A 144,179-nucleotide genomic window follows, 5' to 3' on the forward strand; every position below is an offset into this window, starting at 1 on the left:
TGAATAAATAAAAATTAAACCCACTTGAAAAAGGAAATAAAATTAAATAAATCTTTTTTTATTTTCTTTACACTTAAATGCACATATCTCTAAGTGGGAGTCATCTTTTTCCTCTTTCCACTTTCTTCTCAAACACACCTCTTTTCTCATTGATGGAATTTTGTCTCACATGAAACAAACTCTATTATCCCATATTGGTTTTGAGAAGTCTCTCACCTCCAAATTTTCCTTTATAAGGGAGAGCCCTCTCCTCATTTTGGACATCCATGATTATACATCCACAATTATGCTATTCTTATGCTTTGGAGAGTGATTTTTGTAGGAGTTTGAGCATTAAAGCTTTTTGTGGAGAACTTCTATCTTCTCACCTTATTCTCTCTTGCATCCATGGCTTCTATCATGATGTTTCATCCTTGCATTTGCATATTAGTTTAGATCCATATTTTTTTCATAGATTAGTATTGCATTGTTATTACATTTCCTTTCTTGAATTATTTTGCATTGTTATCATATAGATTAGTTTTTATCTCCATTTTCATGCATATTGGATCTTTGAATCTCTCATTTTATGGTGTACTTGCATGGGCACAAACTAGGTCAAACTGAGGGCCTCCATTACAAACCCTTGCACTCTATGAATAGATAGCTATGAGACACCATTCAAGACCTCATTCTTGAGAAATCTTGGATATAATGAATCATAGAAGTGTACTCACATTTTAGGCATACATGACCAAGGACATTAATAGACTCATGAGTAGCTTTAATAGGAGAAACACCTTTTATAGGAGTATTTGAAGCTTGGGCATAGTTTTGAAGTGAATATAGAGAAGTAGAAGAAGAAGGGATTATTTGATCTTGATAAGTTTCTTTAGATATAATAGGCATAGAAATTTGTTAACAATTTTTAGTAAGCTCAAGGGAAATAGTGGAAGTAGCATCTTCATCATACTTAGGAGGTGGATAAGATATAGGATATGGAAGAGTGACATATTGAACAAGATGAAGGGGTGCTTGATCTTGATCTTTCTTGAGATTTTTATCTTTAACCTTTTGAGATTCCTCTTGACATAGAGCCACTTCTAAGGAAAAGGGAGAATATGAGGTTTACATGATAGGATCATAAAGGGGAAATGAAAGAATAGTGTAAGTGGGTATAGTAGGTATATCATCATATGAAGGTTGAGGATCTTTACTTTTAGTAGTATGGGAAAGGTTTTCTGCCAAGTAAAGGTTAGATTAAGTTTCTTTTAGAGGTAGCCTAGCATTAGGTTTTTTGTTTTGTGGAGGTATGTTAAAAAGATTTGAAGATTTAGGAAGTTCACACATGTTGGAAGAAGTGAAATGGTTAATAAAACCATCACTCAACATAGGTTCATCAACATGATCTTTCTCAAGAGAAGCATCCTCATCATATAAGTCTTTAGGAATTTCAACAACAGTAATTTCATCATCTATAATATCTTGAATTTTATGATTCAATGTAATACAATCTTTAGTTTTATGAAATTTTCTTCTATGGTAACCACAATAGTGATCATCTCTCCACCATGGATGTTTTGCCTCAGGTTCATAAGGTCTATATTTGTATGGTAAAGTAATTATCTTGTTTGTAAGGAAGGTTTCAAGCACCATGCCATATGAAAATCCCAAAGGATTAAAAGTTCTCTAAAAATTATGTCTAGTACCATTTTTATCATTCTCATCTTGGTCAAAGATAGGTCCATCATGAAGTATTGGCATATGCTGAAAGGAGTTATTACTCACTTTCTCTCTCAAGAGTTCTTTGGGTCTAGAAGATGGAGACAACTAATATCTTGGAGTAGAAAATTTAGATCTTAAAGTAGATTATTCATGTTTATGTAAAATTCTTAACGAAGATTCATGTAATGATGCAATATTATCCTCTAGTAATTTTTCAAATTTAAACTACATTCCCATTGTACACTTAGTGAGATAAAGGTAAGTAGGATCATTTGTCTCTTCTCTCTTTGTATTGAGCATATAGATCTTGAAACTCTTTAACAATATGGTGGAGATCACAATCATCTATATTTTATTGAGCTTTGGTAGAATAAGGTTTGAATGCCATAGTAGTAGACAGAAAATAAAGCATGAAGGAGACCACATGAAGCTAATAAGGTGAAATAAAATAACTTGATGTCCAAACTAGAGAGGTAGAGTGTTCACTTCCCAAGATAGGTAGCAATGAAAGAGTGACTTGTTAAGAAAAGTGTCCAAGAAATTTACAACACTAGAGACTCAATTCAAGAGCTAGGGAAGAAGCTAAATAGTGAGTAGATAGATCAATAGAGATGAAAACTAAACAAATTTCCCAATAAAAGTGTGTAGTCAAGACATGAAGGTAACATTTTCATCCAAAGAGAAGGTCCTATTAGCTTGACATAGACCAAGAAGATGGAAAAGACCTAGAGCCATTTTAAGAAAGTTCAAGCATTAGAGACATAAGAAACCAAAGTTAAATGATGGAAATTATCCTAGAAAAAAACACAAGAAAATGGTTTAAACTTAATGTTTAGGCTTGGAGAAAAAATATTTTTGGATTTTTTTTGTTTTTTTGGTTTCTTTGGGATTTTTGAATAAAAACACACAATGAAAGCATGTAAAAAAGAAAGAATCATTAGGCTCACTTTGATGAATGTGTCCCTTTTTTTTCCAAATGGGGAAGGTTTTAAACATTCAAACACAAAAAACATGCTAACAACCTATTTAGGTTTCTACAAGGATGCACAAACTCAACTAGGATATGTCCTCGATATATACCAAGTACATGAGGCCCAAATCCATAGATGAAGGAGAATAATGACAAATACTCAAGAGGAAATGATAAACTAATATTCACCTTCACTTCCCAAATATTTAAAGTTCTTTGGGGCTTATCCAAGATTAACAATATTACTACTTTAATAAGGTTTTCCTTTAGATCCAAACCACACTATTTATACTCTACTAGAACATGGGAGTTGAGGTCATTCCCTAGAGTGATCACTTCTCTAGGCATACCCCCTAAAAACATAAAAAATCAAGATCCCTTAGTTAAGCTCCTATCAAACTCCTTAACAAAGATGCAAAAAGAAAACATCAATAAGAAAACCTTGAAGATTAAAAGATAAAGGGGTTTATAATAAGCCCAAATCCAAATGTAAATGATTCATTTTAAGCTCTTTTTGAATGTTGGGAAGACACACCAAAATATTTGAAAAAATAAGGAAATTATTTTACAATAGAAAAGAACACAATGATCACTTTTTATAATTCAAATGAAAAGGTTTGGAATGTGTGCACCTTGATTTCACATTTTCCACTTTTTGCTCCTTAGATCTCCAAGTTATCTTCACAAACTTCAATCAAGTGAATTAAATCATGAAGAAGTAGGAAAATTAAAATTAAAATACATTGAAATATATTATTCCATACAAAATGAAAACTCATTTCATGCATTGAACTTTGTGCAAATAAAGTGCAATCTAATCACTAAAATACTTTTTTTTGACCTAGTCAATAAGATTGGGTTTGTATGCTATGATTTTGGCCCTCAAATTGAAAATGTAAAAAAGAGAGCCCTAATAAAAACTAGAAAGATTTCTAAAAATGTAAGAAATTCAGCAATATCTTTTTATTTGTGCCATAGAGACCCATTTTGTCAAAACAAAATAGTTTTTTCTTGAATCAACCCATGGAACCATGATTTTGCATCTAAATCTAAAACAAAAAGAAGTAACCTATATTAGAATTTTAGAGACATTTCAAAAAAAAATTTGTTGTTAAAAAATTTTCCAATTTTTTTTCATGAAAAATAATGAAAAAATTATAACTTGCACAAAACAACTTGAATTTTTTTGAATTTTGGATTGAGGCCTCTCAGATGCATCCCTAATGTGTAAAAACATTTCATATCTAAAATCTAACCCACTTAAGTGATTAGATAAAATCTTTCAAAAACTAGTGTTTTGACCTTCAAACAAATCTACACAAGGGTTAGCCTTAAAACCAAACTAAGAAACCTGTAAAACCACTTGATTTGATCCAATAAATTACCGTAAAGATTAGAAATGAGAATACAAATAAAATGCAACGAAGAAAATGAAGCTAAAAACTTAGTTCTAGCCCCACCATGGGCACTGAAAATATGTGTGAAAAATGTGGATTATTTTCTATAAACTATTGTACTTGAGAAAACCCATGATGAAGAGCATCTCAAGATGCAGCTTATAGCTTCCTATCAATGACATGCAAGGATGAAGAAAGAAAATGGTAATATGATAATCACTCTCAAATGAACCTACTTAAGAAACTTGTGCAAGGTGCATCATAGAATGGAATATTCAAATGAAATGAAAGATCTAAGATAAATAAGATGCAAGACCTAGCTATGGTGAAAGTAAGAGTGAAATGCAATGCAATAAAGACAACAAGATAATTTAGGAATTGAAATGAAGATGGACAGATACTAGCCTAGCCATGATGAACAAGATCCAAGATGCAAGATGAGGAAGAGATCCAAGTACTCCAAGAATGTAATGAGACTCCAAGGTTCCATGGCTTCAACTGCCATTATGCCAATAGTTCCAACTCCTTTTTAAAGAAAAATGGATTGTGGAAATTAACAAGAAAAAAATGCATAATCAAGGGAGGAGAATGCATCTTGAGTGATCCATGTGCATAAAAAATTTGACCAATCACATTCAATAGTTGACTTTTGAGATGGTTTAAAATGTGTGAAGGATAATTAAAGTTATTTATAAAAAAAAAATATTCCTCCCACATAGAAAGTTGTGCATTCATGTGTAGACAAAAATGCCTTTTATTTTATTTTTAAAATATGAATAATACTTTAAGTGTGCACACTTAGGATAAGTGGGAAGTGGGGCTTTTTATTTAATTAAAAGTGAGCAATTTCTTTTAATTAAATAAGAGACTTAGGATAAAGTGCTCAAACCATAGGTTATAATTGAATAAATAGATTATATCAAGATAATTGATTTATGGTCTAGCATTAGAATAAAAGGGTTCTTATAATTTACTAGATCACCTTTGACTTTATCTTAGGTGTTTTAAGTATTTTTCTTGGTCCCAAGGATACTTAGGATCAATATTTTTTTCCAAAAGGTTCTATGCTTAGTGCTCTAGCTATTTAGAGCATTTTTACATACTTTATGATCTTGAAAAAATCGAAGAAAAATTCATACATAATGCTGAAAAAATCCTAAAAATTAGAAAATGTCCTAAAATAATGATCATCTTAATGAAAACCTAGTAATAGGCATTTTGATGTATTACCAAAAAATAAATAAAAATTTCAAAAATATTTTAAAAATTATATATATATATATATATATATATATATATATATATATGTATGTATGTATGTATGTATGTAAATAAAATTTGAAAAAAAAACTTTCCAAGTGGTGAAAATCTAGCAATAGGCTCTACTTGAGACCCATGTGCTTATGTCTATCAACACATCACTTTGAACTCTGAGCTTAATCCATTTCACTTCATATATCCTTTTGGTATTCCTAGTTTGGAGTTAATCCTAGTCTAGGTCTAGGGGGCATAGGTGGTCTTTTGATTTATTTAGGGTATCTTTGTTGCATTTGCATTTATTTGGAAACTCTTGAAAATAGTGTTTTCAACACTCCCTTTCACATCCAATGTTTCTCAACACTTATCAAATACCTTTGCTACCATCTAGGATGTCATGATGCTTCTCACTGGAAGATTCAATGTCCTAAGGAAAATAGTCTTGTGACTTACACACACTCACTTAAAAAAAATTGACTGAGACTTGTTGGCTTATTTTTATTTTGTGTGCCATCTATGATGATTTCTTTGTTGAGTGTTCCCTCCCTAATGGTCTCTCAAGGATGTCATGGACTAGATGACTAGGGCATGGGGTATGTTTTCCTTTGTATTCTATCTGTAGGTGTTCTCCTTGATCTTATCTTAGGTTTCTTAAGAATTTTTCTTGGTTCCATGGACATTTAGGATAAATTCAGGGGCTTCATCCTTGTTTATTTTGCAAGTGTGTACTTATGGTCATCTCAACTTTCTTGTGTCTTTATGAAAATGCAATATTGCTACATTAAAACTAAGAGATCTAATTATGTAGTCATCTTGACCTATATGTCTTTGATGCATTAGTTGGGTCCCCACATTTCAATTAGATATAGATCATATTCATATCTTCATAGGTCATCCTAGTGATGGTTGTATGATGTTTCGATGTCCCTAATAAGGCTCAATAATAAGAAAATACTACTAAAAAGGACCTCCTTTTACAACCCTTGCATCATGTAGCTTGCATTTTAGTGTTTATTCTTAGGAGTAGTCTTGCATTTTGAGTGTTGAGAGAACCTCCTTCATCTTTTATGGACTTATATTCAACTACCTTCATTTTCAGTTTCTTCTTGATCATATCTAAAAATAAGCAAAACTTGTGTCACCCTTCTATAAAGGAAAAGGCTAACAAAAGTGTAACTATTCAACTTCAATGACATAATATTGGTATTATTATTTAGAATTTGAAAATGACATAAATTAATGAAATGTATAGAGATGGAAGAAGTTTAGGAGTATAATTTTTAATAATTATTTGGAATAAGAATTGATGTAGATTACTAATTTTTATAGGTAATTTTTTGTTGCTAAAAAAACACTAAAAATTAGGGGTCTAGTTCCCACCAAAAAACTATATGGAAATAAACTTATTTCCCTCTAATCTCATACTATGTTGTAGATAACATATATAGCTAGAATAATAAAAAATAAAAAATTGGCTTTAGACCTATATTTTCTCTTTTATAATGATTCAAATTTCAACTCACCTGAAATCAATAGTTTTCATATCCCACCACATCTTTCAAAACAAATCTATTCTAACCAAAAGAAAAATTATACATTCTAGAAGAGGACTCTCTCCTCTAGAATGTAATATAATTTTAATTTTTTTTTATATGATTTAATATTTTTTCTTTCTCAATATTGTCATCTTTTTGAGTGTTAAAATACATTCCTATACAATTTTTTAAATACAATATACTATATCTAATTAAAACACTATAAAATCTATATGAGAATATTCTTGACTTCGAGATCTATAAAATGGTGTTTATAAGTTATTAAAAATATATTATAAAAAATAATAAGAATTATTGAAACATCATTTTCTAAAATAATTTTATTTCTTTAATAAACCATAAATAACATGCATTTAATGGCCATTTCTAATTGGAAAAGTGAGAGACCATATATAACTTAGTTAAAATAGATTTATCTAGACCATATGTTTGAAAAAAATTAATTTTTAGATAGAAATACTCAAATTCAATCATTCTGATAAGTCAGCCTAAAAGGTGACACAACTTTATACTTTTCCCCTTTTCATTTTCTTAATCTTTCATTCACCTCTCTGCTATTATGTCACCAAAAGGAGTTAATCTTTTCATCACTTTTATCTACTATTTTGAGCCTTTTATCTAATTTCAACATTCTAGATGCATTTTATGGCTCAAAATTGAAATCTGAGTTCATCTTTCTTGTCAAATTAGCCTTTTAAAATTTTCTCTTCCTTTGCATAGTTGACTATTATTTTGAGGCATTATCTAAACATTTTCCATGTGTTTGACCTAATTTTAATGCTCTATCATTCCTAGTCAATTTAATTATACTAACGTATTATTTGTCATTCTAGTGGTCACTTATCTACATCAGTTAATCTATTATTTTGGACTTAATTCTTTATTGATTTGGGTTTCTGCATCTCCTCACTATCATTTTGATTTCAATCTCGAGAGGGTAGACATATCTGTCACTTGATCCTTAGTCTTGTTTTGGCATAGGATGTTTTCTTAGTTTTCTTAGTCCTTGATTGACCTTTCCTAGTATTTTCTTAGTCTTTGACATGATTTGTTTAGTCTTGATCATTCTTCAATCATCTTTGATCTTTTCTCAATCCTTGCTAGGCCTACTTAGTTCTTGTATAGTTCTCTAAAATCCTTGCTCAGTCCTTGAGTTGTCTTTGCTTAGATCTATTATCTCAGACAATTGTTCCATTCTAGGGCAAGATCTTTCTCCTTTTCTTTGACACCATCATTCTTTGATGTAATGTGTTTGGAGATTGGTCACAAATTAGTCAAAGAGGGGAAAATATAATCACCAAAAAATTCTCTAGTAAATTATAAGACCCCTTTTTCTCTTTTAAAATTATTCTAATACTAGACTATAAAACATTTATCTTGATGAAATCTATTTATTTGATTATAACCTATGGTTTGACCACTTTATCCTAAGTCTCTCATTTGATTAAAAGAAAATTTTCCCTTTTAATTAAAGGAAAAAACCCCACTTCCCACTTTTCATAAGTATGTACATGTCACTACTACATTTGGACCTAAATTGCAATGATAGGCTATTGCAATTATGATGACCACCCATCACCCAAGCAATAATACCACAAATTGGGTCCCATCAAACAAGAGATATACTTTTGTTGTTGCAAATTGTGACAACAAGCTCACCCATCCTAATTGTGATGCCTAAAGCTATTACAATTTAGAAGAAGGCAAGGGAAAGAGTTCATCTTCACATCATCATAATTGTAGTAGGAGACCATTGCAATTACATCAGCTTACATTTTAGTATGTCATTGCAGTTGTGATCAAAGTGCTGTAGGGTCGATGGCCATCTATTAGAAGGGGTCATTGCAAGTGCAACAATATGTTTCAATAGTGTAATGGGTGTGATAGATATCCATCATATCAGTCTATTGTAATTGTGACATTTATGTGATGAGAAAGCATTTGGTGTGACGACTATCTGTCAAACTAGTTCATCACAATTGTGATGGCTTGTTGAAATATTTTTAAAAAAATTGGTTCAAATATTAAATATTGGTTTTCATAGCTATTGTTTCTATACTGGTTGAAGGGCATTCTAAGATGTTGTTTATTTGGTTAGGCAATAATTGATAAATTACAACATAATTATTGATTACTGTGGTTGAAATTTTTTTGTTGAAGCTAACATAGAATTTTTTTAGCAAGTAGACAACTTAAGTGATATCACAAAAATTTTATGTTCTCTAAAGGATGAAAATTTATGAAGAAGTTATACAAAAATGTTTTATCACCATTTTTCCTAGATGTTAGGAAAGGTTTGGGCACACAGATTTTCATGCCAAATAAAAATCCATCTTTTCAATGTAATAATTAAATTTAAAAGAGAGATGCAACATTATATGAAACTATGGAGGTAATAAATAAGGTACCATCTATTTTGGAGGCTATAAGAAAAGCCCTTGAAGAATAGGTTCCAAAATGCCCCACAAGGGAATTGTGCATATTGACTACATTGGCTTATAATAATCCTTCACAATTGGAAGAAGCATTAAGAATAAAAAGATATGGGATATTGAAATTTCAACTTAAATGAATCATAAGGGTGGTTCATTTGATATAACAAATCCAAGTTTAGAAGAAGCTCTAAGAGTCTAAAGCATCTTCCTTGGTTGTCAAATCATGATCTGGTATTTGAAGTAGCATTGGGACTATATGATTACCATCTTTTTGTCATTGTTGTCCTAAACTCACAATGCAATCCTAAGGAATTTATTCCTTTCTTATAGGAACTTGAAAAAATGTCACATTTGGTTATGAACTATGTTATAGATTGAAAAATATGTAAGTATGAGAGTGCCTTAAAGAATCTTACTGCAACATGAGATTCATATTTTTGTGAATGCTTACAACTAATTAAGAGCAGTCCAAAACTTTTCCATCTTGGAGTTAATGTTTCTTAAGATAGTGAAAATAAATAAATAATATTGGAAGCTTGGGGGATTATTTATTCATTGATTATTTTTTTGAAGAAGTTTCTATGACATATTGTAGCTCTTGTTCTTTCAATAAAGCTTTAGGGGCATTTTCTATTGGTGGTCAGTTGAAAGAAGTACTAACATTGTGAGTTTTGTTAAAACTTTCAACTGATGAGATTTTAAATGTAGCCAATGACTATTGTAAAGAGCTTCAAGCTCTAGGAAAGGCAACTAAAGATACAAAAATTGTATTAGATTACTACAAAGGTGTTAAAAGTGCTATCAATTTGCTTCTAACTACTTAAGGATGGACATAAGCTTTAAGGATTAGAATTTTACATGACACATGAGAATTGATAGAATCTAAAGAAGTGCAACTATTTAGTGAAGCTATAAAGAATGATAGTTTTGAGGCATAAAAAGGGATATTGGATTTGAAACCATAATCAAAGGTGTGCAAATATTATTCTATATAGATAGGGATCTTCAACATCAAAACCATACCATCTTACAGATTTATAGACTTCACATAGAAAACACAACAAGAGAAACTATAAGAAGATAAAATGAAACCATTTTTGCGTAGCACCCACATGGAAGAGGAATAATGACAAAACACTTAATAGATATAAGGAACATTCCAAATAGAATGGGTAGCTAGAATAATAGAAAGGGGCCCATATCTAATGCAAACATCTAATGGATACATTTAGGCTACTAGACCTATATATATTCACCCAATGATATTGAAAGATACTAAGAACCAATAAAAGGGACACATAACATTGTTCATAAATAGTGTAAAACCATGAATTCATATGTGTAAAATACATAGTATTTTCCATTCATAGAAGACATAAAAATGTGGAGAGAATTAGAATCACACTTCCCATGTACAAAAAAAAATAGTACCAATAATCAATTATTTGAACTAGCTTACAAAGATATAGTCAGCAATGAACATGAGGGAATAAATGATACTTACTTCATATGAGTGAAGGGAAATTGAAAGCATATATACTCAGGCACAAGATATATTTAGGTGCAAATAGAAAAGAAGATCAAATAGCTAGACATGAACTTAGAGATTATGGAAGATAGTGGAGGATAGATGTACTTTCATGAACAAAAACATAACATAGAAAATTGATATTTATACACTATTAGATTTTGCATTGCACAAACATCAAGTATAGTTATAGAATCTACTTGGGAGAACCAAACCCATGTAATACTCTATATCAAGGATAGAGAAGTATGTTTCCAATTCAAAAGTCATTTACTATCAATGTGATCTAGAGGTTGGTTCATCACCAATAACTTTATAAATATTTTTGTATCCAAATCCAATTTAGAATTGTGATCTATAAAAAATTGCTTTCATAGTGACAAATTGATGATATAAAATATGACATCATAGTAAGAGACAAGATATAACTAATCCCAAACAAGTCCCACAAGTATTATTATAAGTGATATGTGAAGTACATGACCTATTCATAAGATCTATCATAATTACACTCAGCACTAGTAAAGGGGATATTACAAATATTTAATTTAGTTTCTTAATTACCACCTAAATTTATAGTCAACCCAACAATCAAGTCAATTTATATGAGAAAATTCATTTAAAAATTAAAATATATATATCATGAATCAATGTATCCTTTAGAATAATCTAATATCATTTGTTTCCACTATTAAAATTCTTCTCCATGTCTTGTAATTTACAATAAAAGTTATCAAATGCAATCATTCAATGAGAAAATTGAAAATATTAGAATAACCAGTCAAAAATTAATAATCTAGCAATTTAGTCTCTTCCTCCCATGATTTCCATTTCTTCATCTACAAAGGTATTCTAATATTTAACCATGACCACAAACTTCTGTTGCATATAAAAATAAGAGGAATAAAGCCTAGTGACTCATACCTTTGCCCATCATAGTGTCATAATTACAATGCAAGACAAGACATGGGAAATTACCAATACAAAAATGAAGATATTTAGTTGATGGAGTCCATCTTGTGATATAAGAGGAACCTTCCTGATGCAGGAGCATCCAAAGGTATAAGGGAAATCCTATTTCAACCAAAAAAATGTACTTATACTTAGTTTCTATTTTGTGTGTTTTCATTTTTGGATACCCATTTGGGTCAAATAAAGGTTCCAACTCTCACAGTTCCACTATCAGTGTTCTAGGATAGAGTATTTGAACACCTTGGGATATGTATAAATGTCAAAAAAATAGGAGTATGTAATTGAGCCATCATTTGGTGAACTAGAAGGTGGAAATTGGTTAGAAGATTTTAATTGTAATTTAGAGCATTCCAGAAAAAGAATCAGGTTGAAAGGCCCCACAGTTTGAAAGTTATTGCAATTTTTCAGTTTTTGGAGACCTCCTAAGAATGCTTCAAAGTCAGGTTAGGGGCATTAAATGACCTTTAATAGGGCCAAAAAATGGGGAATGAGTAAAGATGGTCCATAGGGCTATAGATTTCTTTGAGAGCTTTCTGAAAATGTAAATGGTTTGTCAATCAAAGCTAAGGTTCAAAAGTTATGCCTCTCGAAAGTTTGGTTACCGTTTTTGGATTCTTCTAATTTTGTGCCAACTTCTAATGCAACTTCTAGAGCCTTCTATTTGGTCGGTGGATGCCAACTAGCACTTTCTAGAATGTATTCCTAATCCTTAACCCTCTGGGGTCTATTTAAAAACATTTCTGACATTGTAAAAGGTAGTTCGGAGTGGAGTTTGAGAGGAGGTACTAAAAGGAGAAATTATCTCTAGACTTATATTGTTGTAAGCCCTTAGGGCATGTTTTGAAGTCTATTTTCTCTATACTAAATGTAATAGCATATTTACATAGTTAATACAATTTTTCCTTTCCTATTGTGTCCATTCTATGCTTGGGTCATGTCCCCATCAAGTGGTATCAAAGCTAGTTTTCCTAAGTGTGTAGACAGAGAGCCGATTGTGAGGTAGTTTCCACTTGGGCTGTGTGGTTGTGGATTTGAGTTAAGAATATGCCTCCATGAAGAGAGCATGGTGGAAGGGCTAGAGCTATTAATCTTGAGGAGGTTAGAGCCCTTCAAAGGTAGGTACAAGCATTGCAAGAGGAGCTCCATAGAGGAACAAATGTTGTTGCAGGCGATGAAAGTGAGGATGACAATGAAGAAGAAAAAATTGGACCAAAAGGGAAATTTGATGAGGAAGTTCTGAATTAGGCAGAGGAAAGGCTTTTTAGGGCCATTACTAAGTTTGGAAAAAGACCTATAATTGATGTGGGTGTATTTTTAAGAAATTTGAAACTAGATGAGTTGATCGACTGGATCAATGAACTGGAAGAGTACTTTGAGTATGAGGATATTAGGGATCCATATAGAGTTAAGTTTGCAAAGGCCAAACTGAAAGGCCATGCCAAAATCTGGTGGCAAGAGGTTCAATTGGAAATAAATAGAAGAAGAAAGGAGAAGATCACAAGGTGGGATCGTATGGTGGACAAATTGAAGAAGCAATTCATTCCTATTGACTATGAGCTTGATTTGTTTAAGAAGATGCATGGGTTAAAGCAAGTAGGAAAATCAGTCCAAGAATATATAGAGGAGTTTTACCGACTTCTGATTAGATTAGGGCATGTAGAAGCAAGTAAGGAGAAGGTTGCTCGTTATATCAGTGGGTTGCGACCTACCATCCTGGAGGAATTAAGTCTAGTAAGAATGACTAGCATTGAAGAGGCATACCAATTTTCTCTACAAGTTGAAGAGAAGCTAAATAAGAGGTTTGAAGGAAGACAAAGAGGGGTAGGTCATCTGGAGGTCAAAATGAAACCCAAAAGAAAAATGAAGATGTGGGTACTAGCAGGAACCAGAGGAACGAGGGTTTCAACCACTCCTATGATCAAGACTTTGGAAATAAAAGAGGAAGAGGTAGAGGACATGGACAAGGAAGACGAGGCTTCCATGGTACCTATTTCCATTGTAATGAAGAAGGTCATCGTGCCTTTGAATGCCCTCAATGACAAGGAAGGATAGATAGGAGAGCTAAGGGTCAAGCTAGGGTTTCTCATATGGATGAGGATGCATAATCATCACATTTAGAGGATGTAGAAAGAGGAGAGATTTTAGTAAATGAAAGGGTCCTACTAAGTGGTGAGATTAAATTAGGAAAAAGGAGGAGTTTTTTCCATACCAGATGCAAGTGTGAGGATAAATCTTGTGATGTGATCATTGATGGTGGTAGCACTGATAACTTGGTATTAGAGGAGATGGTCTCTAAGTTGAAGCTCAAGAGGGAGAAACACCCCCAGCCCTATTAGATTGCTTGGGTGAAAGATGATCATAAGGTCCTGGTAAGTGAACAATGTTTAGTAAAATTCAAAATTGGGAGTTACCATGGTGAAGTTCTTTGTGATGTTATTCCAATGGATGTTTGCCATCTATTGTTGGGAAGACTATGGTAATTTGATAGGCATGTAGTACATGATAGTAATGAAAACACATATTCTCTAACAAAGGATGGAGTTCACCACAAACTAAAGCCTATGAAAAAGGAAAGCGAAAAGGTATGTAGCAGTGTTAGGATTTGTCTTGTTGATGGAAGGAAGTTTTCAGATGGCATGAAACATCAGCGTATGTGCTATGCTTTGATTCCTAGGAAAGATAAAGAAGGTAGTAGTGAAATACCACTTGAAGTTTTAGATATACTAGGTGAGTTTGGAGATATTATCTCTGATAATGTTCTAGAAGGATTTCCACTAGTAAGGCAATTCAGTAATTAGATAGATTTAATCCTAGGAGCTAGTTTTCCTAACAAGGCTGCTCACAGGATGACTCCTACTAAAATTGAGGAGCTAAACAGATAGGTGCAAGAGCTATTGAGAAAGGGCTTGATTTGAGAGAGCCTAAGCCCATGTGCAATACCTACAATACTAGCACCAAAGAAGGATGGAGAGTGGAGGATGTGTACAGACTCTCAAGCTATAAATAGGATAACCATCAAGTATCAGTTTCCTTTGCCAAGAATGGATTATCTTATGGACTGCTTGAGTGGAGCTTAGTACATCACAAAGATAGATCTCAAGAGTGGTTATCACTAGATACAGATTCAAGAAGGAGATGAGTGGAAAATAGCCTTCAAGACCAAGGAGGGTCTTTATGAGTGGTTAGTCATGCCCTTTGGATTGACAAACACCCCAAGCACCTTCATGCGGCTTATGAATGAGGTACTTAAGAAGTTCTTGGGAAAATTTGTTATTGTCTATTTGGATCATATTTTAATTTTTAGCAAGACTTTGGAAGAATATTTACTGCATATTCATAGTGTCCTTGAAAGGTTAAGGGAAGAGAAACTATTAATTAATCTAAAGAAGTGTATCTTTGCAAAAAGGAAATTAGTCTATTTGGGGTTTGTTATATCACTTGAAGGTCTCAAAATGGATCCAGAGAAGGTAAAAGCCATCTTGGAATAACCTACTCCAAGGTTTGCTACTAAGGTAAGATCATTTCATGGTCTGGTTATTTTTTATAGGAAGTTCATTAAGAATTTTAGTGGCATATGTGCACCCCTAACTCACACAATAAGAGGGGATAGAAAAGAGTTCAAATGGATAGTGGCAGTTGCGAGAAGTTTTGAATTGCTAAAGAAGAAGGTGATAGAACAACCTGTGTTGGCACTTCCAAATTTTAGAAAGGTGTTCCAAGTGGATTGTGATGCTAGTGGCAGCACTATTGGGGCTATATTAAGCCAAGAAGGTAAGCCTATTGCATATTTTAGTGAAAAATTGAATGATGTGAAAAAGAAGTATTCTGTTTATGATCAAGAGTTCTATTCAATAGTTCAGGCCTTAAAGAAATGGAGGCATTATTTATTACCAAAGGAATTTGTTTTATATACTGATTAGTAGGAATTACAGTACCTAAATAGCCAAGATAAATTGAATTAGAGGCATAAGAAGTGGGTAGAGTTCTTGCAAAGCTATACATTTGTGTTGAAGCATAGAAGTGGAAAATCTAACAGGGTTGCATATGCATTAAGTAGGAGATAGTTGTTTCTTACAGTAATGCAGGTTGAAGTAGTTGGGTTTGATGAACTCAAGAATCTATACCTTGAGGATCTTGATTTTGCTGAAGTGTGGAAAGATTGTAAGGAGCCTGTTGCTGTAGATAGAACTAAGTAGTTAGACTATCTGATTCAGGATGGTATGTTATTCAAGGGTAGTCAATTATGCATTCCAAGGAGTTCCATGAGGGAAAATATGATTATGGAGAAACACAGTGGAGGGATGGTAGGACATTTTGGTAGAGATAAGATGATTTTCATTCTTAGAGAACATTATTTTTGGCCTCAGATTTCAGACGATGTGAAGAAGTTTGTACAGAGTTGTCAAATTTGTCAAGTTGCCAAGGGATTTAGTCACAATACTAGACTATATCAGCCATTGCCTATTCCATCAAAACCATGGGAGGACATAAGTATGGATTTTGTTCTTGGATTATCAAGGACACAAAGGGTTAATGACTCAGTATTTGTGGTGGTTGATAGGTTCTCTAAAATGGCACATTTCATTCCATGCCACAAAACTCATGATGTTGTCCATATTGCAGACTTGTTTTTTAGAGAGGTGGTAAGACTACATGGTCTTCCAAGGAGTATAGTTTTTGACAGAGATACTAAATTTGTAGGGTATTTCTGAAGAACATTGTGGAAGAAGTTGAGAACAAACTTGAAATTTAGTTCCACACATCACCCGCAGACTGATAGCCAAAAAAAAGTGGTAAATAGAAGTTTGGGCAATTTGCTAAGATGTTTAGTTGGGGATAAACCCAAGGGGTGGGATTTGATTCTACCACAAGCAGAGTTTTCTTACAATAAATCTATAAACAAGAGTACTAGTAGATCACCAGTCCAAATTGTATATGGAAGTAGCCCAAGGACTGCACCAGAATTGAGGAAGATAGAGCAAGGGGAGAGGACAAGTGCTGAAGCTGAAGAATTTGCTAAACATATCAAGTGTCTACTTGAGGAGGTTCAAGCACACATCACCAAGATGAATCAAGAGTATAAAGCTAGGGCTGATCAAAGGAGAAGACATAAGGAATTCTAAGTAAGGGATCTAGTCATGGTACACTTACGAAAAGAAAGATTTATATTTTGTATTTACAAAAAGCTAAAAATGAAGAACTTTGGTCCTTGCAAAATTCTAAAGAAACATGACTCAGGAAATACATATGAGGTGGAGTTTCCAGATGGTATTCACATTTCTCCTATTTTCAACATTACAGACTTAACGGAGTATCATGATGATGGTGCAGATGAGGACTCGATGTTAGAGCCATGTCCAATTCCTACTTCTAAGAAGGAGGAGATAGAAGACATTCTAGATCATTATGTGGGAAGGAGTACTAGAAATAGGCAGTATGAAGAGTATTTGTTCAAGTGGAAAGGATGGCCGATTGAGGACTCAACTTGGATATCAGCAACTGAGGTTTCCCATTTGGGATTTCCTCTACCATTCATAAAGTGACAAGGTCACTTTTCAATCTACCCTGGGTGTCTGATGTAGGAGCATCCAGAGGTATAAGGGCAATCCTATGTCAACCAAAAAATGGTACTTAGACTTAGTTTCTATTTCATGTGTTTTCATTTTTGGATACCCATTTGGGTCAAATAAAGGTTCCAACTCTCATAGTTCCACTATTAGTGTTCTAGGATAGAGTATTTGAACACCTTGGGATACGTATAAATGCCAAAAAAATAGGAGTATGTAATTGAGCCATCATTTTGGTGAACTAGAAGGTGTAAATTGGTCAAAAGATTGTAATTTTAATTTAGAGCATTCCAAAAAAAGAATTAGGTCGAAAGGCCCCATGGTTTGAAAGTTATTGCAATTTTTCAATTTTTGGAGACCTCCTAAGAATGCTTCAAAGTTAAGTTAGGGGCATTAAATGACCTCAAATAGGGCCAAAAAATGGGGGACAAGAAAAGCTGGTCCATAGGGCTAAAGAGCACTTCAAGAGCTTTCCAAAAATGTAAATGGTTCATCAATCCGAGCTACGGTTCAAAAGTTATGCCTCTCAGAAGTTTGGTTACCATTTCTAGATTTTTCTAATTTTGTGCCGACTTCTAATGCGACTTCTAGAGCCTTCTATTTGGTCGGTGGATGCCAACTAGCACTTTCTAGAATTTATTCCTAATCCTTAACCCTCCAGGGTCTATTTAAGAACATTTTTGGCATTGTAAAAAGTAGTTCAAAGTGGAGTTTGAGAGGAGGTACTAAAAGGAGAAATTATCTCCAGACTTATACTATTGTAAGCCCTTAGGGCATGTTTTGAAGTCTATTTTCTCTATACTAAATGTAATAGCATATTTACATAGTTAATACAATTTTCCCTTTCATGTTGTGTCCATTCTATGCTTGGGTTGTGTCCCCATCACTTCCTCTACAAAAAATCAGTAAATTACAAGATCATTTGATTTTATTTCTATTGGAAAAATGGCTACATTCAATATAAATATACAAGAAAAAAATTCTACCTTTGAAGCATAATGACCAATTGCAACCTCATCTATTGCCAAGCTTTGCCTTAATGGTGTTTCATGAGAAGATATGAACATGAACTTTCTATGTATTTAAAACTTTTTAGTCTCCTCAACATGACTATCTTCTTCCTTTCAGGCCTCCACCTTTGGACATGGAAGGAAAGAGTCTCTTAATGATATTATAATAAATCCTTAAAGTTGTAATGAAAATTTTGAATCATTGAAATATATCAACCATGCTTTTAGCCCTTTATTTTTCAAGATTCATTATTTTCCATGAATATTTTATGGGATTTTCATAACTTCAAATGGAACTCTAAATTTTGAGAAAATTTTAGAGCCCCAAAGCACCCTAGCAAAGGGAGAATTTTTAGATCTTAGCCACTACTTATATTCAAACAATATGCTTTAGGCATTGAATCATGGAGAATTAGACAACTATGACAAACATGTTTGGTTTTGTGATGTCATGATCATAGAAAAGTTTCTGGACATAAAATTATGAATGATATGATAAATATATCTAAGTGGATTCGACATAAAAGGTCACTTTTAGTTCATTGATTTTACAACAATCCAATCAAGATCAACAAAACAATGACCACAACTATATAAAAGTTTTTGAAAGGTAGAGATTCTTTGGTGGTTCTAGTCTGAAGGAATATAATTCTTCTAGTGAAAAATATCTTAAAGATGATATAAAGGTTGTAGCCACAAAGAACAACTATAGTTTTATGATAAATTTTGGTAATGTATTGAGAAGAAGTACAAAAGACAAACATTCAATTATTGGGCTAGTCATTGGTATTTCAAAGCATCTACAAAGGAACTCATTCTCCTAATTGTCAACTACAACAAGAACAATGTTAGCATCACATCTAATATTTTGATGACATAAATAAATACAATAGTTATAATTAGTATTACTAATATTGACATGAATATATAAAGAGGAAGACAATCTATCAAGAAATCTATTATACACTTAGAAGTAGACTTGAAGATATGAAGAGCATGGTCATCATACAAATGAAATTTTGAGGAAGCATTCAAAGTAAAAAAGACACAAGTCTCCAATGCCACAATTTTTATACCTATAGATGATTCTTTTGATGAGGTGGACAACTATAAAATACACTAGTAGTGCATCATGAGCCTAATTAGTTAAAATCTAGAATGTATTGAGGTATGTAGTAATATATCAATAGTATTAATTGGTTTGAAGACTACACTCAAGAAAAACATATCCATGACATAACAACACAAAGCAATCAAACAAAATATATTTCAATTGTAGTCATAAAGAAAATGAAATCCCAAGGTGGAAAGTGAATGTAGAAGTAAAGAGGCAGCTTGTTTATGGAATGATGATTGAGAAGTAATTTAAAAATGAAAAATATATATCATATTCAATGCTAGAGAATCAAATAAAATATATCATAAAAGTGAGAAACTTTTTTTAGATTATCAAGGCATGAACATGTTGACCTTATCAGTCTTTCTTAGAAAAACATTACTTGATAGCATTCAACTCTATAACCTCAAATAATTTAGAAGGTAATGAAAGACAATTTTCCATCATCATGTTATGTTTCTATTGTGTTGAAGCTTTTGTATCAAAACTTTCAATCACTTCATGACCCAACATGAGGATATGATTTGACTATATTGAAAAAATTTCATCAATGTTCTAGATCATACTAATTTGATCATTTCATTAAAATATGATTCAATTGTGTTGAACCTTTTTATAGACATGTTAGATCCACTCTTTGGGATTCATCTTAGAATATATATTCTAGTGCTCTATCATTCTAATGATAATCTATATAATGTAATGTAAATACTTCTACACAATCAAATCTAAAAGTTTTATATAGTTTCTAATTAATTTCAAACATACAATAGAATTATTTCCAAAACAAAGATAAAACATGATTACAAATAAATAGAAATGGTAGAATACCTTAGAGAGAAATAACTTGAGGCAATCCCATAGAAAGTCATTCTTTCAAATACTTTATACACTACAACTAAATTTTATAAATCAATGAGTTTGACTTTAAAAAGTACACATGAATTCTAATAGCTATATCACAATTTGGCACAAGTCAAAGAATACTACCTACTTAACATTAATCTATCATTTAAAACTCAATAAAACACCTTACAATTAACTAAACTTGATAATAAAAAATTGACGACCTCTAACAAAAATGCAAACCTGTTCCATTTTTTCAGCTCCACCTAATTTTGTATGCATATGAATTGAGATTGCATATTGAACTATGGGGTCCTTTTGCATTGCCTAAAACCAAGTGTAGAGCCTAGAAAATGGGTTAAATGCATAACATACTATGAGAAAATCACAAAACTTAATCAACATACATTAGCACCCACTAGTCTACCATGAAAGCCAAACTAATAAAGAAAGCAATAGAAACCCCCTCTTTCATTTGTAGCTCCCATGTCTTTCTTTCTTCTCCAAATGATGTAGCTCCAAAGTTGCCTATAGTGCACACAAAATTGAAGAAAAGGCCTATGATACGGATAATGCCATGAGAATACTTGAAGTTGTGATTTAAGCTTGAGAGAAAATGGTGTGCAAATGCAAAGAAGCTAAGGATCTAATGACTTCCAAGACTTCAAGGGTTCAAGAACTTTCAAGACCGGAAATGAGAGAAAGAGTGTCCATTTTATAATTGACATGGAGAATGAGAGCCTCGGATTTTTCACCCATAGATATGCGATGTGGCAAGAGATTCCTTTGAGAATCCATGACACATATGAAAAAATATGCCAATTGTAAGATTCTATGAAGCATGGAAGTCAAAATTGACTAAATGTGGAAGAGAATTTATGACACATCATAAGACACCTCAAGCCCACTTAAATCCAAGAATCTATGACAAATAAACCAAATAAGGACATGTGTAAGGAATAAGAATATTTGATTATTACACATCTTATCCAAATGTTAAAGGAGAATCCACAAGGTGTCATGTCCAAGTGTCACTATGATGCAATATTTAATGGAATATTCAAATTAAAAATCCTTCTATTCTACAAAATAAGAATTAGTAGAAAAAATGGAATTAATGATGGAAAATAGAACTTAGGAAATTAAGAATTTCCATGGTTTGTGAATGATAAATCAATTAATTAATAAAAATAATTAATTGAATTTGATAATTAGGAAGAATAATTAGTAAGAAGAATAGGAATAAATTATGGGTTATTTAATCCTATAGGGAAAATTAGTAGATGATTGGACAAGATTGATTAACTAAATGCGACAATATCCTTTGATTAAAATGTGATGATGATAGTGGAAATTGACTAGGATGGTGATAAGTGGACCAAATCCATAGTCAAATTGATTGATTGAAATTGATAACATGCCAAGGACACATGACATGAATTGATTGATATGTAACATTTAACCGACACTGTAAATTCTATCGAATTGAAATTGATTGAAAAGGTTTGATCATAATAACATTGACAAACATTGTAAATATTATTAAAATGGTTGATAATGCCATGATCCAACATTGAAATCCTCATCAATGTCAAAGATTGGATGACATGAATGATAACTTGACCTAGCACTGAGAGCCATAATAGTACTAAGGCCAGATTGATAAGATTTGATAGGTTGATAGGTTTCCAAGGCACTAAAAGCCACAACAATACCTAAGAATTGATAAATTATGATTGATTTTGGATGTTTGATATGTTATGGCTAATTAGGACTGATTCTAAGTGATTTTTAGTTGATTTGGGGTGATTTTGAGTTGATTTGGGTGATTCTAAGTTGATATGAAATGGTTTTGAGTTGATATGAAACTGATGTGAAAAAGGATACAAATGACAAAGTATGATCAATTTTGGCCAAAAGATAAAAGTTAGTAGAATGAAAAAATGGGACAAAATAGTATGAAGAAGTGATGAAACTATAGATGTGATCCATTTTTTGGCGTCTACATTTTGCCCCTCTTTGATACAATGTGATTTGGAGCATTGTGTTAAAGAATGCTAACGGGAAATCCATAAAAGCATGCCCCAAAAATGTGGTATATATTTATGTCCCATAAAGAAATTTACCAACATAGGCATATGATAGCTCAATTTCATTGACAATGAGAAAACAAAGCCATAGCAACTAACGGATCAAAAATCTGAGTTAAAACATGAAAGTTATGGGCTCCAGAGTGAAAAAGGGCACTGTGACCAACAAAGAAAGGACCTCATGCACATCTATCTAGGTAGAAAAAATCTATAAAAAGGATTTGAGAGGGTTTTGAAGGTTATTTTTACTCTCTCATTTGGAAGAAAAGAGCTCTGGAGCAAGGAGGATGGATTGACTACCTAGGGAGCAACACCGTGGTGAACAAGTGCAGACCTTCCGACAATGGGCAGATGTTGGACCTCTAGTGAGTACATCAAGGTCATCTTTGTTCTTTTTATATCTTTTTCATGCTTTTTTCTACATTTCCATGCTTTTTTACTTCTTTTTAGGTACCTAGGAGTTTGTTGAAGGGAAACGGGGGTCTCGAGGCTAGTTAGGGCTTCCAAACAACCCAATTGCACCCAAAACATAGCCAAGTGCAAAAATGATGTAGTTGGAATTCCCAAGTGCATCAATGACATAGTTGGTATGACCAAGTGCATCAATGATGCAGTTGGGAAACCCAACTGCACCCTAGGATGCTTCGGGGCTCTGATCGGGGTCCAACTGGTCCTAGATCGAGTAAAACTTGGTAGGGGTAAGCATAACCCTAGGGGGATGTTAAAAGCATGATAAATGTAGTCAAAAGTGGTCAAAATTCTTAGAATTTGGTCAAACTTAGTGTAGATGAGGGTCAAACCTAGGTAAATATTGACAACAAATAGTACAAAGGGCCCAAAAGGGTGCAAATGGACTTAGAATGACTCAAAATTTGGAAAACATGTTCAAAACCCTAGGAAGAGTTGAAAACATAGGTTAATTGAGGCTAGAATAGTATAAAAAAAAAAATTCAATCTTGGTCAAACTTAGCTCTGATGGAGGAAAAAAAGTTGACCAATGGATAGGGATAGGGTCAAAATGATGCAAATGAGCTCTAAATGACCTGAAACTTGGGAAAAATGTTCAAACCCCTAGGAAGAGTTCAAAACATAAGCCCAATTAGTCAAAAATGCTAAAAAAATGTCAAACTTAGTTAAACTAGAGTCAAATTAAGTTAAACATGAGTTAAAAATAGGGTAAACTAGATGCAAAATCATAGAAGGTTGACATAGGCTATGCGATTATGCAAGATGAGCTAGCTCTATTCTGGGTATGGGGACATAAGCCATGGAGCCTTGCACTACATCGTTCGATGACACCTAGTGAGTGGGGGATATTGGTTGGGTTAGGATTATATCATGTGATGTTTATGCTAGAGGTGGTACTATAGGGCTCTGCTAATAGCTTTGATAGAGAGGTGGTACTCAGAGACTAGTTCATTCCACCTATTGACTAGGGAGGTGACTGTGACACTAGAGGATGTATGGTGCATACTTAGGATCCCTATCTATGGAGAGTTAGCAGTGTATCTAGAGGGCTAGTAGCTCTACATTGACTATTTGGATGTGAAGATACAGAGCTAGGGATTTGAGACTATGAGATCATATGGGACTTATTGGTGGCATGCCATGAGTGGCTGACAATTGTGATCTATTAGGTGATTGGTGGATTGCTAATACCTGATAGAAAAGGACATGGATTCCCAGTTGGATGGGGTTGAGTACTTGAGCAAATGATCATGGAAGGCACTATACTTTCTTGGGGCCCATGCATGTTGGGGATGTTATATTATTATCTACATTAGATAGCATAAAGAGGGGGACTATCCTTTAGCACTGGTGGCACATTATTACAGATCTAGGCCTATGAGCATATTGTAGTATTTAGGCCTCTAGTAGAGTGAGTGTTGGTGGATGATATTCCATATGCTTATAGCTATAGAGGTGTCCTAGCCCAAGGACCATTGGGATATGCGAGGTATTTTTTCCATCAGATAGACACAGTGACACAGTTCATATGGAGACCATATAGAGATTGCCTCAAATGAGATGATGATGACATCCACTTATCATACTATAAGTAGGAGCACTACCTCATAGGGCACACAATGATTAGTCACCTGGTTACAGAGATGTACCTACCAAAGAGGGTACAGAGATAGTTTGGGGAGACACATGATGTACCTATAGGGTTAGCATTGTTTTCCCAATATAGAGCAAAAGTTCAATAGTGGGGAGCACCTATTAGGAAATAGGTAGCATATCATAGTTAGCAGAGTTACAATTGAGACTATGGGGGGCAATAGTAGATATAGTGGATGTAGGCATGATAGAAGCATATGATAGGTGGTTTGCACAACATTGACCAAGACCTTTGATAGATCCAGTAGTACCAATACCCTAAGGGAGGCCACATGATGTGTAGGATGATTAGGAGGAGTAGGATGGGGAAGAGGATGAGGAGGGATTTGATGAGGGTGATGGGGTAGAGGATGATGTTGAGGAGGATGATGAGGGAGATGATGAGGAGGGAGGAGAGGAGAAGGAGGAAGGAGATGAGGATGTTGAGGGGGAGGATGAGGGAGATGATGAGGAGGGTGCTAAGGGAGAGGAGAAGGGAGATGGCAAGGAGAGTGGAGGTAGTGGGGGTGGGGATGGTGTTCAAGGTGATGATGAGGAAGAGGATGAGGCAGACTATTGGGAGGATAGGGATGCATCTATAATCGATGTGGAGGAGGATCTAGTGGAGGACACTAAGAAAGCATTAGTACTAGTAGAGGTAGGGCCTAGCTAGGTAGAGTTGATGGAGGTGATCAGATGGCTATAGATTTAGTTAGATCGGGTTGTAGTAGAGAGGGATGTCATGGGTGGAGATAGGGATGTAGTTATATTAGAGAGAGATTAGGTAATGGCTGAGAGAGACCAAGCTAGGGCTGAGAGAGATGCAATAGTGCACAGGGTAGAGATAGAAGTGCAGGACTCTTAAGGGTTCATCAGTAGCATCAGAGATGAAAAATTTTGAGATCTGGTGATGATGAGTAGTAGGGCTCATGTGGAGGCACAATATTAGCAAGATCAATATGAGAGAGTGGTGCCACCAGGGTAGAGAGTAGAGAGTTTCCATGCATCGAGATCTCATTCCCACTAGACATAGAGGACATAGAGCAGTGTGGGGGTGATGGGGCCTATGAGGCCACCATAGAGAGTAGAGGGATCATCCTCGAGGCCGGACAGAGTCCAAAAGGCTAGGGATAGCATGGAATGACATTGAAAAACTCACATATAGAGGCGCCTCTCTATGTTTCTTTTTGGTTTCTAGTTTGGTCTTTCATGGTTCACACCTACAGGCAGTTAGCATTGATGTAAACCGTGGTCACATACTCTGATACCTTTGTGTAAAATTTATGAGATGGACTTATGTTATGATGACTATTTCGAGGTGAATTATGCATATGCTTTAGATATTTTATATGGATGTATTTATGCTTTTTTGTGTGGACTTATATATGATGACATCATGTGTTGATTTTTCACATGTTATGCATATGAAATGCCATCTTTTTATTTTTGCTACATTTTTTTCTCATGAATGAATGCCTAATGTAATGTGAATGATATGGAATGGATGTAAATGAATGCAAATGAAATGTAAAATGGATGCAAATGAAATGAGAATTGCTTTGGATCATTTTGGACTTTGGACAAATGCAAGAATGCAGGATGATAATTCTTTTTGTGTATTAGATTACAAGACCAAGGCAATAGATGAAGAAGACATAGAAGATAGAAGAGATGAGATGAAGAATTGTTAGTATAATGAGAAGAATTTTTGCTTTCTTAAAGTGCACTATATGTCAAATGGAGCTTTAATTTGATATGGAAAATGGAATGCAATGCATCATGGCTTAAAGGGCCAGAGCACAAATGCAAGCTTTTTGTGTGAACAAGCATGATGCAGATAGAAAATGACCTTGTCCTTCTTGAGGCATATGTATGTTCCCTAGACTCTCAAAGGTACATTTTAATAGACACAAATAGAAAAAGATGACCATGAACCATCCCGACCAGTCTCATAGATTAGTTTTATATCATTGAGTGGCATATGAACATGATCAAAAAGAAAACAAAGCAAAAATAAATCACTCACTAAATAGCATGAGCCAATAGCTATTCTTGTCCATTGTTACTTGATTTTGAGTTCTTTTAGGTGTTGAGATGGTCTTTAACATGTTGATGATGTTATAGTTCTGGTGTTGGATTCATTTGATAGGTTCATAGTGATATGTTGGATTGATCGTTGGTTCATGTTGCTCAAATATTGTGATTGGCATTAAAGTGTAGTGCTTTGAGTTTTAGCCTATAAAGTGCAAGTGTTTACACAAAAGGGGTGGTTATCCATAGTGAATATGTACAAGGTTTACTGCAAATTTTTGATGGGTTTTTGTGATTTTTAGGGTTTTGGGGATATTTGATGTTTTTGTGTTTTTTTAGGAAATTATGTGATTTCTATACAGTTTTTCAAGACATTATGTGATTTTTAGGATTTTTCCAAGATTGTATTTGAATTTTTAGGATTTTTTTAGGATAGTTTTATGATTTTTTATTGATTTTTCAAGATTGTAAAAGCATATACGAGTGTTAGCTCCAATCCATTATGTGATAGGTCCAATGGATAAAAAGTGTTTAGGGATATGCCCCCCAGTTCAAGTTCAAACTCGTGCACTGTGTAGGTAATATGCCCCTAGACAAGATGCAAACTATGTACAAAGGCCAAATGATAGATTGTGTGTGTAGACTGGTGATTCTTAGGAAAAATAACAAAGAACATTAACCAATTCATGAGCCATGATAAGGGACCAAGGATGTCCTATAATATGAAGGATATGATCAAGGAATGATAGAGGGGAAAAAACTAGATGGAATCCCAATAGATGGAGGAGCAACAACTAATTACACATGGTGCTTGTTTGCCAGGTTTTCACCATGGTACTTGTCCAAAGTGCCTATTTGCCAGGTTTTCACTTTTGGATAAATTTTTTCTCTTGAATCAAGTTTTCATGCCAAGATGCCTATTTTCTAGGTTTTCATCAAGGCATCCATTTTTTCATGACTTTTTTCACTTTTATCTTTTCTTTTTTTTAGGAATTTTTGCTTCTTCTCTTTTTTGATATTTTCAAGACTTCTTTCAATTTTTTTGGTATTTTTTTCAGGACTTTTAGATAGAATCAAGTGTAGTACTTGCAAAGATGCATGTTGTTGATGGACATGGGCAATGGTTCACCCTCTAGAGTTGCATGCTGATATACTCTGGACCCAAAAGATGTAGTAACTACATAAGGTCCTTCCCAATTTGGCTCAAATTTTCCTTGTTTTTCTCTATATGTTGTGTCTTGTAGTTCATCTTTAGGACCAGACCACCAACCTCAAAATGATGAATTTAAACTTTCTTGTTATAGCTTTGTTTGAGTCAATTTTGGTAAGCTTGCAAATGCATCAAGGCAGCTCATCTCCGTTCATCAAGCATTTCCAGCTCATGGAGTTTAGATATTTGGTAGTTTTCATCATCAACAATACCTTGTAAGGATACTCTCAATCACAAAATTTTAACTTGGATGGGAAGCATGGCATTAGTACCATAGACAAGAGAGTATGGTGTTGCACCAGTAGGAGCATGCACACTTGTCCAGTATGTCCAAAGAGTTGGATTTAGCTGGAGGTGCCAGTCTCGACCTGAATCATTGATAGTCTTTTGGAGAATCTTAACAATGGTCTTGTTAGATGCTTCTACTCGGCCATTGCCCTGTGGATGGTAAATGCTAGAATATCCATGGTATATGTTGTACTTCTCACAAAGCTTGTCTAAATCTTTGTTTTGAAATAGAGTACCATGGTCAGTAATAATAGTCAAGGGGACTCCATATTGACATATGATGTAGTTTAGAATAAACCTTGAGCTATTCTTGCTAGTGGTGAAAGTCAAATGGATAGCTTCAACCCAATTCGTAAAATATTCTATTGCTGTGATAATGAACTTATGACCATCAGAGGATGGAGGGGAAATAGCTCCGATAAGATCAAATGCCCATTGTGAAAATGGCCATGCTGATATGACTAGCTACAATTCTTGTGCTAGTGCATGGATTAGATTGCTATGTATCTAACATTTATGACATGTTTTGGAAAATTTATGGGCATCCTGTTCCAGGGTAAGCCAATAGTACCCAGCTCTACAAGTTTCTTGGCTAGACTTAGACCATTGAAATGGCCTCCACATATACCTTTGTGAACCTCATCTAAGGTGGTTTCAACTTCTTGCAAGTCAAGGCATCTGAGAAGGGTTTGGATAAAAGATCTCTTGTAAAGGGTGTCACCAATGATGGCATATCTAATGGCTTGACGAATAAAGGCTGGACGGTCATTTTTTGATAAGTTGGGTGGTAGGATTTGGGCATACAAGTAATCATAAATGTCTTGATACCAAGGAGAATTGGGACCAACAAGTTCACACACAAACTCATATTGAGGGAGCTCGAATGCTGGGATCAAAAGTTGCTCAACAAGGAATTCACAATGTTCCACATTTTGAGGCATATCAATCATAGAAGTGATGGTAGCCATAGCATTAGCTTGTTTTTTGTGTACTCTTGGTAGCTGGCAAAAATAGATAGTAATAAATTTAGACTTAAGGAAGTCTGCCATCTACTTGTAGGGCATTAGTTTATCATCTTTGGTCTCATAGTCATCATTGACTTGGTGGATGACCAACTAGGAATCCCCAAAGACTTGTAAATGTTGGATGTTCCATTGGATAGCTATCTTGACTCTTGTGATTAGTGCCTCATATTCTACTATGTTGTTTGTACAATGGAATGCAATCCTATATGACTTAGGGATTATGTATCCTTGTGGAGTAATAAACATGATGCCAGCTCCTGAACCATTTCATGTATGTGATCCATCAAAATAAAGCTTCCATTCATTAGGTATATCCATGTGAAATATGGCTTCATTTGGAAAGTCTATCAACATGGGATGATCATCTGACATAGGGGCTTCTGCTAATTGATCTGCTATTACTTGCCCTTTGATTGCCTTTCTGTCTACATATTCTATGCCAAATTCACTAAGGACCATGACCCATTTGGCTAAGCATCCTTTGAGAGCAGCCCTGTTGAGGAGGTATTTCAATGGCTTGATCTTAGAGATGAGCATTGTTTTTTGATGGAGCATGTAATGTCTGAGCTTTTGGGCTGCAAAGACAACATCAAGGCATGCTCATTCAATTAGTTAATAATTTAGCTCATAGCCCACAAGTGTTTTACGGATGTAATATATGGCTTGCTCTCTTCCTTGTTCATCATTTTGTGCTAAGAGAGCCCCTAATGTTGTATCTATAGCAGATATATATAAGATGAATGGTTTTCCTAGAATAGGAGCCATTAAAACTAGTGGATGTAGAAGATAATCCTTGAGTTATTGGAAAGATTCTTGGCACTACTTATTCCATTGAAAGGATACTCCTTTACATAAGAGATGTTGAAAGGAGTGACACTTATCTACCAGTTGTGCAATGAATCTATGGATAGACTGTAGTCTTCCTTGTAGTCCACTTAAGGCTTTTAGATTTGTTGGAGGAGGCATGTCAAGTATTGCTTTTACTTTCTTAGGATCCACTTCAATGCCTTGTTGAGAAACAATATACCCTAGGAGCTTTCCAGAGATAACTCCAAATACACACTTTTCTAGATTTAGACGAAGCTTATAGCTTTCCATTCTGGTGAATATCTTATCTAGGATGCCCAAATGATCCTTCCTTTTATAGGATTTGCAAAGTAAATCATCAACATAGTCTTCATGAGGATGTGCATGAAATCATGGAAGATGGTGGTCATTGCTCTTTGATATGTTGCCCCAACATTTTTAAGACCAAATGGCATGACATTCCAGCAATATGTTCCCCAAGGGCATGTAAAAGCTATCTTGTGTTGATCTTTAGGGGCTATTCTTATCTGATTATAGCCAAAAAAGCCATCCATTAGTGATAAAATTTCATACCTAGCTATCATGTCTAAAATGATATCTATGTTTGGTAAAGGAAAATCATCCTTGGGACATGCATTGTTAAGATTAAAAAAGTCAGTGCATATCTGAATGCCCCCAGAGTGTTTGCTTACTAGTACTAGATTAAATATCCACTCTGCATAATCAATGGGTCTTATAAAACCAACATCCAATAGTTTCTTCAATTCAGCTTTGACAAGGAGGGCAACTTGAAGATACATTTTTCTCAACTTTTGATTTACTGGTTTCATTCCTAGTTTTAGTGGTAAATGATGAAGGACTAGTTCAGGATCTAATCCAGACATATCTTCATAAGACCAAGAAAAGTTGATCTGCCTCTCTAGAAAGAATGTAAAAAATTCATTCTTTTCTTTTGGTGATAATGAGGCTGCAAAGTGTATGACTTTGGGGTTGTTAGGAGTTCCTAGATTAATCTCTTCTATCATCTCCACAAGTAGTGTAGATCTTTCCTTCAATGAGGGTGCACCCAATCTTCCATCCTCGGGTGTCTCAGAGAGGTTTTCACCCTTAGATATGTCCTTTCTTTTTACTTTTTCAAGGTCTAATGGCACCATTCAGTTTTGACCAAGAGACCTACTTGTGTCTTTTTTTGTTATTTTCTCAATTTTGTGACTAGAAGATGGAGTTGTCTCCCCAAAATATGCCACGATGTTTAGATCAATGGAAAATCTAGACTTGTGATCACCTTGTGGTACATCTTTACAGAGCTCAAAGAATTCTATGATGACATCATCATTTTCAAACTGGTCAAACATTGGTGGTCCTTATTGGTCCCAATAATTAAGTTTAGGGAAAAGTAAGGAAATTCCATCATCAGTGTTGAATAAGCTTTGGTCAAAGGCATATATATGGATATTTGCTTCAGTAATGTCATCAGGATCATGTTTAGAAGTAGGAGGGCTTGAATCCTAGAATGTTTCAATCCAAGGTGAAGAATTGGTTTGAGTGATAGGTGGATTGACATATTTATCTTCCATAGGTAAGCTATCTAGGTTTGCAAACATATGATCAAGACCGAGGAAAGTATCAAGATCGTCAATGTTAGATACTATATGGGTGGGTTTGGATTGGTTGTTCTCAGATGCCTTTTCATCATTTGAAGCATTCACCTCCTTAGATGAGGATGACTCAGTATTAGGAAGACCCAAAAAAAATGGTTTGAAGCCAAGTCCCAAGCTATGAGGTCATCCTGATGTAGTGATAGGTTGAAAAATGCCTTTCTTTTGGAGTCCCAAGCCACTAAATCCATCATATCCCTTCTTCTACATGATGGTGAATCTAGGTCCATACCTATTGGGGGATATGGAAGTAATTTCTTGTTCTACTTTAGCCTTTTCAATCCATGTAGAGGTATTTTCATAGACACGTTCTTCATGTAGCCTACCTCCATTGGTGAATGCCACAGAAGGTCTCTTTTGAAGTGAAAACTTAGGCTTGTTCTATATAAGCTAAGTTTTATTGTATGACTTGAGAGATAAAGGAAGTTTCCTAATGTGAAAGGCATGTGACATGGAGTACTCACCACAACCTTGGTCTTGTATTTTAAGCTTTCCTTTGGATGCAAGTGTGAGCATGGAAGGATAAAAATACTTAGAGTGTATATGCTATATTAGTATGTTAGAAATACTAAATTAAGAAATCAAAAGCATTTACAAACTAAAATACCATAACATAAATAAGAGACTAAAGAGGAAACCCTAATTGGAAATGTGAGCCAAATGAATGGGCTCTCCCAATAGGATTTAGCTCTTTGCTTGGTAGATGAGTCTAAGGATTGGGATGTATGCTCAAACTTTCTCTATGCTTCAATGGATGTTGGGTAATGGAAAATTGGTAGCTTTGTGAGCTCTCAATTTGGCAATATAAGGTTAAGGTTGGTGGTTTTTGGCTCTCAAAAGGGCATTATAACTTTAGCTCCAAGATTGTGATGAAATGGCTTGGGAGGGGATTCAATTTATAAGCTAAGGGATTGAGGGATGGAGGGTTAAGATGCAAGGAGAGATGAAATCTTGAGGAGGGCTAGGATGCACTCAAAGGGGAGCACATGGATTGTGCTTGTTTAGCACCAATCAGGGAGTGACACATGTCATAGGGTGAGTGGATGGAGGCAAGGGGATGGATGAGTCAACAAAGGAGACTAGACATAGAGATGCCCCCTCAAGAAGGCAGTGGTAAGAGAAAATGAGGCTCAATGGCTTCTTTAAAAATACAAGAATTTGAGATGGGAGGACAAAGAGTTGCTTAAGAGAAGAGGCTAAATTAGTTCAAACTCTCACTACGGGAGAATGATAAAGGGGAAAATTAGAGACACAAGAGTAAATAAGCTTAAGACTTTCAGGATTGGGGGGAGGATGAAGGAGCGGAGTGCTATAAAAGGAATCTAGGATAGGGATATGGATGAGGGGATTATAAAGCTGATGCAATAGGATTTCAAAGAGTCAGATTGGCGGAAAATGGGTTTTGGAGATCCCTAGGACTAGGATTGTGGATCTCGAAAGATGAGACTTGGTGGATCCCTAAGACTAGGATTATGGATCCCTAAAGCTAAAGGTGAGGAGTGATTCAAAGAGATACTAATGCATAAGCTGGGGGAGGAGCAAAAGATGCTGGAGATGGATGGGGGATAATGGAGATGAAGGGAATCCATTGAAGCTTTTTGAGTAGGGGGATACTTCAAAGAGAAGTACCACCATGTAGTTGAGCACTAGATTTGCTATAGGACTATTGGTTAATTGCCAAGGTTACCAAGAACATCAAGGCCTTTTCATCAACTATCCAGAGGACTGATGAACTGACTCAAAATAAACACGCAAGGATTACCCCAGTATCACGCATGAATCCCAGAGGAAGCAACATGGAAATGACATTGGGTAACCCACAAGAAGAAAATAAAAATGAACAAAATACCTAATCAAGACCTTACACTCATATTGCCCCATTTGCAGTATACCATGATATGGAAGATCATGGCAACCTTGAGGAGGGAACAAAAAGATTGCTTGGAAAAGATACTTCAAGACCCAAAGGGAAGATTCCAAATCAAAAGAAAGTGAAGATCCAAAAGAGAACTATTTTCCAACAAGATGGGTAGGACAAGGTACTAATGGACCAAGATCAGACATGAGGAAAGCTATATCCTACAAGGATCTATCAGAGAGCACCTAAGTTGATGGATCGGGATGAGGGATGCGTCTGGCAAGCTGAACTAAGAAGGATAACACTTTGGTGATAGGAGATCTAGCCAAAGGATGCATTGGAATAGCTAACCAAGGGTTGTACGATGTGTGCAAGATGTTGATCAAGGAGGAACTAACACGAAAGCTAGATAGATACAATGGTACTAAGAAAAAGAGGATGTACAAGCCGATAGACCAAGATATGTACAAGTTGAAGCTGACCAAGATAGTTACAAGCAGGCAAAAGCTCAGGATGATAGGATGGCGGGATGGTTCGATGTTGGTGCAAGATGAAAAAGCTAAGGATGAGGTGATAGTGGAAGATATGGATTTGGCAGGATGCATCCAATGATGATGATAGATATGTGACCAAGGATAGGGACAATGCTAAGGTTGGTGGTAGCTGAGCTGATAGATGGTGCTAGAGTGAATGGCTAATGAGAGGATGACATTGTATTTGCATGAGGATAGCCTAGAGCGAGATACCAATGACAAGGGAGGATGGAAAAGACAAGATCTTCGAGGAATACAATGCCCCTATTCAGAAGATGACATGCAGAAGGAGGTCTTACAATGGATGTGATAGGATTGAAGCTAGGATGGAAAAGCTGAAGGCACTACGGAGATGGATGATAGCTGGGATGATTGGCTGAAGCTAAAGAAGATAAGTGGATGGTGATAGATAAAAGGTGGAGGATGAAAGATAGGTGGATAAATTGGAAGATGGAGTTGGATGACAAGATGTGACCAAAAGCATGAGGATGATAGGCTAAGCTAGGGATGGCTGGATTACACATGATGCTTGTTTGCCAAGTTTTCATCATGGTACTTGTCCAAGGTGCTTGAAGCGCCAAGTTTTCACCAATGGACGCTTTATTTTTATTTTTATTTTTTGACTTTTTGACTATGGACTTAGCTGGAATGATTTTGGCTTTTTTCAGCTATTATTGGCTTTTTTGGGATTTTTCACTGGCTGTTGGAATGTTCAATTTTGTTGCTAGCTATTGGTACACCAGATGTGTGATTTATGCAATAGATTGGATTAGATGGGATTAATGGTAGATGGAGGGATGAAAAGGATGGAAAGGAGCATGAGATGGGGATGCTTACAAGATCAACATTAGCACATGTTGGGACAAGTGTGAAAAGAGTATATGGGGGGTAGATGGTAGATGCGAGCTTGATGGAGGATTTATGGAAGCACACTTAGGGATATAGGCACCCAAGATGGAGTTAGGAGATGGGGGACATGAGTCACTGTATGGGGGATTAGCAATGGTGGATGCCATTATGCATTGGGTTTCAACTTTTTTCTTTGGGATCCACATGATTTTGGATTTTCTTTTCATAGGCTTTTGCATTATTTTGCATTCTTTGATTGGATTTTTCCTTTTTGGAGTATGTCTTTTAGAATAGACATATGATTGTCTAGGATGTGGATTTTTAGCTTTATGCTTTTTGAAGTTGGCATTCACATTGATGTGGTAAGCTTTGGGAAAAGGGTTAGGAGAAACTTTGTGAGATGGAGAGGATATGGAAGACTGTGTAGGGGGATGATGATGGATGATGTGCCCTAATATGTGCCTTTGTTGATCTTGCATAGGAATGGAGGGAATAGGATTTGAATGATGGTTGATAGGAGGATGGAGGATGGTAGATTTTGGGACATAGGGACCCAAAATGGATTTAGCGGATGAAGGGGGGATATGGTAGGTCATTTTGGGTTGCAAAGATGGTGGAGGGGGGATGGCATAAGATTTCTTGAAGGAGTGATGGGAGGCTGGCATGGTGGGCCTAGAGATAGGCTTGGTTTGGGGATGTGGTGTACCAACACCTTTAGATGGTGAACCTTTCAATACATATCCAAGACCATGAAATCCTAGATTCTTTTGTGCAATAATAGGCATTCTGATTCCTTGCTCTGGTGGTCCTAAACCTTGACCTTGATAATGCCATTGATTGAGCATTTGAACTAGCTGAGGATACTTTTTTCTTGCAGAAAATGGTGGAAGTGCTTTATCAGATGTACTGCAATGGGGAGATACTATTCTTAATTCTTCTTCTGAGAGGAGGCCACCATGGATGAATGTAAGCAAACCAAGAAGATAGATTATGGATGGTGGAATAGCTTGGATAGGTGGTAAGATGGAAGCATGGAGTGGAGGAGATGGTAGAATAGGATCTTGATTTAGCTAATGGGATGAAAAGATATCCTGCAGTAGAGGAGGTATGGCTTGAGGTTTTGGAGATGGAGGGGGTGGTGACTACACTATGGATGGAAGACATGGTACGATGATATCTTCATTTATGCTTTGGGGGATGTCAACATGCTTTTGGGTAGGATCTTGATAGGATTGGTTTGGAGTGGATGGTGCGATAAGAGGTGAAGGGATGGATTCTTCAAAGGCAGTGGATGGATAGATGGGAGATTCAGTAGTAGAGATGGGTGAGTAGAATATGGATGCATAAGGGTCATTACGGGAGATTTGGGAAATGCTTGGAGGTGATATGGATAGGATTTGGAGGGATTTGATAAGTGTTGGGATTTTGATGCTTGTGTGAAGTGGAAGGATTTTAAGCAATTTGATGGATGGTATGGGGATGATAGCAATGGGAGATGGAGGTGATATTATAGATGGGGAAGCTTCATCACTGACTATTGCACATGGTTGGATTAGATGGCATGGCTTATCAACTGCTGAAGGCGGCTTTTCTTTTATTTCCTCCAAGAGATTCCTTGGAGACTCATGTGTCAGAGGTGGAGGTGGATTGACAGGAATAGCTAGTGTAATGGGGGTGGAAGATTAGAAGATTGGTTGATTGGGTGATGGAGGAGAAGCTAGGATATTAGATGGCATGACTAGATAGTTTGAAAGAATACATGGATTTTGGGGGATGCTTGGGAGAATGTTTCTAAGGCTTTCAATATACCCATCATAGTCAACAAGATTTTCATCATCATTGGAATAGGAGGTGGTGGGAGCAAGGACAATACGACCAAACACATCATGATAGGTTTGGGATTTTATGTTTTGATGATGAGTCAGAAGGGGATGGGGTCTTGCATATGGATGAACAGGGAAGCTCATGGTTAGATTTGGATTAAGAACAAATTTTGGATTGGCTAATGAAAGATTTCCTAGGGAGAGTCAAAGTTGTATGACAGACCTAAGGAGGATTGGCTGGAGATTTTTGGCTTTCCTGTGGATGGAAGACTTCAAGGGCATGCTATCAAAAAGTGAGAGTTTTTCTTTCCTATGTGCTAGATTGGTGGAGATTGTGTCAGCTTAAGGATAGACTAATGATCCTATGGGCATGACATGAGATTGACCACTTGTGGATCCTAACCTTCTAGCTCAAGGTGATGAGGGATACAAGTGACAAAGCTGGATTACCCTAGACAATGCTCTTTCAGAGGGATAACTTTGGTGAGATTGGTTGATTGGTAGGATTGATTGGATAGCAAATTCTGGTAGAGTGACAACAACTCTCTAAAGGCTTGGGTGTGATTTTGGATTGGGTTGCTAGCTAGCTAGGGGGGATGATTTGGATGGACTTTGGATTTGGGATTGTTCTAAGGCAAAGAACTAGATAGATTTGGTTGTAGTGGGGGAGCTTGGATGATTTTTTGATGAGGCAATGACTATGCTAAGTATGCCTTGAGCTAGGAGATTTTTGCTTTTCTGGGATTTTGACCAAAGTTGGCAAACATTCACTCAAAAGCTATGAACAAACAAGCAGACAAAATTTTGGAGCAAGCACGTCAAACACGCTAACATCCTCAGAAGCTTTCTACAAGGATGAAATTTGGTTTAGCTAGGGAGTCCTCAATATATGCAAGGTACATGAGGCCCAAATTTGTAGATGAAACCAAAAAGATGTCACACAGCTGAGAGGAGTGGTAACCCACTTCTCCTCTTTCACTTCTCAAGGGTATAAAGTTCCTTGAGGTTAGCTCGAGTGACAAAATCTTTATTCCAAGAGAGGTGTCTTTGCATTAACCTCCCAATCTTTATACTCTGCTGGAATACTGGAGTTGAGGCCATCCAAGGGGTGATAAAATCCCCAAGTAAGCCTCCTAAAAAGTGTAAAACAAGACCACATACATGATCTTTGGTTTTAAAAGACACGTGTTCATTCCAATTGATGATTTGGATTTTGCAAGTTATGATTGAAGACACTTGTGATTATGGCATACAATGTTCATTCCAACTTGACAACGTTGTCAACATACTGGAAGTTGAGAGATTGTCAATATAAGAAATGCGAGCGTCATTGAAAATGCATCAAAACCATGTGATGTTCATTGATTGTTAGGCATTCAAGATTGAGTGTGAGTTTGTTTTAAGCCCAAAACAAAGATATGTGAAACTTGATTTTTCAAGCGTGCACCTGGAGGCCCTCCACATTAAGATTCATTCAATTATTATACCCAAATGAAGTGTTAGTGAAGCTAATGTGCATTCAAAGAATTTTCGAAGTTAGAAAAACCACTAAAAACCCAAGTGAGTGGAGTTTGATTTGCGTGGAGCACTTAACACCCTCTTAGGTGGACCCATCCCCATAGATGGCACTGAGATTGCAACCAATGGTTAAATTGATGGATGATTAAAGAGGGTGAGTCCAATGAAAAACTCACTCAAAGCATTTTTTATTTGTTTTTATAACTTAGAAGATTACAAAAATGTGGACTTAGATTCTTTTTATGCCCAAAAATTGAAATGTGAGATATTGCAATGGTTAATTGATCTTATGCATTCAAGATTGAGTTTGTTTGTTTTAAACATGCATTCCAAGAAAGATTGATTTTAATCCATTGCATTCAAGAGTGTGTTTTGAACAACATACATTCAAAGGAAAACGTGTTTAAACATGCAAGTTCATTCCAAGAAAAACCTAAAAAACATGATTAAGTTCGGTGCTCCAATCTACAATGAGACAAAAAAAAGAAAATTGATTAGTCACTTAAAATCTTCCAAAATGAAATCTTAACTATGGGGAAAAAAAAATTTAACTTTTTTTGTTGTTTTTTCCTAGGCTTAAAAATGCTTAGAATGGTCTAAATCCTACGAAACCACTAAAAGTCAAATTTTGATTTATACTCTTTTTTTTAAAAATTTTTTTTAAAAAAATAACTAAAAAGTGTAGAAATAAAGATTTTAAAATAGAAATACAACATAAATAGGCAGAGACGACAGTTCAATAGATGGAGACGCCAAAATTTGGAGACGCTGATCTGCGGAGATGCCAATCTGTGGAGATGACAGAGAAAGAAGTGGAGACGACAGGTCAGTTTTGCGGCGTAGAAAATAGGAGACAAGCGTAGACACTGATTTGCAAAGATGTTGATTTTTGGAGATGAAAATTTGGGTTGGCGACAGCAGAGATGGCAGAACAGGAGAGGTGGTGGTAGAGACGACACAACAGGAGAGGTGACAGTGGAGACGAAAGAGTAGCTGGCAGAGGCACTAATCTGCTAAGATGACATATTAAGGATGTGAAGACGATAGAGTAGCTAGCAGAGACACCAATCTACAACGACGTCGGTTTGGTTGCGCAAATGAAAAAGTAGTTGGCGAAGATGATAGTTCACAGGCGCAAATGCCAATCTGTGGAGATGACACTGCGTGAAAAAAAGAAATGCGTGGATTCTTTCCAAAAAATTTTAATTTTTTAGTTTTTTTCAAATTTTTGAGGGTATATCTTCTTCCCAAGTGCATTCCTTAACCTGCAAAAAAATAAGCAAAACACCCTACAACCCACTCAAACAATAACAAATATTAGATGGTTAGTTTATAAGAACAAAACATAGGGTGAAATGGATGAATGAATGACCCATAGTGGGGTCCCACCGGGCGTACCAAAATGTATATGCTATATTAGTATGTTAGAAACACTAAATTAAAAAATCAAAAGCATTTAGAAACTAAAATACCATAACATAAATGAGAGAGTAAAGAGGAAACTCCAATTGGAAATGTGAGCCAAATGAATGGACTCTCCCAATAGGATTTAGCTCTTTTCTTGGTAGATGAGTCTAAGGATTGGGATGTATGCTCAAAATTGCTCTATGCTTCAATGGATGTTGGGTAATAGCAAATTGGTAGCTTTGTGAGCTCTCAATTTGGCATTATAAGGTTAAGGTTGGTGGTTTTTGGCTCTCAAAAGGGCATTATAACTTTAGCTCCAAGATTGTGATGAAATGGCTTGGGAGGGGATTCAATTTATAGGCTAAGGGCTTGAGGGATAGAGGGTTAAGATGCAAGGAGAGATGAAAGCTTAAGGAGGGCTAGGATGCACTCAAAGGGGAGCACATGGATTGTGCTTTTTTAGTACCAATCAGGGAGTGACACATGTTACAGGGTGAGTGGATGGAGGCAAGGGGATGGATGAGTCAAAAAAGGAGGCTCAAGGGATAATATCTTCATAAAGACCCTTCATAATGGCTTGTAAGAGCAATGAATGGGCTTGTAAGAGTCTTTATGGCCTTTGTAAGAGAATTGAAGGCTTGGTGGTTGAGATATTTTGGAGGGAGTTGAGATTGTTGACTTTTCTTGGCTTAGGAAAGTCTTAAGCTTACTTAGGAAATGTGACAAGTTTAGGAGGTGGATTAGGCTTGGGTTTAGGATTAGATTAGGGATGTTAGAGATTTGCAAGTGGATGGCATTCATGAGGATGGGTGAGTTAGTAGCTAAGCTTGGTTAGTATGGGTGGATGGGGTGGATTAGGCTAAAAAGGGGGTTTAGGATAGGTTAGGGGTTATTAGATTTGAGGGATTTATTTATCAAATAGATTTATTTAATAAATGAGGATTTTGGAATTAGATAGAAGAATAGGATTAAATTGATAAATAATAGGTTATTTGATTTATCAATTAGGACTATAGATGATTAATTAAATTAATCAGCTAGGGGATGGCAAAAGGATTAATTAAATGGGAATTTTAATTAATGATGCCTTTAGAGATAACTAAATAGGATTACCAAAGCGATCTAATCAAATTTAGGTGTCTACATAGAGGACTCTAGAGGATTTGTTACATTGTTTATTGGGACCTGGTATGCAATGGTTCCTCTAAGATTGGCACAAAACTAGAAGGGATCTGGATCACCTGGGATGGTTACCTCCACATTATTATAGGAGAACTTTAGGCACTAGTGGTATGTAGAAGGAACTGCTTTCATAGCATGGATCCATGGGCAGCCTAGTATCATATTGCAGTTCATTTCTATATCTAGGACCTAGAATAAAGTGTTTTCAATTGTTGGACCAACTCTGAAGGGTAAGATGATAACTCCCATAGAGAAATGTTCACCATCATCATAGGCTTTGATTGTAATCCTTTAAGAGGGATCCACATTAGTTTCAGAATAACCCAAAACTTTGACTACTTTAAGTGTACAGATATTCAACCCTGCTCCTCCATCTATCAAGATGCATCTAACTAGGTGGAGGGGATCATTGTGGTTGGTTTTGTCTTTAGGAATATCCTAGGGGGAAAAAGTGATATGCTATGATGCAGATAGGTTCCCAACCATGGCTTGGAACTGGGAAACATCAATGTTGTTTGGGATGATTGACTCTTTAAGGGCTTGATCCAAGATATTCTGATGTTGGGCAGATGCACATAGTAGGTCCAAAATGGATATTTGTGTAGGGGTCTTGACAAGATGTTGAACAAGGCTATAATAAGATGAAATAGGAGTAGCAGGTTTACTAGGAGGTCTAGGTCTAGTAGAAACCATAGGTCTAGATCGGGCTTCAGGTAGGGTGATCTTGCTACGGTGTGTAGTGATAGCACAATGAGGGTCTTCAACCTTCAATGTGAATGTGGATATCTAGGAATTAGACTCATTAAAGCAATTGATGGTGCAGTCATATCCAGTGCATGTGTAATTCACATTAGCTTGTGAGTTTGAGTTTGAACTAGAGGGTTTCTCTTTGTCATGATTACCAAAAGGATATTTAAATATAGTGTGGTCAGAGTTGGATGCTAATAGTGATGGATCAACCATGATTACGCCATCATCAATAAGTTCTTGTATTGCATGTTTCAATTGGAATCACGATGAGGTCTTATGTCTTTTGGTGCAGTGGTAATTGCAGTAATTTTTGTCATCCCACCAATTTTCTTTAGTTAATGGTTCATCTTTGATTGGGGGTAACTATAGGAAGTTATTTGTTAGTAACTATTGCTGTGTAGTTTCAAGAGGTATCCCCAATGGTGTGAATTTCTTGTCTTTGGTTCTAGGATGTCTTTGAGGTTTGTCTTGCATGGAAGTCTCATTCTTCTATTGTGGAGTTGATGTTTGATTAGAGGTTTGTGGATTCATAGGGTTTTCACCTTTCAAAGTTAGTTGAGGTTGTGTTGTACTAATCATGTAAACATCTACAATGCCATTATTAGTAAATTCTTATTTTTGGAGAAAAAATTTTCCTTGTCATTAGATGAGTTGGTGTTTGTGTTTTCCTTTTTTATCTTGAGGATTCTCTTATGAATAAGAGCATCTTCAATACTAGCCCCTTTTTTCATTAGTTTAGAAATAGTTCTTGGACTCTTGATTTTGAGTTCATACATTAAGTCTGGGACCAATTTTTCAATGCATAATTTTACTTGTTGTTCTTCAAGAATGTCTAGTAAGCATCAACTAACTAAGCTTCTCCAACATAGTAAGAATGTGACGAATGGTTCTCCCACCTTCTATTTAGTTGAGCACAAATAAAAAAGTGTCACCTCATTTGTAATGTTGAAGGAAAAGTGGGAGATGAACTTGTCTACTAGCTCTGAGCAAGATTTGATATTAGTAGGAAGTTTGGAGTACCATTCAAGGGTAGGACCACCTAGAGAATGAGGGAATAATCTCATGAGGTAAGTGGGATCATCATTGAGTTTAGTTCATGAAGCACAAAATTCTTGGATGTGATCAATAGGATTTCCTTTTCCTTGGTATTTTTCAAACCTTGGAGCCTCAAAGTGTTTTGGGAATGGAGGCATATACATAATTTGATCTAATGGGTTAGGATGTAGGTCCCTTTCTATATATAGAGCCTATTTCTTTTGGACTCCCAATGCCTCAACTTGTTTGGAAAGTTGTTTGAATTGTTACAATAGCTCTTCATTGGGATTTTGCATGATAGTCTTTCCTTCAAGTCTTTTGTGTCTATGAGTATACCATTTGCTATGGTGATAGCTATCTCTACTTGGCTCCAACATTTCTGTGTCTAATGAGTCTGATGAAGTGTCACTAGGTTGTGGAGGTATGTTGGTACCTTGAAGATAGAAGGGTCCCTATTGTTGGGGAACTTGTTGTGGTATTTGGTGTGGTACTTGATGTGGGATTGACTATGATTGTTGTACCATGTGTTGTTGTTGTGCCATGTGTTGTGGTTATTGTTGGGATACCTTTGTTTTTTGTATGTGAGACCATGTATATGCTTGTTGTTGTAGAGGTATTTGTTGAGGTTGTTGTGGCACATGTTGTTTTTGCAATAAGTGTTGTTGGTATGTGATTTTTTGCTCAAGTCATCTTTGAAATTCCAACTTTTTCTTGAGTTTCTCTTGTTGTTTAGCAAACATCACTTGTTGTTGTTGATACATTGCATGGAGGTTAAGTGGGTTTACGTTGGACCACATATTAGGGATGTTAGATGTTTGCATCACTTGAGGTTTTTGTTGTTGTGGTTTATGTTATTGTTGATTTGTTGGATGTGTTTTGGAGATATTAGGTCCTTGAACTATCTCAAGTTGATGTTGTTGGGGTAGTTGGTTATGTCCTTGAGAAGTGATCGTCATGTTGGTATTGTTGCTTTGGCTCCTTTGTGTGTTAGAGGTTCCTCCTTGTGACATCATATTGACTTAACCATGAGATGTGTTCCTATTGGGAATGGATGTAATGTCAATAAGGCTTTTCCTTTGTGCATCAATAGGGATTGTTGTAGTTGATGTTGTACATAGTATACTCATGGGAGGCTCTGTAACATTTGATGTCATACTACTTGGTAGGGTTAGGAGCAAAGGCACACTTTGTTGATTTTCCTCCAAAGAAGGTATGTTTGGCATCGCTAGAGCACAATTCCCTTTAGGTGCATCTCATTGTTGCATCATGTGACTAAAATCAACTCTTAATGTCTTTTTGGGGTGTTTAGGAATTGGTGGTATTTCGTCAAACAAGGGGTCAACATTGATGTGTCAAAATGCACTTTGGAGGATTTCGATGGTTGATTATTGATGGGACCTTATAGGTGCCATTATCATGTTTGAAAACTCCAAAGGTTGTTTTCCCTTATCTAAGTCTGAATTGACCATGGGTTGTATGTTTTCAATGGTTGTGTTGGTTTGATGTTTGGACTTAGATCCTTCCACATTTGGGTTGAATTTGACAATTTCTTGGGCTGCCAAAAGTTTAAAGTTCTTGAAAAAAAAAATTTCTTGACATGCCCTAGCCATTTCTTCATTAGTGATGCCATAAGTGTTAGAGTCATCACTTAGGTGTACAATACCTTGTTGTATGTTTGATGTGTTATAGTTGAAGGTACTTGTGTTAGGTTGGTTGAATTCGAAGGAATGTGATTGTTCATCCTCGGGTGTGGTTGGTACACTTTCACCTCTAGCTGGTATCATCAAAAATATAGGTTCAAATTCAAGACTCCACTAAACCATCCAATGTGTGGGGGAAGTATTTGAAGGAAATCTCATGGTAGGTGCATTGTTTAAGGTTTGTTGTGTCATAGCTTAATTATGGTGCTCTTGTGGATACATGTTTAAGGGATCTGTAGGTAAAGGTTGTGATGCCTTGATTTATTCTTCATGAATGGTTTGTTGGGTTTTCTTGCTCTTCTTCTATCTTGGATGAGGTTTTGGTTATGCTTGTGCCTCAAAAAACAAAGGTTGATAGAGTTCCTTGGGTCTCTAAGTTGATTGTGTCCTAGCAAGTGTTGGCATGATACCTAAGAATGCAAATACAATGGAGGGAAATCTAAATGGACTTTTTGCCTCCCAAGTGTGCACCTAAACTACCAACTACACCCTAAAAATACCAACTACACACTTTGAAGTGAGCAATTGGTAAAATAGGGTTGCGATTGGTAAAAGAGGTCAAAACTTGATAATTAAGATGTGGGTATGCAAGATATGAGTGTTTTTGGGATTTTTAAGTGTTTGGGGGATGTTATGCAATGTGAGGAAATGCTAAATGACCTAGAATTTTGACATACAAAGTGAAAATGTGTTAGGGATATTATGCAAATGCAAATGCAAGGTGTCATTTTGAAGTTTGACTAGAGGGGATGAAAATGACTCTAAGGTATGAAAAATGAAAATTAGGGTTTTTTTTGGACTTGGTAATGACACTAAAGGTAGGTGTACACAAGGTATATTATGAAAAGGATGGTTTTCTAGGGTTTTTAATGACATTTATGATATGAAAAATGAGCGTAAATGATCAAGAAGGTAATTTGGTTAATGGATAATCTAATAGGGTTTGGTAGTGAGAATGATGCTAAGGTTTGGACCATGCAAGATGTAGGGGATATACCACTAGGGTAAGTCAAAATGATGTTTGGGGATTCTAGGGACATGATTATGCTATGAAAAGGGTATATCGAAAGTTTTGAACTTAGGTAAAACCTTTTAGAAAGTATTTTGTCTAGGAGTTTAACCTTGTGATAAAGGACTTTGGATCTTGACCAAAAAGTGACAAAAGATGAAAAGATCAAATTGATAAAACATTTGACAACGTCAAATATATCAAGACATAGATAGATTTTGACCCAAAAAAATGATAAGAAAAGATAAAAAGACTAGTCAGGATCCATTATCCATCAACACTAGGAGATACTCTAAGACTCATACTTTGTCTAGATTTTTGACTAAATTCAAAGGTTTTGGGGGTTCAAAATGATGTTTTGGAGACTCAAAATGGTAGTGATGCTGAGAAAATATGTGATATGGACAATTATTATGATGAAAAATGGGATTTTGGGTGCAAGATGCAATTTTGGGTCAAGTGCAAAATGAGGAGGTATAGAGGCTCCTAGATCCAGTTTTAGGGTTCTAAAGTGCAGTTTGGAAGGCCAAAATGGTCCTACAGGTGCCCAAATGCACCCTAATGGTTCCAAGTGCACCCCAATAGTATCAATTGTGTTAATAATGTAGTTGGGGCCAGTTTGGGCATAGTTGGCAAGCTAGGAAGAATGTTTGCTAATTTTGAAGGGTATGGTTACCAAAGTGATATGCTAGGAAGCTAAGATGTTGGGGTTGATGTTAAGATGGTTTGGGAGGTGTAAAAAAAATTTAATGACCTAGGTAATGATTTCTTAAGTGAAGGTAATGAAAACTAGGTGATGCAGGATGCAAATCTGGGCAAGCTAATGCAAGGGGAGCTAACCAAGTACCTAAAGAGATAGTTGAAGCCCCAAAATGTTATCTGGAATCGAAAACTAGGTTTGAGGACCACCAAGTGTGCCTAGATAGTGTAGACTACATAAATGAGGTATTTGGTAGTTTTCAGAGCACAGTTTGTAGTTTTAGGGTACAATTGGTAAACTAGGCTAAAACTAAGCCAATTCTGGGAGCTATGATTTCTAGATTGATATCATAGAGAGGTAAACAATAGGGGATAGTGTTAAGACTAGTATGAATGCTCAAAATTATGCTTAGGACACCTAGAATGATGGATAAAGTGGTCAAGATGATGAACAGGTATGCAAAGATGCAAGGTGGTGAATGTAAAGTGCTTATTTTAAGATTGGAATGCAAAAACTAAGGGAGGTAAACAAAACACAAATGGGTGCAATATGAAAGATAATGGATGCTAAATGAGGACTAAAAGGTGCAATATGAAGTCTATATGATGCAAAAATGAGGCTTAGACTAGGGTAAATGCAAGTGGAGTCTATGCAAGGATGAGACCTACATTTTTCCAAGCATGTTTAGGAGTACAAGTTGCCATGTTTTCCAATGTTTGAATGTGTTGAACCAAAGTTTGCAAAGTTTGGACAAAGGTTGAAATGTTTTGGCAATGTGTAATGTTTGGACAACTGTTTGCAAGTTTCCAAGGTGTAAATTTGAATGTTGGCTTTTATCTTGATTATGTTTTACACACATGCAAGAAACATTAAGACAAGAATAGCTATTGTTAAGAGTGAACAAACACACTACAACCTAGGATTTTAGGACTGTGTCCACTAAATTCCTACTTGAACTGAAGTTCAACCATGCTTATCTAGAGTGGAGAACCTAGGATCTTGGCACCACAAGCACCCCCTTATAGTGCACTCACTTCTCAGGGCTACCAAGATTTGCTTCACAAGGGACATGACTTCCCAAGGGATTGTTGCCTCTAGGATTTCTCCATGGGCATGGGTGACCCCTTGAGGATAGAAAGAATTTTGGCCACTAAAACATGGTTTTTAGTAAGGGCATTCAGTTCAGCAAGTGAATAATAAACTTCCAAAGAAGGTCTCCTAGCCTTGAGAATCAGGGTTTGATGGACCGCAAGGGTATTGAAGGAGAGCTCTCACGCAACAATACTGCTGACATGGCTTTAATCATAATCAAATTTTATATAGTGGCTAGAATGTTGACCTAGCTTTTGGCCCATTACCACTCTAAGGTCATCCCTTGGCATACCCAATATTGAGTATCTTGGTCGAAGGTAGGCCTCTTATAGAAGTTACATAGATTTCTCTTACACCCAAGATCCATGAATTGCGAGGGGAGAGGATACATCCAATGTAACTCCCAGGGATTTAAACACTATAGAAATTCTAGGAAAAAAAGAAAAAGTTAATTTTAAGCACCAAATGAAGTGTTATCTAATCTAAGAAATCCATACACATGGTTTTAGCAAACACTTAATGTCTTCGACAATGTCCTGCAAATCAAGCATTAGTAGTTTGTTATGATAATGTCTTCATTCCATGATTGCCACATGCTACAAGTAGACCATTAGTAACACAAAATCCTCTAATCTATGTTCTAGAAACAAATGAAAACCTTACGTGTAGATTTTGATTGATGTATGTGCTTACTATGAACCAGGTGTGCTCTGAAAGAGCAGATGGCACCCCAGGAGGCCAGAATGGCTCAAAACAATCCCAAGTGTGCCTAGATAGTGTAGACTATGTCAATGATGTATTTGGGGCCTAGTTGGATGTAGTTGGTAGTTTCTAGGCACAGTTGGGAGCCCAGGTGCAAGTTATGGGGAACTGGTGCCTAGATAAGACCCAAAAATTGAAATTTTCAAAGCTACACTCTCAAGTATGCCCAAACAGTGCAGATTGCATCAATGACATAGTTGGGGCCTAGTTGGGTGTAGTTGTTAAGTCAAAAACAACAAAAAGATGTTTTGGTGGCTTTTGGACTCCTAAAACTGCTCCTAGGGGTCCCAAGTGTGCCTTGACAAAGAAGAGTGCACACTAGGACAACAAGCTAATATAATGCATGAAACAAGAGCATATAAGCATTTTACTAGACCCCCTAATTAATCTAGGTGTGAAAAGAAATAGTAGATAGTTGTTATACCCTTCCAAGTGAGCTCCTTCCTTACCAGCACAAAACAAGAAAACCCAAGTTAGATATGCATGTTCACATCGAGTTCACCGAAATGTAGAGCCTAGAAAATGGGTTAAATGCATAACATACTATGAGAAAATCACAAAACTCAATCAAAATACATTAGCACCCACTAGTCTACCATGAAAGCCAAACTAATAAAGAAAGTAATAGAAACCCCCTCTTTCATTTGTAGCTCCCATTTCTTTCTTTCTTCTCCAAATGATGTACCTCCAAAGTTGCCTATAGTGCACACAAAATTGAAGCAAAGGCCTATGATATGGATAATGCCATGAGAATAGTTGAAGTTGTGATTTAATCTTGAGAGAAAATGGTGTGAAAATGCAAAGAAGCTAAGGCTCTAAGGACTTCCAAGACTTCAAGGGTTCTAGGACTTTCAAGATTGAAAATGAGAGGAGTGTCCATTTTATAATTGATATGGAGGATGAGAGCCTCGGATTTTTCACCCATAGATATGTGATGTGGAAAGAGATTCCTTTGAGAATCCATGACACATATGACAAAATATGCCAATTGTAAGATTCTATGATGCATGGAAGTCAAACTTTACTAAATGTGGAAGAGAATCTATGATGCATCATAAGACACCTCAAGCCCACTTAAAGCTAAGAATCTATGAAAAATAAGCCAAATAAGGACATGTGTAAGGAATAAGAATATTTTATTATGACACATCTTATCCAAATGTCAAAGGAGAATCCATGAGGTGTCATATCCAAGTGTCACTATGATGTAATATTTAATGGAATATTCAAATTAAAAATCCTTCTATTCTACAAAATAAGAATTAGTAGAAAAAATGGAATTAATGATGGAAAATGGAACTTAGGAAATTAAGAATTTCCATGGTTTGTGAATGATAAATAAATAAATTAATTAAATTAATTAATTGAGGATGATAATTAGAAAGAATAATTAGTAAGAAGAATAGGATTAAATTATGGGTTATTTAAACCTATAGGGAAAATTAGTAGATGATTGGAAAAGATTGATTAACTAAATGCGATAGTATCCTTTGATGAAAATGTTATGATGATAGTGGAAATTAACTAGGATGGTCATAAGTGGACCAAAGCCATAGTCAAATTGATCGATTGAAATTGACTGTGTTGGATCCTGATTTAACAGTGTTTGAATAACCAAGTATGTAAGGCAAGAATATGTCTATGGGAAGCTATCTCCAATAATGGACACACTTCACCAAGAACCTGGGCCAACTATAAGGCTATACTCCTTCTACACTTTAGGCTCTGCAAAACCTAGACGGGTGAACCTATAGATTCCTTATATGGTACCAGTTATCAAAGCATACACTGAATCTAATGTAAAGTAGATAAAAAACCCTAAGTCTTCTATACTTACCCAGGAATCACAAGCATGAAATAGCTAATAACATACTTCATGAAACTAGCAAGCTAAGTGCAAGTTAACATTGAATAGCTTTCAACACAAAAGGGAAAAATGATTTAATATGTTGATATCAGCAAGACGCAAGTATGAGCAATAGAACTTAATGATCCTATCTCTGATCAGTGCCTTATCTATTGGGAAATTAAATGAATCATAACCATACATCTCCTGGAAACCTTAGACATATCTCTACATCAAGATCCTTGATCTATCTTTCACCTTGTGAATAGACATCTGCTATAGAATGAATCTCATACTCAGAACATCCTATCACGAAATCTGCAAACCCTGTGACAAACATCAAGCACTTAAATGGTTCTTTGCCCCACCAACAAGACATTTTAATCACATACATTCCTAAACAAAATGCAACCTAATCTATGCTCTTTGATCACAAATTAGAAGAAATAATAGATCCATAATCAGGAGACAAGATTTAGATTGAACTTAAAACCTTTGCTGATCTTTATTTGCTTTCCTTGAAACCAAATACATGAAATGTATAGAAAATGACTCATAAATCACCTAACAGACCAGAACTATCTGCATAAAACATAAATGTTGTTCACTACCACTGAGAAATGCTAGGTGTGTGGCTTTCACAGCCTGAGCAGAGCTCCAAGAACTGAAAAATGAAAAACTAACCAACAACCCCCAATAGAGAAAGAAAAGAAAGATATAGAAAAGAAAGAATTCCTAGATTCATTATACAACTGACATGCGTCCCTTCAAAATTCCTTCCCTAGAAGATCAAAAACCTCTTTCTAACTTCTCCCTCTAACTGAAAATCAAATATCTTCCTTTTTGCTCTCAAAGCATAAAGAATATCAGATATTTGGTGATGAGAATGTAACTAATTCCTGATGTTAAAATGAGTGACCAGGTAAAAGTAAAAATCAATTCAATATGACTTGAAGAAGCCAATAAAACATTTAAGAATTGATTTTCTTCATTTTTAGGTTTCAAAAGATCCTCAAAACTGCCCTACAACCAACTCTGATGCTCTATGATCAAAACTACTTGTTTTGTTGCTAATGCCCCTGATTTTCACAAACTGACCTATAGCGTGAACCATTGAATACTTGTGCAAAAACTTACTTCAGATTTGGAAATTTTAGGTTCTCCCAGTTCCAACGGTATATTGAAGTGCTAGTTTTCAACAAAAATCACTCTTGTTATGCCCGTTTGAAGTTCAGGACTCTGCTCATGGTTTCCACATATATTTTGCAAAATTTAAATTTTTATAAAGTTTAAACTATGTAAAGTTTCAGATTTTATTTAAAAAATAGACTGAACGTGGAAGGAAGACAATAAAATAATAATAAACCTTTTTTCCTATGATAATTCCCTTTACTTTTCATCGGGGTCAAACCTGTTGGCCAAACTAATGGCATGTGGCAGATCCTGATTGGTTCTCTTCCTGCACTGTTGGTGCCACATCATCATCTTACTTGTTGTACAATCATCACCGCTATCTCGCTATGTTAATTATCGTGCACCTTCCTCTTGGTGACATTATGATGACCATCAGATCTGCCACGTGCCACAATTTGGTACGCTCCTAACATTTGCTCGCCACATCATTATCTGATCATTGTTGCTGCCACTTTTCACCTCCCGATTCACTATTGCTCCTACATGAGGGACCCATGATGCTTTACTAACTTCTTGCCAGGTTTGAAATTTTTTGGCTAGTCGCTATGTCGCTAGCCAAAATTTCTTAAATTTTTTGTCTAGTGCCATAATGACTAGCCAGATGTTTGCTTTTCTGATGGGCTTCAATTTGATGATGTATTCAATCTTTAATTGCATTTTCCTTCAAAATTTACCACTTTCTAGCCGACTTGACTAGATTGGGGGGCCTACCTACCACATGCATTTTTCCAAAAGATGCCTAGTCTTTAAGACGTTAAGTCAAGGGTGAGCATTTGTATTTAAAGACTAAAAATACTCCTCCCACGACCCATGTGGAATAAAGAAAATACCTTATCCATGTGAATGCCTTCCTTGTCTCTACTTTAAGACACCTCTGTGGATTTCTCATGCATGGATCTGCATGGGTTCTATTTGGCACTCCTTTTTATCTGTTGTGTGAGAGTTTTATCTTAAAATGTGGCTCTCTTTTCTAATATAGTGGGCTCCTTTTGAGCATTGTCTCCTCTACAGATAGCTTCTTTACTTTAAAAATGTCTCCCCTGTTGCCTCATTTGCTCACAAATTTCTCTGTGGGTATGAGCTGTGTATATCTTTGTTTGTGTTGACTTCTGCTTTCTATGCTAAGCATGAGACTAGGCCCTCTTTTCTTTGTCTACTGCCTTTTTATGTACTCTAACAATTGGCAACTTCTAACATGGACTTTCCCTACAAGCTATGGGTTATTTCCTTTTATTTGGCATGCATGAGAATCTTCTATGATTGCTGCTCTATTTGCTTTGTGACTGCTGGCTTTCAAAGCTTTTGGTTTCCTTGTCCTACATTGAATGTGTCCTCCAGCTTTGACTACGCTCTTGAAAATATTTTCAGCTGATGGCAAGAAGTCTTTGTGAATATGAAAACGAACCTGGGCAGGAAAGTCGCCCCTTCTAAAAACATCTGGCTCCAAGTTCATAGCTCTAGTAGATGAAGCCTTGTAGATGCCATACATCATTCTCAAATCAAAATCAAATAAGAACAATTTAGTCCCTGCCTAACATTTTGCACAAGATCCTTCTTACTTGGCATGGGAGATGGGGCCTCTTCTTTTACTTGCTTATGGATTTGCTTTGACAGCTTTAGTTTTACCTGATTGGTGTGAACTTCTTTTAAACTAGTTTCAAACTGTCATGACCAATATGAGCTCCCTTTGCTCAAAATGTGTATCTCCCTTAACACATGCACATTTCCTTTAAACAAGGTGTGGAGATTTGTTTCCTTTTTAAGCCATCTTCTTCAATCCATTCATAAAGCTTTGTTCCTCTTTAACTGGCTGTGGGTTTTTCTATTTCTCGAGTTTTTAGCTATGTGCTCCTTTTATGGACAACTTTACTCATTGTTCTGCCTGTGATTCATGCAAGGGGAGCTGTAATGTCCCCTTTCTAGCATTCATAGCATGATGTTTTCATTAGCCTATTTCCCCACAGTCCCGTAGGCTAACTAGGACATTAAAGGGGCTTAGAGGCCATTTGGCCTAGACAGTTTCAGTTGCAGGTCTTTCTGAGGGGTTCTGGGGCAACTTTGGGCATACTTACTATTTATAGTAAGTCATCTTGGACATGGCCGGACATTCAGTCACAGTGGTATGTCGATGGTAATTGTTTAAAATCAACAGGAAAACTTATTTATCATTGATAAGATTTGTTATGCATTGATAAAGCCATTTTATAAAGTTAAATTTAAATATTTAACTTTATTAGTGCATAGACTATAGTTTGTGGGAAATATTTAAATTAAAAGAGTTCCCTTTATTTTTATAACACATTGGAGACATAAGGTACATAAAGGGAGTTATGTTTTATCCCACATTGAGAAAATGAAGGATTGAGCTCTTGTGAGAACACTATAAAAGACATGGAAGAGCTTTTTTTTTGTATGCTTGGATGAAGATTAATGTTATGTTGTTGGATATCTGATCATCGAGCTTGGAGGACGAAATCCATCTTTTCTAGCATTCTCTTCACTATTGGAAGACACAGTCAGGAGGATCAAGGGTGTTTTCACTTCAGGAAACACACTGGGTTTCATTTGGGGTGTTCACATAAAGAAATTTACAAGGGTTTGAGGTGCAGATCTGAAGTTAGTTATTGCTATAGTGCTGCATGAATAGTATTTTGCTGCAGTCAGCATGAACAATATTTTGCTACAGTATGACATGAATAGTGTTGGTATCAAGTTTACTTGTTTTTTTGGCTGATTAGAAGTTTGGAGGGCTGCCGACTACATCTGAAAAATACTACAGCAATTAATTCCAGGTTTCTTTTGTCAAATTTTGATACTTTGCATAATAATTATTGAATACAAGTCTGAATAGTTGTTGCAGCCTTTCAGGCAGTTGTAAGTGCACAACTACATTTAAAAATCACCCTTTTATCAGTAGATTGAAAGAGTTTCTAGATTTTTCATATACTGTTGAATGTGTGCCAAGTGTTTGTGAAAATGTTATGATGTGTATTATGCATTTTAATGTCACTTCATAGTTGTTCGAAAATCTAGTCATTGGAAAGCAATTTATTGAGGAAATCAGCTTTATGAGTTTGCATACAAAGTGTTTGACAATATTCCTTAAGTTAAATTTCTACAAGTCAAAGTTCAAATTAGGGGAGGATATTACAGTGGTATCAGAGCTATAAGTCCTGCCATCCTGTGGAGGTCTTATAGGAAATTTGGAACTGGCGGATAGAGGGGAAAGTGTTTGATGAAATGTCAAAACACTAAAATCAGAGCATTTATGTTTGACCATGTGATAGGGGCCTTATAATTTCTGCAATACTAGAGCAAGACAAAGTAGGAGTTCAGACCTGCAAAGCAAACAGTCTAGTTCATCCGTACAGGGGGGTATAGAGTCTAGTCATACAGACATAGCGGAGGTATTCTTTGATCAAGACAGCAATATGGGTGACCGAGATGATAGGAATACAAGATTTGGTGGAGGCAGGAATGTCGGTCCAGAGCCTGGAGAGGAAAGATTCTTATAGTTATTAGAGACCATGGTACAGGGTCAGTGAGTAGCAGAACAAAAGGCACAGGAATAGAATCAGAGATTGGATCTTATGATGTAGATGATGGCTCATCAAATGGGGTTGAATACTAACATGGGTGGAGGAAATAATCAGAATGGTAACAATTAGAATGGAAATGATTAGGATGGGACACATAATGGAGATGAACAAGTTGGGAACAATTTCGGTCATGCACCCCAACGAGCTAGGACAGTGAGTTAAAGGCCCATGATTCCTAAATTTCCTCCTAGAGCTCCAGAGAAGCTCGTACTAGAGCCCCAGATTACTGATTTACAGGACTAGTTGAGGAGAGATTGGGAAGCCAGAGGGCTAGATTTTACTGTTGCAATTACCTTTAGGGAGTATATGGATGTGTGGATGAAACATATGCCACATGGACATGACAGGAACCAGAGCTATGAGCTATAGAAGAAAGTAGGGAGACTTGAATTACCATATTATGATGGCTCAGGAAAGTCTACAACAAGAGCTTGGGTTCAAAAGCTTGACACATACTTTCAATTGAACCCTATGCCTGAGGAAGAAGCTATTAAGTATGCAGCAATTCATCTGGATGGGTTAGCACATGAGTGGTGGCATCATGGTATGGTCACTATGGGACATGCACACATTACCTCATATGTGGAGTTTATAGAGAGGCTGATTTAACATTTTGATAGGAAGGATCTAGAACTCCATTTCAAGGAGTTAGCTCAGCTTAAATAGTGGGGATCATTGGAAACATATATTTCAGAGTTTCAAAAACTTGCAGTGTTAGTAACAGATGTATCTGAATGGAGGATACTAGTTCTATTTATGGATGGGTTAGCTAATTCGTTGAGAGGGTGGATTAAAGCTCTCAACCCTCCCACTTTGCAGGAAGCCATTAAGAAAGCTCGTGACATGGATTCCTCTTCATCTTCAAAAAATAAATTCCAGGCAAAGAGTTTCCCTTCAAGGAAAGATAAGGACAAGAAACCTTTTCATAAAGAGGTTCAGCAAGCTAAGGAGGAAAGTAAGAGGTTGGACAATGAGACACTTAATGATATCAGGAAGAAGAAGCTTTGTTTTCATTGTAGGAAGCCTTGGGATTTGTCACATAAGTGTCCATTGAAAGCAAAAGCTAAGTAGATGGAGTACTTTTCAGTCGAAGAGTCAGTAGATGGAGATTCAAAGCAGTCATCCGAGTCAGATGGAGATGATGATAGTTCTTTACAGGAGGAAGCACGCGGTGATAGCATGATAGCTCAGTTGTCAAGTATACAAGAGGCCATCACTTTCAGAGTTAGGGGAACTTTGGATGGACAGAGAGTTGTGGCACTCATTGATACAGGGGTGACACATAACTTCATTGATGAGAATTTTGTGACACGCAAAGGGCTACATACAGAGGAGCATAGGGGATTTAAGAAGATGGTTGCCGATGGCTTCAAAATTGAATGTACCAAGAAAATTTCCAACTTGCAGCTTCGTTTGGGAGATTATGACATGACAGGAGATTTTTTTGTGGTCAACATTGGTGATCAGGATATGGTGCTTGGGATGAACTAGATGAAGTCTCTGGTAGAGTTTACATTTAACCTTGAGAAAATAGAAATGAGGTTTGAGGCAAATGGTAAGAAGATAGTGCTCAAAGGTTTGTCAGATGGGAGACTTCGAGTGGTGTCACTCAAGCGGATGTAGAGTTTCTTTAGACATGATCAGGTGCAGTGGGCAACAGAGTTTAGAGTAATGCCTGAGATGACAGAGCAGCATAAACAAGAGTATCCACCTAATGTACAAAAAATAATAACCAAACATGCTAAGGTGTTTAGTGAGATACCTCTAGGGAGACCCCCGGATAGGGGAATCGAGCATGTTATTGAATTAGAGGAAGGGGCTAAGCAAGTTATCACCACACCTTACTGCCATCTGAAGAGATGTAAGGATGAAATAGAAAAGACAATTAAGGAGTTGATTGACATGGGGCACATACAGCCAAGCAAAAGTCCTTTTGCTTCTTCAGTAGTATTGGTGAAGAAGAAGGATGGTACAATGAGGATGTGCATTGATTATAGGGAGCTAAACAAGAAGACAATCAAGAACCGATACCCTATCTCACACATTGATGAGCTTATTGATGAATTGCATGGTGCATGCTACTTCTCTAAGATTGATTTGAGATCTGGCTACCATCAGATATGGGTTAGAGAGGTGGATGTGGAGAAGACAGCTTTTAGATGCCACTATGGACATTTTGAGTTCTTAGTCATGCCCTTTGGGTTGACAAATGCCCCTGCCACTTTCTAGTCATGTATGAATAGAGTGTTCAAAGATCAGTTGAGGAAGTTTGTGTTGATATTTTTTGATGATATACTGATATACAGCCGTACTTGGGAGGAACATTTGAAGCATATTGATACAGTGCTCAGTATTCTAGAGAGGGAGTCATTATATGCCAAGATGAGTAAATGTGAGTTTGGGATGATAGAGTTGCTCTATCTAGGGCATATTATTAGTGCAGGAAGTGTTCAGGTTGACCCAAACAAGATCAGGGCCATTCTGGATTGGCTGCCACCGAGGAACACTTCACAACTCAAGGGATTTCTCGGGCTTTGTGGGTTCTACCACAGATTTGGGAAGGGATTTTCATAGATAGCAGCACCACTTACAGATTTGACACGGAAAGATAGTTTCAAGTGGTCAGAGAGGGCTCAGGATTGTTTTGATAAGTTTAAGGAGCTGATGAGTACATATCCTGTTTTAGCCATTCCAGATTTCACTAGGCCCTTTGAGCTGCAGTGTGATGCCTCAGGAGAGGGCATAGGAGCTATTCTCATGCAAGACAAACATCCCATCACATATGAGAGTAGAAAATTATGAGGTGTGGAGAGAACCTACAGCATCTACGACAAAGAGATGCTAGCAATCATGCATGCGCTAGCTAAGTTCAGGTAGTACTTAGTGGGAAGCCGGTTCACAGTAAAAACAGATCATAATAGCTTGAAACATTTCCTTGGACAGAAGGACCTTAATGATAGGCAACAAAAATGGGTGAGTAAATTACAGGCCTATGATTTTGACATAGCCTATGTCAAAGGGAAGAAAAATATTGTTGCAGATGCTTTATCTAGAAGGCCTCATTTGCTTGCTGTTGGGATAGTCATGGATGATTGGAGAGAGATGATCTTGGCAGAATATGCTAAGGATAGTTGGGCATCTAGCATTATTGAGGGAGCTATTCAAGATAGTCGATACACTGTCATAAATTATTTGATCATCTACAAGGAAAGGATTTATTTAGTACCTGGGTCTGCTATGAAGCAGAATATTTTGAGGGCATTTCATGATTCACCAATGGCAGGACATCCCAGATTCTTTAAGAAATATCGGCAGGTGAGAGAGCGCTTCACTTGGAAAGGACTCAAATCAGAGGTGCTTCAGTTTGTGAGGGAATGCCCTGTGTGTCAGCAGAACAAACAGGAACATTCTTTTATGGGTGGTTTACTACAACCCCTACCCATACCAGAGAAGAAGTGGGATAGCATTTCCATGGATTTTATCATAGGCCTCCCCAAGGGATAGGGTCGGGATTGTATCTTTGTTGTGGTAGACAGATTGACAAAATTTGCACATTTCTTTGCAATTTCATCTACATATTCAGCAGCACAAACAACAGAACTATTTTTTCAAGAGGTATTCAAACTACATGGGATACCACGGAGCATAGTCAGTGATAGAGACAGCAGATTTATGAGCCACTTTTGGCAAGAGTTGTTCAGGTTATGTGGAACAGAGCTCACTCCGAGTACCAGCTACCACCCCCAAACTGATGGGCAGACAGAGATAGTGAACAAATGGGTTGAGGGGTACCTTCGAAGCTACATTGCAGGAGAGCAGAAGGCTTGGGTGAAGTGGCTACATCTAGGGGAGTACTACTATAATACCTCTTTCCATATGTCTATTCAAATGTCCCCTTTTATGGCACTGTACGGGTATGATGCTCCTAATTTTTTGGATTTGTTATTTAGGGACAGCAGGGTGCCTAAGGCCAAGGATACTTTGCAGGAGTGCCAGGACACTATGCGATCCTTGAAGGAAAATTTGCAAAAAGCACAAAATCAGTAGAAGCAATATGCTGATCAGCACAAGGTTGAGAGGTCTTTTGAGGTGGGAGATATGGTGTACCTCATGTTACAGCCATATAGACAGTCCTCTCTAAAGAAGAGTGGAGCAGAGAAATTGAAACCACGCTACTATGGACTGTTCAAAGTAATTAGGAGAGTGGCAAAAGTAGCTTATGAGTTGGAGTTGCCTACAGACAGTAAAGTGCATAATGTGTTCCATGTGTCACGCCTTAAGAAGGCATTGGGTCACAATGTGGTGCCTTCAGTAGTATTGCCACCTCTTGATGATGAGGGAAAGCTTATCTTGGTTCCTGAGGCCATACTTGACTCCAGGGAGAGGGTGCTTCACAGGAGGACCATCAGGGAGTATCTAGTGAAGTGGAGGAACCTACCTGTCGAGGATGCTACTTGGGAAAATGAGCAGATATTGCAGCATCCAGAGCTGAAATTGCTTGAGGAAAAGTAATATTAGGAAGGGTAGACTGTAATGTCCCCTTTCTAACATTCATAGCATGATGTTGTCATTAGCCTATTTCCCCACAGTCCCATAGGCTAACTAGGACATTAAAGGGGCTTAGAGGCCATTTGGCCTAGACAATTTCAATTGCAGGTCTTTTTGAGGGGGTTTTGGGGAAACTTTGGGCATACTTACTATTTATAGTAAGTCATCTTGGACATGGTCGGACATTTAGTCACAGTGGTATGTCGATGGTAATTGTTTAAAATTGACAGGAAAACTTATTTATCATTGATAAGATTTGTTATGCATTGATAAAGCCATTTTATAAAGTTAAATTTAAATATTTAACTGTATTAGTGCATAGACTATAGTTTGTGGGAAATATTTAAATTAAAAGAGTTCCCTTTATTTTTATAACACATTGGAGACATAAGGTAAATAAAGGGAGTTATGTTTTATCCCACATCGAGAAAACGAAGGATTGAGCTCTTGTGAGAACACTATAAAAGAAATGGAAGAGTTTTTTTTTTGTATGCTTGCATGAAGATTAATGTTATGTTGTTGGATATCTGATTATTAGGTTTGGAGGATAGAATCCCTCTTTGCGAGAATTCTCTTCACTGTTGGAAGACACAGTCAGGAGGATCAAGGGTGTTTTCACTTCAGGAAACACACTGGGTTTCATTTGGGGTGTTCGCATAAAGAAATTTACAAGGGTTTGAGGTGCAGATCTAAAGTTAGTTATTGCTATAGTGCCGCATGAACAGTATTTTGCTACAGTATGGCATGAACAGTGTTGGTATCAAGTTTACTTGTTTTTTTGGCTGATTAAAAGTTTGGAGGGCTGCCGACTACATTTGCAAAATACTACGGCAACTAATTCCAGGTTTCTTCTGTCAAATTTTGATACTTTGCATAATAATTGTTGAATACAAGTCTGAATAGTTTTTGCAGCCTTTCAGGCAGCTATAAGTGCACATCTACATTTAAAAATCACCCTTTTATCAGCAGATTGAAAGAGTTTCCAGATTTTTCATATACTGTTGAATGTGTGCCAAGTGTTTGTGAAAATGTTATGATTTATATTATGCATTTTAATGTCACTTCATAGTTGTTCGAAAATCTACTCATTGGAAAGCAATTTATTGAGGAAATTAGCTTTATGAGTTTGCATACAAAGTGTTTGACAATATTCCTTAAGTTAAATTTCTACAAGTCAAAGTTCAAATCAGGGGAGGATATTACAAGAGCTGATCTCTTGGCTAGATGCTCTTTGATCATGCATGGAAATGCTTTTAATGGTCTGCTTGAGATGTAGGCTATAGCTTCCAACCTAGGGATACCATTTGATCGAGAATTTTTTATGCCTCTTCAGACCTCTTGATTCTACATCAGCCATTAATGAGAATATCATATGTTACCATGAAAATTGCCAACTCAAATCTCCTCTCCTCAAAATACAATGTAGCATGACCCATTTTCTCCTCTTTGGAAAGAGAATTTAGCTGAAACTTAGACATTTCCAAGTTGGATTTGAAAGTCAAACCTTTTAAGCCTTGCATCTTATCAATCTGAAAGAAGTAGTCGGGCCCCAAAGTGGGCCCGGCTAACAAAATTTTCGTTCCCAAACAATTGATATGGCCAAGTGATCCATTGACATCCTCGAAATAACTGGATTCAAATTTGATCATTGAATCAACACTAGAAACTCATTCTAAGTATTCTCTGCAAAGTGTAATTTTCTTATTGTAGGGCCTGTAAGCTGGTCTTAAAAACTAATTCAAAAACCTAGTAGGGCTTTGGAAACTTTGGATATAACATCTCTCTGACATGTACAATAAGCCTGCCAGATCTCATCGCATGACGACATCGGGGTCAAAAGATATCGACCCCCAAAGTTGCCAACTTAAATTCACCTGTAAATAAACATGTCAAAAAGATGGAAATTGCATTTGGAAATGGCCTGGAAAACTGAGCAAATGGGCACTTGAGCCTCTAAAAACTGGGGTATTGGTAGATTGTCATGAGGCGAGTATGATTCTACAATTTTAGCTCATGAAAAATCACAAGATGCATTTGGAAAGTGTGCAAAGTAGGCTATCTAGGTTAGCAGGATAGTGATCATCAGTAAAAAACATTTTTTGCGAATGGAATAACCCTAAAAAAATGTGAAAATGGATTCATCAAGACTTAAAAACTAACACACTCATAGTATTTTCAGAGTGGAATATAGGGGAACAAAACATTCAACTTGACCTATCACGGATCATGAGATATGATGTCCCAAACAGGGGTTCCAATCAATCTGCAAATGCTAACACTAGTAAAAAGATAGAAATTGCATTTGAAATCGCATTTGAAAATTGACCAAACAGATTTGTCAAGAGCTAAAACTTGAAACATAACAAGTCTCTGACATTTATAATGCAACGCAAAAGAAAGTTCAGCATTTGGATCAACTACGTCAAAGTTATAGCATGTCAAACACGGCCTCCCAAAAATGTGTGCAATTTGAAAATGTGCGAAATCAGTAACTGGCCAACTTTGAGGGATTCAAAACCTAATCAAACAAACTTAAAATGACTCAAAATTTGAAATATAGGTTCTCAAGTATGGACACTAGATACTCCCAAAGTGGTGAGTCATGACACATTTCTGGGTGTGAGATATTCAGTAGCAAAAACAACCTCCTGTCGCTATTTGACACTTAAGATGCAGATTTGACAATTTGCTCAAGATGAGGCTTTGCAAAATGGTTTGAAATGTCAGTTTAACTTCATAGAACACATAGATGCACTAAATGAAAGGTGTTATAAGCATTAAACATCTCTTAGGCCTCATACTGACAATCGGGTACAATCTCATCAAAATGTCATTTATGGGGCTTGATTTTTTCAAAGGTACTCAAAATTTGGGCTACAATTTTGAGCGCCAATAGATTGATATGTAACATTTAACTAACATTGTAAATGCTATCAGATTGAAATTGATTGAAAAGGTTTGATCATAATAACATCAACAAACACTGTCAATATAATTAAAATGGTTGATAATGCCATGATCTAACATTGAAAGCCTTAACAATGTCAAAGATTAGATGACATGAATGATAGCTTGACCTAGCATTGAGAGCCACAACAATACTAAGGCCAGATTAATAATATTTGATAGGTTGATAGGTTTCCAAGGCACTAAAAGCCACAAAAATACCTAGGAATGGATAAATGATGATTGATTTGGGATGTTTGATATGTTTTGGGCCGATTAGGAGTGATTTTGAGTTGATTTGGGGTGATTCCAAGTTTATTTGGGGTGATTCTAAGTTGATATGAAATGGTTTTGAGTTGATAGGAAATTGATGTGAAAAATGATACAAATGACAAAGTATGATCGATATTGGCCAAAAGATCAAAGTTAGTAGAATGAAGAAATGGGACAAATTAGTATGAAGAAGTGATGAAACTGTAGATGTGAACCATTTTTGAGCATCTACACAAAGAGATTCACATAGTTAGTTGTCATGCAATCATAGGTTAATGTTAAGCTTCGCTTGGTTTCAAGAATAGTTTAATATTCTCTAGTAATTAGGGCCAACCATGTGAATGTGGAAGATCATCCCCCCACCACAACATCCAAATTCATTGATTCTATTAATAAAATATAACATTCATGAATTATCACATGATAACATTCATTAACACATAAGTTTCAATAAAACATTCACATTAACATTAAATCATCAGATTCATTAGAACATTCACATGAACATTAATTAGAACACAAATAAAGCATCTAGACATATACATCAGTCATTATCAAATAAGTTACATCAGTCCCTATATTGTTGCAGAGTCATATCCATGTCGTCATTAATATTTCTTCTCACCATGGATGTGCATGTACTATCCTTTGCAAAGGCAAGTCCTCTGCAACAATAAATAAAAGGGTTAAATTTTAAAAATTTAAGACTTTAAAGATTTTAAAGAACATTGTAGTGCTATTTACCTTGTCCAGCCACATCATCTTGCCTGGTAGCATAGACCTTAACATGCTCATTAGGAACAACCTCTACATCCCCTACAATTGCAATACAATATTTTTTCTTCATTTGAATACATATTACAGTTAAATTTATATTACTACATCAAATTCAATTAAAAATATTTACTTGTATTAATAATTTAGAAATAAAAAATTGAATAGAAAGTATATACCTTGAGTACTAGGATCCATTTAAAATTGTTGTCTCCACAATTCCTAGTTGATGTATCAAGATTGGAAGGCTTTAATCCAATGTAAATAATCAATGTATTTATCAACAATATATATGTATAAATACAAGAAAAATACTGGGAAATGTTTTTGAAATAAACAGTGACCAAAATAAGGGGGTCAGCCCTTACAACCAAAAAGCTATTAACCAACACATTACTAGAAAAACCAATAGCTAGTAATCATAAACAATAGTTGACTACAACTATTAACCAAAAATGTTGCTAATAGAGAAACTGCTTACTAGAATAGAAACTATAGTACTAAGCATACTATGATTGTTCAAAAACATGAACTGTTGGCACAAACAAAACCAACCCAGTACAAAACCATCCCACTATCATTTACATCTATCAACATAATATCTATACTAAATCTAAAGACTAAAGTACCAAACATACTATTAAAGTTAAATTTTTTAAATCTATTGGAATAAACAAGCCAACCCAAGTTAGTGAAAAGGCTATAAACTAGCAAACCAAGTAGCATCAAAAACCAGTAAACAACTAGGGTTAAAAAATCCCTAGGAACCACCACATTATTTTTCATCTTTATCTTTTCCCTTCCCAACCATAAGCACTCTAGCCCAATCCTCAACCAAGAACTTATATAGGAGCTTGTTGTCCTCCATGTCCAACCCTGACTCATCCTTCTCCTATGCCAATAATTAAAGGGTGGTAGTAGCAACATGGGTAACTTTCAAAGAAAATTTAGAGGAGTAAAACCCATCCTCTAAGGATTTGACCCTTCTCTCTATCTATGCATTCCTCCCATTCTATAACTCCTCTTTCTTTGTGTTTCCTTTTTTAACATTCTTATGCACCTCCTTAGTCTTTGCCAATGGCTAATTTTCATCCTAGAAAACCTAGGGGTTAGTAAAAACATTGGTTTTTTCCTTAGCCAGGGAAGAGATGGTAATGGGGGAGCTATCCACTTTATTGCTATCTTCACATAAGGTAATAGTTTGTAAGGCAAAGCTAGCCAATACATGTGTCATCTCAGTGGTATTAGCATTACCAGTAGACACCTGGGTGTTATCTATAGAATTTTCACTTTTTTCTTTCTCCTCATTCCCCCTTTCTCTCTTAGAGTTAGGGAGTTTCTCCTCCTCTAGTTCTCTTTCATTATTTTCAGAATTCTCCTCTTTTGATTCCTCAACCCTAAATCTATTATCCTTTTTCTTATATCTTTCTTGTGTTTTGGCTAACCTTCTCGACCTTCTCCTACCCTTTTCTCGCTCCTCCTCCTCTGACTCCCCAATGTACATCTCAACAAGCTTTTCAAATTTTATTTTTTTTACTACCCTTTTGTTCAACTATTGGGCCTAGGTTTTTCTTTTTCTTATTACCTCTACTAGGGGAAGTGTGTTGCATGTGAATTTTGGCTCCAGTGCTAGTAGTCAAAGGGGAATTCTAGTAGTGGCATTGATTATCAACAACAACCCTAGGGGCATAGAGGGAAAGATGAGACTAGTGAAGTCAAATGATCAGACCCTGGTGAATGATGTTGAAATTATGACCCTTACTTATTTTCTCCCTCACATCACTTATCATGTCCTCAAGAGAGTGTAATAGAAAGAACAAGAGAGAAATAAAATCCCTATTTTTTAAATGGTTTGGTATGGGGAAGTGTTAATAATAGTAACCTCCAAACTTGTCTTCAAGCATAAGGTATTTCATGATCACCAGGTAAACATCATCCCAAGGAGTCAATAGCTTATCCCTCTAGAAGCCTCCCCTGTAGCGAATAGGTTCCTCATCCTTAGCAAAAAAAATATTCATGCTAACTTCATCTGCCATTTTTGTGACCTTCTTCCATTTTTCCCTTTCAGTGACAACCCATTGGCCATCATAATGACCTCCTCATTCCCTTGGAATGTGATACCATTTACAGTAACTTTGTGGTCATTCTATCCATTTACAAAATAAAGAGGACAATTTTCATCATAACCTATTATTGCTTGCATATACAACAGAAATCCCCCTTCTTTCAATAGGAACCAAGTTTCCATTCTATCCTTAAAATTTTCAATCTTTGTTGGCTCTAGTCGATTCAAGTCTCCACCCATTTCTTCCTCACTATCTCCTATCCCCCCAACCTCAATAATTTGCATCTAAACCTTCTTACCCTCAAGCTTGCTAATAGTGGAGATAATACTGAGAAATGTTAATCATTCATTTTAATACATATAATATATTCACTTTAAATTTTTAAACAAATATATAATCATTGTTTCCTTACTTAAAACAAATATAATGACTTATATTTTTGGAACTTAATATCAAAAAAAATAATTGCTAAATCATTCAATTTCAAATAAAAATCAATTGACTTATTTAATTACCTCATTCACAGATCTAGCAGAAGAACCTTGCACACTCATTGCTTGGAGTCATTCACCCATGGATGTATAGCCTTTTGTGTAGGCTAATTTGTTGTCCTCTTTAGAAGTTTTTTTTCAAAACTCCATGGGCTACATTTTTTCTTGGCATCATGATTTTTTTAATAATAAATTTTATCAAGACCAAATTTTTTATAATTTATAAATATTTTCATATAATTTTTCATTTACTTATACTTACAATTTGTGCGGTAAGTTTTGAATATCCACCCAAGCTAAGCTTGTGTTGCCCATGCTTCTTTGATTGCCTTTGATGTGTCAAGAAACCTATATGAATTTTGAAATAGAGTAATTATTACAAAATTTCATTCTTAATATTATGACATACCTTCTTTCCTTGGTGGTACCATTTCTGCATCATCTCTTAATTTTTTCCCAGTGGCATCCTTTTTAAGATTCTCCAACTTAATAATAGGAATGTAGAGGGGCCACACATAACAAGTTTTTTTTTTTTTTTTCCATTTGATCCTGTAGTTGTACCTAACATACTTCAGACCTTGGCTCTCTTTCTCAAGGAGCCTAAGTCTTTGAAAGGCGTTGGGTCCAAAAAGTGTTGTCATGGCATCAATGAGTTTATCCTTTAACTCTTTCATTTGCAAATTCCACCTTTTAAGAAAAGAAACAAATCATTAGATTCATAAATGAATTGAAGCTACCTTTTAATTTAGTTGAAGAAATTGATAAAAGGAAACATGATCTAGCAATGAAATAAAAATATGATACCTTGTGTGTAATGTCAACCCAAATATACACAAACATTCATCATTAAGTTTTTCATAAAATAAATTATTCCCTACAAAATAATAATAAGATTATTAGTTATTCCAAAGGTCTTCATAGGAGGTTAATGCATTTGATTATGAGTATAAGATTGTATAGTGAAAGAAAGAATCAATCTTTAAATTCTTGGAAGTTAGGGTACTGTTAGGGGAAGGCCATCTTCATTACTAACAAGCAAATGATCACAATTCTTTATTGTTCCTATACATCTAATACAAGTACACCCAGGAAGGTCCTTATTGCCTCCTGCATAAAATGAATCCAATATTAAAAATGCCTCTCTAATAAATAATATTTCAAGTAAAATCAACACATGAAAAATGAGAGATAAAAAGAGGAATCTACTTACCAATAGGCACTACCACTACATTTGTTGTTGTGCTACATGTTTCCAAATTTGTAGTTTGTAGTGCCCCTTTGATTATGTTCCTTGTAGCAGGTAGTGTAGCAAACATAGGATCAATCGTAGGAGCTAAAAAATGAGATTGTTAGAGCATAATAAAGCAAAATTGTTATAGTTACTAACAAAATATTGTTTGAGAAAAACACAAGTGTAGGATAGAACATGGAATGTACTTGAACCACCTGAAGTATCATCCTATGGGGCATCACCTTGGTACATCATTAGCTTCCTCTATAAAAATAAGATATGCATTTTATTTAATGACATAAATAAAAGACTATCCTATAAAAACCATTATTGAACTTTTGTTTTAATTAAAAACTACATTAAAACTTACTCTATATATACGAATTGGGTGCATCAATCTATCCTCCATCTATTGTATTTGAGGAGTCTGAGATTAAGTTGATTCCAATTGCATCAACCTTATTCCTATAGAATGAAGCACCTTTTGACACAAAATCAATAATAAATTCATCTAGCTCATTGTGTGGCTCATCATCCTCATGGACTACTTTTCCTTTTCCCTTTTCCTAATCAAAACTCATTTGCAAGAGCAATATTATTAGCTCTATATTTAAAATCAATACAAAATAGTAGTGAAGAATAAAACATAATAAAAAATATGCATTAACATATTTCATGTATCTAATTTGTACAACAACAATGAGGCTTGTCTGTTAGGAAGAAGAACCATTGTCATCGTGCATATCTTGTGGTTGTTGATCCATATTGTAGCCTTGTATTTAAAACAAAAATCATTAAGACATGTTAAAATATGTGTTATTATTCTAAGTTAGAAAAATAAATATAAAAATTTAATGTTTTGTTGGATTCATTGATTAGAGTTGATTTTAAATGTGCATAGTATGTACCACCTCGCCCATGATAGTGGCTTTTTTTGTATCTATGCAATTTAAATTATAATCAATAAGAATCTCTTCACCTCCATGTATTGATTTTATTGTACATATAAATATGAAATTTCCCTCACACCCCTCAAATATGCAATTGGGTTGCTTCTTAGTTGATGCAGGTCATGTAATATGTATAAAACCTGTAATATTCCTTGATGCTTTTGTCCTTCTATCAATGTATATAGCTATCATTTTACTTTTTTCACTAAATTTTTGTTGTATATAATTTGTTGCAGGTGCATACCTACACATACCTTTTTTATATCTATCAATCTCCATCCAACTACTATAATCATAGCAAGGTTTGACATGCTCCATTAACTTAACAACCTTTTTATAAGAGACATTCATGCCATCCATGGAAAGTAGGCCCAAACCATGTAATGAGAATGGTGCTATGTGATATATCCTCTCTTCAACACAAAGATCAATATTTATTGGAGGAAGTTCATCAAGAACCCATTGTTTTTGTAGATGTTTGTACCTAAAGGGCACATTAGAGTCATCTTCACTCTCATCATCATAAGAAAATGACCCCTGCTAAGAAAGGAAAATTTTCATGTGCTTATTGAATTTATTTTTGATATTTTGACCTCGAGTCGATCTCCTTTATATAGACATACTAAATGCATCACATTCTTCTTCTATTCATACATTTTCCTCACTCAAGGAAGCTGAATTTGATGTATACCTATTTGGTGGTACCTACACTCCATAAAATAAGAGAAATAGGTGGAAATGAGAGAGAAATTTTAGAAATGGAATAAGAATTTAATCTCTATAGGGTGTACTGACTTATACCTAATGATCCATGAGACTATGTGGGATGCACATGAAAGGGCTTTGAGTTTCTGCAATAGTAAATCAATTGTCTTATGTTAGCTAAAAAAATCATGATATATATACTCAAAATTGCATCAAATATTAGCATTGCATATGAATTATAAACAATAAAAGGTACATGACAAAATAATCAAATGAATCATTGATCTATTAAGGACTAAATATTGAATACTACAAGAATTTTTCACATAACTATAATTTCATTCTCATTATTGATAATCAAACCCCCCTCTAATGTTAGCTAATCAAACTCCCCATCATTGATATTAGTCTTCATCCATCTTTTCATTAGGATCATCATCATCATTGACATTTTCACCACCACTCTTGTGGTTATCATCATCATCATTGTCATCATCATGATCAGTAGAAGCAGCATCATCTTGATTAGTAGAAACATCATTTGCATCAAGAGCATCATTGACTAACTCTCGATCATGATCCACTTCTTCCTCTTCCATGGTATCTTCTTTTTCCATCGCATTATACTTTATCATCCTTCCCCTTGGATTATGTCTAACAATAAATAACCAACTCAGTTTATGTGAAACCTTTGAGTAAAATACCTGCTCATGTTAGCTTGGAAGAACATAGGGCTTATTGGTGTTTTTACACTATTAAGAAACAAAGTACTTAATACCAAGATAATAAAGATCACAACAACCTAAGGCTTAGTTAATTCTCATAAATAGTTATGTGTACTTTAGATTTGGACCCAACTTCAACAAAATCAGATAGATTTTCTACTCTTTTGGCTCTGCAAAACTAAGGTCGGTACACCTAAGGGATGAAAGATTTAGAATCTAATACTAATTTCATATATCAATCATTCCATGAAATTTTTACAATAATACACATCCTTAATAGAAAATTAGTCACAAATCTTCTTTAGATCTATAGGTAATTTTGGGCAACAGAAGCTAACTAAGACTCAGAAATTAAATATCAACAAGGTTGACCAGCTTTGACATTCTTCAAAAATTAAAGTAAAATTTGATGTTGAGTTTAAGCTTGATGCTTATTTATGGTTTCTTCATATGCAGCTTAAACTAGTTGATCAATGCCTCATCCATTGGGTTTCAAAGTTTATCCAATTTCTAGACATAATTGAATTCATTATAATGAATATTATTAGTAATTCTCATTGAAACTCATTCTTACAAATATCCTCTCTACTAACATGGAGATCCTATCATATTCACTAAAGCATTTACCTAATTCATTGAATTAAAATCAATAGTGAAAATGATATATGATTTATCCTAATTCCAATCACCTAAACAAGCTTTGCTTATGCAATCTCAAGATAACCAAATAATAGAAATGGAGACAAGATTCAAGAACAAAAGGTATGGGGACAATTCATCTCTGTATTAATTTTCTTTGAAAATTGTATAACAATTATAGTAGAACTCAAAATGACTCAAGACAAGGCATCAAGATCCTGTAACATCAATGTACTCCTAGATACTTGCAAAGAAAATACATCATAAAGTTTGCATCAAGACTAGATTGAACAAGACTTAGTAAAACTAAAATTATACAATGACTTGGACCCCTTTTCTAGCCTTGGAATCTCACTTATATAGTATGAGATGCAATAAGATTCAAGCTTAGATAGTACTAATAATTCTCCTTAAGACAAAAATATATTTACATTATTACTATCACAAAAAGACAAAATTTTGTGTAACAGAAAAACTTTACATTTAAATATTCTTTTGGTGGGACCATATTTTGTTATACTTTAAAATGTTACAGATTTCGTGATTGGCTTTTTTGTTGTTGTAACTTGTCAGAAGATGTAGCCAATAATTTTTCTTGTGATGTTTCTATATTTGATTTTTGTAGACTTACTTCAACTCGAGGCTCTCCATTTACATCATCAAGTACTATTAAAACAATAGTTATATTTGATTCCTTAGTTGCCATATCATCAATCAGAACTATTGTGCTTATCACTAAGGTTGGTTGTTTTGTTTTATCTTCTTTTTCTGATGCATCAATTGTTTGATTCTCTTCCTAGTCCACATCATCTTCCTCTATTTATAGTTTCTTTGAATATACAAAATCCTCCATCTATTTGTTGAAAATTGTGTCATTAGGCCAATCAAAACTCAAGAGCTCATGTTCTTTCTTAATCACAAAGTCTCCTATTTTATTTATCTTAACAATTTTTTCTCTGATGGAATTATAAAATAGTTGCACTTTAACAAATTCTTCAGTTGTCATTGCCCATAGGAAATGGCCCTTCTCATTTATGACTTCATTCATTCTTTGACACAATAAATCATCTAATTCTTTCCCCCACTCTTCCTTTCCTTTTATCTTATCAATATTTTTAATTGCCTAGGGAAAAAGATCAAATTTCTCACCTAAATATATATAAAGGCAAATCATTATTATTTTTTGAACTCCAATGCTCTTCTCATCAAACTCAGACAAATTATTAGTTATAGAAAAAGTTTTTTTTCTATTTGTTCACAAGATAGACTAATAACTGAGATACACAAAAAGGTGAAATCTTTATCTCTTCCACCCCATTTTTTCATAATAGGTTTCAAAGTATCTTCACCACTTCTTATATCATTCCACATGTCCAGGATTTTCACTAGTTGCTCATGAAAATTTTGCCAATCAATCTTATCTACTAGATATAAGATTGTTTTTTTGAGTTTATCTTCATACTGATTATTTAGTAGTATAAAATTCTTGCCTTTATGGAGTATTAGGCAGCTCTACAATTAGAGTTGACTTAAATGGCTTAATTGAGAGGCATGGATAGACAATTATAAGCCAGCTAGACTCTCCCACTTTTCTTTTTCCTAGTTACTTGTCCATCTCGGATACTTGAGTGTCTAGTTGATGTATCCTATTCCCTCTCTCGGCATATCTTCAAGCTTGGCATTGAGTTCTAGGAATTTATTTTTATCTTTTCCAACAATCACTACCCCAAATTCCATCATTTCTCTACTCATTCTATTCACATCCTCACTATCCACTTCATTTGACCTATACACCATGATACTATCTATATGCTTAGGACTTAAGATTTCATGTATTCTAGTTTTGTCTATTTTTTCAATAGACTAAATCACCAATGCTTTGTGATCATTTTTTTACTTCATTCCTCTATGTGCTTGGAAAATTTCCTCCTTAGTTTTATAATGGACATTCTTTTCTTTCCTAACAAAGTTAAAAATCATAGCATTAGCTATGTCCCACTCAGGTAATATCAAAACTCCTGATTCTTTCAATAACTTTCTTCCCCCTTCTAGGGTCAATTATGAAAATTCCTCCATGAAGTTGGCCTTAACCTCTTCATCAATCTTAGAGTCCAACTTATTTGGTTGCTCTACTTTCATTGATTTTCACTTAGCCTCAAAATTTCCAATATTTCTTCTCCACAAAAATTGTGCAAAGGCTCTAGTCTTTACAAAGTTTTCATCATTGATAATTTTTTTAGAGGTCTATACCATCACAAGGTCTATCTCCCTACCTCTATAGTCTATGACAGTAAGGTCAAAAGATGGTGCAGGAGGCTCTTCAGGTATTCCTCCTTCAATATCAGTAGTTGTAATAACAAGGTCTTCTTCCCTACAAAGTGTCTTATCTATTCTCTCAAATATGCCTCATCATCTATTATGAATGGAGTCTAGGATGGTTAACACTCTCCTCTATAATAAGATGATCCTTGTTCCAAACTCTATTTCAAAGCTCCCTCATACGAGATTGAGAGTTGATATTGTTGGGAAACAAAGTTCATTTCCATCAGTAACCCAGAGAGGAAACTTTTGTAGTATTCGAACCTAACAAAATTTTAACAATATAATGTCTTGTAAAACCACCTCTAAAGATGTGATGTTCCCTTTTTAGCCCATCAATTCTTGAGTTGTCATCAGCTCATTTTGCCTTAGTCTCGTGGACAGACTAGGACTTTACTGGGATCAAAAAAAGATTTGGCCTAGGCAATTTCAATTTCGAGCCAATCAGAGTTGATTTCGCAGAGTTTTTAAATACTTACTATTTATACTAAGTCAACAGAGTTCAATATTGGACTGAAGCATCTAGTTGTGACCTTTCCAATGTCTATTTCAAGGGTGCATTTTTATTAGGTGGGCTCTCTCATCTTGGCCTCTTGTATGGGGGAACATATTGCATGTTCTGAGCAACTACACATCCTACATTTTCCTGCAATGTGTACTAGCTTGGGATCACAATCATCCAACTATTTAATCTCCTTTCCACCTTAACAACCTTGTCTGGATGTGCCTTTGACATTATGTCTTTTTTCTCATTTAATGTTTGCATTATCCCAAAAAAGTTATTCATCAACATATCTACTTTTCCTCCCCAATATTTCTTATCTACCAAAAGATCATATTTGGGCTCAAAAGCATTTATAAAGTCCAAAACTTTGCTATAAACTATCAACTTTTCTTTTCTGACCTCTTGCCCTTAGAGTGAGAATTTATTTTTTATTACATCCTTAGGGAAATATATAGTTTTTGTTTGGTCCTTAGCTTTATTTCTTTCTATGAGTAGGTCATAAAATCCCTCTAGATCAATAAAAAAAGCATTAGATTGGGCCATTTGAAATTTATCTAAAAATTTCCCCAAGTTTATCCATCCCTTCTTAACAAACACAAAATCATGAACAATAGTAACCATTAGAAAGAATGTACCTTTGGATTTTCCTAGAAAATCTCTCATCAATCAATCCAGTTTGTCATAATAATTTTGCAAGTCCTACCTTTAAAGGCACTTGGTAAGGTAGCACATGGGGTTTTTCCAAGAACCCATAACTTTGAAAATAGTAGAAATAGCATATGGGATTATATCTCCCCAATTATGACCTAGTAACACCCCTTTGGCATGATCTTTAGGTTTGATTAATTCTAACACCCCTCTCAATAATAATTTGAGCCTTGAAGTGAAGTATCTGACAAAACTAGCATCAGTGACCTCCCATGTCAAGTCTACACTCTACAATTGAACTAGTAGCCTTTCTCCATTTCTTTCCAATTCCAATTTCATCTCTTTGGAGAAAAAGATAATTCATTTTTATAGATAGATATAAATTAACACTGAGTACTATCAAAAAGGCCTATTAACCTTAGCCTGTGCTATTCCAATTAGTCCATTATGAATTTCCTTAGCTAAGAAAGTGGAAAAATCCAAAATTGAACTCATTCCATACTACAAAGTATGAGCTATAATAAGAACAATAGAGTCTTAAATGTGATCTTTATCATCTATTACAAAGATTTTGCAAAGAGATAATTATAAGACTTGTGTATTAGGATTAAAATACCTTTTCAATAAGGGTTTTGGGGTATTCATTTTGGTCAAAGGCAATGATCTAATCTTAACAAAATGTTATTGTAATGGCCCTCCCCTTAGATATGTTTTTTGTGCATCATATCTAGCCTGAAGTTCTTCCATATCAATTTTCTCATGAATAGCATGGTTAGAGTTTAGCTTGAATACTTCTTTGATTAGTTTGGGTTGAAAACCTAAAAAGGTTATCCCCTACATGATTCTTAACAACCCTAGTAATTGGATCATATTTCTTGGCCATGTCTGCTAGTAGGTCACCATCAAAGAAAACTCGAGGGAAAATTAGTTTGCCTATGTCAAATTCCCAAACATTACTCATTGGGGTATCTAATTTCCTCTCTACAAACCATTTCTCAAAAAGTTCTAGGCCTCCCATAGATACTTCTACATCCCTCAAGTAATTTTCCTTACCATAGAAACCCTTATTGACTAACAACCTAGGGTTTTTTGGAATGAATTCTCTACTCTTAGTTAATTCATTTACTAATGGAGGCATTTGTTCTAGAAAATCATCATGAATAGCTCTTTTAAAGTAATCTAGCTTGCTGGAAAAGTCTTTGTGAGGAGGGGATTTTATAATTTACCCTAATACAATCACAATTTTTCAATTCTTAGAAGTTTTAGAAAACTTACCGACCTTTTTCTTTCTTATTCTCCTCTATGAATCACTCTACAAATCATTGAAAACCCTAAAAAAATTCTTTCCCTAGCTCTAGAAACACTTGTTTCATGATAATTTTGTGCTCTTCTAGCTCAAAAATGTTGAGTTAGGCAATATACTATAGCACTAAGGTCTCACAAAGTGGCACTAGACTGAATTAATGATTTAGACATTCAATTTCAAGTTGCACTTTGAAGATTAAATTTCCTCTGTCAATCATAAAGCATTAGATAGCTTGATTCGATAATAAGAATGTTGTGTTAAAACTTTTGAAGACTTGCCACGTGTCAAGCAAGCACTTCCCTACTTTGAATAAAGTTCAGTCATTTTCATGAAGTGGTGAAGTGTTGATTGTCAATTTTCCAAATATCGACAATCATGAAGGATCATTGCAACTTTACAAAAATAACTTTAGAATTATGGCCCCACTAGTACACTCATCTTCCAGCCTGGCGAATACATGTACTACCTTCCAATCATTGCACTCCATATCATCATGCTTTTCTACCCTAGCATGACTCGACAATTTCATTAATGATAGGTCCCACTTTGCCATATGGCAAGTAGGTGCTTTATCGTTTTAACTAAAGTTTCTTCACTTTCATATTGTAGGTAAGAGCTACCTATTGATCTTCTCAAGATCAATGGTATTATAAATCTTGTCCCTTTTGATCTAGTTAACAGAATCTAACCAATAAATGCATTGCTTTTCTCCAACATCTTTGACAGTTGCCAACTGTACATGTTGTATTAATCCCTTTCTGTCATGCCCAAACTACGAGGCAAAGACACACATTTTTTTTTTTTAATATAAAAAATTAATAATTAGAATGCTCAAGGTTCGATATGGTTGCGATCACTATTTAAGTAAAGGTTCTGTACATTACATCTTAAGTTTTTTTAAACTTGTGGAGGAATACATTGTTAAGATTTGGATTTCCGTTATTATATTTATTTCGATCATTAATCATGTTGTTTCATTAACTTCTCAACAAGATATGAAGATTATTTAAATAAAAATCTTATGATTTTTGTTTTAAATTATTTTGAAAATATCAGATCAAGAACTCATTAAAAGTAAAATTACATCTACCCATACAACTATATATACTATATTAGTTATGATCAATTATTATGCCAAGATGTGTTATACAATCATAGCACGAATCCCTAATTCTCCATCAACAAAAAAGAAATGGGAGTCATTTCACATTTACATTTTGATTTGCATTTGGCTTTGCATTTTCTTTTTCTTTTTCCAACCGATGGAATGCAAATCGGTTTTCAATCTTCTAATGACAGGAAGGCATAAAGTCATTCCAAAATGTTAAATACATTTCCCTTGCCATAATGAACATACACAAAGATCCAACTTCTGCTTTTCCATAATCCAATGCTTCCCGTGGAGATCTGAAGAAGGTGCCAATTCGACTACATAGCATTCAGTCAGGTATTGTTCATGCATTCAAATTTTTTATGTTTTTTATCAACGGTTTGTATGGTTGTAACTTTTTTATGTTGGTTTTTCGAAATTGCACTTTTGTGGTTTTCGTATTCAATGCTGTAAATGTCTTGTGGCATATTTCTATTACATTTTACTCTATATCTGCACAAGATGCTGAAACATAAATAACTCGGCTAAGGTTATTTCATACTTAGTCAAGGTTTATTTACAGGAAAAGATCTGAGATAATATTTGATATTTATGGAAATAGTCAATGCCAGAAACTCAATTTTGAGCAACTAGTTTAATACGTAGGCTTAAACATGAAAGAAACATCCTTGATTGAAAGAGATTAATGATATTTGAGATAATATATTTCTTCTTCAATGAAAGGAACTTCTAGTAAGCACTTTCTTTGTATTCTTATTGAAGTGATGAATATATCGAGACCAATTTAGAAATAGAACAAGGAGGTGCAAATGGTAGACTGTAAGAGGGCCGTTAGAATAGTATTTAACATCTGTATCATTATAAATATGTTGGGTGAAAGGATATTTATAAAATTTCATAAAGTGGAAAAGATTTTTCTTTTCAACAAATGCAAGTGATTCATGTTTATTAAATATTAGTTTGATGTGGACACATTATAGTGTAGGAGCAATTGTACATGGTTAGTCTCTATTTTAAAAGGAAGAGATTCATGTTTTCCATTATATTCATTTAATCTTGTTTCAGAAATTGTGTAATTACACTGAGAGGCGTTATACAATCACAGCACAAATCCCTAATTCTCTGTCAACAAAAAAGAAATGGGAGCCATTACACATTTTTTAAGATCTTCAATCCATTCACAATGGAATATAAAAATATAATATCTATATAAAAATTAAATGATAACTTTAGTTGAGGTTTTTAATTTTTATGCATAGATAAATTTTACAATGTAATTTTTTTAACACATTTTTCAATACTAACTATTCCTTTATAGAGATTGTGTAACACTCACTTAATGGATGTATTATTTTCATTTATAATAGTCCTTTTGTTTATAGAACTATTTAGATTTTCAATAATATTTAGATTTACAATAGTATTTTCATTTACATTACTATTTACATATTAATTCTATTTAACTCTTTTATTCAAATATATTTTATGCATAAATTAGTTTAATGTTTGAAATGTGGAAGGCAATGCCGCCATTTTCAAACATTAGAATGTAATTTTTTTGTAGAATATTATAATGCAAATTTTTTGTACAATATTACAATGTAATTTTTATCCATAAATAATGTTTCAAAAGTGGAAGGCACTCCCACCATTTTTCTTATATTATATTGCTAATTCTTTTATTCAAATATATTTTATTCATAAATTAGTTTAATGTTTGAAATGTGGAAGGCAATGCCGCCATTTTCAAACATTATAATCTAATTTTTTCGTAGAATATTAGAATGTAATTTTTATCCATAAATAAATTTAATGTTTGAAATGTGGAAGGAAATGCCGCCATTTTCCAACATTAGAATGTAATTTTTATGCATAGATAAATTTAATAATATTTATTGGTTAAATATTTCTCATGTATATATAAATAAATGTTACTTCATTAATGTTTTTTTCCTACTAGCTATGGTGAGACCTAGGTTGAATTTTGAGATGGAGGAGGAAAGGAGAGAATACCAAAGACAATAGCAAAGAGAGTATCGTAGATAATATCGTAGACATCAAAAACAACAACAGACAGAACTTGAAAGAGAACAACAAAGAGTAATAGAAAATCAAGGGCGCAGGTGAAGATATGCCAGAAGAAGTGCAAAAATAATGGTTGAACAACTAGAAACTGAAAATTGAGATCTACAAAATGTAGACAGAAACCATCGTCGATGTACTTCTGAGAGGGTCCTTCCTCAAAATTCACAAAGCTACCAAGTTCAACATCCTCAAGCAGAACCAAGCCACATATATGATCATCCTCCAAATAAAAATAATCAACTAAATATTGAGAATGGACACTCACCATCCATAGAATGTGTACCGAAAACACCACAACATGGAAATCACATACATGTTGATTTAGAGTTGCAAAATAATAGACAAAACATGACCAACCCAAATGGTATGCTTCAAAATGATACAGAAAACATGCCCAACCCAAATGGTATGCTTCAGTCCGAATTTAGAAGATTCCAAATGCAGTTTAGATATCAGATAGATAGTTTGAAAACACCAAATATGTGTTATGTTTGTCAGGAGTCATATGTAGGATTGAAAGTATATCACACTAGTGAGGGTCCAATATGCAATAGGTGTCATCAAGAGATAGGAATTCACAGGTTTTCATTTGCAAATAATATGGATCCTGGATGTCAACCACCAGAGCTTGCAAATTTAACTCAGGTTGAAGAGATGTTGATTGCACGTGTAAACTCTATATTGCAAGTTACACATGCAACTGGTGGTCAGTATAAGTATAAAGGACATACCATTAGTTTTCCCCAGCATGTTGAACAACTATCAAAAGTCTTGCCACACACAATTGATCATTTACCAATCATTATTGTTCGAAGAAGGGATCAACGTGGTACACAATATAACTTTACTGCGAACAGGGATCGTGTTTATAGAGCATTGAAATACAAAGTTGAAAATGATAAATTCTATGCAGATGTCAGGATAGATGAAAGTGCTCTTAATGACTTGCCTACAAATATGGATGAGAATATTTTTCATAGATTAAAGACGGTGCACATGGAGTTTGATTCAGATGCAAATGAAGTTGTATTCCTAGGTCCTCTCATGGAGACAGATGAAGGTAATATAATTGAGCACACAAACTCTATGGCTTCAAGGCCACCTAATGCACAAAGGGAAATGGAATTAATTCATGCATGGGTTAATAATCCTGATGCCATTCCCTTTTCTTTAATTGAGTGGCCATCTATAGGTGCATCACCTATCAATGAGTATGTCACATCTAGGTTGTTGGATATGGCTTTCCCAACATTATTTCCAGATGGAAGTTGTGATTGGTTAGAGCCTAGAATGAAATGAGTATACTTGCATGAATTTGTAAAGCATTTGATCAAATACAAGGATCTTTGCTTTGGAAAACATCCATGGTTTAGGTATTTTGCACAGAACATGGTAATGAGACATCGCGCGCAAAGTTCAACATCTATTTTTGTAAAAAGGAGCTTTCATGAAATGCTAATTAATATTAATGAATTGCATGAACATATTGAGAATATGCCATCTAATAATCTTGCAGATAGGCTAATGTGGTTTGAAACAAGTCTAAGAGGAACAAGATCATATTGGGCAAAAAATAAAGTAGAATTAATTGACTTGCTTGACCAGCTTGGCACACCTACGATTTTCTTTACATTAAGTGCAGCCGATATGTAATGGCCTAATTTACATGCACTAATGCCTGGTACACCACCTACTAATCCACGAGAGGCTCAAAAATGGAGAAGGAAGAATATCATCGACTATCCACATATAGTCACTTATTACATGCACTTAAGGAATACAATGTGTAGGAAAGAAATACTTGAAAAAGGTATGAAAGTAAAGGACTTTTGGTGTAGATATGAGTGGCAACATCGTGGTTCACCTCATGTTCACAACTTCTTATGGCTTGAAGGGGCACCAAATATGGACACTATTAATTGGTCAAATGAGGATGAACAAAAAAGTGTAGAAAGATATTTTGACTCCATTATTCATGCATGGAATCCTAGACATGATCCGCATCAAAGAAATATACATGTAAGTTTCATATTATAAATCAATTAAATATTATTATATGTTTCTCACCTCTATCCAATAGAATAATATATAAATTATCATTTTTAGGTCTTCCAGAATTTTGGTCAGCATCCATGCCTGAAGAATACAACAAAACTCACTAAGATGGATATAGATCAAGATTATGAACAGATACTCAATTGTGTTGAAAGACACACGGTATGTAAGGAGGGAGCATGCCTTTGTAAAAAAAGAGGATGCATGGTTTGCAGGTTAATCAAATTCAAAAAAAATTATATCTAAATTATCTATTTCACCTTTTTCAACAAGTTGGATTGACAAGATATCTATTCATCAATGTTTCAGGTATAATGCTCCTTGGAAATTAAATTTGGATGGGTCAAAGTTATACACAGATGCAGATTCGGGTGAGAGAAAATTTGAACCAGCAAGAAATGATGATAGAGTTAATACACACAATCGGTACATACTGCAATTGTGGAGGGCCAATGTTGATTGGAAACTTGTCCTTTCAAGACATGCAGTTATCAAATATATTGCAAAGTATGCAACAAAAGTAGAGAAAAGTTCTAAAACATATCAACAAATGTTGATGCGTCTTTCAAATCTTGAAAATCCTGATGATTTAGCATCACGGGCATATAGAAAGCTTTTAACTGAGACAGTTATAGAAAGAGATATTGGAGCTCAAGAAACATGTCATATGTTATTACAACTTCCATTGGTGGAGTGCAGTAGAAAGTTTGTTAATCTAAATGTCTCATGTGAAGTTTTCAAACCCGTGGTAATCAATGATGATGGAAATGAGGAAGAACTCACAAAATCTTTTGTTGATGGTTATAAAATAAGACCACTTTCTATGGAAGGTATTAGTTTGATTGATATAATCCCAAAAGAAGAGGAGATAATAAATGGAGCCCAAGAAAGAAAGCAGCTATTGTTAGAGTTTTCCCTAGGTATTTTACTATTCCTTCGCGAGATTCTAATAAATGGGTGGACTTTTGTTTGTATGAGTTGATACTATACAAACTTTTTCGTAATGTTGATAGAGACATTGGTCATGATGATGATACTATAGTAGCAAATTGGGACTCATTCAACTATAATCCTTGGCATGTCCAAACGAAAGAACATGCACAAAATGATGAACCTTCAACTGATTCAGAGATGGAAGATAACAGAGCCATTTAGGAAAATACTACAGAACATGAGTGGGAAATAATATCTGGGTTACACCGTGGTCAACATATGCTAGTTTTTGAAATTGACATGTTGGGAAGGAGAATATTGATAGAAATACAAATTGGTCGAGTCAATATCAAAATGAAGAGGAGACAATCCAAGCAATAAATTTCATACCTGAAATGAAAAAGCATGGATGTCTTATGTATGATGACATTCCACAATGCATCAACTTTACAACTCTTAGTCACAAGCAACAAAAGGCAGTTGGCATTATTCTGACACACTACCATACCAATCAAGTGCAAAATCCTTTATTTATGATAATTCAAGGAATAGCAGGAACGAGAAAGTCTTATCTAATTGGTGCCATCAATCAAGCTCTTCAGATGGCATCGATGACAAATCCTTCTCCACTTCTATTGCTTGCACCAACTGGAGCTGCAACTTTCAATATAGGAGCATCTACCATTCATTCAAAGTTGCGGATTCCAATTACAAATTTTGCCCAATTACAAGGAAAAATACTTTCAAGCTTTCGACAAGAGATGGAAAATATCAAATATATTTTGATTGATGAAATGAGCTTCATTGGCCAAAATATGTTGGAAAATATAGATAGTTGACTTAGAGAAGCCTTCCCACATAAAGCAGACATAAGCTTTGGAGGTATCCCTTTCCTTACAACACATGGTGTTATTAATGTCTCTCAATTCTTATTAACATTGGTCATATAGAATGTATATCTTTTGATTTTAATTTATGTACATAAATTAAAATTTTGCAACTATCTTTTAGGTGTCTCTATTATTTTAGTTAGTGATTTGGGGCAATTACCTCCGATTAATGATAGACCAACATATGATAGCAAAAGGCAGGCAAAGTTATTATGGTAGGAATTCAAGATAGTAGTTACACTAGATAAAGTATTTAGGCAAGATGGAGAAAATATCCAAAAACAAAGATTTCGTCAGCTTCTCACAAATGTCAGAGATGCGAATCCACAAATAGATGACTGGAACTTGCTCATGACAAGAACACCTATAAGATTAGATGTTACAAGCAATGATGAGTTTGATAAGGTAGTGCATTTATTCTCTACAAATGTAAATATTCATAACCATAACATGAGGATGTTGTATTCTTTAAGACATCCAGTTGCACACAGCCTTGCAACCAAGTCAACGAATGGTAATAGAAATGAAGATTTATCAGGTGAGGAACTTGAAACAGAGTTATTGATTAGTCAAAATGCAAGAGTAATGTTGACTACAAATCTATGGATAGAAGCTGGTCTTGTGAATGGATCGTTGGGATATATCAGAAATATTGTCTACAAACCAGGAACTGCTCCACCTCAGCCACCAACATATGTTACAGTTGAATTCGATACTTATTCTAGAGTACCATTTGATGATCATCATCCAAACATAATACCAATAGCTCCATTTCAGAGGGGTAGGACCTTCCAACTACCATTGAGGTTGGCATGGGCGTTGACTATTCACAAATCTCAAGGGCTAACTCTTTCAAAAGCCACAATTGACATAGGTCCAAGAGAAAGAGCAGGATTGAAATTTGTGGCCATATCTTGTGTTAAGTCACTGGAAGCTTTGAGGATAATGCCACCATTTACATACGACTGCTATGAGAAAATGAAAAGTGGGAAACAACTTTCAAAAAGAAAAGTAGAAGAATGTAGATTGAGAAGTCTTGAAAATCATTGATGTTTTCAAATAGACTATTTAATAATAAAGATTTATTTGTTCTACTACATTATGTTATTATCATCGTCAAGTATTATGTTGTTATTCTTATTATTAAATTGATAGTTTATATTCCACAGTTAATGACAACTATAATTGGATATGCACAATGCAACATTATAACCTTATTATTTGCACTTTTTAATGGTTACAAGTACAATTATGCTGAAATTTAATTTTACTAATTCTACAATTTCTAATTTTAACTATGATCATCAATTGGGTCCTCAAATTAAGGTAGCTATAACATTAATTCAAATTATAAAGACCACCTTCGATTGAAATAAATCAAAATGATTATGCTTCATGACTTTCAACCAATACATTGCTATTCAATATTTTAAAAGTATGTTTGTATATTCTTCACTATCCTTCAAAGGTTATAATATTGCCATGTTTCCATACCCAAAATTTCATTACCAATTCTAATACAATTAGGTTTTTATACTAAGTGACCTATTATGTTTTTTCAAAACCATTATTGATATAAAATTTATGTCCTTCTCATTAACTATGCATTTATTATTCTTTTTTATTGGTGCTAATGCTTACTAAATTTTTTTCCATGATTTTTTTTAGGCATGGCAACCTCTGATAGATAGTCAACCATTCTCAACATGAGCCCAACTTCTTTTGTAGGATCAAATCATTTTTTTGAGACAGAGTTTCAGAAGTGTGCACGAATAATTAAACAATGTTGTGCAACTATGGTAAAAGCACTTGAGAATGCAGCTTTATCAATTGATCATGTATAAGAGATAGAGATAATGGAGATGGAAGATGTTGCCAAATATGTACGCAAAACTTCTACAAAAGTAGATGCATTTCCACCCATGATGGAAAAGGTCTATGATGATCACATTACAAACAAAGGTCGTAATACAATTTTAATCTCTGAAGAATATGTTATGTACTTACATCATTATGGAGAACTCTACACATGGTCCATATGATGATTTATCATCTTTCATTTTTTCAGTTATTACTTCATCTAAATAATTGTATTAGGAGATATAGTTCTCCTTTCATCTATGTATCATAATAATAAATAAATGATTTAACTTTTTAGCTCAAATTCTTCTCGACTATACTTGCAGATATTTGAAATGTTTTTCCTTCACCTTTGTGTTTCTAGCTACACTATTCATGCTAAGCATAATTAACATTAACCAATGGTCTATTTATAAATGTAACTAATAAAATAACTAATAAAATTATAAAATTACTTAAGGAACATTGTAATCCTTATATTGCTCTTTAATTCTAAGAGGCATGTCTAACGACAACAAGCTACCCTCCTAGATATAATTGTAAATGCAACATTAATTATAACTCTAACCACAGTCCTACTTTGTCCCCTAACCTTAACCCTAACCATAATTTTAATGCTTTGTCTACCCCTAACTCAAACTATAATCCTATTTGTAACTCAAATTCTAACCTAACTTATATTCTAACACTAAACCTAACCCTCACCTTTACCCTAACCCTAAACCTACCCCTAATCCTAACCCTTTATTTACCTCTATCTCTAACCCTAACCGTAACTATAATCCTAATACTAACCTTAACCTTAACCCTACCCCTACCCCTAACTCTAACCCTAAATATAATTAACATTAACCAATGGTCTATTTATAAACCTAACTGATAAAATTATAAAACTACTTAAGGAACATTTTAATCCTTATATTGTTCCATTATGCTAAGAGTCTTGTCTAATGAGAACAAGATTCCTTCCTAAATGTAACTCTTCATGGAACACTAAATTTAACTCTTAACCATAGTCCTACTTTGTCCCCTAACCCTAACCATAATTCTAATGCTTTGTCTACTCCTAACTCAAACTATAACCCTAATTATAACTTAGACTCTAATGTTAACTTATATTCTAATAGTAAACTAAACCCTAACCTTGACCCTAACCCTAACCCTAACCCTTTCTCTACCCATATCTCTAACCCTAATTGTGATCCTAATCTTAACCCTAAACCTAACCTTAACCCTAACCCTAATTGTAACCCTCATCCTAACCATTTCTTTACCCCTATCTCTAACCCTAACCTTAACCCTACCCCTACCCCTAACTCTAACCCTTTAACCCTAATTGTGATTCTAATCTTAACCCTAACCCTAACCCTAACCGTAACCCTCATCTTAACCATTTCTTTACCCCTATCTCTAATCCTAACCCTAACCCTAACCTTTACTCTACCCCTACCCCTAACTCTAACCCAAACTCTAACTCTACCATAATTACACTCTAACCCTAGCCCTAACCGTCATCCTAACCTTAACCCTAACCCTAACCCTAACCCTTATTGTAACCATTTCTTTACCCATATCTCTAACCCTAACCCTAACCCTTATTGTAACCATTTCTTTACCCATATCTCTAACCCTAACCCTTATCCTAACTCTAATCCTAACCTAACCCTAACTCTAATCCTAACACTAACCCTAACCTTAATCCTACCCCTACCCCTAACTTTAACCCTAAATCTAACTCTAACTCTAAATCTAACTCTACCATAATTAGACTCTAACCCTAGCCCTAACCCTAAATTTAATGTTGATTAAAACCCTAACACTACCTTTAACTCTAACCTTAACCCTGACTCAAACTCATACCCTAACCTTAACCCTTATGTAGCTCTATATATAACCCTACCCCTAGCTCTAACTGTTAATCTAACTCTACCATAATTGGAATTTAATATTATACCCAACTCTATATATAAACGTAATCCTAACAATAACCTTAAGCCAAACCCTTTCTCTAAGTCCAACACTAAACCTAACTATAACTATAACACTACCCCTACCTTTAATTGTAGCCTTAAATCTTACTCTACTGTAATTGGACTTCAACCCTAATTGTAATGGTAATCCTAATGCTAACCTTAACCCTGACTCAAAAATCTAACTCTAACCCTGAATCAAACTCAAACCCTAAATTTAACCCTAATCCTAACCATAATTCCTATGCTCTGTCTACCCCTAACTCAAACTATAACCCTAACCAGGCTAACTCATATTTTAACATTAAACCTAACCCTAACCCTTTCTCTATAGCTATCTCTAACCCTAAGCCTAACTCTAATCTTAAACTTAACCTTAACCTTGACTCAAAACTCTAACCTTAACCTTAACCCTACCCTAATGCTAACCCTAACTCTAACCCTAACCTTAACCCCAACTCAAACCCTTACACTAACCTTAACCCTATTGTAACTCTATATACAACCCTAACTCTAAATATAAACCTAACCCTAACTCTAATTCTAAACCTAACCCTAACTATAACCCTAGCCCTAACCCTAATGCTAACTATAACTCTACTCTTTAGTATAACATTTTATCTAACAATATGCTTAAAATAAAACTAAACCAAAGTGATGCAAATAAACACCATATATAGAATTAAAAAATAAAATGTTCAAGAATAATTTTATAGTAAGTTTATACAACTATATTTAAAAAGAAAAAAATTTTAAAATTTAAAATATACTTTTCCTATTGCGCCGCAATTGCCACTAGCTTTTATATACCTATATATATTACGCTGAGAGTAATCGTTCTTGAGGTGCCTATTTTCATTTTCATAAATCCCAACTATGATTAAAATAACATTGGGATTAAATGAAAATAGGCGCCTCGAGAATGATTACTCTCGGCGTAATATATATAGGTATATATAAGCTAGTTAACTTTTAAATCTAAACTAAATAATATTCAAAAAATAAATTAACATTAATATTAAAACTAACTAAATCATAACTTAATTATATTTAAACTGACTAACTAACTATTAATGACAAAACTACTAATAAATATTAATAAATAATAAAAAGTAACAAAATTAACATAACTAATTACTGCTAAACTAAAAAAAATAGAAAATTAATACTACTTATATTAAACAAATCTAAATGATATCTAACACAATATAACATTTACTAAACTTTAATAAATTTTAAACTAACTCATTAACACTATAATCCAAACTTAATTTATAATTATACAAATTATACTAACAAATTAAATTACATTTTAAAACTAACTAATTAAAAGTATTAACAATTAACAAAGGTAACCACATATAAATTTTTTAAAACAAATAACTTTAAAAAAATAACAAAATTAATAACTAACTAAAACTTTAAGAAATTAAACTAACTTAAACTACCATGCTGAAATAAACTAACTTACAATTTTAATAAAATAAACTAACTACCAAAATAAACTAACCTAACATTAACCCTCAACTAACATACCTATACTAACACCTAACACCTAACACCTAACTCCTAACCTATACTAACCTTACCCCCTATCACAAACCCCAATGTCAAATCGACCCCCTCACCTATGCACTTTCCCAAGTGCTTGCTCAGTGCGCTGCCCAACCATACTAACCCTGTGTCAGTAATGTCCTCCCCACACCTCACTTAACATGGGTCGAAGCCAAGATGGCTGCCCAAGGAGAAAGGCAGACTTAATAAAAATACATGCCCACCTCCATAAATGAAAAAGGTGAGTACTGCAATAGAGGTGATGGGGATGAGGTGATGTCACCCCATTATCATTACATTTTTTTTGAAAAAAAGATTTTTCCAAGCTATATAGGAGCTATGCCCAACAAGAGTAAGATGGGTAAGAATTTAAGACAAAAAGTTTATTAGGTAAGAAGACATTAAGATAGTTTAAAATGTTAAAAGTTTATTTTCTTGCATTGCTATATTTATTTATAATATGATTAATTTAAATTTATATATTTCAACCGAAATATAAAAGGAATCTTATAAGATTCTCTATTGTAATGAGGGGAATAAAATTTTCTCTCCATACAAAAACCAGAGAGTTTTTACTCTCTTGGAATACATTTTTTCTTTATCAAAATTTTTCTAAGTATAGATTTACAAAGCAATACATTTTTTTTCAGGGTGTATATTTGAATGGATTTAAAACATAGATTCAATAGTTAAATCACAATAAGACATGATTTATTTGATCTCCAAAACAAATTTGAATTGAAATATATCAACCATATCCATTTTTTTTCTTTCCTTAACATAATTCTCATTTACAACATATAAGGAAACTTGAAAAAATTTTGTAACTAAACCATCATCATTTCATCCTATTTTTGATGTGCATCCATATAATTGAAAATTGCAATTAATTCACATGATAAACAAATATACTCAATAACCATTTTTATTAGCAAACCTAATTCAAAGGCTTAGCTAGGAAAGAACCAGGAAGAAAACCAAGTATCATTGCCATTACAACAAAGTTTGAAATACAAATTACATAGGATTTCAATCCTGAATTACAATGATTTAATTGAATTTCCTTCATGACCCTCATCAAGGGTTCCATAAAAATTTCTACAACACATTTCTAAGAACTATGGAGAGAACAAAATCTGATCAGGTGGCAATAAGCATGACCAAGAGAAAAATCAAACATGCATATTCATACAAGGTTTTCACAATAGGATTCACAATGAATCAAAACTAGAGAAAGGTGGATTCTTCCAATAGGAGAAGTCAGGCACAACACCAAGAACTTTCATTCTTCCATTTTAACATGCCAAACTCGTACAAGGTGTGTGCTGACAGGTAGGGGCCCATAACACCCTACCCTCTCTCCCTCTTCTCATCCTGAGAAGAGACTCTACACTGGTTGGAGTCAAACTAAAAAGGCCTTTCCCAAAATTGGTCACTTCTACCCTATCCAAGGGTGAGTAATACCAAAAAACCCATACAAGAAAGCTTCAAAATGTAAACATAAACATGAAAGGAAAACATTCAAAAAACATGGTTACAATCCTTCCCAACATACCCAACATACATACAAGCATCCAGCTAACACCACCATAGCATAAGCATGAAACAAGCATGAAAATCTGAACAAGGGAGATGAAAATTCCTACCTTCACAAAGAGGTAATGGAAAATTAAAAATTTGAGTAGAGCTTTTCCCTTCCTTCCTTCACTCTTCCAAGACTCCTCTCTAAATGTAGAGATTGGGTAACAACCTCAACTACTCAAAGAAGGGCCTCTAAAAAGCCTCAAACTCAACCACCAAAAAAAGACAATAACTTCTCCCACCCACCTACAAATCTAGAAGTTCCTAACTCAACCCATACTATGGTTAACCACTAAGTGGAGGTGGGGTGAGGCAACTCATGGTAGCCATAGTCAATTTTCGCACAAAGGCAAAAAGAGACTTTTTGAGTGATCTCAAAAGTCAATAAAAGGGGCTTAGGGGTTGGAAGATACCCCCAACCCATACCCATATCCCTTGGGTATAAATATTTCATGTTTTAAGGACTTAAGAATAGGTTTGGAACCAAACAAAAGCTAGGAATTACTTAGAACCGTCTAACAATCTAAAAATGCAGATTAAGCACTAATTCAGATTAAGGGTGACTAAACTTGATTAAGAACCAAATTAGAAAAAAGACACTAACTTAATCTGACTTAGGTCCAAAGGTTACATATCTAACCCTAGCTAGCACGTTGAAGAGCATAAACAATTCATGAGTGTCAAGCAACACTAAAAGAACATAGTTACGAACATTAACATTTGCTGATCACATAAGGATACATACATAAATCTCAATTTAATTACGAACAACAAGGTTTCAAAAATTAGCACATAGGGATCAATTCTATTCCTCCGTCAGGTTTCTCAGCTAAATATCCTGCACACTCATTGCACACATCAGTAACCCTATAAAATCACATGTACATATGTATATACATATCAAAAATTCACATAAATTGAAACATACATCAATCAAGGTTTCTTTCATCCTACTTATATCCTTAATCATAATGATTCCAAAATCAATGTGTTAATCCTACATTTTACTTAATTCATCAACATACATATACCTAAAACCTTAAATGATGAACATAAAATATCTTGAAGTAACATCACACAGCATGGAATAATATAATATGATCTAAGCATCAGATAATGTCTTGACATCTTGAGTCATGAGAATCAAAATAATAGTAATGTGTCACTATGCTACGATGGGTCAGGGTGAGGCCTCACATCCTCACCCACTAGGCATGAACTTCCTCCTAGAGTTCATAAAAAAGATAAGGGTACTAAGATCACATCCATGGCACATCCTCCCCCAAAGCTGTAACCTCATCATAGCAATCCCTTGAACCCTAACCTAGTCCTGCTCTCGACCTCAAAATGCTAGGGTCTGTTAAGCCATAATACTGATAGGCTCTATTGCTAATTGGCAAACCAACTCCACCTATAGCCTCAATAACTATAGCCTAATGCTTAGTCTGGCAGTTGTCTACTGCTGCAAAAACTCTGTGGGACCTACCCATGTGTCCAACTGTTTGCTCTAAAAAAGCCCCTCTCTGACCACTAGATGACTATCCCCATGGACACTTTATAGCTATGTGACCCATGCCACCACAAGTGTAGCATGGTCCTAAGGTGTAAGATCATGCATCCTATGATCCAGACTGCTGTGAGCCTCTTGACCTGCTAGATCCATTGTATCCACCCCTAAAAGACTATTGAGTCTATGCTGACTATGACTATGGGGTATATACTTTTTGATCTTGCTGTAACTACCACTACTTGGGTTCAGAGCCTTAGTAACCCTATGAGAGTTCCTACTACTGCTGCTAAGACTATTGGCCCTTAGAGGACCCTGGTGTATAGTTTTGATTCCCTTTCCAAGGGGGTTTCTATCAGGTAGAGTTTCAATTCTGAGACCGATCCTGTGATTTCTGTCTACCTTGAGTATCCTCTGCCACTAGTGCTATCTCTACTACCTGTCTGAAGGTGGTAGGGAAGGCCATCCAAACTGGGCCCTAAAGTGAGAGATTCAAACCCATGATAAAGCAATGCACCCGTAGTTTCTCATCCTTCATGTATTCCACATAAGGAAGGAGCTCAAGAAACCTGCTCTCGTACTGAGCAACTGTAAGACCTCTCTGATAAAGAGAATGAAACTCCTCTATCTATTTTTTTCAGAAATGCTATGACAATTACCTCTCTCAAAATCTTTCGAGGAATGATTCCCATGTGAGGGTGTCCATCCTCACTCCTCCTATGATCTCCTCCTGATGCCACTAGTTGGAGGCATCCCCTCTCAACTGATGAACTACTAGGTGTGCCTTTAGATTACTCCCATAGGGTCATAATCCAAAGCACCGTTGTAGGCTCGGCAACCATGCCTCTACTATTGTCCCCTCTGTGGAACTCGTAAATAATGGTGGCCTGAGTCGAATCAATTCCCCAATATCATCTCCTATCTGTCTAGGAGGTCTGTTAAGTGGGGGTCCTCTCTGGTGTATAGACTCATCTTCATGCTCATCTTGCCCCTATAACTATCTCGGTGTGGGACTCCTAGTCCTCTCTTTGCCTTTGGGCCCACCTCCTCAGGGCCCCTCTGCTTCCACTATAGGAATCTGCTTACCTGGCTAAACCACAGGTACTACTCTCTGTTGAAATACATCGATCAATGTCTGAAGTGCATCCAAAATATCCTAGTTTGGGTTAGGTGGTGTTGGAGGTGGAGGTGGTGGTGGTGGAGGTGGTCAATCCTCCTATCCCACTCTACCACCTCTCAACCTATGACCTCTACCTCGTTGGTTGCTACGAGTAATAGGAGGCATCCTACACAATTTAATGTTTAGTTTTAAGTTTCAGAAGCATAATGGTCTAAGGTTCCTAGTGTTGAAACATAGGCTGTGATACCAAAATGTCATGCCCAAACTACGAGACAAAGACACAAATTTTTTTATTATAAAAAAATTAATAATTAAAATGTTCAAGGTTCGATATGGTTGTGATCACTATTTCATTAAAGGTTCTCTACATTATGTCTTAAGTTTTTTAAACTTGTGGAGGAAAGCATTGTTAAGATTTGGATTTCTGTTATTAGATTTAGTTCGATCATTAATCATGTTGTTTCATTAACTTCTCAACAAGATATGAAGATTATTTAAATAACAATCTAATGAGTTTTGTTTTAAATTATTTTCAAAATATTATATCAAGAACTCATTAAAAGTAAAATTACATCTACCCATACATCTATATATACTATATTAGTTATAATCAATTATTAACCTTTAAATCTAAACTAAATAATATTAAAAAATTGAATTAACATTAATATTAAAACTAACTAAATCTAAACTTAATTAAATTTAAACTGACTAACTAACTATTAATGACAAAACTACTAACAGATATTAATAAATAATAAAAAGTAACAAAATTAACATAACTAATTACTGCTAAACTAAAATAAAAATTTAACTTAATACTACTTATATTAAACAAATCTTAATGATATCTAACACAATATAACATATACTAAACTTTAATAAATTTTAAACTAACTCATTAACACTATAATCCAAACTTAATTTATAATTATACAAATTATACTAACAAATTAAATTACATTTTAAAACTAACTAATTAAAAGTATTAACAATTAACAAAGGTAACTACATATAAAATTTTTAAAACAAATAACTTTGAACAAATAACAAAATTAATAACTAATTAAAACTTCAAGAAATTAAACTAACTTAAACTAACATGCTAAAATAAACTAACTTACAATTTTAATAAAATAAACTAACTACCAAAATAAACTAACCTAACACTAACCCTCAACTAACAGACCTATACTAACACCTAACACCTAACACCTAACTCCTAACCTATACTAACCTTACCCCCTATCACAAACCACAATGTCAAATTGACCCCCTCACCTATGCACTTTCCCAAGCACTTGCTTAGTGCATTGCCCAACCATATTGACCCTGCGTCAGTAATGTCCCCCCCACACCTCACTTGACATGGGTGGAAGCAAAGATGGCCACCCAAGGAGAAAGGCAGACTTTATAAAAATAGATGCCCACCTCCCTAAATGAAAAAGGTGAGGGCTTCAAGAGAGGTGATGGGGATGGGGTGATGTCACCCCATCATCATTACATTTTTTTTAGAAAAAATATTTTTCCAAGCTATATAGGAGCTACACCCAACAAGGGTAAGATGGGTAAGAATTTAAGACAAAAAGTTTATTAGGTAAGAAGATATTAGGATAGTTTAAAATGTTAAAAGTTTATTTTTTTGCATTGCCATATTTATTTATAATATGACTAATTTAAATTTATATATTTCAATCAAAATATAAAAGGAATCTTATAAGATTCTCTATTGTAATGAGGGGAATAAAATTTTCTCTCCATACAAAATCCAAACAGTTTTTACTCTCTTGGAATACATTTTTTTTTTGTCAAAATTTTTCTAAGTATAGATTTACAAAGCAATGTATTTTTTTTTGAAGGTGTATATTTGAATGGATTTAAAACATAGATTCAATAGTTGAATCACAATAAGACATGATTTATTTGATCTCCTAAACAAATTTGAATTGAAATATATCAACCATATCCATTTTTTTTCTTTCCTTAACATAATTTTCATTTACAACATATAAGGAAAATTGAAATTTTTTCTTAACTAAACCATCATCATTTCAACCTAATTTTGATGTGCATCCATATAATTGAAAATTATGATTAATTCGCATGATAAAAAAAATACTCAATCACCATTTTTATTGGCAAACCTGATTCAAAGGCTCTGACGGGAAAGAACCAGGAAGAAAACCAGGTGTCGTTGCCATTATAACAAAGTTTGAAATAGAAATTACATAGGATTTCAATCCTGAATTACAACAATTTAATTGAATTTCCCTCATGACCCTCATCAAGGGTTCCATAATAGTTTTTACAACACATTTCTAAGAACCTTGGAGAGAACAGAATCTGATCAGGTGGCAACAAGCATGCATATTCATACAAGGTTTTCACAATAGGATTCACAATGAATCAAAACTAGGGAAAGGTGGATTCTTCCAATAGGAGAAGTCAGGCACAACACCAAAATAGATGTCCAATTTGGGCTATAAACCAAGAACTTCTGCTCTTCCATTTTAACATGCCAAACTCATACGAGGTGTGTGCTGATAGGTACGGGCCCATAACACCCTACCCTCTCTCCCTCTTCTCATCCTAAGAAGAGACTCTAGATTGGTTGGAATCCAACTAAAAAGACCTTTCTCAAAATTGGTCACTTCTGCCCTATCCAAGGGTGAGTAATACCAAAAAACCCATACAAGAAAGCTTCAAAATGCAAACATAAACATGAAAGGAAAACATTCAAAAAACATGGTTGAAATCCTTCCCAACATACCCAACATACATACAAGCATCCAACTACCACCACCATAGTATAAGCATGAAACAAGCCTAAAAATTTGAACAAGGGAGATGAAAATTCCTACCTTCACAAAGAGGTAATGGAAAATGAAAAATTTGAGTAGAGCTTTTAAATTCCTTCCTTCACTCTTCCAAGACTCCTCTCTAAATGTAGAGATTGGGTAACAACCTCAACTACTCCAAGAAGGGGCCTCTAAAAAGCCTCAAACTCAACCACCAACAAAAAACAATAACTTCTCCCACCCACCTACAAATCTAGAAGTTCCTAACTCAACCCATACTATGGTTAACCACTAAGTGGAGGTGGAGTGAGGCAACTCATGGTAGCCATAGTCAATTTTCGCACAAAGTCAAAAAGAGACTTTTTGAGTGATCTCGAAAGTCAATAAAAGGGGCTTAGGGGTTGGAAAAGACCCCCGACCCATACCCATACCCCTTGGGTATAAATATTTCATGTTTTAAAGCCTTAAGAATAGGTTTGGAACCAAACAAAAGATAGGAATTACTTAGGACCATCTAACATTCTAAAAATGCAGATTAAGCACTAATTCAGATTAAGGGTGACTAAACTCGATTAAGAACCAAATTAGCAAAAAGACACTAACTTAATCTGACTTAGGTCCAAAGGTTACACAACTAACCATAGCTAGCACATTGAAGAGCATAAACAATTCATGAGTGTCAAGCGACACTAAAAGAACATAGTTATGAACATCAACATTTGCTGATCACATAAGGATACATACATACATCTAAATTTAATTACAAACAACAAGGTTTCCAAAATTAGCACATAGGGATCAGTTCTGTTCCTCCGTCAGGTTTCTCAGCTAAATATCCTACACACTCATTACACACATCAGTAACCCTATAAAATCACATGTACATATGTATATACATATAAAAAATTCACATAAATTGAAACATACATCAATCAAGGTTTCTTTCATCCTACTTATATCCTTAATCATAAAGATTCCAAAATCAATGTGTTAATCCTACATTTTACTTAATTCATCAACATAAATATACCTAAAACCTTAAATGACGAACATCAAATATCTAGAAGTAACATCACATAGCATGAAATAATATAATATGTTCTAAGCATCAGATAATGTCTCAACATCTCGAGTCATGAGTATCAAAAGAATAGTAATGTGTCACTATGCTACGATGGGTTAGGGTGAGGCCTCACATCCTCCCCCACTAGGCATGAACTACCTCCTAGAGTTAATCAAAAAGATAAGGGTACTAAGATCACATCCATGGCACATTCTCCCATAAAGCCATAAACTCATCATAACAATCTCCTGAACCCTAAGCTGGTCTTGCTCTCAACCTCAAAATGCTAGGGTCTGTCGGGCCATAATACTGATAGGCTCCAACACTAATTGGTAGACCAACTCCACCTATAGCCTCAATAACTGTAGCCTGATGCTCAGTCTGGTGGTTGTCTACCATTGCAAAAACTTTGTGGGACTTGCCCATGTCTCCAACTGTCAGCTCTGAAAAAGCTGCTCTCTGACCATTAGATGACTGTCCCTATGGACACTCTCTAGCTATGTGACCCATGCCACCACAAGTGTAGCATGGTCCTTGAGTGTAAGATCATGCATCCTATGATCCAAACTGCTATGGGCCTCCTGACCTACTAGACCCACTGTATCCACCCCTTGAAGACCGTTGAGTCTGCATTGACTATGATTGTGGGGTATGTACTTTTTGATCCTGCTGTAACTACCACTACTTGGGTTCAGAGCCCTGTTAGAGTTCCTACTACTATTTTTGAGATTGTTGGCCCTTAGAGGACCCCGATGTATAGTTCTGATTCCCTTTCCAAGGAGGTTTCTGCTAGGTAGAGTTTCAGTTTTGAGACCGATCCTGTGATTCTTGTCTACCTCGAGTATCCTCTGCCACTAGTGCTATCTCCACTACCTATCTAAAGGTGGTAGGGAAGGCCATCCAAACTAGGCCCTGAAGTAAGAAATTCAAACCCATGATAAAGCGATGCACCTTTAGTTTCTCGTCCTTCATGTATTCCACATAAGGAAGAAGCTCGAGAAACCTGCTCTTGTACTGAGCCACTATAAGACCTCTCTGATAAAGAGAATGAAACTCCTCTATCTATTTTTGTTGGAAATGCTTTGACAAGTACCTCTCTCAAAATCTTTCTAGGAATGATTCCCATGTAAGGGTGTCCATCCTCACTCCTCCTATGATATCCTCCTAATGTCACCAGTTGGAGGCATCCCCTCTCAACTGATGAACTGCTAGGCCTGCCTTTCGATTACTCACATAGGGTCATAATCCAAAGCACCTATGTAGGCTGTACAACCATGCCTCTACTATTGTCCCCTCTATGGAACCCATAAATAATGGTGGTTCGAGTCGAATCAATTCCTTGATATCATCTCCTATATGTCTAGGAGGTCTATCAAGTGGGGGTCCTCTCTGGTGTATTGACTCATCTTCATGCTCATCCTACCCCTCTAACTATCTTGGTGGGGGACTCCTAGTCCTCTCTCTACCTCTAGACCCACCTCCTCTAGGCCCCTTTACTTCCACTATAGGAATCTGTCGACTTCGCTAAACCACAAGTACTACTCTCTATTGAACTACATCGATCAATGTTTGAAATACATCCAAAATGTCCTGGTTTAGGTTAGATGGAGGTGGAGGTGGAGGTGGAGGTGGTGGTGGTGGAGGTGGTCCATCCTCTTGTCTTGCTCTACGACCTCTGCCTCCTTAGTTGCTTCGAGTAACAGGAGTCATCCTACACAATTTAATGTTTAGTTTTAATTTTCAGAAGCATAATGGTCTAAGGTTCTTAGTGTTGAAACACAGGCTCTGATACCAACATGTCATGCCCAAAATATGAGGCAAAGACACATAATTTTTTTTTTTAATTAATAATTAAAATGCTCAAGGTTCAATATGGTTGTGATCACTGTTTAAGTAAAGGTTCTCTACATTATGTCTTAAGATTTTTTAAACTTGTGGAGGAATACATTATTAAGATTTTGATTTTCATTATTAGATTTATTTCGATCATTAATCATGTTGTTTCATTAACTTCTCAAAAAGATATGAAGATTATTTAAAAAACAATCTAATGAGTTTCATTTTAAATTATGTTGAAAATATCAGATCAAGAACTCATTAAAAGTAAAATTCAATCTACCCATACACCTATATATACTATATTAGTTATGATCAATTATTAACCTTTAAATCTAAACTAAATAAAATTTAAAGTGACTAACTAACTATTAATGACAAAACTACTAACAGATATTAATAAATAATAAAAAGTAACAAAATTAACATAACTAATTACTGCTAAACTAAAAAACAACTAACTTAATACTACTTATATTAAACAAATCTAAATGATATCTAACACAATATAACATATACTAAACTTTAATAAATTTTAAACTAACTCATTAACACTATAATCCAAACATAATTTATAATTATACAAATTATACTAAAAAATTAAATTACATTTTAAAACTAACTAATTAAAAGTATTAACAATTAACAAAGGTAACTACATATAAAATTTTTAAAACAAATAACTTTGAACAAATAACAAAATTAATAACTAATTAAAACTTCAAGAAATTAAACTAACTTAAACTAACATGCTAAAATAAACTAACTTACAATTTTAATAAAATAAACTAACTACCAAAATAAACTAACCTAACACTAACCCTCAACTAACATACCTATACTAACACCTAACACCTAACACCTAACTCCTAACCTATACTAACCTTACCCCCTATCACAAACCCCAATGTCAAATTGACCCCCTCACCTATTAACTTTCCCAAGTGCTTGCTTAGTGTGCTTCCCAACCATACTGACCCTGCATCAGTAATGTCCCCCCCCCCCCACACACACTTCACTTGACATGGGTGGAAGCCAAGATAGCCGCCCAAGGAGAAAGGCAGACTTAATAAAAATACATGCCCACCTCCATAAATGAAAATTTTGAGCACTCCAACAGAGGTGATGGGGATGGGGTGATGTCACCCCATTATCATTACATTTTTTTTTAAAACAAGATTTTTCCAAGCTATATAGGAGCTACACCCAACAAGGGTAAGATGGGTAAGAATTTAAGACAAAAAGTTAATTAGGTAAGAAGATATTAGGATAGTTTAAAATGTTAAAAGTTTATTTTTTTTCATTGCTATATTTATTTATAATATGATTAATTTAAATTTATATATTCCAATCAAAATATAAAAGGAATCTTATAAGATTCTCTGTTGTAATGAGGGGAATAAAATTTTCTCTCCATACAAAAACTAGATAGTTTTTACTCTCTTAGAATACTTTTTTTTTTTGTCAAAATTTTTCTAATTATAGATTTACAAAGCAATGTATTTTTTTTTTCAATGTGTATATTTGAATGGATTTAAAACATAGATTCAATAGTTGAATCACAATAAGAAATTATTCATTTGATCTCCTAAACAAATTTGAATTGAAATATATCAACCATATCCATTTTTTTTCTTTCCTTAACATAATTTTCATTTACAACATATAAGGAAACTTGAAAATTTTGCTTAACTAAACCATCATCATTTCATCCTATTTTTGATGTGCATCCATATAATTGAAAATTATGATTAATTCACATGATAAACAAATATACTCAATCACCATATTTATTGCCAAACCTAATTCAAACGCTCAGCCGGGAAAGAACTAGGAGGAAAATTGGACGTCGTTGCCATTACAACAAAGTTTGAAATACAAATTACAGAAGATTTCAATCCTAAATTACAACAATTTAATTGAATTTCCCTCATGACCCTCATCAAGGGTTCCATAACATTTTCTACAACACATTTGTAAGAATCATGGCGAGAACAGAATTTGATCAGGTGGCAACAAGCATGACCAAGAGACAAATCAAACATGCATATTCATACAAGGTTTTCACAATAGGATTCACAATGAATCAAAACTAGGGAAAGGTGGATTCTTCCAATAGGAGAAGTCAGGCACAACACCAAAATAGATGCCCATTGGGGCTATAAACCAAGAACTTTCATTCTTCCATTTTAACATGCCAAAATTATACGAGGTGTGTGCCGATAGGTAGGGGCCCATAACACCCTACCCTCTCTCCCCCTTCTCATCCTAAGAAGAGACTCTACACTAGTTGGAGTCCAACTAAAAAGAGCTTTCCCAAAATTGGTTGCTTCTGACCTATCCAAGGGTGAGTAATACATAAACACCCATACAAGAAAGCTTCAAAATGAAAACATAAACATGAAAGGAAAACATTCAAAAAACATGGTTGCAATCCTTCCCAACGTACCCAACATACATACAAGCATCCAACTAACACCACCATAGCATAAGCATGAAACAAGTATGAAAATCTGAACAAGGGAGATGAAAATTCCTACCTTCACAAAGAGGTAATGGAAAATGAACAATTTGAGTAGAGCTTTTCCCTTCCTTCCTTCACTCTTGCAAGACTCCTCTCTAAATGTAAAGATTGGGTAACAACCTCAACTACTCCAAGAAGGGCCTCTAAAAAGCCTCAAACTCAACCACCAATAAAAAAAATAACTTCTCCCACCCACCTACAAATCTAGAAGTTCCTAACTCAACCCATACTATGGTTAACCACTAAGTGGAGGTGGAGTGAGGCAACTCATGGTAGCCATAGTCAATTTTTGCACAAAGGCTAAAAGAGACTTTTTGAGTGATCTCAAAAGTCAATAAAAGGGGCTTAGGGGTTGGAAAAGACCCCCAACCCATACCCATACCCCTTAGATATAAATATTTCAATTTTTAAAGCCTTAAGAATAGGTTTGAAACCAAACAAAAGCTAGGAATTACTTATGACCATCTAACAATATAAAAATGTAGATTAAGCACTAATCTAGATTAAGGGTGACTAAACTCAATTAAGAACCAAATTAGCAAAAAGACACTAACTTAGTTTGACTTAGGTCCAAAGGTTACATAGATAACCCTAGCTAGCATGTTGAAGAGCATAAACAATTCATGAGTGTCAAGCAACACTAAAAGAACATAGTTACAAACATTAACATTTTCTGATCACATAAGGATACATACACATATCTTAATTTAATTACAAACAACAAGGTTTCCAAAATTAGCACATAGGGATTAGTTCTATTCCTCCATTGTGTTTCTTGGCTAAATATCTTGCACACTCATTGCACACATTAGTAGCCCCATAAAATCACATGTACATATGTATATACGTATCAAAAATTCACATGAATTGAAACATACATCAATCAAGGTTTCTTTCATCCTACTTATACCCTTAATCATAAAGATTCCAAAATCAATGTGTTAATCCTACATTTTACTTAATTCATCAACATACATATACCTAAAACCTTAAATGACGAACATCAAATATTTGGAAGTAACATCACATAGCACGAAATAATATAATATGTTCTAAGCATCAGATAATGTCTCAACATCTCAAGTCGTGAGTATCAAAATAATAGTAATGTGTCACTATGCTATGATGGGTCAGGGCGAGGCCTCACACTTTCACAACTATGGGTTCATGAAATCATCATATGCTATGTGTCTTGTAGGAACTTTCTTGCATTACATAAACTTTGAGAAAATTCATATTGCAAGCATGTGCTACCTGTTGATCTTCTCAAGGTCAACAATATCAAAAATCTTATGTCCTTTAAACTATATAGAATTCCTTTGTGACGTCATTGAAGACACGTGTCATCAAGGTTCTTTACCACTTTGGTTAAAATCTACACATCTTCATGAAGTGGTAGTACACCCATCATTGATCTTCTAAAGATCAATGATTTAATGATATGGTTGAAAAATTGACCCCACTGCCAACTTGACTAATAAGGTTGCTAGAAATTCCAACGTACACTGACAATTCTACAAAACTTTTGAAATGTATTGACAAGTTCTGGTCTTTGAAAATAGTTAAACCCTAATGTCACCAAGTGCTATGTAGCACAAAGGCACTTACTCACATTTTCTAAAAATCATGCAAATTCTTAATGTAGGCATGTGCTCACCATTAATCTTGGAAAGATTAATGGTTGATCAGAATAAACTATTGTAGTTCACATGTTCCGCCAAATGCTTAAGAAAATAACCATGGTTAGGGTATTTCTTGCAGTAAAGGGTTTTATTTCATGAATAGTAAATAAATAATTATGGGAAAAATAAAACTTAGGATAAGAGCCTCTTATGCAATGTTACTTAAAATATTACTTTCCATTACTTTGAGGGTTAGGGCAACACAAAATAAGGGTTTATGGAATACCAAATATTTCATCTAAGGTTTTAACAAATTTCACAAAATTTTAAAACCCTAAAATAAGTTTTTTCACTATAAGGCATAACAAAACATAAAGGGTGAAAAACTAGGCCAACAGGGCTCATCCCCAACTGGATCAAATAGCATTGTTTTAATCATTGAAAATCCATTCTCATTCTCAATAATAGTTTTATTATGATAATTTTGATTAAGCTATAGTATGTACCATTTAATGATGAAGAGAACTAATTTGAAGGAATTAAAGTCACAATCAAGTATATCAACCAAAATTCCATAGTATCAATTTTGACATTCTCGAGGATGTAAGTCATTTCTAGATGAAAAATTGGTCACTTGGAAGACAAAACTTATTCCATAATCACAATTTCTCTTCATGTCATCAAAATCTTTGAAGTGAAATTTATAACCATTGTATAGCACAGCCTTGTGGTGTTTCACCTACAATAATTTCAAATATGTATAAATTATTGAATCACAAGTTCAAAAAGATATAGTTGATTAACAAAGTCATAAGTACCTAAGATCTGTTAAACCATATGCTAAATCTATTTCCTTTTGTGTAACATTGGGATCTCCATTATAATGAGCTTGTTTAACCAATGGAGACATGGATTCCCATTTTAATCTATGACCATAATGTTGACCCCATTCAATCCATACTGTCATCCAATCTTTAATTGTTTGCAATAAACAAATGTATTGCATCCCACTCTTGAGTAGCTGTACAAAAGTAAATAAATGACTTACAAAATATTTATTTTGAAGTTTAAGAATTTATTAACTACAATAACATCTCATAATTTATTACCTTTCACTTTCCTAAATCTACTATTCTCCACCAAGTACTTCCATTCAATTTTTTTTAATGGAGTCAAGATCCCAAATGCAATCTATCTAATTCTTTGCTACAATATTAGAAAGGTATTGAGTAATTTATAGCATCATTTGGTATACCATATATCCCTTAACCATAGAACCCTTAGGATGTTCTCTTTTTCAAACCAAACCCTTCAAAAATTTCAAGTGTCTCTCAACCATCCATATTGACCTAGGCTATATAGGTTCACACAATTCAATCTCCTCAACTTGGTGTATGAGGTAGTTTTCTTATGCATTGAAAAAAGTTGAAGTTAAACACTCTTGCATTTCACACATTACTAGAAAAATTCTTTTATTTAATATTTTATATCTTCTTTAAGGATTTCTTTAGATGATAACTACATACAAGGTATTTAAGACACAAAAACATATAAATAGGAGACTTTACAATATGTTACTTATTTGATATATTGAACAAATATCACTACTTACCTCATGTATTTCCAAAGATCATACATCACTTGTTTGATATTATTGTCAAAATTTTTTGGGAGCAATAGGGGCAACACAAACTTAATAATTGTCAATTGATCATTTCATTCTTTTCTAATGTAATATAATGAAAATTGAATGAAGTTTCACAAATATATTGTAAATACAAAAGTTTGTGACTTACTTTGATGAAGGTATGCCAATCATGTGTTTTCAACCCTAGCCAAAATTCACTTTTCTTTGATATGAGATTGCTTCTATTCATAGAAAATGCTATAGGAAATTAAATCTTTTGTATGACTTATTTTATGGCATTACTTTTCTATTCCATTAATAACCAAGGGAAGTCAGCTGCATTAATCCAAACTCCATTGCTACCCGATTCAATGATATTTTTCATTGCATGATTGGAATCATGAATGTTAGTAAAAGTTTTGGCAAGTTTTTCTTTGTCATGTCTTTCATCCAATATTTCCTACAGTGTCTCTATTACATTCTTTCCAATATGCATAGTATCAAACTAATGCACAATTTGTAGTTGCTTGTAGTAGGGCAGCCTGCTAAATTCTCTGTGATAACATTTTAGTCCCTTTAGAAGGTGGTCAGTGGTGCCTTGATGACCTAGAATTCTATTATATTCCAACTACCATTGGTGAGGTGTCATTCTTCACGACTTTGATGTAGTCTCTTCTTTCCCCTTGAAAAGATGTTTTTTAGTACTTGAAAACTTATGATTTTTGTAGAGGAAGTGCCTATTCTCATCAAACACTTGCTTTCTTAAACTTTTCAAATGAAGAGCTTGCTAAGAATAGATTGATACTAGTAAAAGAGGGAGATTTTTGAGAATAGATTGAAGATGATTATTGAAGAAGTATAATCAATATATTTCAATCATTGTTTTGTCACTGATGTCAAACCTACTATTTGCTGGTAAGACAACTGCTTACATGATTTAAGTACTATCACTCATTTAATTGAAAAAGATGATTTGATCAAAAGATGTAGTAATAGCACCTAGAAGAAAGGTTGAGTTATGATTGTGTTAGAAGTACAATAATCAGTTAAGACAGTGATAACATGATATATTGATAATCTACTTAAGGTTACAAAAGTTGTTTACCTAAGAAAGTTTAGAAGAACAAGTGAAACAAAAATTTTCTGCCAAGCTTGACCAAGTGGATAGTAGGCGCTGAGAAAATTTAGTGCAAGCCAAGGAGAAAATTAGTTGGAGCTAAGTAAAAGTTTATTCTAGTGTATGTTGAGAAAAATAATCGATGTCCAATAAATTTTAGTTGGTGATGAGCACTAGTAAACTTTAGTTTGTGCTGAGTAATTTCACAGAGGATGTTGAGCAATGCAGTATGTGTTGAGCATTAGAAGATTGATAATTCTGAATGGCTGCAATTTAAAATATCATGAATTTGATGGACCTGTGCTGAGAAGTTTCTTTTCTTGGATATGTCAACTACTTGGAAGATAAGATTGATGATCTGGTAGTACAAAATTCAAGATAAACCATTTTTAGGTGAATTCAAAGAGGATTCAAGGAGAAGTTTCTAGAAGAGATATGAAATGTGGAGTAGATTCATTATATCCTACATAATCTATCCCAACCCTAAATTGGATGATGAAGAATGAGCAGAAAAAGATTTTAATTTCCAATTTATAGGAATTGTTCATTAGAAGAAAAGGTTGTCATATGTGAGAACCTAAGGAAGACAAGGATTCAAGGGTTTTACTTCATTAAGTGACTTAAGCGAAGAGTTTGCATTGGCATGTTAAACAAGAATGCTTAAAGGTATGAATTCTTGAAGGGTGAACAAGCTATTAGAGTTGAAATGTGTAAAGGCCAAGTAGAATGGAGGACTAAAATAGAAATCTGGAATGTACAAATGGAGTAGCAAGCTATTATTAGATCAAGCCCTACTATTACTCTCTAATAATTTTATTAGTCTAGGGTAAATCCTTTGGACTAAGATTAACCTAATAGTCATTTTCAAATCCTTTAATTGGGTGACATTCCAAGTGAATAGTCTAAAGTCCTCTAAAAAGGTTCACTCCAAGTAGGGTAATTGAAATCCTTTAACAGGGTCACATTTGGAAGTGTGTATTGTAGCCTTTAATAGGGTTTTCTTTTCATAGGGAATCACTTTAGAAGAGTGAAAAAGAGTAGCATGTTACTGGTAAATTTTTCCAAATTGAGATTCCACGTAAATCATTGTGTCAAGTGTGTTTTTGTATCTATTATGTTTTATGTGTACATTTCTACAAGTTGATTTGATAGTAACCTACAAGTTTTAAGTGATTGCATAATCTTATGGATTCATGCATAAAGATAAATGTTTTATGGGTTTACTAAGCTCTAAAAAGTTTTATTTATACATCTAGACCTTGTATAACTAATTCACACCCCCTTCCCCACCTCCCACTCTCGGATATTCTAAAGTAATTCAACAATTGATATCAAAACCATTTTCTTAAGAGGACTAGTTTGAAGGTACAAGAAGCACACTAATCAAGATGTCAAAAATAAAAATACCCAAGCTTAATAGAGATAACTTTCTTGAATGGAAAATTTTGATGAAGCTACACCTTGGAGCATTTGGAGATCATGCACAATCTACCATTTCTACTGAGCATGTTGATTGTACTAGTGCCTCAATTTCTAAGGATATGAAAAAGAATAAAGAACATAATGAGGCAATGCTTGAGATTTCCTCTACCCTAAGCTATATTGAATTTGATGATATCAAAGATCTTGATAGTGCTAAGAAAATTTGGGATGCCTTAACCACCATCTGTGGAGGAGACAAAAATATTCTGAGAGCCAAACCTAAGAGTCTCAAAGGTAAGTTTGATTATATAAGAATGGAAGAAGGTGAAAATATTGCTCAATATTTTGCAAGGATAAAAGTAGTTAATGCAATAAGAGGAGCTAATAGTAAAATAGGTGATGATACTATACTAAGAAAAAATTTAAGGACACTATTGTCTATATATGCTATTAGATTATCTACAATTCAAGAACTAAGATGCATACCAAGGAATAATCTCTCACTTGAAGGTTTAGTAGGCAGACTCATTGCTTTTAAGATATCTAACATTGATAATTAAAAACTTGAAAATATTGAATCTACTTTCAAAGATAAAGTGTCATTGAAGGAACCTAATAAGAAGAAGAAGAAGAAAAAGATAAAGTATGTGTCCAATAACAATGATACAAATAAGGGGGATGTAGAATAACTTGAAGCACTACTGACAAGAAGATTCAACAAAGGTAAAGGAAAGTTCAAAGGTAAATTACCTATCATTTGTTTCAATTGTAATGAGGTTATTCATATTACTACTAGATGTGTAGAGAATAAGAACTATAGAGGTGGTGACAAGTTAAAAAAAAAAGAGAGATGAAGATAGAAAGGACAACAAAGAAAAAGGAAAAAAGTCTTGCTACATTGTTGAAAAGGAAACAAAAGATGAATCTAATGAACATGATGATGAAGTAGTGTATGTTGCAATGAAGTAAAAATCTAATAAGGATGAGGCAATTGCACTTTTGACTTGTGTGAACAAGAATGACAGATGGATCATTAAAAGAGGGTGTTCACTATACATGACTAGAGACAAAAGTAAGTTCATTACCCTAAATTGTTATGATAGAAATAGTGTAAGATTTGGTAATTATGCACATGTTTGATAAAATGAAAAGGTTCTATCAAACTCATGAATAAGATTTTATGTGATAATGTTTACTATGTTGAAGGGCTTAACTATAGTCTCTTGAGTGTATCACAACTAAATAACTTGAGATGTAAGGCTGAGTTTGAGGACAAGATTGCTAAGATATATGAAACAAATGGAAAACTAATTGGAAAGGGTGAACAAACTAAGAATAATCTATGCTATCTTGATATAGAGGATTCTACTTTTCTAGATGTGAAATTTGATGATTTATGGTTATGGCACCAAAGGTTATATCATGTTAATTTTGATAACTTGATCAATATAAGTAACATGAGAAAAGTTAGAGATTTTCCTAAGTTGAAGAAGCCTAATAATATAATGTGCAAACAATGTTAGGAAAAATGAAAAAGTCAAGTTTTAAGATTAAAAATCATGCCTCTAAAGGAATAATAGAGATTGTGCATACTCACTTTTTGGACAAATTGGTGTGCAAAGCTATAAAGGAGATAAGTACATTATGTTATTTGTTCATGACTATTCTAGAATAATGATAGTTATATTTCTAAAATAGAAATTCATTCCTTTCCAAACATTTAAGTGGTACTTAGCAAGAGTTTAGAAGGAAACAAGTAAAAGTATGAAGTGTTTGAGATCTAAAAGAGGCGAAGAATTTACATTAATGAGTTTGAGATGTTCTATAATGATAGAGGAATCAAAAGATAGAAATCTGCACCTAAAACCCCAACACAAAATAGAATTACTAAAAGAAGGAATAGGTCTATAATGGACTATGTTAGAGCACTCATGATGGAGAAAAATCTTGCTTTAAAATAATGGAGAGAAGCTATAAGTGCAATTGTTTATACCTTGAACCATGTACAAGTTAAGAAAGGTACTCTTGCAACACCTTTTAAGCTATGGTATGGATACTCACCCAATTTAGAATACTTTAAGGTATTTGGAAGCAAGTGTTACATTCTTAAAGACTTTAGAAATGGTAGCCTAGATGCACAAAGTGAAGAAAGTATATTCCTAGGATATTCCACAAGAACTAAAGCTTGTAAGTGTTTAAATGCTAACACTAACAAAATTGTGGAAAGTGCAAATGTAAATTTTGATGAATATAAAGAGTACATGAGATTGAACCTATGAAAGAAACAAAAGAATACAAATCATTTGTATAATTTAATGAGGGTATGCCTACCCAAGAAGATGCTGAAAATTAAGCTACAAACCAACAACAAGTTTTAGTGACAACTGAGTCACATACTATGAATTTTGAGTTGCATTTAGAAACTGAGCTACATTCAAATGTTGAGTTATAGAACAAAGTTGAAGCACATTCTGATTCTAAGATTAGTATACATAAAAGAGATGTACAGAGTGACTTTGAAGTTGAAAGAAAAAATGAGGAAACTAGATCTGAACTAAGACCATCCAAATATGTCAAGAGACATCATCCTACTACACAAATTATTGGAGATAAAATGCTAGACCAATGAAAAGAAATAGATTGAGAAATGATACATGTTTACTAAGCATGAAGGAACCCAAATTAATACGAGATGCATTAGAAGATATGGATTGGAGTAAAACCATGGAAGAAGAGATTGAACAAATTGAGAAAAAATAAAATATGGACTCTAGTTCCTAGACTTAAAGACAAAAATGTGATTGGCACCAAGTGGGTATTCAAAAATAAGCTAGATGAAGATGGTGAAGTCACAAAGAACAAGGAAGGATTAGTTTCCAAAGAATATGTACAAGAAGAAGGAATTGACTATGGAGAGACATTTACCCTTGTTGCTATATTAGAAAGAGTAATAAATTTACTTGCTTATTTTGCATATAGAGGTTTCAAAATTTATCAAATGGATGTTAAGTTTGCATTTTTGAATGACATATTAGAGGAAGAAGTTTACATATAACAACTAGAAGGATTTGAACATGGCATGTAGATTACACAAAGATCTATATGGTTTGAAACAAGAACCAAGAGCATGGTATGAGAGACTTCATAATTATCTTTTGAAGATTGGATTTGAAAGGACTAATGATAACAATAATCTGTACATGAAGATAGAAAAAGGGAAAGGTATTTTGTTATCTATAATTTTTAATGATGATATCATATTTGGAGGTCAAGATTATTTATGTAAGGCTTTTGCAGATGAAATGAAGAAAGAATTTGAAATGTCTATGTTTGAAGAGATCAAATTCTTTATGGGTTTACAAGTATATCAGATGAAATATGGTATATACATCACTCAGTCAAAATATGTCAAGGAAATACTAAAAACTTTTGGATTGGAGGATTCCACATTAGTAAGTACACCTATGGTTATTTGACACATGTTGTCAAATAATGATGATTCAACTAAGGTGAATCAAACATTATATAGGTCTATGATTGGTAGATTACAATATGTAGTACATACCAGACCTAACATTGCATTATTTTTAGGGATACTTGCAAGATTCTTTGCTTATCCTAGGAAGAATAATTTGATGGTAGTAAAGAGAATAATGAGATATCTAAAAGGAATAGAGGATTTTGGTCTATACTATAAGAAAAATTAAAAATTTGAATTAATAGCCTATACTAATGTTGATTGGGTTGGAAACATTGATAACAAAAAGAGCACCAATAGAGGAGCATTTTTCTTAGGCAAGAAGCTAGTTACATGGACTAGCAAGAAACAAAATTACACCTCACAATCTACTGCTAAAGTTGACTATGTTGTTATTACTATAAATTGTACAAATATTGTATGGATCAAATAATTACTCAAAGTGATAATATAAGTGATATAAACATATCAAATAATCCTATGATGCACATAAAGACTAAGCACATTGCTATCGAGTATCATTATTTGAGAGAGTTAGTTCAAGACAAAGAGGTGAAGATGAAATATGTTAACTCAAAAGAGAAAATTGTAAATATCTTCACAAAAGCATTATCAAAGGATGCTCACGAGTATCTAAGAGGTAAACTAGGGGTTATACCCCTATCAAAGGCTATCTAACTAACAAAAGTAGTGTCCTACATCAAAAAAGTTGATTTTCATATATTACACATTGATGCATTGAATCTTACTTTAGGAGCTGCCTAAAGTAGTCAAAGAAATAAAACTTCAAATCAATCACAAGAAAGTTGATAGAGGGAGAAACTGAAGAAGTTCATATCAGCATGTTAAGACCACAAATCTTTGGAATTATTTTCAAAGAGGGAGAGATTTATAGATCAAATAGAGAAACACAAGAATGAATTAAAACTAATCTTAGAGGGAGATAGTTACTAATTAGGAGAACAAAGATAGAGAAAATCCAACATTTACCTAGTAAGAGGGAGATACCTAGTAAGAAGGAGATACAAGAAGTAATTTAGAGGGAGTTTTAAGGATAAGTCAAAAGAGTTTTGTAACCTATTTAGAAGATGGAAGTTGTTGATAGAGGGATAGATTTTAATACAATGAATTATCTTTTGATATTTTGTTAGTCTTACTATTTTAACCTAGTCAGTGTGGTTGATCAATTTGGTTTTCCATCAATGCCAAAGAGGGAGATTGTTGAGAATAGATTGAAGATGATTGTTGAAGAAGTATGATCAATATGTTTCAATTATTGTTTTTTCACTAATGCCAAACCTACTATTTTCTAGTAAGACATTTGATTACATGATTTAAGTACTATCACTTATTTGATTGATGAAGAGGATTTGATCAAAAGATGTAATAATAGCACCTAGAGGAAAGGTTGAGTTATGATTGTGTATAGAAGTACAATAATCAGTTAAGACAGTGATAACATGATATATTGTTAATCTACTTAAGGTTACAAAGGTTGTTTACACTAAGAAAGTTTAGAAGAACAATTGAAACAAAGTTTTTGTACCAAGCTTGATCGAGTGGATAGTAGATGCCAAGCAAAGTTAGTACAAGTGAAGCAAAATATTAGTTAGAGCTAAGTAAAAATTTATTCTACTATATGTCAAGAAAAAAGATGGATTCCAAGAAAAGTTAGTTCAAGTCAAGGAAAAAATAGTTGGAGTTGAGTAAAGGTTTATTCTACTATATTTCAAGCAAAAAAATGGATGCCAAGTAAAGTTTAGTTGACGTCGAGCACCAATAAAATTTAGTTTGTTCTAAGTAATTCCATAGAGGAAGTTGAGCTATGCAACATGTGTCAAGCATTAGAAGCCTGACAATGTTGAGTAGCTACAGTATTTAAAATATCATGAATTTGATGGATCTTGTTGGTGTTTTAAAATGCACTAAAACTACTAAGCAACAAAGTGCTTAATACCATGATGACAGTACACACACAATCTAAAGACTAGCCAATTCTTGTTAACAATTGCATGTGTAAAAAATTTGGATCCAACTTCTACAAAACCAAAGGTGATTTTCTACTCTTTTGGCTCTGCAAAACCAGGGTGGGTATACCCAGGGATGATTCAAAACTGAACAACTGTATGAGGATTATTCTTAGTTTCATTCTGATTCTCATTTCAAAATCCTCAAATATATACATAATTCTTACTAACTTCATAAAAACATCCCATAAAATAGATATGGCTAAGAATTCTTCTATAGATCTGCAGATGTTCTTAACAATAGTGGCTAACTGAAGCTAAAACATTCCATGCAGACAAGTGCTGGCCAATTTTGAAGATCTACAGGAAATAAAAGTAAAATTTGATTTCATACTACATTTTGATAATCATTTATGATACATTTATCCTTCAGTTGAATCAATTTGATTAGTGCCCAATCCATTGGGGTTTAGAGTCTATAGCAAATTCTCAGATCTGGTTTGTTGCCTTACAACAAATTCTATCAGTAATTCTTATCAAAATTCATCATTCAAAACCCTTTCCACTACCGAAGAAACCTTACCAAATTTACCAAAGCTTTTATTTAATCCATTGAATTAACAACAATGATAAACAGATATACAACCTAACTGGATTGCATTCAATTGCACAAGCCTTTACTTATACAATATCAAGAGAACCTAGTAATAAAAAGGAGACAAGATTCAGAAAAGAATGATATGGGGACAATTCACAATTTGTATTCATTTTCTTTGAAAATGGTATATCATTTATAATAGACTTAGAATGACCTTTTGAAAGAAACACAACTCATTCTATATTCATATATTCTCAGAGAATTAATAGAGAAAATCATCATAAACTTGCTTTTCAAAAATTGGGCCAAAGATAGACTAAGTATATCCCTTAGGAAATTAGAATTCAAACCCTTCTTTAGCCTTTGAATCTCACTTAAAATGTGTGAGATGCAACAAGCTTTAGGCTAAAGGAAAAAGATAGGTGTTCTTTTACAAAATTGGGTATATTACCCCTTTTCAAAAGAAACGAACACCTTAACTCAAAAAGGAACAAATAAAATAGTAGCAGATGACAGGTGGAGCATAAAATCTTCAATTTTGTCTTTTTCTCTAACTACTCCCTATCGATAATGCTTTAATATTTTTGATTTCTTTCCAAAAAAATACTTCTCTTTTGGTGGGCCATTCACATTCCTTAACCATCATTAGTTCATCAACATTTTTCTGCCACCTAGCATCAATAATCATCCTTCTTTCTATGGTAAACCTATTCATTTTAGTTTCAATCCTGAAAAGGGTATCAATTATTTTATTGAAGAGACATTCATCAATACCATCTTGGAAAATAGATACCACTTGTGGCAAGTCTATAATGTGATCAAAAGAACTAAGCCAATCATTAAAATCTTTTAGCCTACCATCAGAGTTAATAACATAAAGAATTAAAGAATAGAAACCATTTGTCAGCACTTTCAATTTGCTTTGAATTATTGCTAGATTCCTTGTGAAGGTTTTTAATAAGTCTTTCACTTTATCCATGCCTTCCTTCATAGTAATAACTTTATCTAGGAGATCTGGCTTTTTAGCTAACAAGGGTATCAACCTATCAAAGAATTACATATATGGCCCCCATTGTTGAAAAATAGGCTCAAGCCATCTGATTGCATCCTTCCATACCTATTTTGAAAATTGAAGATTGATGAATGTATTATAAGCATCTTGACATATTCTTTTTAGAATGCTTATTTTATGATTTAATACATTCATCAAGGCATTTTTCTTGGTGTCACTATCAGATTGGGACACTTCTATTTCCACACTAATCACAGGCACTGGTACTATTACCCCTATAGGCATTTCTTCTGTTTGGGCCTCTACTTCTACCATGTGCCTTGTTTCTTCCTCTTGCCTTGGTGCATGTTCTGCCTCTACTACTACCTTGAGTTGTTCTTTTAGGGATTTTGTATCTATTTCTAGAATTTTAATTTTTTCCTCCAACTCTTCTATTCTTTGTTTCTGTACATGGCTCATTTTGAGCTCTTCTTCATATGTTATTCTAATATCAAGGCATTCATTGCACATTGCAGCTAACTTATCCTCAAATTCATCAACCTTTTCTTCACTCATGAGAGAAAAATGTTTGACCAAGCTCGAGATCTCCTTCCCAATAGTGCTTTCCAATGTCCACAACATCATATTGCCCTGAGCAGTTTCTTCTATATCCATCATCTTAGGGTTCTTAGTGTCAGGGGCAACACTCCATACTGCTAAGGTTTTTATGTCCACATTAAAACATGACCCTCTTTTAAAGCCTTCACTTCTAGTGGCTTCACAACTAATGGCCTTGTCTTGTCTTCTCATTTGATCCAACACAAAGGCCTTCTCAATATCCCAATGTGGTATTAGAATCATACCACTCCTATGTACCAATTCTCTGGCTTTTGTAGCAGTCATTGTTTCACTCTCAGGATCATAAGCCAATAATTTTTCAACTAACTCCTTATTTTTCTCTAGATCTTCTCCTGGCATGAGACTCAATGTGAGTTCATTTTTTTTGATCTTATAGAGAAAACTTTTTAAATTCTAATGATTTAATGAAATCATCATCTTCCATGAACTTTTTAGATTGAATGAGCCTGTCATCTAATCTTGATGCTACAATTTGTAAATCAGTAGAAGCCTTCCCTTCTTCAAAAGCCCTTTGGTGAAAATAATTTTGCCTAATATTGGCAAAATACTCACTATTTCCAGACATGACTTGTATAGCTCTGCTTACCACCTTTTTAGGGATGTGCATTATCTTTTGTCTCTTATTTCCTTGTGGTACCCAAGCTGAAGTTGATGGTTGCTCCTCTTCTAACTCAATTTCCAATTGTGTATCTAGATTAGGGGATTCTCTATTTGTAGTGGCTTCCTCTCCCTCTATCTCATGAGGCATTTGTGACATAATATGGTCAAAATTTTCAACCATCTTTCTCAAATTATTAGGATATGGAAATTTTGTATAGAAACCCTTAAAATCAGGGTTGGTCCTCTTCAAAGCATTCTCCACTCTCCTTATTTCCTCATATTTCCTTAATAACTCATCTACCTCCCTTGTTGCTACTATGTTGGCAATTAGTTCCTCTATAGAGATTTGCTTTCTTGGAGGTAGAATAAAACCCCTAATGGCCTTAACCTCATTTGCAATATAACTGTCAGGGTCATACATCCTATAGGGCCCAGTAGCAAATTTGTATTGACCTAAAAACTCACTTAATTCCTCAAATGCATTTTTTCCTATCTCAAAATCTCCTACTTTAAAAGTTCTACACACAAAAGTAGGCTTATGAAAAGAGGGAGGGATCATTTCTCTATTCATCAATAAGAATTGCCAAAAGAATTCAATAATAGCCAGTCTGGGGGGTAAATATTTTGACAGTAGATGAGGAGGCTATGGGCATGCAAATACTCTAATTAATGTACATTCTTTAAACAAAAATATACTCCCCTAGTTATGATCTAATTTTTTTTTTTCATCTAAGAAAGAGGGCCTAAGCAGAGTCTTCAAAACATTAGGTGCCCTAAAGAAAGTATGATCTAGTTGCCTCATGATAATAGAACTGAGCAAATTAAAAAGCACTAGGGCATTTGAATAAAAGAAATCCTTATGCCAAATATGAGTCTAGAGTTGCATAGGTAACTCACCAAATTCATTAGAAGTTTGATCAATGAAGTCTCCATTGATGTACCCAATGTTGCTATATAGGATAAGGTGCATCAATAATGAATAATGGTGGAACTTGAAGTCTTTCATCTCTCCTTTCTTAGCATCACAAATCTGCATGTGCATACTATCAATGATAAAGGCCACATAATCATACTCCTTATGATGAAAAGGATCTTGTATATCACATGCCATTAGAAAAAGAGAACCATATACAAAATCCTCTGCACCATCACTTCCCAACACTTTGTGCAACCCATACACTGTATTTTTGAAATAATTCTTGAACCTACTCAACGGTAAAAAGTCTCCCACCTTTCTTGGAATTAATCCTACCTTCTTAACTCTATAAGGAATATGTGGCAACATGACATTGTTTAAAAAATAGGTTATATTCTAGGCGAATTTTCCTTGTAAATTCACAATGTCAATAGGTACATCCATTTGTCCCATCAATCCAAAAGCCTCAACAAAAGAAGTTCTATCCAATGTACATAATACACTCCCATTATGCCTATGGAAAGTCCTGGTTACTAGATTGTAGGAGTTTATTAGGGCTTTTATCAAATCAACATCAATGAATACTTCTAGAAAAATCAATTTTTCCATATTTCTGTTCAAGGGGTTACACACTGGTACATTTTCTATTTCATTCTGATAGAAGTACATAAAAAGATCATAACCAGTCATTCTAGGGCATTCAAAATCTAAAACAAAAACATAAGCATCTCTGAATATATGATCGTTTGCAAAAATTGCGTTTGATGACCCTGGAAGGAGTTTTAGCCAGTCTTCTACATGCTTGTTCAATTTTTTGACCCTTGTCCTCTTTTCTGTCTTAGCAGCAGATTTCTTTCTTTTTCCTTCTGGTGTGACTTCTACAACATCATCACCCTTGTCTTCGATTTCAACTTCTTCTTCATGCATCTCTTCAACTTATTTGTCAGCCATGTTTGCCTTCAAACTATATTTTGGATTCTTTGATAGTAGCACAGAATACATAGAGCTCTAAAACTGTCAAATTTTAGAATGGGATAGAAAACAATCTTCTTCACAGTAGTAAATACGCTAACAATTAATCAATCTTTGATGTTTTAATCATACATCTATCAACCTTTTCAATAAATTTAGCATGCATGAGCTTTAAAACTATGAACGCAAGTTGCCATCAGGGTATATCAGGCACAAAATTTCATTCTTATGTACCTTTCAAAGCTTTATTTTACTTGGCTATAGTAATTTTGTCTCTTTTGCTTACCTATCGTGGCACATCAACTATTTTCTCTTTAAAATGATTGTCTTTTGTTCTTATGCTGAGTCAAACCTTCAATATTTGTAATGTTGGAAGTGCCCTCGATGGATCTCTACGTTCACTCAGAGATGCTTCAGTATGCCCTAATCATAAGAATGTAATGATGCCTTGGCACTTTTTTGAAAATCCCTTTTACGTTCTTACAACGCCTTTTAGCTTGGAGGATCTCAAACCTTTTCACTGCATTCTTCCATTTTTATGACTTAGACCTTCATTGTATAAGCATAAAACCATTATCTTAGCCTTCTTTACCTTTTATTCTTATACACACCCCTTCATACTACAGGATTAGAATCCCTTTGATTGTCACCTTCAATCTCACGATTCAACAATTCTTCATATGAGTGTAAAGCTCTTACCTCTTCTTTCCTTTTTTCCTTTTATGCTCACACGTCCTCGTATCAGCAGAAAACTTGAAAATCTCTTCTATGTTGCTCTGCTTACTTCATTTCTCGAGACACTATAAGACTTCAAAACTTACCTTCCGCTCTTACAATTTAGCTTTCCTCGTAGTATTGAAATACCTTATGGTTCTCTTTGAACAATCCTTTATGCCTCTACAAAATCCATTTATCTCGTATGCTCAAAGAGCCTTCCAAACTAACATCCCGCTCTTATGTTTACCTTTTATCATAAAAATGTAAAGCCTTCTCTTTTATCTCCCACACTTACCATTTTACACCTACACACTAAGACTGAACTCGTGACTATGGAGAGAAGATAAAATAGCCCTTCATTCATACGCTTTCTTGGAAAGCGTAAGGGCGTAATGACAAAAACTACCCCTCTCAAATATCAACGACCTAGATTCGATCTTAGAAAATTTTAAAAATAACATCGTCGTTGATTTTGTGCACATGCAAAATTTATACTTTAAGTCATATGCCATGCAAGCTGGGCCCATCTGACATAAATGTCATGCCTTCATCTGATTTTCTGCAACTGGGCCCTTCTAAGACTTCAATAGGTCCCACTCGATGCCTTTACTACTAGAACAAGGCTTTACGGTTGTTTGTAAACTCAAGAACATATGCACGTAATCACATTTGAACCTTACTTTAGCTCTTACATTTACCCTTTTACTTGTAGAATCGTAAAACTTTTTCATCCACCTTTCAAATAAAGCTTTATGCCATGTCAGGGTATTACGCCTTTATGTTATTCATTGAAACGTATATGTGCAGATCACAACTCAATACCTCTCTGCCCCTTCGCTCAAACTACTTACTCATAGCCCCATAACAAGAACATTCAAAGTGCAATAAACCTTTACACTTCTTCACTTACAAAACCATTAGTATGATTGGGAAGCCTCTAGCCAAGCAATTCTTCTACTACGAAAAAAAAAAGAGCGTATCCTCGTAGAACATGAAATCCTTTATGCTTCTTTGTTGTGCTATAAAACATGACCAGGAAAACAAAAGAGAAAGGCATTTTGCTCTTACATGAAACCTTACACCATAAGATCATAAAGGATGAACTTAAAGCATTTTATAACTCCTCTTCAGAAATTCAAAGGGGAACCTAGGGTTTTCAGATTTAGGGCATTTTCATGGCTGAGTTAAGAGACCAACTTTCAAAAGTTAATAGAATCTACCATCACACAAAGCAAGACACAACTAGGGAAACCTTAAAACTTTCAAAAATATGAGGAGTGAAAACCCTAATCTACTTAAAACAAAATATCTAAATGATTTTTCACCAGAATTTTTAGGAAATTTTCACAACTTCTGCAAATGTAAAAAATCATACCAACAGATCTAATTGACAAGTTTGTTTTCTTGGGTTATGTGAACTAGGTGGAAGATAAGATTGATGAACTGGTGGCACAAAATTCAAGATAAGTTGTTTTTAGGTGAATTCAAAGAGGATTCAAGGAGAAGTTTCTAAAAGTGATATGAAATGTGGGGTAGATTCATTATATCCTACCTAATCTATCTGAACCCTAAATTGGATGATGACAAATGAGAGAAAAAAGATTTAATTTCCTATTTATAGGAATAGCTAGTCAGAAGCAAAGGTTTTCAGGTGTGAGAACCTGAGGAAGACAAGGACTCAAGGGTTTTTCTTCATCAAGTAGCCTATGAAAAGAGTATGTATTGGCATGTTAAGCAAGAAGGCTTAAAGGTATGAATGCTTGAAGGCTGAACAAGATATTAGAGCTAAAATGTGTGAAGGCCAAGAAATATAGAGGACTAAAATAAAGATCTATAATCTAAAAATGGAGTTATAAGTTGTTATTAGACCAAGCCTTACTATTACTCTCTAATAATTGTATTAGTCTAGGGTAAATGCTTTGGATTAAGGTTGAGCTAATAGTCATTTGTAAATCCTTTAAATAGGTGACATTCCAAGTGAATTTTCTAAAGTCCTATAAAAAGGATCACTCCTAATAGGGTGATTGAAATCCTTTAACAAGGTCACATTTTACAGTGTGCATTATAACCTTTAATAGGGTTGGCCTTTCACAGGGCATCAGTTTAGAAGAGTGAAAAAGGGTAGCATGTTACTTGTGGCTTTTTCCAAATTGAGTTTCTATGTAGATCATTGTGTCAAGTTTGTTGCTGAATTTGTTATTTTTCATGTATACATTTTTTCAAATTGATTTGATAATAATCTACAAGTTTTAAGTGATTGCATAATCTTATGGATACATACATGAAGATAAAAAAATTTTGGGTTCACTAAGCTATGAAAAGTTATATTTATACATCTGGACCTTAGATAACTAATTCACCCACAACCCCCCCTCCCCCCCATCAGTTACTCTAAAGTATTCTAATAGAGATTTCATCTTTGGACCATATATTAAACATGCAAATTTTCCCTCTATTTGAAGTCCTACAAGATAATAATACAATTGGATTAAATATGTTCATATTTAAAATTAGTAATATTGTGTACAACTAGATTTCAATATAGCATACCACAGAAATGTATCAACCCTAGGCATCATGAATTTTCCACACAAGCATTGAATGGAATTGGATTTTTTTTTTGTCTAATTGGTCTAGAGATATCATACCTAGTGAAACCATTCCATAATACCAACAACTTGTTGATAAGAGGAGCAATATATACATTAATATCTGATAATTATTATGGTCATTTTACTCCAAGACTTATAATTACAAGTAGGTAATAATATAATACTTGATATAATCATTTCCAACATAATGTTCTCCCTCTTTATTGACATCCATGGAGGAAGGTTATTGTTGATAAAAAAAAATAGGTTACACCAAGTAAACAGATCTCATCTCTCTAAATGGATTGACACTATCAATTGCCAAAGAAAGCCTAAGATTGTTAGGTTCTTCTTTAAAGTGTGGCCACTTTTCCTCTATGTCCATAAATGCTGAACTTTCTACAAGCATTTGAATAATGTCATCTCAACTTCTATTGTGTGCATAGTAATCCATAAATTGTGCAAGGCTATTGCACTTGCATAATCATTTAAGACATGGAATAATGGAAATGTAATGAGGAACCTTGTGAGACACCTATTTTGTCACTTTATCATCTCAAATCTTCTTGTATGGTATTCAAGGCATTTTTTTACTTTTTTGTGTTCTTTATGATAAATTACATACTCTTCAAGACAAGCATCTATTACTTGATACTCCATTCCAATATATTTCATAGTGGTATATAATTATTGGTATGAGTGAGGGAGAAAATTTAATGGTGGTAAAAAATAGTCCCCTATTAGTCTACAATAATTGAAAAAATATAAGTCATTAGTATAAACAATCGTAATGGTATATATTTCACCTTTTATAGACTATAATAATGTATATTGCAAACCTTAGCATATGTTACATTTTTATGTTGGATAAACTATTCATAACCTTCAAATTCACCAATAACATTACAACAAAGAGAAGAGTTGATTGGGATCCTTTGTAAAGGGCCATTTTTTCCTTCTCAAGTAAAGGTATATCATGAACAACCTTAATATCATCATCATCGTCATCATCAGAAGCAACACCAGTACAAAATGTGTCATGGATCAATGAATTCATAACATCATCTTCAAATATGTTTTTTGGTGCATGATCATCATCTTCCCTAGGATCATGATCTTCTCCTTCATTACTCACACCCCCATGTTGCTCCATATTCACACCTCAATATTTCCCAATATTCATACCTCTATATTCCTCCAAGATGTGGTGATCCATATCCCATACTTGCTAGAAATATAAGAGGAGTAGCTAAGAGGGGAGGGGTATATTAGTTACCACAAAAATAAATCCTAGATCCCTTAGATGTTAGTACAAAATAAACTCTTGAAAAATTGAACTCTATTGATGCTCAATAATCACAAAAAAAAATGTGTAACTTAGTAAATACAAAAAATACTCAGCAAACACTTAACATGAAACTCTTAAGATGTCATATATGATTACTCATTACTATAACTTAGTTGCAAAATATAAAAGAAATAGCATGAGCACATTTGAAACAAAAATTTAACATGGAAATCCAATTTGGGAAAAACCACCAATTGCAACTAGTTACTAATTTTCACTCTTCTAAAGTGAGCCCTGTTAGGAGCCAACCTTATTAAAGGTTACAAAACACATTGTTAGGTGTGACCCTATTAGAGGATTTAATCACCCTATTAGGAGTGACCTTAATAGAGGTCTTTAGGAGCTTCAATAGAAATGTCACCTTTTTAGATGATTTGCAAATAGCTATAAGCCAACTCTATTAAGAGATTCAAATCACTACTACAATGGTTAGAGAGTAACAATGACATGAGCTTATTTGGATGCAACTAAATTTTTGATTATAGATCTCAATTCTGGCTTGTATACTTGATCCTTCTTGATTGACTATATCTTTTAAGATTCACAAGGATAAACTACTTTATCCTTCTAATTCTCTTCCTTTCAACATCATTAGATCTTAAAAATCTTCCATGCATTCACATGCTTTTCATTTACACTTTCTAACTCTCAACTTGACCTTTTATTTATATCTTTTATATTGTCAAGTTGGCTCAAATGCAACTTAGAATAATTAATATTCATCTTCTCAGTCAGCTAGAATCAATAGGAAATCAATTGAACTCGATATGCCAAAACAATAAAATCCTTCATTAGTTGACCCTACTTGATAGACACTAACTCAAAAACAATTTTCCTATGTTAACCAAGTGAACTTGGTCAACACTGTATACTCATAAAGTTTCTTTGGTAACTAAGTGAGCTTAGTTAACACTGGTTCCATCCAACATTTCATCCATTAACTGAGTGAGCTTAGTTAACACTCATTTTTCATAGAGTTTACTTTGGTATCTGAGTGAACTCGATAGAAATTTTCTACTAAACTAGGTAAACTCTAAAATGCTAGGTAGACACAAAAAAATATCTTCAATGCCCAAGTGAGCTCAGTATACACTAACTGAAAATGATGTGGCATTTTGTGTAACATCAAAGAAAATACATAATTAATCAATTGTTTCAACAATCTCCCTATTTGGCATTGATGACAATAGAACATGTCATAATATAATTAATTTTTAGAGAAAGAATAAAGTAAGGAACATATCCTTAGTTTTATTTTGATTATCATTCATGATAACTCCCTCTATTAGTGTGAACTCCTCTTGCCTACAATTTCTTCCTCCATCAGAAAGCTTCAATCAACTTCTTCTGGTAGCAAACTTTTCCTTTGATATTAGACCATTTTCATTCTCCCTCATTGAAATCTCTTTACAAAATTTCTATGAGAGAAAATGTTTCCATAAAATTTCTATGTGATATGATAGAAAAATTCTCCCTCTTTGACATCTCATGCCAAAGACAATATTAAGTGAATATCAATGTACCTCAAGTACTAATTCATTTACAATATATGCCCTTGTCAACTCTACACCAACTAATTAATCTTCAACATGCTATGGTTGATCAATCAGTAAACTTCATTAAGTGAGCTTTAGATAGGGGAACGACCCCTAGCTTACTTCTTAGACATAGAAATGCATCCTTAGGTAGTAGCTTGGTGAATATGTCTATAATTTGTTCTTTGTATTTACATATTCTAATTTGAATTCTTTATCTTGTACCAATTCTCTCAAGAAATGATATTTTATAGCAATTTGTTTGTTTTGGTATTCATCACTAGATTCTAAGATATATTGATTGCACTAGTGTTGTTACAGTATATAACTACTGCTACCACATATTCTACCTCTACTATGGACTAAGAGATACAATTTTGTTTTTTTCTTGACCAAGACACTAGTCTTTTACCAAGAAAGAATGCTACACCACTAGTGCATTTTTTGTCATCAATACTTCCTGTCCAATCAGCATCCGTGAATACTTTTAAGTCTAAATTGCCTCCAATTTTGTACCATAAACCATATTCTTTATTACCTCCTTTTAGATATCTCATGATTCTTTTAACTACCATCATGTGATTTTCTTTGGGATTTGTTGAGAATCTTGCCACCATACTGACTACAAATGCAATATTAGGCCTTGTGTGCACTACATACTACAATTTTCCTATCATTGATTTGTATGTGGTCTAATCTACCTCTTTGGAATTATCATTTTTGGAGAGCTTATGTCTAGTAGACATAGGAGTTCCTACTAGTCTTGAGTCTTCCATTCCAAATTTCTTTAATACTTCTTTGATATATTTAAATTGAGTTATTTCTTTTGTTGAATCTATAATCCAACAAAGAATTTTATCTCACCAAACATAGACATTTCGAATTCTTTACTCATTTCTTCTAGAAATTCCTTTTACAAGTCAACATTTCCTATGGATAAAGTGTCATCAACAAATATTTCTATCAACACAATCTTCTTATTTGGTCCTTCTTTGATGTATAGACTATTGTTATCATTTGTTCTTTGAAAACCAATTTGTACCAAGTAGTTATGAAGTCTTTCATACCAAGCTCTAGTAGCTTGCTTAAGACCATATAGTGCCTTGTGTAATTTTTGGACCATGTCTTTTTTGCTAGGATTTGCAAAATCTTCTAGTTGTTCAATGTAGACTTCCTCATCAAGAATTACATTCAAGAATGCAGATTTTACATCCATTTGATAAACTTTAAATCCTCTATGAGCTACATATGCTAGTAAAATTCTAACACTTTCCAATCTTGCAACAAGAGTAAAATTTTTACCATAATAAATACCTTCTTCTTGAGAATAGCCTTTACATACCAACCTTTCTTTTTTTATGGATACTTTTCCATCTTCTTTTAGCTTGTTTTTGAATACCCACATTGTGCTAATTATATTTTTATCCTTGGGTCTCAAAACAAAAGTCCAAGTATTTGTTCTATTTCTTCATTCATTACTTAAATCCAAATTTTATTTTTCAAAGAATTTTTAACATTTCAAGGTGAAAATTTAGCAAGTAAACATGTACCTTCCAATTTATTTCTTGTCATTGTGCCATCTGGTTTGTCTCCAATGATCTGATCAGGTGCATGTTGCCTTCTAACATATCTTGCTAACATAGGTTCTTTGGATTTGGACTGTGTTTCACTAATTTCATCATGAAATTCAATATTGAACTTGAGTCCCACTGTTTGTGACTTGGGTCCATCAGACTCGATTTTCTCTAGTTTGGTAGCCTCTAACTGCAATTCATGTTACACTATCTACAACTCAATAGTTGTTAGAGATTTTGGGGACTCAAGATGTGAAGGATCCTTTCTTCTAGATAGATTTGGCAAGGTATCAGGTTAATAGTAAACAAATCTTCTATAATTCTCTAGCTCTTTATTGCTTTCTTCTTCATTCTTTTATACAAACTCATCAATTCTCACATTTTCACTTTCTATGATTTTATGAGTAGACAAATTCAAAAATTTGTATGCTTTACTTCTGTAAGAATATCCTAGGAATATGCCTTAATCACCTTTGGCATCAAATTTTCCTTTTCTAGATTCTTTCAAGATATAACATTTACTACCAAATACTTTCAAGTAACTTACATTAGGTTTGTAGCCAACCATAGTTCATAAGGAGTTTAAATTGAGTCTTTCTTTAGCTATACTTTTTTTAAGGTATGTATTGTAGTGTTGATTTCTTCCTCCCTATATTTGATTGCAACATTCTTTTATATCATCAATGTTGTTGCACAATCAATGATAGATTTGTTCCTTCCTTCAACTATACCATTCTGCTAAGGTGTATCAGTGGATGATACTTGTCTTTTAATTCTTTTTTCAATGCAAAATTCATTAAATTAGTTGGAGATGAATTCACCACCTCTATCTGATCTAAAAAATTTCAATTTCTTCCTAGTTTCTTTTTCTACTCTTGCCAAATACCACTTGAATATTTGAAAGGCTTCTAATTTTTTTTTTAGATACATTATAGTCATTATTTTGGAATAATCATCAACAAAAAAAATGAAAAACTTATCTCCACTATAACTTTCTATTCTAATAGGTCTACATAAGTCTTTATGCACAAGCTTTAATACTCCTTCAAAATGATAGTCTTTCTTTTGAAACTATTCTTTCCCATCTTACCAATTTGACAATTTTTGCATAGACCCATATAAAATTTTCTCAAGCTATGAATGCCTCTTACTCTTTTGTGTTTTCTTATCTTGACTAGGTTATCAAAGTTTACATGACATAATCTTTTGTGCCATAACCAGCTTTCTTCTACTTGAGCAATAAAACATGAACTTTCACTAAGATCAAGTTGAAATAGATTTCCTTTTGTTTGTTTGCCAGATCAACCAAATTTCCTTTTTCATATAATAGTTTGGCTTTCCCATTCATAAATTTTTCCTTGAATCCAATTTTATTCAACTATGCTACACTTATAGATTATGCTTTTGTCCTTCAACCCAATAAACATTATCATATATAAGTTCATTGGTCAAAGAGATACATCCCCTTCTTTTTATGCAACAAGGTTCATTGTTTCCAAATCTTACACTACCACCATCATATATGTAATATTCCATGTGCTCAAATTTTGTTTTATCTCTAGTCATATGATGTGAGTAGCCACTATCAATAATCCAAGTATCATTTTTTCTAACATGAGAGATAAGTGTCATATTATCTCTTTCATCATTAGATTCATCTTTTACAACAATATATACCATTTTATCTTCACTATTATTAGAATCTTTAGCCATAAAAAAAGATTTCTTACTTTTGTTCTTGTAGTTCTTGAATTCCTTCTTGCCTTTGTACTTGTTTCTTTTATTCTTGATGGGGACACAACCCAAGCATAGAATGGACACAACAGGAATGAGAAAATTTTATTAACTATAAAAATATGCTAGTACACTTAGTATAGAGAAATGGACTCCAAAATAGGCCCTATGGGCTTACAATAGCATAAAACTAGAGATAATTCTCCTAGTACCTTCTCTCAAACTCCACTCTGAACTGCCTTTTACAATGCCAAAAATTTTCTTAAATAGACTTCGAAGGGTTAAGGATTAGGAATACATTTTAGAAAATGCTAGCTGGCATCCACCGACCAAATAGAAGGCTCTAGAAGTCTCATTAGAAGTCAACACAAAATTAGAAGAATATAGAAACAATAACCAAAATTTTGGTAGGCATAACTTTTGAACCGTAGCTCTGATTGACGAACCATTTACATTTTTGAAAATCTCTCGAAGTGCTCTATAGCCCTGTAGACCAGCTTCACTTGTCCCCCATTTTTTGGCCCTATTTGAAGTCATTTAATGCCCCCAACTTAACTTTGAAGCATTCTTAGGATGTTTCCAAAAATTGAAAAATTGCGATAACTTTCAAATCATGGGGCCTTTTGACCTAATTCTTTTTCTAGAATGCTCTAAATTACAATAAAAATCATCTGACCAATTTAAACCTTCTAGTTCACCAAAATGATGGCTCAATTACATACTCCTATTTTTCTAGCATTTTCATTTATCCCAAGGTGATTAAAAACTCTAACCCAGAACACTAATAGTGGAACTATGAGAGTTGGAACCTTTATTTGACCCAAATGGGTATCCAAAAATGAAAACACATGAAATAGAAACTAAGTCTAAGTACATTTTTTTGGGTGACATAGGATTGCCCTTATACCTCTGGATGCTCCTACATCAGACACCCAGGGTAGATTGAAAAGTGACCCTATCACTTTATGAATGGTAGACGAAATCCTAAATGGGAAACCTCAGCTGTTGATATCCAAGTTGAGTCCTCTATCGGCTATCCTGTCCACTTGACTAGATACTTTTCATATTGCCTATTTTTGGTACTCTTTCCCACATGATGATCTAGAATGTCTTCTATCTCCTCATTCTTAGAAGCAAGAATTGGACATGGCTCTAACATTGGCTCCTCATCTACACCATCATCATGATACTTTATTAAGTTTGCAATATTGAAAATAGGAGAAATGTGAATACCATCTAACAACTCCACTTCATATGCATTTCCTGAGTCATGTTTCTTCAAAATTTTGTAGGGGCCGAATTTCTTCATTTTCAGCTTATTGTAAATATTGACTGGAAATATTTCTTTTCATAAGTGTACCATGACTAGATCCCCTAATTGAAATTCCTTATGTCTTCTCCTTTGATCAACCTTAGCTTTATACTATTGTTCATCTTTGTAATGTGTGCTTGGACCTCCTCATGTAGATGCTTGATATGTTCAGCAAATTCTTCAACTTCAGCACTTGTCCTCTCCCCTTGCTCTATCTTCCTCAATTCTGGTGTAGTCCTTGGGCTACTTCCATATGCAATTTGGAATGGTGATCTACCAGTACTCTGATTTATAGAGTTATTGTAAGCAAATTCTACTTGTGGTAGAATCAAATCCCATCCCTTGGGCTTATCCCCAACTAAACATCTCAGCAAATTTCCTAGACTTTTTTTTACCACTTATGTTTAGTCGTTAGTCTACGGGTGATGTGTGGAACTGAATTTCAAGTCTATTCTCAACTTCTTCCACAATGTTCTCTAGAAATACCCCACAAATTTAGTATCTCTGTCAGAAACTATACTCCTTGGAAGACCATGTAGTCTTACCACCTCTCTGAAAAATAAGTCTCTTTGTGTCCTCGACAATCCAAGAACAAAATCCATACTTATGTCCTCCCATGGCTTTCATGGAATAAGAAATGGCTGATATAGTCTAGTATTGTGACTAAATCCCTTGGCAACTTGACAAATCTGACAACTCTGTACAAACTTCTTCACATCTTGTGAAATCTGAGGCCAAAAATAATGTTCTCTAAGAATGGTAATGGTCTTATCTCGACCAAAATGTCCTGCCATCCCTCGACTGTATTTCTCCTTAATCAGATTTTCCCTCATGGAACTCCTTGGAATGCATAATTGACTACCCTTGAACAACATATCATCCTGAATCAAATAGTCTAGCCACTTGGTTCTGTCTATAGCAATAGGCTCTTTACAAGCTTTCCACGCTTCAACAAAATTAGGATCCTCAGGGTACAGATTCTTGAGTTCATCAAACCCAACTACTTCAACCTACATTACTGTAAGCAAAAACTATATCCTACTTAGTGCATCTACAACCCTATTAGATTTTCCACTTCTATGCTTCAACACAAATGTATAGCTCTGCAATAACTCTACCCACTTCATATACCTCTAATTCAATTTACCTTGGCTATTTAGGTGCTGTAATGCTTGGTGATCAGTATATAAAACAAATTCCTTTGGCATAAATAATGCCTCCATTTCTTTAAGTCCTGAACTATTGCATAGAACTCTTGATCATAAATAGAATACTTATTTTTCACATCATTCAACTTTTCACTAAAATATGCAATAGGCTTACCTTCTTGGCTTAATACAGCCCCAATAGCACTTCCACTAGCATCATAATCCACCTAGAACACCTTTCTAAAATCTAGAAGTGCCAACATAAGTTGTTCTATCACCTTCTTCTTCAACATTTCAAAACTTCTTGAAACTTCTGCAGTCCATTTGAACTCTTTTCTATCCCCTCTTATTGTGTCAGTCAGAGGTGCACATATGCCACTGAAATTCTTAATGAACTTTCTTTAAAAACTAACTAGACCATGAAATGATCTTACCTCAATAGAAAACCTTGGAGTAGGCCATTCCAAGATGGCTTTTACCTTCTTTGGATCCATTTTGAGACCTTTAGGTGATCTAACAAACCCCAAGTAGACTAACTCCCTTTTTGCAAAGATGCACTTCTTTAGTTTAATTAATAGTTTCTCTTCTCTTAACCTTTCAAGGAAACTATGAATATTCAATAAATGTTCTTCCAAATTCTTGCTGAAAATTAAAATATCATCCAAATAGACAATAACAAATTTTCCTAAGAACTTCTTAAGTACCTCATTCATAAGCCACATGAAGGTGCTTGGGGCGTTCATCAATCCAAAGGCCATGACCAACCACTCATAAAGACCCTCCTTGGTCTTGAAGGTAGTTTTCCACTCATCTCCTTCTTGAATCCATATATGATGATAGCCACTCTTGAGATCTATCTTTGTGAAGTATTGAGCTCCACTCAAGCAGTCCATAAGGTCATCCATTCATGGAAAAGGAAATTGATACTTGATGGTTATCCTATTTATAGCTTGAGAGTTTGTAAACATCCTCCACTCTCCATCCTTCTTTGGTGCTAGTACTACAGGTACTACACATGGACTTAGGCTCTCCCAAATCAAGCCCTTCCTCAATAGCTTTTGAACCTGTCTATTTAGCTCCTTAGTTTCAGTAGGAGTCATCCTATGAACAACCTTGTTAGGTAGACTAGCTCTTGGGATTAAATCTATCTGATGACTAATTTGCCTTACCAGTGGCAATCCTTCTAGAACATTATTAGAGATGATATCTCCAAATTCGCCTAGTAACTCTAAAACTTCAAGTGGTATTTCACTACCACCTTCTTTATCTTTCCTAAGAATCAAAGAATAACACATATGTTGATGTTTCATGCCATCTAAAAACTTCCTTCCATCAACAAGAAAAATCCTAGCACTGCTACATACCTTTTCACCTTCCTTTTTCATGGGCTTCAGTTTGTGGCAAACTCCATCCTTTGTTAGAGAGTATGTGTTTACATGGCCATCATGTATTGCATGTCTATCAAACTACCACAATTTACCCAACAGTAGATGGAAAACATCCATTGGAATAACATCACAGAGAACTTCATCATGGTAACTCCCAATTTTGAACTTCACTAAACATTGTTCACTTACTAGTACCTTATGATCATCTTTCACCAAAGAAATCTGATAGGGCTGAGGGTGTTTCTCCCTCTTGAGCTTCAACTTAGAGATCATCTCCTCTGATACCAAGTTATCAGTGCTACCACCATCAATGATCACACTTGCACCTGGTATAGAATAAACTCCTCCTTTGTCCTAGTTCAATCTCACCACTTAGTAGGACACTTTTATTTACTAAAGTCTCTCCTCTTTCTGCATCCTCTGAATGTGATGATTGTGCATCCTCATTCACATGAGCAACCCTAGCTTGACCCTTAGCTCTCCTATCTATCCTTCCTTGTCATTGAGGGAATTCAAAGGCATGATGACCTTCTTCATTGCAATGGAAATAGGTACCACAAAAGCCTCCTCTTCCTTTTCCATGTCCTCTACCTCTTCCTCTCTAATTTCCAAAGTCTTGATCTCGGGAGCGGTTGAAATCCTCGTTCCTCTGGTTCCTGCTAGTACCCACATCTTCATTTTTCTTTTGAGTTTCATTTCAGCCTCTAGATGACCTACCACTACCCCTTCTTCTATGACCATACCCTCTTTGTCTCCCTTCAAACCTCTTATTTAGCTTCTCTTCAACTCATAGGGAAAATTGGTATGCCTCTTCAATGCTGGTCAGTCTTACCAGACTTAATTCCTCCTAGATGCTAGGTCGCAACCCACTTATATAATGAGAAACCTTCTCCTTATTTGCTTTTGCATGCCCTACTCTAATTAGAAGTTGATAAAACTCCTCTGTATATTCTTGGACTGATTTTCCTGCTTGCTTTAACCCATGCATCTTCTTAAACAAATCAAGCTTGTAGCCAACAGGAATGAACTGCTTCTTTAGTTTTTCCACCATGCAATCCCACCTTGTGATCTTATCCTTTCCTCTTCTATTTCTTTCCAATTGAACCTCTTGCCACCAAATTTTGGCATGCCCTTTCAATTTTGCCTTTGCAAAATTAACCCTATCTAGGTCCCTGATATCCTCATACTCAAAGTATTCTTCCAGTTCATTGATCCAATCAAACAACTCATCCGGTTTCAAATTTCTTTAAAATACACCCACATCAATTGTAGGTCTTTTCCCAAACTTAGTAATGGCCCTAAAAAGCCTTTTCTCTACCTGATTTAGAACTTCCCTATCAAATTCTCCTTCTGGTCCAATTTTTTTTTTCTTCATTGTCATCCTCACTTTTGTCACCTACAACAACATTTGTTCCTCTAAAGAGCTCCTCCTACAATGCTTGTACCTACCTTTGGAGGGCTCTAACCTCCTTAGGATTAATAGCTCCAGCCCTTCCACCATGATCTCTTTGTGGAGGCATCTTCTTAACTCAATCCCACAACCACACAGTCTTGGTGCAAACTGCCTCGTAGTCGGTGCTCTATCTACACACTCAGGAAAACCATCCCTGATACCACTTAATAGGGACATGACCCAAGCATAGAATGGACACAAAAAGAAAGGAAAAATTTTATTAACTATTAAAATATGATAGTACACTTAGTACAGAGAAAAAAGCTCCAAAATAGGCCCTATGGGCTTACAATAGCATAAAACTAGAGATAATTTCTTCTCCTAGTACCTTCTCTCAAACTCCACTCCGAACTGCTTTTTACAATTCCAAAAATGTTCTTAAATAGACTCGAAGGGTTAAGGATTAGGAATACATTCTAGAAAGTTCTAGTTGGTATCCACCAACCAAATAGAGGACTCTAGAAGTTGCATTATAAGTTAACACAAAATTAGAAGAATCCAGAAACAGTAATCGAATTTTTGGGAGACATAACTTTTGAACCGTAGCTCCGATTGACAAATCGTTTACATTTTTGGAAAGCTATCAAAGTGCTCTATATTACTATGGACCAGCTTCAATAATCCCCCATTTTTTGGCTCTATTTGAGATCATTTAATTCCCCTAACCTAACTTTGAAGCATTCTTAGGATGTCTCCAAAAACTGAAAAACTGTGATAACTTTCAAACCGTGGGGCCTTTTGACCTGATTCTTTTTCTAGAATGCTCTAAATTACAATGAAAATCATTCGACCAATTTACACCTTCTAGTTCACCAAAATGATGGCTCAATTACATACTCCTATTTTTTTGGCATTTACATGTATCCCAAGGTGATTAAAAACTCTAACCCAGAACACTAATAGTGAAACTATGAGAGTTGAAACCTTTATTTGATCCAAATGTGTACCCAAAAATGAAAACACATGACATAGAAACTAGGTCTAAGTACATTTTTTTGGGTGACACAGGATTGCCCTTATACCTCTGGATGCTCCTGCATCACTTCTCATCCTTGTTTTCTTTGTTTTGGCACCTAGTAGCAATCTGACCAACTTCTTCAAAAAGAAAAAATGATTAGAGGAATCTTTCCTTTGTACTTTCCTCTACCTTTGGAATATTTCTTTGCAAGTAGGGCATTAACAATTTCAATATCACTATCTAAAATTTATTTTATTTCTCATTCACTTCCTAATTGATTTACTTTTGATTTTTTACTCTTTTCCTTGAGTGAGAGTTTGGCTTCAAATGTAGCCTCAATACCTTTGGAACTAGGAACATAGTTATCATAGTTATCCAACTCAAAAGCTGTTAATCTTCCAACTAGAGCATCCAAAGTTATTTTTCTATTTGCATCACATCTCATGTTTTGAATAGTAGACACTCTAATTGCATAGATAGGAAGAAGGGGTCTAAGTACCTTGCTTATAACTATTTTTTCATCAATGTCTCCTCTAGATGCTTTGATTGCACTCACACTTGCTTTGATTCTTTCCACATATTTTGTAGTGTTTTCATCTTCTCTCATTTTCATTTGATCAAATTATCCTCTAAGACTTTTTGTTTTGACTCTTCTTACATTGTAATCTCCTCCATAGATGTCTTTCAATTTGATCTAGATTGCATGAGCTAATTTTTTTTCTTTTACTTCATCAAATTAAGCATAACTTAGAACAAATGCAATATCTATCATCATGATGTTATGATTCTTCTTTTTAGCAATGCCTTCGACTGATAATGTTCCAGTAGGAGTCTTGTATTCGATCTCAAGATGCTTACAACCTAAATCTATCATGCCCTAAATTTACAAGGTAAAACACAACCAATTTTTTTTTTTGAAAGATCTTTTGAATAGTGACTTGTTCAGATAACAATGTATATTTCCACTAAATTTGGAGATGATCAGGTTAGTTGATGAAACATAATCTGTTCCATTCAAAATTTGGATTTTGAGTTTTCTATGAGGGATCACCAGGTTGTCTATAAAATTTTTATCACAATCCTTTTACCTTCTATACCATTAATCAAGACACTCCACAATGCAAGTGGAATTTTATTTTTGTATTAAGGCAGTTAGAATGGTTCTAGGGCTTGTGAATGTGGTGATGCCAAATAAAGGACCTAAATGTTTTTTTATTACAAGTGTCTTACCACATACATGCCTTTCACATGTACCTTCCATTTCCATTTAATTACCTATATATATCCTCTTAATGAAATATCCACCTATTATCATTTTTCCACTTCAACCATCTTGGTAATATACTAATTAGATTCTACTAACTAGGTTCCAAATATTAATTATTTATTTGATTAACTATTTTTAGTTTATTTTATTATTCTTTATCTCTCAAATGTTTACTTTATTTATTATTAATAGTATTTCTTTTAATTTACTTAATTAAATCCTACCATTCCATATCTATCCACTACAAATCCATTAACCTTGAATTTGATCTACACTTCCCCTTACTGACTTAATCATTCCCAAACAATACCACTAACCCTTTTTTTTAATAACAATTATTCTTTAAATATTCTAAAAGAAAATAATAATAAATTTCATCATTCATTAACCATAACTTAATTTAAAATCTAATTATCATTATTATCATTTTTAATATTATTATTCAAAATCTAATTATTATTATTATTCAAAGAAACATTTGAACTACCCATTTCCCATCTAACACTAACTTACCTCAACTTGCTAATAATATCACACATTCTTGCTAAATATAAACAAAATTATTAATCCATGTATGGATGAAGGGACACTAAATATCTCATAACATATTTAATAAACCTATCTCTCTAATTAACTACCCCTAACACATGTCACATGCATATTACTTTATTTTCTCAAATCTTATACATGTATTTACATTGTCTAAGACTTAACAAGACCTCCCCATGCAAATTTGGTTGGCATTATAGGGTCATGTGCCAGTAATCCCTCCCTTCTCAATGTTTTTGACATGTTCTCAACTTCCCCAAATACACCTAGAAATAAGGGTCTCATCAACTAGAAGCCCAAGGTGGAGAGTAGAGATGGGACACTTCCCAACACATACCTACTCCCTCTTTTTTCCAAAACACAAATTCCCCCTCCCTAAGTGAGCTAAGGTTGGAAAAAGACAATATTCTAAAATTACATAGTTTTTTTTATGAGTTTATTTTTTCCTCCATCAATTTTTGGTGCCCATAAGTTTAAAAGGGAAGTTTTCCCTTAGAAAAAGCTCAATATGCTTTGGATTGGGGTCTAACTTTATGTCAGATTTGTCCCCATCCCCCATATCCTTTTTTCCATGCATAAGACTCTCAAGAAAAGGAAAGTAGGCACTTGAGATAAGCATAGATTTAATTTTCTATTTTATTTATTTACTTATGTCTTTTCTTAATTTTTTTGTTATTAGTCTATTTTCTTTTGATGGGGACTGCTCTTTAGTTCTTCTAAGTTTAATCATTAGGCTAATCTTAGCTTATTACTTTTTAAAAGTTTGACATGATCTCAATTTTATATATATATATATATATATATATATATATATATATATATATATATATATATATATATATATATATATATATATATGTATGTATGTATGTATGTATGTATGTATGTATGTATTCTTGTGCTGCTTCAAGAAAAGATGAACTTAGGGTCACATGATTTATATGGGTATAAGCATATTGGTATTAGCTTAAGGACATCATTATTATTATTATTTTGTTGGTTTTAAGAATATTCTCTTGATTATTTTAAGGAACAATAATAGTGGAAGATAAATTTGTCATTCCTCATACATTTTCCAAAGAGAAAAATGTGAACCTACAACAAGTCTTATCATTGATTTTTTTTTTTAACTAGGCATTTTATTTCTCTAGTTATATATATATTTTTCCTTGTTCATCATATCATGAAATTTTAATGACCACATTGATATTGGGATGGTGTTATCTACTAGGTTTTTGTTGAACCTAAATTCCAAAAGAAGTAATGTCCACGCATACAAAATGAGATATCAGACATGATGATTTATTCCATGTTAATATTTCATAACATATACATTTATTCTACAACAACTTATGTATTAAATGAAATCATCCATTACAATAAACTTTGCAACTGTTGTGAAATATTGACACTAAAGAAATTGTGAGGATAATTGTTTCCATTACATGGTTTTCCATATTACATCAATCACCCAATGTACGGACTCACAAAGAATATTTCTTACAAAAAAACTTTTCAATCAATCCTTAAACTTTTTAAAAAAATACAATAGTCTAAAATTTTCACTTTATATCTCATTGAAATAACAATAGAGACTAACAAAATCACAATGCCTTTAAGATGACATGAACATTGATCTTTCTTTACACACTTGAATCTTTCCACTTTACCAAGGGTGAAACCCTTATGCCTTCAACCATGGAGGCTCACCTCCCATCCTAGGCTTCTATGAAGCCACCCACCAAGTAGGGGAAACAAGATCCAAATGGGTTACACACATACATCACTTGCCATTGCATGAGCACAACAAAAACACAAAATAACTCCCTCCCATGGCTTGCACTATGGTTCTCCATTGGAACCATTTCACATTGGGTGAAGGTGGGCTCTTCAAAGAGGAGATACCATAACCAACATAAAACATCATATTAATCACATATGCCTCTCAAGGCCATCATTACATCTCCTCCTTCATACACACAAATCCCTTGTATCTCCCAAACAAAAAAGGTATATTACTTCAATGGAGCCCATACTCCATGAAAGAAAACAACTCCTCATCATCAGAAATATCTTCTCAACTACAATGTTGAGCCCAACTAAGCCCTTTACCCAAGGCTTCTCTTCCCTCCCAAGCGTGAGTGAAGCCTTCACACCCATGAAAACATTCAACACTCACATTCAAATAAGAAAATCTTCAAGAACACATAGCACATTTACATTTCCACAACAGAACGCCAAATTTTATAATATAAGACTCACAAAACAATGCGTACTCCATTGACAAGTTCTCTACACTTGCAAATTTATTTTTCTATGTTAAAATGAAGAAAGAAAAGAAACATGTTTTGAGACACCAACCTTGGTCCAAGCTAAGGAAATGATAGTTTTAGTAGAGCTCCCTTAATCTCCCTCTAAAAAAAACCAAACTATCTCTAAACTTAAAGAGTGGGTGAACAACCCACTAATTTGAATGAGACTCTCTAATAAGGCCTTCTCACTAACTATTTTAGCAAAGACACCTAGCCACTTCCTCTTAAAAACTTGTCCCCTCTAACTTTTCTATATTTGGCTTAGTGGAACATGTGAGAAACACATTTGAAAGCTCTAAGTTCGAATTTATGGAAGAATTCATGGGTAAAGGGGCCCCCTAGGCTATCTAGGCACTCACATTGTTAAAAATAGGTCCCTAACATGATATACTATCATATGGTTAACTTATTTTAACATAAAAGACACTTTGGGACCACCTATTGACCCCTCAAAAACCTAGGCAAGTTTAAATTCGAATTTCTTATGATTGAGAACCATCCTTCCCTTGTCAAGTGGGTTTACTTACTTATTAATAGGGTAGTTATTTTTAGGGTAAATTGCCACCATGTTCAAAACCTTAAAAGACATATAAATTATGCACAAATTTCACAAGTGTCAAGTGAAACATTAAAAAACATTCACATTACCATGACATGCTCCTAATGCATCCTATGATTGAACATTTCCACAAGCAAGAAACCTTACATTTACAAAGAAAAATACCTTCACAATGAGGCTTTGAATCTTCCCAAGATTCGCCTTGGTTAAAATATGTTCACAAGATTTGAAACTTGTTTCCCCCAAGAATTTCCATGGTTCCACTTCCTACACATTAAGCTCAAGCATCAATAGTCCAAGAGGGTCATATAAAACATTTATATCATAAATGCATTTAACAACATCTATATTAACATAATTCAAACTAAATTTCCCTTCCTAGTCATTTCAAATAAATCATTCAAGGTGTTTAAATCTCAATTTTGCAGATCATAAATCATCATATTCAATTAACATTTTGCATTGCCTTTTAATCTAATATTATCATGTCATAAAATTGCATCCATATGTGCTTGATCATTTCATACAAAAAATCAAGTCCTTAATGCATATAATAATATAAAACACTACTGAAGTATCAAATCAATAGATGAAACAATCCACTATCCATCAAAGGCTCAAATAGTTATCAAAATATTAAAGTCTCGAATATCAAAATGTAAATAAAAATTTCTATGCTATGATGGGTTGGGGTGGGGCTTCACAAAATCACTTATAGTTGCTAGATGTAATCTCATAAGTCCTTCCCATGCTACAAAGTTGTCTCTGTTCAACTTGGGAATCTCTCTTTTGTAAGACATCTTGATCTTTAGCTTAGGTCCTTGAAACCTTCTCTACAAGCACCAAAATCTCTGATACCAATTTTTGAAATATAAGAGAAGTAACTAAGAGGGGAGAAGTGAATTAGTTGCCACTAAAATAAATCCTACATCCCTTAGATGTCAATACAAAATAAACTCTTGAAAATTTGAACTCTACTAATCCTTGGTAAATACACAAAAAATGCTATAACTCAGTAAATACTGAAAATAATTGGCAAAACCTTAACATGAAAGTTTGAAGATGTTATCTTTGATTTCTCATTACTATAACTTCATTGCAAACATATAAAAGAAATAGCATGAACACATTTGACATCAAGATTTAACATGGAAATCCAATTTGGGAAATACCACCAATTGCAACTAGTTACTCATTTTCACTCTTTTGAAATGAGCCATTCCTAATAAAGGTTATAAAACACATTTTTAGGTGTGACCCTATTAGAGGATTTAATGACCTTGTTAGGAGTGGCCTTGTTAGAGGTCTTTAGACACTTCAATAGAAATTGCACCTTGTTAGAGGATTTGCAAATAACAATTAAGCCAACTCTGTTAAGAGATTTAGATCATTGCTATAATGGTTAGAGAGTAACAATGACATGGCCTAGTTTGGATGAAACTAAATTGTTGATTACAATTCTCAATTCTGGCTTGTATATTTGATCCTTCTTGACTAAATATATCTTTTAATCTTCACAAGGATAAACTACTTTATCCTTCTAATTCACTTTGTTTTAGCATCATTAGATCTTCAAAATCTTCCATACATTTGTATGATTTTCACTTACACTTTATAACCTTCAACTTGACCTTTTGTTTATTTGTCAAGTTAGCTCAAATACAACTTATAATAATTAATATTCATCTTCTCATTCAACTAGAACCAATAGATATATCAACTGAACTCAATATGTGAGAACAAGAAAATCCTTTGTTAGCCAACCCTGCTTGGTAGGCATTAACTTAGAAATAATTTTCTTGTGTTAATCAAGTGAACTCAGTCAACATTTTGTACTTGCAAAGTTCTTTTGGCAACCATGTGAGCTCTATGAACACTAGTTTCATCCAACTTTTCCTTCATTAACCAAGTGAGCTCAGTTAAGAATCATTTTCTATAGACTTTCCTTTAGTTCCTGAGTGAACTCAATAGAAACTACCTTCTAAACTAAGCAAACTTTGGAATGCTCAATAGACACAAAAACCTGTCTTCAATGCCCAGGTGAGCTTAGCATACATTTATTGGAAATGATATGATATTTTTTGTAACATCAAAGACAATAGAAAATTAATCAATTGTCTCATCAGTACTATCCTAGAGAGATCGACCTATATACAAATGATATTAATTGAACCCCCATTCTATGGTTCATATGTATATTAATTGCAAAAAAATAAATATCAAACAACTTACTAGTGGATGATAATCAAACCCCCCCTTCAATGTGACCATCTCACAATAATGGCTCTTAGCTATTTTTATTTTGATTCTTCTTGTCTTTAAGCCCTTACAATGCTTGCAAGCATAGTAACATTTTTCATCACCTTCTCTTTGAAAGTCAGACAAAAATCTAGTGATTGTCTCCCTATTTTGATCAAATTCCTTGCATTATCTAGAATGATCCTTCTTCATGGGAATAAGTTATTCTTGTACACTTATTGATTTGGTTGTACTTAATGTTTATATGTTCACATATGGTTTTGAAAGAAAAATTGGTGTAATTAATGTGTATATCTAAAAAAATGTTGGACATGTTGTACTTAATGTTTATATCTACTCATATGGTTTTGAAAGAAAAATTTGGTGTAATTAATGTGTATATCTCCAAAAATATTAGACATGTTGTACTTAATTTTTATATCTACACATACTATTTTGAAAGAATTTTTTTGTGTAATTAATGAGTATATCTGCAAAATATTAGACATGTTGTACTTAATGTTTATATGCACACATATGGTTTTAAAAGAAAATTTTTGTGTAATTAATGCGTATATATGTAGAAATATTGGAGATGTTGTACTTAATGTTTATATCTATACATATGTTTTTGAAAGAAAAATTTGGTGTAATAAATGTGTACATTTTCAAATATATTAAACATGTTGTACTTAATTTTTCTATCTGCACATACGGTTTTGAAAGAAAAATTTGGTGTATTTATGCCTCTTCATTTTGATTTTTTTCAAGGGATGCTTGTCAATGGTAACAAAAAATAAGAATGAAATTTCTAAGAGTTTGTAGTTGATTAACAAAATTAATGTTTTATGTGAAAATGCACCTAAAGAGCTGTTAGCTCAAAACCAAGAATATGGTGTTCAAACAATATAGAATGTACTTGACATGAGAGGTCCACAAGTGAGGGTGTTAACAAATCTTAAACACTTGAATGCTGAAATTGAATCTATCAAGGATCAAACACCCATGCCAAAGTTACAACATAATGTGAAGTTTATTTTAGATATGGTAGAGGAAGATATTTAGAACTTTGAACAAAATTTAAGGCACGAGAGAGAGTCTATGGCAATATAGCACAAGGAGAGAAGTAGCTTCAAAAGGAGACTACATGATAGAAAAAACTAGACAACATGGAGGATATTATGTGAGAACTTGATAGAATCTAGGAAGGTGTATTCTTCCAATCCTTACACTCAACTCCTTATAATCAACTCTTCACTAATTTTATTCTTCTAGCAGTGAGAATAGCTACTATAAATTCCTAGAAGCGAAGAGACCCTAAACCTATACTAAGTTTTTTGAAGACATGGGAGGAATTAATATAATATTGAGTACTTAATAACATTCTAGATCATTTAACTATTCCCAAATTAACAACAACAATAGATACTTGGGATCCTCATGGGGAGACTGTACCAATACATGCATGGTTACATCCTTGGTTTCCATTGTTGAGCCAACATATGGAGCCTTTGTATCTAACCATTCCTTATAAGTTGGGGAATATAGTTCATGCTTGGCATGCAAGTGATGCATCTACATATGCAATTTTATCACCTTGAAAAATTACATTTGATCCTACTAGCTGAGAACAACTAATTATTCATTTCATTGTACCTAATCGAATGACAGTTGTAAAAAAATTTGTAATCAACCTAGTTAATTAGAAACTAGACCAATTTAATTAGGTTATGGCTTTTTTCTTTCTAAAAATATCTACTATGATATGTTTTTTTTTAATTTCTTATGAACTCTACCCATTTTTTGTAGTCTATATTATTTTTGTGCAAGACCTTGAGGTAAGTCACTTAGCATGAGTTGAGTAGATTTTTGAATATTTATGCAAATTGATCATTTTTTCTATTGTGCTAATATTTAATAAGTTCCTTTAAAAATATCTCTTTGTATATATACAAAGACTACAAGTTGTGTAATTTTTCATGTATTGCATATGCATTTTCCTTGCCATTGCTTATAAGAGTGTTTAAATGTTGAGAGCCAATTCAACATCCTTTGCCTAGTTTAGATGTAATTTCATTGTGGAATAGGATTTTACAATGGAATGAGCCTTGTGATTATGGCATTTATACTTGGAAGCATAACTTGCTTCTTCAACTTCTTACACTCAACTCTTCACTAAATTCATTCTTCAAGCATGGAGAATAGATGCTACAAATTCTTATGAACTAAGGGACCCTAAACCTATGCAATAGTTTTTGGAGACATGGGAGAAGTTACTATAGGATTTAGTACTTCATAACATTCTAGATCATATAGCGATGCCCAAATTAACATCAACAATAAATATTTGGGATCCTCGTAGGGAGACTATACCAATACATGTATGGTTACATCCTTGGCTTCCATTATTGGGCCAACATGTGAATCCTTTATATCAAACCATTCCTTATAAGTTGGGGAATGTACTTCATGCCTAGCATGCAAGTGATGTGTCTTCATATGCAATTTTATCACCTTGAAAAATTGAATTTGATCCTACTAGTTGGGAATAGTTGATTGTTCATTTTATTGTACCTAATTTGATGACATTTGTACAAGAATTTTGAATCAGCCTAGTTGATCAGAAACTAGACCAATCTAACTAGGTTATGGCTTATTTCTTTCTAAAAAATCTACTATGATATGTTTTTGTAAAATATCTTGCAGACTCTACCCATTTTCTTGTCTGCATTATTTTTGTGCATGATATTGACGTAAGTCCCTTAGCACAGGTTGAGTGAATTTTATTATTCTATTATTTAGATTTTGGAATATGTATGCAACTATATCAATTTATTTTTTATGCTAATATGTAATTAGAACCTTAAGAAATATCTCTCTGTATATATAAAGACTACAAGTTATGCAATTTTTCATGTATTGCATTTGCATTTTCTTTGCCATTTCTTATAAGAGTGTTTCAAGGTTGGGAACCAATTTAACATTCTTTGCGTGGTTTAAAGGTAATTTCATTGTGAAAGAGGATTGTGCAAGGGAATAAGCCTTGTAATTATGACATTTATACTTAGAAGGAGAACTTTCTTCTTCATTTCCTTATACACAACTCTTCACTTAATTTATTCTTCTAGTAGTAAGAATAGCTTCTACAATTTCATAGGAGCCAAGGGACCCTAAACCTATGCTACATTTTCTAGAGACATGGTAGAAGTTACTATAAGATTCAATACTTCATAACATTTTGGATCATATAGCAATGCCCAAATTATTAGTAGCAATAGATTCTTGGGATCCTCATAGGGAGACTATGCCAATACATGCATGGTTACATCCTTGTCTTCCATTGTTGGGCCAGCATATGGAGCCTTTATATCAAACCATTCCTTATAAGTTGGTGAATGCACTTCATGCCTAACATGCAAGTGATACATTTGTATATAAAATTTTATCACCTTGAAATATTATATTTGATCATGCTAGCTGGAAACAACTGATTGCTCATTTTATTGTACCTAATCTAATGACAATTATACATGAATTTGTAATCAACCCAACTAATAAAAAACTAGACCAATTTAACTAGGTTATGCCTTGTTTCTTTCTGAAAATATCTTCTATGATATGTTTCTATAAAATTCCTTGCAAACTCTACTCATTTTTTGTGGTCTGCATTCTTTGGTGCAAGATCTTGATGTAAGTCACTTAGAATGGGTTGAGTGAGTTTTATTGTTTTACTATTTGGACTCTAGAATATGTATGCAACTAGATTAAAAAAAAAAATTGAGCTAATATGTAATAAAAAACCTAGAAAATATCTCTATAAATATATAAAGAGATACATATTTAGAAGGAAATATAAAGACATATATGTTTAGAAGGAAAAGAAAAGAGCATTTACATAGGTGCCTCTTCTCACCCTTGAAGAAAATCATAGAGCAAGGGTACATTAATGAAATTTAGAGATCACAAAGGCACAACAATGAAATGAACTGATCACAAAGGCATGACAATGTGCAAATCTCTCCACCATTCAGAACTCTCCACCTCTTTCATGCATAATGCTTCACAATCAAAACAAATGAGAAATTATTTATGTCATGGTTTTTTTTATACTCATGTGCACATCATAATTGTGATGGAATATCGGTATTGTGATGATGTCGGGGAGAATTACAAAAAAAATAAACATGAAAATCACTACAAATTACACCATTTTCACAAATTACCATCACAATTTGACCCCAAATGTTGTTAAGCACAAAGTATTATTTATATATTTTTATTTTAAAAAATGCATTTTTTTCTGCACATGAATCCACAACATTCTATGTGGGAGGAATCTTTTTTTTTAAAATAAGTTTAATTCTCCTCCACACATTTTAAACCCTCTCAAAAGTCAACTGTTGATTGTGATTGGTGGAAATTCTTATGCACATGGATCACTCAATACATATTCTCCTCCCTTGATGATGCCATTTTTTCCTCTTAATCTCCATTGTCCATTTTTCTTTAAAAAGGGGGCTCTCTCCCCATCATTGCATATGGTTCACTAGTACATTTCAGTAAATATGTGAGTATGTGACTAAAAATTTTAGTCACACCACTAAAATGTTTAGTCACATGACTAAAATTGATCACATTCTACTATATCTTTGATCCCTATAATCTTTTAGCCATCAAAGAAGAGTATGGATAAATAGTCTTAAATTCAACTTTCATGGCCGCCTAGCATGGATAACAATGAGTTCTTGTATAATCACATTTTAGGGTATGTGTAGGATCATGGTGTGCCAAAAAGTGGTGATCTGAAAAATATATAGTTTTGAAATACCTCAAACCATTTCAAAATCTATTCCAACTTTTCTCCCACCCATCCTATTATTAAATGAAAACAATTAATATCTTTGTAAGGTCTACTATATCTTTTGATACCAACCCTATATTGTCAACTTTAAAAACATCCTAAAAATGTGGTTTTGGCCTATTTTTATGTGATTTTCACTTCAAACATGTAGCTGACAACTTTATTTTTTACCAAAATTTGATGAAATGAAAAGGGTTTCTTAAGAATGCTTTTATCTTTCTATAAATGTAAGGTTTGTCAAATTATGAGTTTAGTAAGTAATTATTACTTATTTTCTGATGGAGTTACGTATAAAGTGCTAACTAACACACTACTTGAAAAACAACTATAACTTTAAAATGGTAAAACATTTTTTAAATCCAAAAGATGCATCACATTCTATATTTCTTCCACTATAAGAGAAAAAAAATGAAAAATTAAATTTTGTAGAGTTTTGAATTAGTTAAGGTGGTTAGACACAAGAGTTTTTTAATTCCAAAAGTACTAAAGATAAAAATTTATTATTTATTATTTATTTAGAATAAAAGTACCCAAAAATATGTGTCACATCTAGGCATTAGTCTACTACTTATATCTAGAATATTATTAAAAAATATTATCATTTGATTTTGATTAAGGTGATCAGACATATGTCTACTTCTTATTTTTGTTTTGAAATTTTTGTAATATTGCATTAAAATTCAAAATTTTGACCAATCAATTTTTAGTTTTTTTGAGATAAGTCCTAGCAGTTTAGAAACTAGATTCAATTTCCTATAGATTCTTTTCTCTCAACTTTTTGATATAAAACTAATAAGAAGTAGAAAATTTCACATCAAGTTGACATAACCTTAATTTTCTATTTTTTTCTTGCCACTTCAGAGCATAGTTTGGTTGACCATGATCCTACACATACCCTTCAAGGGAGTAAATTAGTAGATTTATCAAGTACATAAATAAGTTACAAGTTTATAACAAGAAAATCAATGGAAGAAAGATGGACTCCATGGGAAAAGAGAAAATCAAATGAATGTTATTGTAGTTTTTTGATATTAAAGGAAATGTTTTTGTACTAGATTAATACATATGGAAAATCAGTAAAAGTACCCTAATAAGGAAAGAATATTTTGATAAGAGGAGATAGTAACATATGATTTCAATTATAGATTTCAAGGAGAGCTCACATTTCAGTGACAACACAAGAGCCCACATCTTAGTGACAACACCTAACCAAGAAGCTTTTTCATTTAGAAAGAGGTAGGGTTTCAA

Source organism: Cupressus sempervirens, chromosome 5 (genome assembly GCF_028749045.1).
Source record: "Cupressus sempervirens isolate cs-2001-9-10 chromosome 5, ASM2874904v1, whole genome shotgun sequence".
NCBI lineage: Eukaryota > Viridiplantae > Streptophyta > Pinopsida > Cupressales > Cupressaceae > Cupressus > Cupressus sempervirens.